The 143,514-nt window shown below is 38.8% G+C and overlaps 1 protein-coding gene and 1 pseudogene across 3 annotated transcripts; one reads left to right on the forward strand and one right to left on the reverse strand.

Moving 5' to 3' along the window:
- Positions 1 to 22,796: 22,796 nt before the first annotated feature.
- On the reverse strand, positions 22,797 to 24,689 carry LOC104658220 (annotated as a pseudogene). The gene has a single exon (XR_004054187.1). The product of XR_004054187.1 is annotated as a calcineurin B homologous protein 1 pseudogene (transcript).
- Positions 24,690 to 55,471: 30,782 nt separating this feature from the next.
- Positions 55,472 to 121,250, forward strand: PELI1 (pellino E3 ubiquitin protein ligase 1). Of its 2 annotated transcripts, XM_030921115.1 has the most exons (8): positions 56,401 to 56,600; positions 94,621 to 94,730; positions 105,111 to 105,250; positions 108,599 to 108,728; positions 113,617 to 113,718; positions 117,502 to 117,699; positions 117,795 to 117,983; positions 118,860 to 121,250. In XM_030921115.1, exons 3-8 carry the CDS (start codon positions 105,180 to 105,182, stop codon positions 119,424 to 119,426), a joined length of 1,257 nt encoding a protein of 418 aa, XP_030776975.1. In that variant the 5' UTR covers positions 56,401 to 56,600; positions 94,621 to 94,730; positions 105,111 to 105,179; the 3' UTR covers positions 119,427 to 121,250. The 2 variants fall into 2 exon arrangements, with proteins under 2 accessions (XP_030776976.1, XP_030776975.1); XM_030921116.1 differs by lacking the exons at positions 56,401 to 56,600; positions 94,621 to 94,730 and adding an exon at positions 55,472 to 55,839.
- The last annotated feature ends 22,264 nt before the right edge of the window (positions 121,251 to 143,514 follow it).

Raw genomic sequence — 143,514 nt, forward strand, 5'->3', positions numbered from 1 at the left:
AAGATTGTCACTAGGGTAAAAATGGAAGATATTTGCCAAATGGAATATGTTGAATGAAGTGACAGTGTCACTCAAGTGAAACCACAGCCAGAGTATGACGTGACAGAGCCAACCCAATTTTTAAAAGAGCTGGGTAGCACCGTGTATGACAAGACCCCCTCATCCCACATTCCTGTGGTGGAGAGCATGGAGGTGACTGAGCTGTTGGTGGCAACCTCATGCCTTCTGCAATTCAATCAGACATCACCAAGGACCTTATTATTCTCTACCTTATGAATAACTGTTTTTATGTCTTCACTATTTTTTATAAACTTATTGTTTGTGGAAATAAATTCCCTGATCATAATGAAATAAAGAAAAAAAATACGACAGACTTTTTTTCAATCTACCGGAGCATATTTTCATTTTTTTTCTTATGACAACATTTTTAAATATTTTTTTTAAATTACTCATCTCTTATTCATAACTATCCTGTTGATCAAGTGAGGGATAAGAGTAACCTGCCCAAGATCCCCAGGTATTAGCTGATTAGGGCCTCTGGGCAGTTGTATCACTTTGGTTCCATCACAAGTTTTTCTTTCTACCCCTTCCCACATCCCATCTCCAGACATTCACAAGGTATGCCATCTCCAAGTGTCCTTGAGCTCCAAAATGACCCTGCCCTTTTCTTCAGTAGTTAGTCCCTGTGAAGGGTTCAGTCTCTTGCAAAAATGACAAGTTTAAAGACTACTTCGTTGCGTCAGCCTATCTGCAACCTTCTGGTATGCTTCTCCTGTGACGTTCCATGAAGGGGGTTATGGGAAGAGTCAGGTTGTACTGGGGTTGCAGAAACCGAGGAATCTTTATAGGATCATCTCTATCTTTAGCCATCAATCCACCCACCTCTTCAGATTCTGCCAAGAACTTTCAATTGGCAGAAGTCATATAGCTCTGTGGAGCCAGAGAGTGGTCCACTACCTTAATGATGCGTTATTCAATTTGTTTGAAAATGAATTTATTGGTCTGCAGTTTTACCAGGTTGTGATTTGTCAATATTTAATAATTTTTTTGAGACAGGGTCACACTTTGTCACCCAGGCTGGAGTGCAGTAGCACAATCAGGGCTCACTGTAGCCTCAACCTCCTGGGCTCAAGTGATCCTCCCACCTCATCCTCCTGAGTACTTGGGACTACAGGTGCATGCCACCACACTTGGCTAATTTTTTTGTATTTTTTTTAGAGACAGGGTCTCGCCATGTTGCTTAGGCTGGTTTACTATGACTTTTAATTCCATTAGAGTATTTTGCATTTAATTTTACTTTAAAATAAAAATGTTTTATGGTATCTTGTTCAATGTTACCCACTCCCCAGTTTACCACACACTTAATCCTTCCAATGTGGTAGGATAACACCAAATGCTAGCCTAGATAACTATTTAAAATGTCAGTGGTTTAGCACAATCTGTTGGTCAGCTTTTGCTAAGTTACTCTCCAGTGACAAGCAATCCCTATATCAACCGCAAAGGTTTATGTTTCCCTATGGAATATGTTGGCTACATGTCAGTTGCCCCTCTGCTCCACTTGTCTTCTTTATCTGGGATCCAGCCTAAATGGCCCTTCTGTATCAGGGATCCAGGCTAAATGCTGTTCTGAGAACAGGAGAAAGAATCATCGCGGAGTCATGCAATAGCTCTTGAAGCTTCTGCTGGAATGTGGTCTACATCATGTCTGCTCACAGTACACTAGCCAAAGCACGTCAGATGGCCAAGCCCAACATCAGTGGACAGGAAGGACGCTCTTCCTCCGGAGAAGCTCACCACAGAAGACCCCTGTTGCTCTACAGGTAGCAGATACAATTTACTTAAAAATAGAATTTTGTGTCTCACTCATGTAATACTTCAATGCAAGTGTGCCTGGTTTGTAGGCACCTTTCCTCCTTGTGATTATTTAAAAACCCCGGCTAAGGCCGAGACGGGCAGATCACGAGGTCAGGAGATCGAGAGCATCCTGGCTAACACGGTGAAACCCCGTCTCTACTAAAAATACAAAAAGTCAGCCGGGCGTGGTGGCGGGCGCTTGTAGTCCCACCTACTCCGTAGGCTGAGGCTGGAGAATGGCGGGAACCCGCGAGGTGGAGCTTGCAGTGAGCCGAGATGGCGCCACTGCACTCCAGCCTGGGCGACAGAGCAAGACTCCGTCTCAAAACAAAAAACAAAAAATAAAAAACAAAACAAAAAAACAAAAAAACCCAGGCTATTTCCATCTTGTGGTTCCACCCATCTGCATCCAGCCAGCAGATGGGGAAAGAAAATGAAGATGTCCCCACCCACTTCTTAAAAGACATCTTCTGTCACATTTTATCAATGACCACCTGGATGCAAGGAGTCAGGAAGGTACGACATGCTAAAAAATGTAGCCTCCATCTTAGAAGCCACCTCCCAGCAACAACTGCGCTATGGAAAGAGGAGGGCAAAGTTTTGGTGAATCATTGGCCATTTCTGCCATGCAAAACCTCAAACTCGCTATCTGGGGTGTGCCTAGGCTTTATTTCTAGACGCATTTATACTGAAATGGAATGACCAAAAATATTCCAGATCTTGTGATTTGGGTTTTTGTTGTTGTTGTATTCTTTCATTTTTAATGTTGACTCTACTGACTCAAATAACAAGGCATAAGTGACTTAGAAAATCACCATGTCCTGGCCAGGCACAGTGGCTCACGCCTGTAATCCCAGCACTTTTGGAGGCCGAGGCTGGAGGATCACCGGAAGTCAGGAGTTTGAGACCAGCCTGACCAACATGGAGAAACCCTGTCTCTACTAAAAATACAAAATTAGCCAGGCATGGTGGTGCACGCCTGTAATCCCAGCTACTTGGGAGGCTGAGGCAGGAGAATCGCTTGAACCCAGGAGGCAGAGGTTGCGGTGAGCTGATATTGTGCCATTGCACTCCAGCCTGGGCAACAAGAGCAAAACTCCATCTCAAAAAAGAGAAGAAAAGAAAATCACCATGTCCTTTGTCTAAGGAAGTTTTCTACCCCATCTATTCTTGATAGTTCAGAAAGAAAACATTAGTAATGATTTTCACAGTTGTCTCTTAGTTTTTCCATTTCCCAATTTGGGGTTACGCAACCACTAACACCAGTGTGTTTGTCTCTAAACCCCTGAATTTGTACATGCAATCCTTTTGTTGCTTAACTGCCCAAGTGAAAAGAGCAACTGGTCATTTACAAGCACAAATTTGTGAGTAGGAAGAGGGATTTCACCAAAATTAGGAATGCAAATACATAAACTAAAATTGAAAATTGACCTCAATGATCACAAATAACTAGTTAGAAGTAGTTGCTTCTTCAGTCAACAGAAAACCTCTCTATCACCAAATCCCCCAACTACTTCCACCTACTCCCTAGCATGGGCCCTTCACTTCTGCCTTCTCTAACATCTGACGGTGGCCCAGATGCACAGGATACTGGCTGAAAGCTCATTTGCAACCATAGCCTCAGGCTCCCAGAGAACTTTGTTTTTAACTTTTTTAATAGCACAGTCACATTCTGTTTTGCATCTTAGTAGTTTGTGTACAGCTCTCTCTCTCTCCTAGATAATAATAAACCTCTTGAAATCAGAATCCATGTCATATTTGTCTATTTCCTACAACACTTACCTGGCACATAATCAAAGTTTACTATTTTTAAAATTTGAATTAGGTCAAGTTACAGCTTAATCTGGGCTCCAATCCTATACTTGAGGCCATCTTCAGATGCTGCTTCCACTAAGTAAGCTGTGGAATGCCCATGTTGCATTAGTCAGGCAAGTCAAGGTCTCTAATTCCTCTCTCATAAACCCTCCACTTCTGTCTACTTTTTCACCAAAGATGCTGATGTCATTGAATCTTGCTTGTAGAGTTTCACATGCTAGATGAGGAACTCGAGAAGGAAAGGGAAATCTGTCCTGCCCTCACCCCGGCTTCCTTTTTTCCTTACTTAGTTTCCATGTTGGTCATGCGGCAGCCTAGGAAGATGTTTTGGGGTTCTTGCTCTGAGGCTCTTGAAAACATAGGAAAGCCGTCCTAAACTTCTGGGTCTCCTTTTTGGTCTTTCCTATCTCCATTCTGATTCATAATCCAAAAAGGTCATCCTGCTCCTTTTAATTCTTCAGGAAATTGGAGCCTAAATCCAGACAGACCTTTCAGGTTTTCTGTTGTAGATTTAACACATATCAGTAATATCTGTGAAGAAACCATAATCCTGACTTTAAAACAAAGGAAGAAGGAAATGCAGGAAGTGTCCTGGTGTGGTAAAAAGAACCATCCAGCAGCCTGGGCAACCCATCTCTACAAAAAATAAAGAAAAAATTAGCCAAGCATAGTGGTGTGCGCCTGTAGTCCCAACTACTTGGGAGGCTGAGGTTGGAGGATCGCTTGAGCCCAAGAGGCAGAGGTTGCAGAGGGCTGAGATCTCACCACTGCACTCCAGCCCGAGCAACAGAGCAAGCAAGACCCTGTGAGAGAGAGAGAGAGAGAGAGAGGAAGGAAGGAAGGAAGGAAGGAAGGAAGGAAGGAAGGAAGGAAGGAAGGAAGGAAGGAAGGAAGGAAGGAAGGAAGGAAGGAATCCAGGTAGGAATCGGAAGGTCTTAGTTTTGAGCTCTGGCTCTTTTCCGTTTCACCTGGCTGACCCTAGACAAACCAGGTTGTGCCCCTCTGGGTCACTCCTCAGTATAGATGAGCAGCCTCAATTAGGATACCTCTAACATCTTTCCCAGGCCTGGAAGTAGGAGTCACTAACAAAGCCGATGCTATTGTAATAGAACCACCGTTTCCGATCTGCTAGAGATATGGTTTTCGGCCCAAGCATTTGCCATCTGCCTCTTTTGAGTCTTGGCTGGTAATCCATCAACTGTGCTAGATATAAGATCTTATCCAGTAAATTAAGTGATATTTATTCCATTTTTCCATTTAGAAGAGGCACAAAAGTACATATCCCATCCCAATGAAACAGACTTCCATTTTTTAAAAATGTGACTGGCAGCACAATACTTTCCTAGCACACCACCTGCCATTATCTCTCCAGGTGTTTACTGTGGGCAGGAGGCTGACAAGGCCTAAGCTTCCTCTTCTACTTTAGAGCTCACTAAAGGAAATAATGACGCCAAGTGAAGAAAAAGCTCTAATTTCCAGCTCTAGTTCTAGTTGGGGTAGAGAGTTCTGTTGTTTGGCAAGATGTTCTAATGGGCTTCTCACAGCAGGAGTTAGGGTATTATCTGGCAACAGGAGAAAGGAACTGAAAGTGTTCTGCATAAAAAATGTAAAAGTCTATCTCCCTTGTGGGCACAGGAATTTGGACAAATATTCCCAGTTGTATTTATAAAAAAAAAAAAAAGGTTTCTTGCCCTGAATTTAGACTATTCAGTCTCTGAGAATTATTCCGTTTTCTTTGTGCATGCTTGCATGTGTGTGTTTGTGGTGTCTGTGTGTGGAGAGGAAGGGGTGGGTAGGGAGAGGGAGGTGAAGGAGATGTTCTCATATTCACCCATCCAAAGCTTGCAGGGAGAATGAGAAACTTCTGCACATCTCAGTAGTGAAGAAATCTTAAGAGGACCTTTCCTGTAGGGTTGGAGTTTCCCACTGACTATCCTGACAAAGTCCCCGTGGGGTTATTATTGATTGAATAACTCAGACCTTGGGAAATGCTGTTGTGGTATCATGAGACTACCTGGTCAGACAAAAGGAGGGAAGCATCTGGTACCGATTTTAATGTAATATCTCCCTCTGGCAGAGTTTCACCCCTGAAGTCAGTTGGTAAGGAACTAAGAAGGAAAATGGAGAGTTGTAGATCTCTTAAGTGGCTTTATTGTTCCCCTTTTTATCACTTTCTAGGCCTGAGGGTAAAAGAATGGGATGGGGTTTTTCTGAAAAGGAGAGCTGCAGAGAAGCAGCACTAAGAAAATTGAAGAATAAGCCATTCTCAGAGGAGACAAGAGAAGCCTTGGTAACGCTGGAGCAAGGTTGAGAAGGGCAGTGTGCCTACAGAGGAACTCATGAACACTTTCCATTGTTTACTGACTTTACCTTGCTTGACTAGAAAATGCATTTGTCAGTAGGAATGTTATCATCTCCAAGGGGGCAAATATTGGTTCTCGGTGGATGAACAAAATCTTAGATATTATAATGGATTGTGGCCCTCCAAATGGCCAGAGTAAATAAGCAAATATACAGTGTATCTGTGGAGTTTAAATTTCATGAGCGGAGTAAAGGTTGGAGTGGAGTGCAATTAGGCAAAAAAAAAAAAAAAAAAAATGTCTAAAGGTCTTCTTTGGGGGAAGGGTGATAAGGAAAAAAAAAAGGTTGAGGAACAGTGTTTCAGAGCAATTATATTTAGCTTCAGTTTCACATTATTCACTCCTGCTTGTAATTCTCTCTTGTTCTCTATCCTTTCATTTGAAAACATGTAAGTTATGTGTTTGAGGGGGTGGGGGGAATTGGGCCTCCTGCACGTTAGCTCCCAGCTGGGAGCTCCCAGAGAAGCCTGGGATCCAAGTGGAGACAGGCAGTGAAGGAAGAAAGAGCCCAAGGCAGAGACGAAGGCTGTGGGTGGATCCCCAGCCACGGGGGTGATTCAGAAACTGACAGGAGGCCAGTTCCCTCTGTGGGTCTTAAACTGTGGTGCCTGGACCAGCATCAGCAGCAGCATCACTGGGAGCTTGTCAGAAATGCAAATTCTCAGGTCCCACCCCAGACCCGCTGAATCAGAAACTCTAGGAGTGGGGCCCAGCCTCCAGATGAGCCTGATCCTCCCTTAAATTTGAGAGTCATTGGTTTAGAGGTGAAACAGGTGACCAAAGGAAATGAGGAGCCACCTTTTGGGAGAAAGGAAAAAGAAAGCAGAGGTTCAGTAAACTAAAATTTCCCACTCTCTAGTTTTTTAATCATCTTTTAAAATTGTCTTTTAGACGTTAGCAATATAAATATTGCTCATTTCCACCAAGGAGGAAAACAACTCTGCCATCAAATTTGCTGAGCACAAAGTGAAAGGAAATCTGCAATCCACTGGCTAATTAAGACTCATGTAAGTAATCAAGGCAGACAAGTCAAGGACAATGAGTCTCAGGCTTATCTTGGCTGATTCGGCCAACTTCACTGATCACCTAAACCAAATAATCAGCAATCACTTTATTTTGTGTTGTGTAAACACAGTAGAAATGTTCACAAAGGATTCCTACTGTGTAACAGAAAGATTGTTACTTATTCATCTTCCTACATAGGGAAGCTAACTTATCTATTCAGGATCATACTGTCACTGATGCGCAAGATCCGAGCTCCCAGGTTCTGACCTTAAACTTTCAGATGATAGAGTTCAACTTCTTTTTCTTTTTAATTCTCTCCTTCCTTATGAACTACAGCAATTTGATGTGTAACTTTATTTTTTTTCCATTTATGAAGCATTAGCAATTATTTGCCCTGAAAACATTTTTAATAAGAAGAAAACTAAAGTTGAAAGCAAACAATTTAGTAACAACCCACTTCAGTTTGGTCCTTCTGTGCCTTAGGCCACTGCCAGGTGTAGGAACTTGCAAAACCCTAGATTAAAACCCAGATTATCCACAGTGCTTTTTGCAGAGTTAATTTCTGTCAGAGACATATTAATGATAGACTTTGGAAGAAACACCAAATAATAGTGACTTTCCAGTAACTTCAGTACTAGTCCCGCCCCTAGGTTACCCACTCTAGTGAAAATACACCAAAGATTCTTTTCCTGACCAAAACCATAACTGAGTCTCTAGAAAAATGTGTTTGCTGTGATTTGTATTTTCGATATAATAATTATGCCTTCATGCTATTTCTGGTTTATATCTAAAATGACCTTGTACCAACTGTTCTGACTGCTCTGGCAAGGAGATACCTAAGATTAGCCCTAAACAGGTTAAGCTTAGCTATCTCAATTAGCCTTAAATGTTTAACATTTAAGGTTACTCTTAGCTATCTCATAAGGGAGTAAGTCCTCACTCCCTTATGATTTAAATAATCCCCAAAAAATTTTTAAAACAGTATTGCCCTCCTTCTCTTACTGAACCAGTTAATGTATCACCTTTACAATAACTTTTGTCTGTGTTTCTCAAAAGCCTGTGCTGGCCTTGATCACATGTCAAATTTCAGGTCCTATGAGTTCTTGACCATGTAGTTATTTGGAAGTTCATACCATCTTTCTCCCTCTGGTGGGTTTTAAAATCATATCTCTTTGTAGATTTGTACAGAGAGGTCTGTTTCAAACCAGCACCCTCCCAACCCCCAGATGCAGGCTGAACTGAGATCTAATGAGAAGGCATTCCTGCAGAAGAAGGGAAATGCTCTCAAGATATGCACAGCCTCAGTGTTTTTTTTGTTTGTTTGTTTGTTTTTTGTTTTTTGTTTTTTTTGAAACTGAATGTTTTGTGAAGTTCTTTAATTGCCTTTTTATTTTTGAGCAAACCAGAGAGGGAGACCCTAAGTGTCCTATTATATTATGAAGTGAGTACATATGTAAGGAGAGTCTTTTTTTCTATTTTATTTATTTATTTATTTGAAACACTAAGTTAAATAATTCACACTTAGTGGCAGGTATAATCCTTCTTAAAGACATTTCTTAAGGATCTCCAAGTTTTCCCTGAACAAGCATATATTTTATTCAAACTATGAAGTAATACCCACTAGAGCCTCTCTGGGTATTCCAAAACATTCTCTGCATGTTCCAAAAGAGCCCTCTCTTAGTACAAACTGTAGGTAAACTAATGAAACCACATCATAAAAGCAAGCCTGAGCCACAGATACTAAGGGCTAATGTTTATTGAGCACTTACCATTTGCCAGGCACAGACCTGAATGTTTTACATGTATTCATTTGGACTTCATTAAGAATCTGATGACCTAGGTACACTTATCATCCTCATTTTACAAATGAGGAAAGTGAGGCCCAGAAAAGTTAAGTAACATGCCCAAGGTCACCCTGCTGGTGAGTGGTCAGTCCAGTTAACAAGAGCTCTCATATATGGCTTGGAAAGATCTTCCCCACCCTCCAACCCCACTCTTTTATCCCACTGCCTCCCACTCATCCTCCTTCCCACTTGCCTCTTTATGCATTTTATACTGTGGGGTTGGTTAAGCAGGAGCTCTGGTTGCCTTCAAATTCCTTTCTTTCCCTAAACCCTGTCTTAACCTACCCACAGCCCTGCCCCTGGCTGGAGTCACACAGAAAGCCTGAACATCTGATATTCATTCGTCATGCTTCCTCCCACTAGGGACTCATTTCACACTGTGCTTAGAAATGTATGCAAAAGCATTATCTTCTGCTGCTAGCAGCAGCCCCTGGGATGTACGTGTGCTCTCTGCTGATGGTTAAATTTGGGGTAACTGAGGCCTCTAACACAGAGGGAGCAACTTAATTTCTCAACCGCTTACATTAAAGATGAGACCAAGGATGAACATATTTGGATTTTTCAACCCGATGGTTCATCTATCATGCTGCCCCTCCTCCCAAGACTTTCTCTTCCTGAGGACGTCTTGGTGAGAAGTTGCCCACCCCACACCCAAGCCAAAGTGGACTGGCAGAGCCCTGCCAGAAAACCAAGCAACAAATCTATTAAAGGCAGGTGGCTACTGCTCCTTCCTCTTTCTCCTTATCTGAGATGATTAGAAGTCCAGGTACAGAGGACCTGACCCATGTGTCCTACCTTGAGGACCCTGCAGTATGAATTAGTTATCATTGTCTGCAGAATAAAAAAGAAAAGAGCCTGTCCATGAATAGCAAACAACACCCTGTCCTCCTCCCCACCCCACCAAATACTTGTGTCAAGAGCAATTGGAGGCAGCGATTGTTCTATTCAATATTTGTCTAGTTGAAACCATCTTGGGGTCTCCTTTATCTCTGCTAGAGTTCAAATCCATGGGGAGTTTTAGGAGATGCAATAATAATATTGGAGCAGGTTTGTATTTGCCGCATGCAACTTGGATCATATCAAGGTTATTATCCAAAACTTATTTGAAGAATGTTTCATATACCATCCAGGAATTTGAGAGTTTGTTAAGGGAAAGCTTTCAAATGTAAGAACAAACACAAAGCCAGACTCCTGGTATGGCTGAACTGTGGCAGAGATAATTTCCCTCTCATTTCACAGTCAACACGGGTTTATGGTGAGAGCCAGAGACAAAGATTCCTGTCCTCATGAGACTTTCCAATGGCTTATTTTGGGAGATTCTTGGATACCAGCTATTTACTTTCAAAAAGTTCAGTGGGAATTATTTTAATGTAAGAAATACTCATGACAGCCGGTTCGGGGGCAACTTTTCCAAACATGCTGTAACAAAATTGGCACTTTTAGCTAAATCACACCCTGTTTTTCAGACATTTGACTCAGATTTTTCTTTACTACAGTAAATCTGTACTTGGATCACGGAAGCTTGTAGGGACTAGCCATGCCTGTCCCACCTTAAAGACAGAGTTCCTGGCTAGATTGCATTTTCTGGAACAAATCCTTTAAATATTTTCATTCAAAGAGAACAGTAATGACAGCTTCCAATAATCAACCTGAATATTTTAGTAGAAGCTTTTCTAGACATTTGTGTTGGGATAACTAATGGAACGAATAGATTTAGGAAATGCCAGAACTCCTAATTAAGCCCTGGATACTGCCTCAGATTCTGAATGACTGGATATATTGGGCATTTTATGCCTCATCCTTCATGTAATCCAACAAACACCTATTCTATATTTATTCTAAAAAACTTTACTAAAAACTTTACTAATACTAAATTTTCTAAATACTTTCTAAAACTTTACTAATATTAAAGTTTTTACTTAAGATCTTCAGAAAATGTTCCAAATTTTATAAATTGTATACATTTTTGATGCTGCTATTTCTATAGATGTCTGCTGGAAGTTGAGTTGTGCCTTTAGGAATATTTTCCTACTACATCACTGGAATAAGTGTTACCAAAAAAGTCTCTGTACATTCTGCATGCCTTGATTAAATGTATTAATTTTCTACCAGATCACTATTCCTATAAGTGTTCAAAATAAAAATGAATATGGTCTTCAAATGTTCATTCCTCTACTATTTACTCTCCCACTTTCAAAAGCTCCCAATTACTCAAAGTTGTATATTTCTCAGATTCTATTTTAAATGATTGCAACAGCAGTGAGTGATTGAAAGACATTTTCCCTAAAGTTTTAAGTCCTTTTCTATGCAAAGTTTCAACAACAAAAAAATTTTTTTAAAATAGAGACAGGGTCTTGCCATGTTGCCCAGGCTAGTCTCAAACTCCTGAGCTCAGGCAATCCACTCTTCTCAGCCTCCCAAGTGCTGGGATTACAGATGTGAGAGCCACCCTGCTGGCCAGTTTCAAAGACATTATAATGAAAGAAAGTTAGGCAGCACAGTAGGAACAAAGAATTCCACTTCCATGTCATAAAGACTCAGGACCAAATCTTCTAGTTAGAGCCCTAGCTCTAACTAGCTGTGTGACCTTGAGCAAGTTACTTAATTTTTAGACCTCAGTTTCCTCATGAGCAAAATGAAAATATTAACACCATCCTCAAAGTTACTGTGAGGACTAATTAAAACAATACTTGTATCCTGCTTAATCCAGTGCCAGCACATAGTAAGCTCTGAATAAGTGGTGGTTAGAATTATTACCAACACATGGGAGGACCAACTTTCCATGAGAGACAGTGCTGGGAGATCTCACATATGCTACCTCATTTAATTCTTCACAATCCTGAGAAGCAAGGAAAAATTCTTCCCATTTTTATGGATTAGGAAAGTAAGGATCAGAGAGGCTGAGTAACTTACTCAAGGTCGTATAGCAAAGTGACAGGGCTGGAATTTGCAGCCAGGTCTACCTGACCCTAAAGTTTATTTTCACATGGAAGTTCATCCTTTCCAAATTTCTTTCAATATTTCATGCAAAAATATAGATTTCCATTTTCAAGTTTGTGTCCTTTAATACATAGCTACATGAAACTGCTTCTTTTATATTATCATAAATAACAAATATATCTTCTGCCATATTTAGTTCTTTCTTCATTCAATTTGAGATAAACATATTTTGCCTAAAGGTTTTATTGGCATTTGCAAGAAACTCAAAGTCTGTACTTAAATTAAGATCTATAAACAGAAGCCAGATCAAATCACAGAATAAAGAGATTCCCAGTGCTGGGTATGGATCTGTCTTGATCTAAATTTGGATTTCAATCATTGTAACCCATCTTTATACATTCCTTCCTTCATTCAATAAATATTTATTGAATGCTGTATGAGTTAGTCATGGAGCCTGCCTTCAAGGAGCTTAGGGTTCAATAGGAAAGAGAGATATACAAAAAGACCTATAATTCCAGGCAAGAAACAGTAGGTGCTAGAAGAAAAATAGGGAGAAAATGCTGGGGAGTCTCAAGGGTGGCCGTTACTTCCTACTGAGGAGCAAAGGATCAAAGAAGGCTTTGGGGGAAAATGGCCTCCTCTATTAACTGCTCCATCCAAGTGCAAACTATTCATGAATTTGTTTTAAAATGCAGCAGGTCCCCGGATAATGTCGTTTCGTTCAACATTGTTACAATGTTGATGAGAAACAAAATGGACTCCGTGCCAGGGCCCCTGTCTGTGTGGCGTTTGCGTGTTCTCCCCATGTCTGCATGGGTTTTCTCTGGGTACTCCTACTTCAGTTTCCTCCCACATCCCAAGATGTGCACATCAGGTGAACGGGTGCATCTAAATGGTCCCCATGTGAATGAGTATTGGAGTGTGTGTGAATGCACTCTGTGATGGGATGGTGTCCTGTCCAGGGCTGGTTTCCATCTCTGTGTTCCGAGGTGCTGACACAGGCTCCAACCACCTGTGACCCTGAACTGGAATATGCAGGTTGGAAAATGAATAAATGAATACAAGTTATTATAAAATAAAAATCTGAAAAGTGTTCAATAATCACACAAATGCACAGCAACAAATGATGCAGCACAAAAGCACTTAGCAAGCCCACCAGATTTGTCCTTGTTTGATTTTGAACTGTATTGGTGGGAGAAGATGCTCCTTACGATTTGTGCTTTGCAAACATTTATTCTTTGATTTAACCCACTACCTCTGTGACTACCATCACTCAGTGATTCACCAAAATTGGGTAGTTACTTTGTTTCTATTAATCTTCCTTAAATGTAGGGATGGCTCACGTTTATTTCAGTGTTTAATATTAGAAGTGTTTAGGGTCTTTATTTATAAATCTGGTGATGTTTCTGTGACCAGAAATATGCCATAGAAACTTAACTCTTTTTTAAAAATGTTATTTTTATACATTTAGGGGGTACAGGTGCAGATTTCTTACATGTATATATTGCATAGTGGTGAAGTCTGGGCTCTTAGTACATTTTCAACCCTCACACCTCTCCTACCTCTGACATTTTGGGGTCTCCAGTGTTTGTTATTCCACTCTGTGTGTTCATGTGCACCCACTGTTTAGCTTCCACATGCAAATGAGAACAGGGGGTATATGACCTTCTATTTCTGAGTTATTTCACTGAGGATAATGGCCTCCAGTTCTATCCATGTTGCTGCAAAAGACATGATTTCATTCTTTCTTTATAACTGAGTATTCCATGGTGTATATACACCTCATCTTTATCCAGTCCTCCATTGTTGATTCCGTATGTTTGCTACTGTGAATAGTGCTACAATAAACATGTGAATGCCGGTATCTTTTTGATGTAATGATTTATTCCCTTTGGGAATATACCCAGTAGTGGAATTGCTGACTGGAATGGTAATTCTATTTTTAGGGATGTAACTCTTGTTTATATATCAATTACCCTATGGCAAAATTGGTTTTCTTACACATTGTTTCTCAGTTTCCAAGAACCTATGGGTGAAGTTAAGTGAAGACTTGCTGTGTAATAAAGGGGTGAATAGGTGGGGCTGGCTGTAAATGAAATAGGACTGACCATAAGTTGATCATGTGAAAGCTAAGTGATGGCAGTACATAGAACTTCATTACACTAGTGTGTCTGCTTTAGGATATGTTTGAAATTTTGCATTATAAAAAGTTAAAATGTTGCACAAGCTAACTTACCTGTAGGACTTCCACAAGTCATTTACACGTACACATGTAAGTGGCTACAGAATGTATGATAATGGTTTGGGCCTGGAGGGACATTAGTGACCACCAGAGTGAAATGAACTGACTCTCCCTGTCTCCCCCTCCATACACACAAGCCTACTCAACAAGATCTCTTTAATGTAAAGCCACAAGTCAGAAAGGGTGAACACAGGGTAATAACCCAAGGACTTGCCTAGTAGCAATGCCTACCTCTGGGCAAGGACTGGGCACATATCCTCATGAAAACAATTCATGTATGTTTGAAAGAAAATTGAATTCAGTACAATTGATAACGTTCAGAGGCTTCAGGGGATCTGCAGACGTGGACTCATGGAGCATTGGAGTGTGTGTGAATACACTCTGTGATGGGATGGAGATTTTACACATAGGCCCAGGGAACGACATGGTATCAATCTGTCTCATGTAGGTGAGGCAAAAGCATTCAATACTGCATCGACCCAAGAGTTCTCACTGGCTCTATGTAGCACAAACCCCCAGAATATTCAGGTGTGTTATGTAGTGATTTCTATTGAATGCGATATAATTTTGTTATAGTTATTATGCATGTCACTTAATTCACATACTCTCAGGCCTACCAAGAATGGAGAAGAAAGGGTGAAGGATACAGTTCAGCCACCTGGCAGCATTCCATAAAAACTGGGCCGATTCATGAAATGTTACAGTGGGGGAGGTACTCAAAATACTTTTTGCACACTTTTGAAGATGAGAGAGTATATCTGTCTTAGATATTCTGCCCAGATATGTTACTAGCATCAGGATGTTTTGGGGAGGCAGTGCCACTCTGACTCCAACCCCAAATTAAAATTACAGCAGGCAAAATTGGAGTGTCACATGCTACTTTAATTCTGTATTGCGGTACTTCAGTGGCTCCTCATCTGAAAGTGCATAATTATTTTCAAACTATCATATATCATTTCATGGTTAAATTAGATTATCAGCTAGAACTTCCAGCGGGATTGGAATTCTACATGCAAACTAGATTTCAATCCCTATTTATGATCATTTTGGACAACTTTGTTTCCTAAACCCTCAGAGCAACTACTTCCCTGGGTAACCTTAAGGCACTGGGAAATATCCAAATGGAAGAGATCAGTGCTGTTTTTTTATGGTATGTTTGCAAAAGACATATTTTGTCTATGTCAGAAACCTAGCTATTCGGTAGGGATATATTTTTCCAAGAACATCTCAAAATATTTCTTTAAGAAAATGTAATTCATCTGACTACTTTCCTCTTAATTACACCCAGCTGTGTGGGTGTGTATGTGTGTGATGTGTGTGTGCATATATGTGTTTTCTATACCTTATTTCAATAACAGAGAAGGAAGCTCTTAAGGGCACCTCTGCCTTACACACTGTGAGTCAAAATGACTTGGAAACTCCCTGGCTGTACTGTGATCAGTTCAACTTTCCGTTTTGACAGCTTTAATAATTCTAAGCCACGATGCTCCTGATATTCTTCTTTCTACAGAGAAACAGTTGTTTTGCTTACATATGTAGTCAGTATGATAATTATCTAAAGTTGTTCCTACCAACCTTGTTTGATCTCTGTAGTGTCAACTGATAAAATCCATCCATTTGGTAGAGCCAAACATCTTTTAGATCTCAGGTCAGAGGTCATTTCCTGGTGGACAATCAGAAGACTTTAAAGAGGTTACAAAGCCTGGACTTCCTCACAGAAATCACCACACAGGATAATCTTACAACCTTCAGTTCTTCTAATTTCTACCAGCTGTGTGATTATTTGATTGGTATCCATGTATTCCATGAGACTATATAAATCCCATGAGAGTAGGGCCTTGGTCAGTTTTGCTCACCATTATATTCTCCGTGCCTGGAACAAAGAAGGCCATCAATAAATATTTGTAGAATTAATAAACAAATGTAAAAATATGTATAAATACGTCCATGAATAAGTGAGTAAATTACAGAAATTTTGCAGTTTTTATCAATAACAGTTTAGAACTGCACTGTTCAATACAGTAGCCACTAGCCATATGTGAGTATTTAAATTTACCCTTAAATTAATTAAAATTAGTAAAACTAAAAATCCACTTCCTCAGTTGCACTAGCCACATTTCAGATGCTCAATAGTCACACATTGCTGTTCACTACTATATTTGACAGTGCACAATATGCAGCATTTCCATCATTGTAGAAAATTCTACTAGCACAACTCAAGCAATTCTAAAATTCTAGCCCAAAGACAGCATTATTTTTCCAAAATGAGTCAGATCATTATTATTGGTGCCTTTGATAATATTAATTGTGCAACTTAAACCTCTTTCCTCTAAAACTATTCCCCCTTGATGACTGAGCTTAAGCCAAATATTTCACCTCTTTTTCTTTTAAAATAAATAACAAATAATTTGTCTGCTTTGATTTGTAAGGGTCTATATATAGTTTTATATGCTTTCCTGAGTACTCAAAAGAATCCTTGAAATTGGGAATATATACTTTTCTAAAAGTGCATTTTTTACACAGGCCAGGCCTCTATGCACTATCCCTTGGATAAAAATGGGAAAGATATAATGTGCTCTAGAAGCCATCATTAGTGTATGAGGAATTGGGATTTGTATTAATTTCCCTAATTATGTTAAGTGCATGATTGCAGACATTCTGGAATTGTAATTGTGTGTAAATTGATATAGTTTTCCAAATGAATAATATTCAATATGTTTGGTGAGATTCTTTAATTTCAACAATTAAGCTTTTTTTTAAATTGAAGACTCTATTTACAGTCATCTCATTCTGTAAACTGTAAACAAGTATTTTGTTTGTGAAAGCAAAAATCAGAACATTGCCAGGAGTTAGGAGAACAAAATTATAACATTTATACTTAATTTAAAGCAATAATTTGATTTAAATACCCATACAAGCAAAAGCATCTTTAATTATATAAGTTTCAGAAAAAGCATAAGAGAATGGTGAAGATATAAAGGAATGGGGCAGATGCTCAGATTCAGGTACACATACCAGGAAACTGAGCACACTAGAAGAAATTTACAAATGTAAATTCCTACGAGGTTTCTGTTATAAAGAGCAAGATTTTATGTCTCCTTTTAGCGATCTAGACTCTATAATCCCATTTATCTCCATATCTTTATAAAAAAGGAAGATTCTATTCAATAAATCTATGGATACCTTAACTACACCCAGGTGTTTTAAATTATGCCACAAATTTTTGTCAATCTTTATCATAAAATACCAAATCAAGCTTTTGCTTGTCAACATAGCTAAAACATTATGATTTATCATATAGTACCTTCAAGTTTTCATACCACATGTGTTCCAAACTCTAGGAAATCAAATATTTCCCTAATACCACACTTTAAAACTTCAAGCCCTACAAATTGATAAGTACACAATTAACCCTTTTTCAAGTGTATTTGCAGAGATTGCACCTGTGCCTACTTATGAACAAATCTTAAGTTTTCTGTTTCACTCTGTCAGTGCTTAGCCTTTATGTCTCAGGATTTTTCACTTACAAAATGTATGTAACATTTGACAAAGGTGAAATTGTATGGTTTCATCACTTGGTTTTTTGAGCAATTCAGGTCTTGCTTCCAACTACTTCTACTTTTTGTTGGCTTGAGCAAGGCTACTTTGTCAAACACTGCCTCATACCAACTGAAGGTAAACCTAGCAGTTGTCAGAATGCCACACAAGTTTATCCATAAAGAACTTTTAGGAATGAGCTGGGAAGGAAGGGGTCAGATGAGTAGAAATAGAATTGGGAAGGTTCATGCCCCTTGTCTCTGTTGATTTCCATGTGGAAATTCAGGACCAGCCAATCCCTTTGAAATCTGTCCTAGAAATCATGACTCTGCAGGAGTTGGAAGCTCACATGCTTTCTAGATTGCGGCATGTAGCATCAATAAGTGAAGGAAGGCTCAGAGAGAGATAAGGAGAGATGATTAGAAACTGTGATAAGCCCCTTCTGAAAACATTTAGATTTTCTTTTTTCTTTCTAAGTTTTAAAAGATTGCGCAAGCCCACTCTGTACAATCTGTAGAGCTGCCAATTTGGAGTTTCTGCTTTAGGAGACAACTGGAGCTTAGGGCTAGGGTAAGAGAACTACTGGCTGTAATTAATTTAAGGAACTTTTTATTCCAGTAAAAGTCACAGGCCATGCTTTAAAGAGGACTAGGAGTCTATTTGGAGCAAGTTTTTCATGTTTTAGGTTGTAAAATTGTATCCGATTATAAGCCAACTTTAACCTTTCTTCAGCTTTTCTCCATCTCTCTTCCCAACTACTTCTTTTTGTTGGCTTGAGCAAGGCTACTTTGTCAAACACTGCCTCATACCAAGTTCTTTCTGACCACTGGTCTTATTTCAAACCATACAGGGCAGATTTATAATTTGCCCAAATTTTGTGTGAAACTATAACAACAAAAAAGGAACTATAACAATAAAAAAGATCTGTTGTAAGTTTTGAAGGTGCTGTGTTTCTGAAGATAATCTTCCTACAGGAGGTATTCCTATTCTTAATGGGAACAGAGTATTTGAAATGGTGGGTTTACATTACTCCAGTGTAAACTGGCACTGTGTTTAATCCTGTGTAATTTGGAAGCAAGTAAATAATCTCTCTACCTCAGTTTCCTCATGTTTTAATGTGAATGATGATGGTCACAAGATTGCTATAAGTATCATGTGTGCTAAAGCATGTAAAAGTATATTGTGTTACCTACTAAGTGTTCAATAAATACCTATTTTATTGTTACACATCCCACAATCATTCACTAATTATCCTGAACATTGATGATACATACCAATGTATCTGATAAATTTGGCAATGGGCATTGATAAATTTGATAATTGTGCTTAGGTAGAAGAGTATAATGAGAGGAAATGGATTGAAAGCAAAGCATAAATGACAGCATTTATTGGGTGCTTACTATGTGTCAGACTGTGATTAGTGCTTTCTTTGCATGTATTAAATTTCATTTACTTTCCACAACATCCCCAAGAGCTATGAACTCTGAATAACTAAATTTTTTAAATGATTCACGTGGTGATTTTTACTCCTCCAATCAGTTAAGCTAGACCTAGGTTCTCCAGAATCCTCTCCCCCATATGATTCTGGGGTTGATTTTGCCAAAAGTAGAATTTGCAGGAGATTTGGAAGACAGAAGTAAAGCAGCAGCCATTACTCTCTGAAGATCGTCATCGTTCGATACAGCAGTGGGCGGACATAGAGGTGCCAGTGGGCTCCAGTTGTCTGCTCTCCTCCACTCTACATCCTGCCATTTTGGGGGGCCTCTGGCACCGCTGATTAATTGCAGTGCCGCCTTATACTTGAATGTGAACCTTCTGCGGCAACAGCCCCCCATAGATTTCTCCACCAGCTCCCTATTCACAGTCCTATTTCAGCAGCTGGGCATGTCTGCCTTCTCAGGTGAACTGATGGGTGGCCCCTCTGATCTTCTAGCTCCCCCTTCAGACCCTCTCCTCCCCAGTGCCTCCCATAGTAGCATCTCTGTTTCTCTGGTTGAACCCTGATTGATACACATGTTTAAGATGAAGTAGCTTACCCCAGTTTGAATGGCAGAACCGACATTGGAAGCCTTAATCAGCTTCCAGAGCCCATGCTCTTCATAATCACAAGGCAGCATTGTCTGAAGGAGAGAGGAGTAAGAAGGAGATAAGGAAGAAAGAAAAGAGAGAAAGCCCAAAGCCTATAGAGAAAGAGGAAGGAAGCAGAAAACAAAAAGGCAAAGAGGATAGAGAAGGCAGGAGGGAGAACTAGATGATAAGCAATGGGGAGTTGGAGAAAAGTGAAGAGGAATAAAAAATAAAGGGAGGTAGGATAGTACATTGCCAGCTCTACTTGCTCTGACAATGCTTTAGCACAAAGGGGGGAATTTTAAGCATGGATAATATATGCCACAGGACTGCAGAGCTCAGGTGTGGAGGAAGCAAGTTTCTTTTGGTTTTACTCTTCTATTAGGAACTAAATCTAACTTTTCATAAAAGTTTTTTTTTTTTTAACAGAAGACCTAATAATTTCTCTAAGTATTCACTCTTTTTTTTTAGCCATTTTTAATCTGTTTTTTACAACCTTACATAAGCCAGTGATAAATAACAACTTGCAAAGCACAATCTTTACTACAGATTTTACCCCCGTTGAGAAATAAAATAAAATCTGTTTTATGCAACAGAACAACGGCTAATAACTTAATTATAGATCATCATGTTCAACTGGGGTAGTTATCAATTTAACTCTATTATTCAACAAGAGAGATGTGGCAAATTTTGCACATAATTCCAAAATAGAGGTGTGAAATATCATTTTCCCATGTGACTATTTGGTTTAACCTAGATATTTACTATGTATAATATTACAGCTGCCAGGGAGACATTGAAATTAAAAACAAGATAAAATCTTGTTGAGTTTTATTTTCTACTTTGAGGCAGCTAACTTTTAAAATATCCTGCCCAGGGTACAGGAAGTGCTCCTCAGATGTCCTGATATGCATGGAGGCAAGAGGACATTATGCCTGATTTAAGGACAGATCACCTCACCCACTGTCATCCTGCATGACTGCTCATGCACTGTTCCTGACTTGCATTTTAAGCACTGGTCAGTTTGCTTTTGGCAAGAGCATGCTAGAGCAGGTTTTATGAGAGGACAGTGATAGAAGGTATGACAATCTTATCCCAAAATGCCCCTTCTCTCCTTAAGGCCTTGTCTCTCCTTGAAGCTCCAAGATGCCACAGTCCCTGACCAAGGGATCAAGCTGTAGAGGGAGAAGGGGACACCAAACTTGCTCTTACCGTGGATTACCTTCTTCCTGTCCCAAGATGGGGTTGGGTAGGGCAGGCCTGGCTCAATATATATCTTAAAAGACTCTCATCTAAATTTACTTCACTAAATGGCAGCGAGTTTTGCCCCTTAAGAGGCTACTCCAGATTCAGAATGGTATCAGAAGGCAAAAATTGGATTTTTAAATTTTTATTATAAATAATATAGTGACAAATTATGATTATTATATATGCAACATATATAACTAAATATATAGTTATAGATAATATGTACTACTATCTACAACTATAATAGTAATATATACTATTATCTATAACTATATATTTTATAATATATAAATATATTTTTATAATAAAGTGATATATGTAACATATCATTATATTATATAAATTATAACAAACAATTTTTAATTATTTATTATCACTGTGAATCAGAAGAGGCAATGTTAGTTCCCTGAGACGTCTGGGGCTGGGCCTGGAGAATCACCCTCAAGCCCACTCCCTCAGCCATCATCACATGGAACTGCCCATAGAGCACTAATACCTCCCGCCTTTGTCTTACTTCATAAACACCTTCCCACCCTCCTTTTCCTACCGGTTCTCAGTCCTCCCAGATTCTGGCCTTCTGGTTTATTTTCTTCTCTGTCACCTCGGACATGACTCAGGTTACTGCTGCTGGAGCCCATGCCTTTCACTACCCTACTCTGCCAGGAGGCTCACTCTCTGACTAGTGATGGCTGCGGGTGAGTTCTGTTAGGATTCTTTTTTTTTTTTTGTTTCAACCACAAGTATTTATTGATGGATCGAAGATACAATTTTAATGGAACAGTAAGGCACAACCTTGGATTAAAACACTTTGCTATACAGCCAAAAGGAGGGAAAAGCTATAACCTTAGGAACTTTATGCCAATCAAGAAGCCTCTAAAGTACCTATCTAATAGATCAGTATCAGACATTCTTCCCTTTTACATCACTTGATCACAAAGTGTGACTGATACTCATAAAGAATTCCTCATTTATTCATATTTGAGCCATCCAGCCAGGCTACTCCCCTGTTCTCCACCCTTTTCCACCCTTTTGCAGTGGTATTTTTGTAGCAATCCCCTTCCTAAAGAATTACCTACATATCTTCAATAGTTTTCCAAAGCAAGGAAACAAGCAAGCAAGCAATGAGTCAGAGAAAGTCAGCCAAGGGCAGATGTGTGGATAAATAGACTCATAGACACATACACTAGGATAGCAACAGCCTGATTCACTGAAGTCTACTGACTTTGGCAGAAAAGTTGCTGTGGCTTGCTCAAAGACCTGTAATGCCACCTTAGGTTGTGCTACTAGTGCCAGACCTCTTGTTTTTAAGGGATTAGCAGTGGTCTATACAAGAAGCTAGGGAGCTAATGTAACCAGGCAGCTAATGATACAATAGTCAATGCTTTGGACATGTATTAGGAGCAGACTATGGCTGCCATTATTAACATTTGCCAAGTGTAAATTTCATAAAGAATTTTGTGACTGAGCGTGGTGGCTCATGCCTGTAATCCCAGCACTTTGGGAGGCCGAGGTCAGACGATCACCTGAGATCAGTTCAAGACCAACGTGGTCAACATGGTGAAACTCCGTCTCTACTAAAAATGCAAAAATTACCCAGGAATGGTGGCCACGTCTGTAAACTCAGCTACTTGGGAGGCTGAGGTGGGAGAATTGCTTGAACCCAGGAGGCAGAGGTTGCAGTGAGCCAAGATCACGCCACTGCACTCCAGCCTGGGCGACAGAGTGAGACTCCATCTCAAAAAAAAAAAAAAAAAAAAAAAAAAAATTGTGCAAAACTTCAAGACACTAAGGAAGCAATCTTTAAATATTTTGGACTGGGGCCAGGCGCGGTGGCTCACATGAGGTTGCAGTGAGCGGAGATCACACCATTGCACTCCAGCCTGGGCGACAGAGCAAGGCTCTGTCTCAAAAAATAAATAAATAAATAAATAAATAAATTTGGACTGGGATATTAGGCACTTCCGTAACACTAATCTTTCTACTTGGAAATGTGAAGTGGAAAACATTCCAGTGCACATAACACTGAGGCATAAACCATGCTGCAAAGGTGTGAATGCATGAGGCTTTATAGGGTGCCCAGCCTCCTTGTTAATAAAAGCCATGAGAAAGTCCCTAGGCATATTGTCAGAGCAGCCATTCTGGTAGTTACAGTGTCCCCAAACTAAGCAAACCTGTAAGCATACTGCTGGTTTTTTTTTTTTTTTAACAGTCAACATTGCACTAACAAGAGGAGCCACATAGGTACAAAGTTGAGAATCAGAGGCCAGAGGTAGAGTGATGTGGGCAAGCAGCCTAGAAGACTTGACTCCATACCTCTCACCAAGGCCACCTTTCAAAAAGGGTATCTCCACTTAGCAGCCTTTGATGACAGAGCAGAGTGCAGAGGATGGTCTCATACTTTGAGAGAAATGTTGGTTACCAAAAAGCTCCTGGAGAGGCAACATCCCAGAGGCCCATTTAATAATGAAGGTAAATAAAAACTGCCAGACCCCTGAACTATCCTGCCAAGTCAGAAATACATATATAAGGCATAGCTTGTGGTGCCAAGTAGAACAGAGGAGATTTTGAGGCTTAATGAAAGGCAGAAAGACTGCCAGAGTAAGTGAACAGTATGTTGGATGACACAGAAGTAGGAAGCAAAGAACATATAAAAAGGATAAAGCATGCTGGCAGACTCGCTGGAGGGAAAGCAGGGCTACATTCTACACCTGGTGAAAGAGCTTTGCTGGCTTGTTCTTGGCATGATTGCCTCTCTCACTTTCTCAGACTGGATGGATGTGTGGCATTCAGCGGCAGAATACGGAAGATATTTATAAATGAAGAACTAGTGAATGGATACTGAACAGAAATAGATAGGGTGTACCATTCTATAATGCCCTGTTTATACACCAAAGGCAGGTTTGTGTTGACAGAACATATTTGGGGTTGTCATGCAACAGCAGTAGTACTTTGGGAGAAGGGGAATGAGGGGGTGGAGGTAGAGTTGGTGGAAGGAGGACTTTCAAGTTCCAGTTCTTAAATACTAGACCGCAAGGAACAGTTTGGTCTCCTTTAGTGAAGAAATCGGATGCTCATTTTCTGTTCTACATCCACCTTCTCCAAAACCTTAACAAATTCTGTGAAAGATATGGCACTGTCCCCATCCTGATCAGCCTCCTGAATGGTCCTGTCTGCGATGCTGCCCAGCTGCTCATCTGAGATATTTACTCCGACCATCATGCGTAGCACCTGTAACAGCTCATCACGGGAGATCTTTTCATCTTTATGCAAATCATACAGTCGAAAAGCAAAGTGCAGTTTGTTGCTTCGGCTGTTGAGAGGTTCGGGTCCATTCACATCTTTGCTCTTTTCATTATCCTCAACGGGGCGGAAATGAGCCAAAGTTCGCATGAATCCACAGAAGTTTACCTGGTCCTCTCCCTCTGGAAAGAAGGCATTGATGATCCGGTCCCCCAATGGGTTGATGGCAAGTTCTGGAATCCTCTGGAAATCTTCCCGGCTGAGAGTCCCGTTCTCCCCTTTGTCCAGGCTGGTGAACCGGCTGTAGAGGCGAGTGATTTGACTGTGGGAAAAGGCGGTCTCCTTCTTGATCTCCTCGAGCTCTTCGTCCCGCAGTAACGTGGAGGCCCGAGAACCCATCGCCGTGCCAGGAGCTCCTCCGGGAGCAGCGGCGCCAGAAGAGAGGGCGACAGGAGGGAAGGAGGCAGGGAAGGGCGGGCTAGGGGTCAAGAAGGGAGAGGGCAGTGTTTCCACTGCGGACCCAGGAGGGAACCCAGGGGTGGTGCGCTGAGGAGGGCGGCCCCGAGGACCAGCCAATCAGGCGCGAGGCAGCGCCCGGCTCAGGAGTCGACGTCAGCGTTCTAGTTCCAGCCCCGAATTCTGTTAGGATTCTTATCCTCTATCCCAAAAAGAATGAAGGCTCCTCAAGCTTTAAACCAATTTCAGAACCACTTGGGGCAGAGATGACACATGACAGCCACTTGCTACTGCTTTAGCACTGACTTCACACCATCCCCTGGCTATGAAAGGGAATCCAGATATGCAAATAACCTATAATTATTATGTGGGTAGATTACCATAGCAATGGGTCTGGGTATTTTAGCTGCCTTAGGTTATCCCCTAACGAAGCATTTTACTCTTTGTTGCAACCAACCTTCTCACTCTGGTTCCAGCCTTCTGCCATCAGCTGAGATTTTGGTTTCTGTGAGAAGCTGGGTTGAAGAGTGTGTCTTCAAGACAAGAAGTGGTTTGTCAAGGCAAGGCCTCAATCTCAAATGTATATTATCTACACATTTTCTTCTGGACCGTCAACATATTTACTGTGCTCCCCTCCTTTACCTCCTCTTCAAGTCTCTGACAGCTTTGACCTCAGATTTGCCCCACACTGTGATTCTTCCATTTGCCCTACAGTAGTCAAGATTCTTGGATGCAGACAACTGAAATGGACTTTATCTTAAGCAGATAAGCAATCTATTGGCAGACTGATAGGTAGCTCCTAGAATTGATGAGAAGCCTGAAGAACCAGCTGCAAGAAATGAGCCAGAACCAAGAGAGATTAAGAGATCAGACAGTCAAATCTACATGTCTGCTCAGGGTACATTGGACTGCTACCACTGACAACCTCTCCCCTACCTCCACAAGACATAGAAATGACACTGGAAGTCCCGTGGACACTGTTGTCACTAGACACTGGATGCTGCTGCCACTGTCACTTCTGCCAAAATGAGTTATTTCTAGGCCTCGCTTCTCCAGTCTAGAGTTATTAGTGGTCTAGATCACATGGCATGCGCTTATTGCCACAAATATGGAAATTGAGTCACTGGCCTTGCACTTTAGTGATGGAAAGTGGACCCTATAGCTACCAATTAAGAAAGGGGTTCAACAAAGACAAAATTATTATACACCTGTACTCAGACTTTCTATTTTGGCCCAATATTTAGCCCCAGAAGACTGCAGACTCCGATTTTATGTTATGGACCAGGTTTGGGCATTCCACATTCCATGAAGCTCCAACCTGTTCCCATCCTGGTTTTCAGGGTTTACTACTCCAGCTAGACGTTTATAGCTTGTAATGACTTTGTCCCAGCAGGCATAGGCATCCCAAGTTAAGACTATTTTAGTTCCTGCTTAAAATGATCAGGTCAAATTCTGCCTCCAATATACACTTAATTTATAATGAGGCATTTGAGTACTTTGCGCCATTACCTAAGGGTTGAGAAATTATTTTTTTTGTGAGTTCTAGGGTTTGAATAAAAATATTTATTAAAGGCCTATTATGTATAGACATATTATAATTGTTACTATAATGTCATAAGTATTATCACTCATTTTTACAAATGAGGAAACTGAGGCTCAGTGAGGTTAAGTGATTTGCCCACAAAACTAGTAAAGCCAAAATTTAGATTATATTCTGATTCCTCAGCCTGTATTTTCCCGACTGTACCATGCTGCCTCACCAGAAAAACAAAGAGTTCTATAGTTACATTATTCCATATGCAGGTAGAGCTAAAATTATCCCTACCAATTTTGCTTCAGATTTTAGATGTGTGCTTACTGTTTCTTGCCTGACGATTTACTTTCTATACTTGCCTGACAGAGAAGGTAGCAGATGCACTGTGTGAGCAGAAGAAAAACAAAATGTGTCCTCATGCCAAAGTCAAAATTAACTCTAACAAGACAGAAAAGTTGAAGGCAGTTTGCTTTGTGATAGCATTTACTTTAAATTGTTCATGTTTCTACAACATTTTACAAATCATAGCTGCTATTGGGAATCTACCTTTAAAAAATTGTTTAATGAAAAGGTTTGCACATTTTTTCAGAGTAACAGTTTAACACTTCTTATTTTCTTACGCTTTTTCTTTCCCTACTTGACTCTGTGATCCATGGAGACCATATATCTTATTCATCTTTTTATCCCTAGTACCTGACAAAATGTAGGAACTCAGAATTTAATGATTTAGTGAAGGGAGGAAGGAATAACAAGCAAATTGTTATCAAGGCAATAATAGTATAAAGGAGGTCGGGCAGTCAAGGCTAAGATTTTTTCTCTCCCAACCACAGAGTTCTTTCTAGTCCTCTATCAATCTCCTTAATAGGACAGGAGTCTCTTTCCTGAAGTGTAAAGGGTACTTAAAAGGAGGTAGGTTCAAATTCAGCTAACACCCACTGGGCATCTGCTGTGTGTCAGGAGCTTTTCATCTACAATATCTTAGGTGAAACATCTAATAAGCTCATAGCTATTATTATCTCCACTTTTCAGATGAAAACCCTTGGGCTCAGAGAGGTTAAATGCTTTGCCCAAGGTTACACAGCTAATTAAGGGCAGGGTTGGAAGTCAAACCTGGTCTCAGTGAAAGCTCAGCCCTCATTCTGCTCCTGCACTGCTCCGTCCCCATAGTGCATCAACCCATGTACAGTCATATGTTGTTTAACAACCCGAATACCTTCTGAGAAATACATCGTCAGGCAATTTTGTCATTGTGTGAACATCATAGAGTGTGCTTACACAAAACTAGATGGTATAGCTTACTATGCACCTAGGCCATATGGGATAGCCTATTGCTCCTAGGCTACAAACCTGTACAGCATGCTACAGCCTACTGAATACTGGAGGCAATTGTAATACCATGGTAAGTATTTGTGTATCTAAACATAAAAATGATACAGTAAAAATATGATATTATAATCTTATGGGACCACCATCATATATGCAGCCTGTTGTTGACCAAAATACTGTTATGTGGTGTATAACTGTATCATATTTCAGTAGAATTTTTGACACATATTTTTCACAGCTTAGCAGCCCTGCAATAGAGATGAGTTTTATAAATAATAGTCTCTTAAAGTATATGAATTATGGTCATGGTTTCCCAAAACATATTAAGTCCACCATCCCTATTCTGTACCACTACCTCTAACCAAGAGTTAGTGTTGGAGACCACCATCCTGTTTGTACTGTTAAAAGGAATCAGGAATGACCTGTTATAATTTAAAGACTGTTAGGAAGATATCTCTGATTTTAAAAAATCTATCTATCTATCTATCTATCTATCTATCTATCTATCTATCTATATATATTTTTGTTTTCAGATAACTCCCGAAACCTGTAACTCAGTGTATAGTCACTTAATTGGCTTATTTGCTGTTAACCCCCTAATGGAGATAACTTCAGAGGCAGCAACAGTTTTGACTGAGAGTTAGATGCAGATCAATCGGGGCACTGAAGCCATTTGAGAGGACAATGGAGTACTTTGGAAAATATAAAAGGTGCCTCAAAAGAAGGTTAAACAAGAAAGGATGGGGTTGAGGAGTGGAGTTTAAAATGGTAGTAAGCATTTTAAGAAGGTAAATAAATAAATATACACCAAACACAGACTACCTTACATTAAAAAAAAGTATTCATAAAGAGACAATAGCCACTAGGATGGTGACATTAAGAATAAAGGGAAGCTCTAATTTCACATTTATGAGTTAACCAAATGCCAAGGTAAAGTGAAATAGTCCATAAATTGTATTTTAACATCAAAACAATGTTAAGTCACTGATTATTACATTGTTCTAAGAAAAAATTATTGCCTGTTGTATGTGTTATCAACCAAAAACATTTCTCAAAGTTGACTATTTAGTTCATGACCAAGAAGTATCCAAAAGGCAAGAAATCTGCATTTGACCTAGGGTCCAGTTCCTGTCTCATCTAGGAAGACTTCTCAGTTCAACAAAAATTTTGTCCCAACCCAGAAGCCACTGGCCAATTTCCAGGTCAATACCGAGACATTTGTATAACCAGTTCTAGACCCAGCAGTCACAGTGACAGAATGATAGCCTCTCTTTCGCTGACCTGAAAAGTCTGTATCCCAGTTTACTGAACAGGCCAATATGGTGCCTACCATAGTGACAGCTCCTGTCTAACAGGACTCCAACCCACAGCTCCTGTTAGGAGGAAGAGGCCCCAAGATTTCCTCAAGGATACATGGCCATGTTTTGTATTTCAGGACCCAACTCCATGGATGTTGCTAATTGGACCAGAGGAAGGTACCTGAAAGTACATTTTAGGCTCCCCAGTAGCCTATGAAGTAGTCTGGTTCAAGAGCACTTTCTGATTCAGTATCCAAATTGTACTTACTGGGTTGTATCTATTTGCAAGATATGTAAAATTTAATGATGCAAAAAAAGACAACTGGCAATTGGAAGTAGAAGCAGAAGTAGACACAGAAAGGAGATGATCTAAAGGGAGAAGATAAGTTACTTTAGTGGTGGAGCAGTAAATCAACAATAATCCTAAATAACCTTCCAGCTCTATTTTCTGAGACAGCTGGCTGTGTTTCCTGTTTTTCCTGAGATATATGATTTATTCAGATTTTCCTGAGTTCTCCTGAACCCAATGCATGAGTTCGAAGTGCCTAATTTTGTGGTGGTAATAAGTAACATGAATATTTCAGAGTTTAACACAACAAAAGGTTATTTCCTTTTTGCAGAAAAATCTGCCCCAAGTCTGGGACAGTGTCTAGGATTTATATCCTTCAATGTCACAGACCGTTTCTAGCTGGGAACTGATCACTGGCTCTTAAAAACTTCTTCCTACATGTGATATATTACTTCTACTCCCAACCAATTGCCTGGAGCTCATCATAGGGTTCACCCAATTGCAAAGGAACTAAGAAATGTGATTTTCCAAGTACTGAGAAGAAGAAAACTGGATATATGGGTGAATCAGTGGGATACCTTGCTACCATCCCTTTAACCCTTCATTGTGACCTTATGTTAATCATTTTAGCTCCTCCTACACATCAGTGAAACCCGTCAGGTAGTATTACATTCATGTGATTTACTTGCCTTTGATTCACTCTGAGGCACACCTAGACACACACCTCTTGCCACTAGCAAATTTGATGCCTCATGATAAATAAAATTTATAGCAAGCAGGGACTTGCATTGTTGAGTAGATGATTTCAGCTGGTTTTTTTTTTTTTCCTTCTAAAATAAGAATAGTAGCAGAGAATGATGGATTTCTGCCATGTGGGGGAAAAGAAAGATTATGAGAGCTATTGAGATCATCTCAGTAGGACCAAACTACTATAATTTATTTCTTTGCAAGTTATTATAGTTGGGTAAATTCAATCCAAAAAGAAGAAAAAGAGGAAGGAAGCTAAAATTTACCGAGTATCTACTATATGCCATCACTTCACACAGGTATTATCTCATTTATTTACCACCGAGCAGTATCTGTGGGCTAGATAGTGCTGCTTTTCAGGTAATTAAACTGAGACATGAAGAAGTTATATGATTTGGCCAAAATCACACAGTTAGTACATGGTGCTCCAAGAATTCAACCCAGGTTTCTAAATCCAGACCTCCAAATCCATGCTTCTCATAATTTCATGAAGCATGAAAAGCAACAAACCTAAAATACACCCTAGGAGAGATGACCCAGATTTTCTGGGGCTATTCCAAAAAGAAATAATGTTCAGGAAGGGCTGAGCTGATTTTAGGAAAGCCCCCAAAGCTTTTGAAGATAGAAATCTCTCATGCATTCATTTATGCTTTCATTTATTCAAACAAATTTAATGAGTCAGGGTAAAAAGGAAATAAGGATAAAAAGACAAGATTGAAATCCCTGTTCTCTAGTTTGCTCACTATATTTAGGCATAGACCAATAAGTAAACAGACAGACAATTATTATACGGGTGGGGGGTAAGAGCTGTGAGAAGAGAAACAGACAGACAATTATGATGGGGTGGGGGTTAAGAGCTGTGATAAGAGTAGGCAAGTGGTATTAAGAGTCCTAACCCGGCCGGGCGCGGTGGCTCAAGCCTGTAATCCCAGCACTTTGGGAGGCCGAGACGGGTGGATCACGAGGTCAGGAGATCGAGCCCATCCTGGCCTACACGGTGAAACCCCGTCTCTACTAAAAAATACAAAAAACTAGCCGGGCGAGGTGGTGGGCGCCTGTAGTCCCAGCTACACGGGAGGCTGAGGCAGGAGAATGGCGTAAACCCAGGAGGCGGAGCTTGCAGTGAGCCGAGATCACACCACTGCACTCCAGCCTGGGTGACAGAGCGAGACTCCGTCTCAAAAGAAAAAAAAAAGAGTCCTAACCCAGTGCTGCTCTTCAGTTCCCTGGGAAAAAGACTCAGAGATATGTTTGTGTGCAGGAGGCTTGCTTTCAGAATTAGCACCTATAGGGGGAAGTGAAAACAGCTGAACTGGGCAAAAGGAGAAGTGGGATTATGATGTAGTTGCCACAAAGTCCTCAGCCTTTCTATGGGAGAATTATGGAGCTACAATGGCCTACAGAGTTGTCCCCACTGGAGCAATGGGACCAGGCTTATAAAAGTATAAATTTCTGAATCAACTAATCATTGTAGTCTTTCCTGGGCTGGCTCTAGGAAGGAAAGCATGACCTTAAGCTCTCTTCAAACAAGGGCAATCTCTAGAACTAAGTGTTGCCAAGATCTATCCATTACCAACACTCCCAGCAGTTAGTGATATCTGTGCTTCAGTCCCGAGGAGATAGAGAAATGCAAGCAGCACACCATGGCATCCATATACCCACCTCCAGGGAAGATTTCCTGGAGAAGACGGCCTTGGAGCTGAGTCCTAAAGAACTGGTAGGAGTTGTCCAGGAGAATGCCACATACAAAGCTATGGTGGGTCTGAAGAGAGTGTGTCCAGGGAGGTTTATCACGTGTGTGGAAACACATACTGCATAAAGGAAAGTAGCAAATGCTGAGGTTGAAAAGATGAGTAGAGGCCAGGTCCTGCAGAACCATGGCATGTTCTGCTAAGAGATTTGGATTTTTTCCTGATGGCAAAGGGGAGGCATTTGAAAACTATTCAGAAAGTGACATAATTGGATTTGCTTTGTAGAAAGATCATTCTGGCAGCAAGTGGGGATTTCGTTCGATGGGGATAAAACTGAAGGAAGAGAAGCAGACTCATCAGGAGGCTGTGACGTGGTAATCCCAGAAAAAAAGAATAATACTTGAGCTGACAAGTAGCAGTAATGGTGAGAATGGATGGATAGAAGAACACAGATTCCAGGGATATTAAGTGGGTAAAACCGAGAAAACTTAAGAAATCAACTGCATGTTATGGGTAGGAAAACTTAGACTTAAGAATGACTCAGGTTGGTTCCAACTATTTGTTGATACAAATCTGGAGGGAAAGACGGTAAGTTCAGTTTTGAACACCTTGTCTGTGGAACTTTAATGTAAAGATCTCCGGCAACCCTTTTTCTAAAGCTCAGGAGAGAAATAAGAGTTGGATAAAAAGTCAGAGTCAATACAGGTGGAAGCCACGGGAATACATGAGATCACTGAAGGAACATATACTTTTGAGTGTACAGAGACATAGGAGAAAAACAATGTTTAAGGTAGACAGGAGTCCACAAAAGTGCTAGAAATGTACAAAAAAATTGCTAGAAATGTAGGTAGAAAATCAAAAGAGGAAAATAAGAAGTGAAAAGAAGAGAGAGTATCAAAAAGTACCAAGTGCAGTTAAATGCCACTAAAAGAAAAAGGAAGACAATCTTCCAGAATATTGAGGAAGTAGAGGGTCATGAGTGACCTTGGCAAGGAATGTTTCAATGACATGGAGAAGACGGGTCATAATAGAGAACACAGAAAACACAGATGAACCTTGAAGACATTCTGCTAAGTGAAATAAGCCAGTCACGAAACGACAAACTATACGATTCCACTTACAAGAGGCACTGAAACTTTTCAAACTCATAGAGACAGAAAGTAGAATGGTGGCTGCCAGAGGTTAGGTAGAGGCAGAATAGAAAGTTATTGTTTAATGAGTAGAGGGTTTCCATTTGGGAAGATGAAAAAGTTCTGGAAATGGATTGTGGTGATGGTTGCAAAATAGTGTGAATGTACTTAACGCCACATAACTGTACACTTAAAAACAGTTACAATGGAAAGTTTTATGTATATTTTAGTACAATAAGAGAGAGATACTAAAGAAATGAAAGAGAGATAAGAAAATGCAAGGACTGAATGTAGCCCCCTCTCAAGAAACTTGAATAAGAAGAGAAGGAGAAACAGACTAATAGCTAGAGAAGGGGGTAGGGTCGAGGGGTGCATTTTTGGGAGACAGCCAGTGGAGAGGGAGATATTAAAGGTACAGCAAAGAGAGATGCAGTACTGTGGGCTGAGCAAGACGAAATGATGTTGAAACAGGGCCTTGAGAGCTGCCTCTGAATCCCTTTCTAGTGAACACTGAGGGAGGTAGGATGACATAATAGAAGCATGATCGTAAACACTGGCAAAAGGTCTTGCTCTGCCTAGATGAACTTAAATTGGGAATATTTGGGAAACCACTAATGCTCTCTTTAAGTTTAAAAACAATATCCAGTTCATTGTGACTTTTAAACCCCGATAATGGCCCACACAAGTCATTTAAAGATCAAATTGATCACATAATGTAGTGCTTCATGTACAATGAATACAATGAACAATATTATCATTGCTTCCATTGCAATAGGTAAGTTTTTATTTTCCAATTACATGTTAGATGATGTTTTATTCAAGAAAAGGAAAAGAGATTTATGAATTTTGAAGCTCACTATCAAATTTCAAGAGAGGAATACTGTGTAAACATGGCTTTTTTTTTTTTTTTTTTTTGAGACGGAGTCTCGCTCTGTGGCCCGGGCTGGAGTGCAGTGGCCGGATCTCAGCTCACTGCAAGCTCCGCCTCCCGGGTTCACGCCATTCTCCTGCCTCAGCCTCCCGAGTAGCTGGGACTACAGGCTCCCGCCACCTCGCCCGGCTAGTTTTTTTTTTTTTTTTTTTTTGTATTTTTTAGTAGAGACAGGGTTTCACCATGTTAGCCAGGATGGTCTCGATCTCCTGACCTTGTGATCCGCTCGCCTCGGCCTCCCAAAGTGCTGGGATTACAGGCTTGAGCCACCGCGCCCGGCCTTTTTTTTTTTTTTAATGGAGTCTCACTGTGTCTCCCAGGCTGGAGTGCAATGGCACGATCTCAGCTCGCTGCAACCTCCGCCTCCCAGGTTCAAGCGATTCTCCTGCCTCAGCTTCCTGAGTAACTGGGACTACAGGCGCCTGCCACCACACCCGGCTAATTTTTGTATTTTTAGCAGAGACGGGGTTTCTCCATGTTGACCAGGATGGTGTGGATCTCCTGACCTCGTGATCTGCTGACCTCTGCCTCCCAAAGTGCTGGGATTACAGGCATGAGCCACTGTACCTGGACAAAACGTGGCATTCTTAAATATCTTTCTAATTAAATTTGAATTTGCTGTGTGTTATTTTCATGGTATATTATTTAAAATACCTACAAGAAAAATATATACAAATCATGGAATCCTTTGAGTCAAAGAAAAAAATAGTTAAACAAAAGAGTAAATTATTTTTTCCAGAGTGAGAAAAGTGGGAAGGAGTTTCTTTAGAAGTGCCACATCTAATTCACATATTTTAGGTCTGTCTAAATGGTCCCTGCAAATTATCATCACACATATGAAAAATAATGCTCAAATACTGCACTGTATTTTCTTCTGTCTAGACATAAAAGTTTAGAAATTACAAATATAGGAATCCTTAACATATCTATTCATGAACATGCACATACACTCAAAGTGCCTGTGGAAGATTTGGCTGTTGGTTATGGTTAAATGAATTTGCATAATTTCTTAGTTATATAAAGATACAAGACCAGGAAATCAGATACAAACAGAAATGCTCTCGATTTCAGAGCTCTTACATGAATTGAGTGTTGGGTTTTCTGTGGCAACCTTTAGAATCCCATCTCAGATACATGTATGATCTCATCATTAAAAGAAACCTTCAGAGTCATAATATGAGTCCATAATAATGATACTAATATACACATAATCTGCACAACTATATACATTAATCCCAGAGAACAAATTTTAAAATCCTGATTTTATATATAAGAAGTATGTCACAACCGCCACAAAATGTATGCAACCCAAGTATTACACAAAAGCAAGTATGTTTTAGGAGCTACCTATACTGTACCCAAAGAATAGGCATTAGGATATTAGGGATATGCCACTTTAAAAATGAAAGATGGCATTGTCCTCTGAGGTCTAAAACATATGAACCAATTAAAAGTTGTAAGAACAAAAAGAAAGGAAATTAAAAGACTCGTCTTTTCTAAAAGGATGTCAAACAAGTGAAGATAAGGTCTCCTTTCAACATTCTCTTTAATAAGCAAGAAATAGGGATGTCCTGTATTTACACCATTACTGCTAAAATGCTTCCTTTTCTTTAAAGGAGTAGAAAACAAAACATTATGTTATTTTAACGAGTCTACTATCTGAACTTCATCAAGGTGTGCAAAGTAATATTCTAGGCCAATTACTTAATTGTTGCTTTGACAAGCCCTGTCATACTGATTCAATTTTTAAATAATTATTTTCTTTTTCTTTCTTTCTTTTTTTTTTTTTTTTTTTTTTTTTGAGACAGGACCTCATTCTGTCACCCAGGCTGGTGTGCAGTGGCATGATCTCAGCTCACTCCATCCTTCACCTCCTGAGCTCCAGCAATCCTCCCACCGTAGCCTTCCAAGTAGCTGGGACTACAAGCACATGCCACCACACCAAGCTCACTTTTGTTTCATTTATTTATTTATTCATTTATTGTAGAGATGAGGTTTTGCCAAGTTGCCCAGGCTGGTCTCGAACTCCTAGGCTCAACCACTCTGCCTGCCTCAGCCTCCCAAAGTGCTGGGGTTACAGGTACAAGCCACCATGCCTGGCCTAAATAATTTCTTAGAAAATATAAATATAGGCTGTGTGCAGTGACCTACGCCTGCAATCTCAGCACTTTGGGAGGCCGAGGTGGGTGAATCATCTGAGATCAGTAGTTCGAGATCAGCCTGGCCAACATGGTGAAACCCCATCTCTACTATAAATACAAAAATTAGCTGGTTGCGGTGGCACATGCTTGTAATCCCAGCTACACAGGAGGCTGAGGCTGGAGAATAGCTTGAACACAGGAAGCAGAGGTTGCAGTGAGCCGAGATTGCACCACTGCACTCCAGACTGGGTGACAGAGTGAGACTGTTAAAAGAAAGAAAGAAAAAGAAAGAGAAAGAGAGAGAGAAAGAAGGAAGGAAGGAGGAAGGAAGGAAGGAAGGAGACGGAAGGAAGGAAGGAAGGAGAAGGAAGGAAGGAAGGAGGAAGAAGGAAGGAAGGAGAGAAGGGAAGAGAGAAGGGAAGAAGTGAAAGAAAGAAAGAAACGAGAAAAAGTCCAGCAAGAAAAAGAGAAATCAAGCGAAAAAGGACAATAAAGAAAGAAACTTGAAAGTCCCTCTCCCCCCCCACCCCTACCCGCCCCGAATCCTGACATAAACGATCACGGCGCAGTACCAAGTCGTAAGACAGCCAGACAACTAACGAACGCGCTGAAATCCTCAAAGAAAGGAACTAATGAACAGAAAGAAAGACACAGAGACCTGAATGCAAGATGAATTTTTTGAAGTAAATATAAAGTAAGAAAAGTCGGGAGGAAGGAAGGAGTATAGTAAATGTTTTTAAAAGGAGAAGTATATTCTACATTGTGAAATACTGTCCTAGTAATAGGTGATAAACTTTTTTAATTTACAAATTAATCAGCATATATGTGCTATATGAAGTCTTACGTTGGAAGAAAGAATTTTCAAAGTAGTTCTGGCACAATGAAGCTTCAAAAATAGGTCTCTCTGTGGTTTTATAAACCCCGACCATATCTCATAAAATTTCTGAAGCCAATCAGAAGCCCTATCCAAAGTCAGTTACTCTTTGTTACTTAAATATTCTAAATTTTTTGGAAGCCACCTTTGGAAACTCTCTGATAATACATTTGGAATCAAAGTAAAAGTAAGATTTTCCTAAAATTGTCAGACTGTTACCCCCCGTGGTGTCCAAACATTTTGAAATAAAAATGAAAGTGAACGGTTTAATATGGTTTCAAAACGCAATATTAAAATTTGAACTGTCTTGAAAAATCTAGAAGTAGTAGTTGTAGCTATGTATCCTCCATCCATCCACCAGAAAAGTGCCTAGGAAGAAAATAATGTTTTTCTTTCTCTTGTACTTTAAACTACACTCACTTCTTTGATTTTTTATTAAAAAACTTCCCAAAATTAGCAAATAGGCTTGGTCAAAACTAAGCCTATTGCCTAAATACATTTTTGTAATCAACATAAAATGCCACTTTCCAGTGCACATATATTCAGATCTAAATTAAGTAATTATCTCCAACACAAAGTTTTCTTGCAATACAATTAAAATGTTAAAACTATTCAGTATCAAATGGTATTTTGTTTGTTTGAATGTTGTCTGTCTATGATCATTAACCAATTGAAAAATTCTTACTATTTTTAAATTGTTAAAACTTTTTGGCCATACACAGTGGCTCACACCTGTAATCTCAACACTTTGGGATACTGAGGCAGGTGGATCACCTGAGGTCAGGAGTTCAGGACCAGTCTGGCCAATGTGGTGAAATCCCATCTCTACTAAAAATATAAAAATTAGCCAGGCGTGATGGCTCCCACCTGTATCCCCAGCTACTGGAGAGGCTGAGGTGAGAGATTGCTTGAACCGAGGAGGTGGAGGTTGCAGTGAGCCAATATCAGTCCACTGTACTCCAGCCTGGGGGACAGAATGAGACTCCGTTTCAAAAAGAAAAAAAAAAAATTTTTTTCATTAAAAATATGTCAAATTCCTAAGCAAGACATAGGACTTTAAAGTCAATGGAAGTCAATACAAGTAACTGTGCAATCAATGAAAACATGATTTTCTTGTATTTCTAGGAAAACTTTCCAAAAATTTTTTTTAATTCCAGCACTCTGGGAGGCCGAGGTGGGTGGATGACAAGGTCAGGAGATCAAGACCATCCTGGCTAACATGGTGAGACCCCATCTCTACTAAAAATATTTTAAAAATTAGCCAGGAGTGGTGGCACATGTCTGTAATCCCAGGTACTCGGGAGGCTGAGGCAGGATAATCACTTGAACCTGGGAGGCAGAGGTTGCAATGAGCCAAGATCGCACCACTGCACTCCAGCCTGGGTGACAGAGCGAGACTCCAACTCAAAAAGAAAAAAAAAAATCTAAAGAATTAATAATTAATATTTGAGTTATCTGAAAGCTACCAGATAAGAAATAATTGACTAATTTTTAAATATAGAAACCAAGGTCGGGTGCTGTGACTCACACCAGTAATCCTAGCACTTTAGGAGGCGGAGGTGGGCAGATCACGAGGTCAGGAGATCGAGACCATTCTGGCCAACATGGTGAAACCCCGTCTCTACGAAAAATACAAAAATTAGCTGGGTGTGGTGGTGCGTGCCTGTATGCCAGCTACTCGGGAGGCTGAGGCAGGAGAATCGCTTGAACCAGGAAGTTGGAAGTTGCAGTGAGCGGAGATGGTGCCCCTGCACTCCAGCCTGGTGACAGAGTGAGACTCCGTCCCAAAAAAAAAATATATATATGTGTGTGTATATATATATGTGTGTGTGTGTATATATATAAATCAAATATGTTATTCCCCAATTGCAATGAATGTAGTTTATCTTTTTGTTCTTTTATAGCTTAGAGGACAGAATGTATATCATGATTATCATTATGGGACCGATCATCAATACAGTAATATAGATGGGGAAAGTGTAGGAAACGGAGTTAAACATGCATTAAAGATGTAAAATATACATTGTTCTTTTAAGTCAATGATTTGTTTACTTGGCTGAATACCTGAATTTTAAGTTTAGAGGTTTTCTGAAGAACATCTCATGTCCTTTTTTTCTCACCAAAGTATACTGCAGGGGAAAATCCAATTATTTCACCATTCTAATAGTTTGAATTCCTGACAAATTATAATTTCTTATAATTTGTAGAAACATTTAAAAATACTATACGATTCATCATTAACACATAATCTAAGTTGGTACTAAAGGGTTGGGACTACCGTTGTTTTATTTTTTATTTTTTCTAGGAAAACATGAAACGAGGAGGGACTATTTTTTATTGGGCCCTTATTTATTTTATTAAATAAAGGTTATTTGGCCCTTTGGTTTTCAGTGGGCCCTTCACGTATTTTATTAAATAAAGGTTAACACAAAATAGCATAAACCTTTATTTAATATGTCTGTTTGTACTATTTCCCTGTATTGAAAACTTTATTTGGTATCACTAGAAAATAGATATTCCACATAGAAGAATTTTCTAGGTATTTGAAACTCATTCCTTTAAAACCACAAATTAGTTTTATTTTAACCATATCTATTTTTAGACTTTAAAAATATACCATATATTACCCTGTTTTCTTAAACAGACACTAATCAACAGAATGCAGTTGTTTCTCAATTACTAGAGTCTTAATTTTACACATTCATTACAGTGCCATTTTTATATTCAACCATTTATGCATTCAACAAAGCCCTCAATGACTAGCATAGTATGTTCAGGACTGTTTCCTTCTGTACAGAGTGGCCCGGACTGAAATGTTTTTTAAGCGCCTGTGCTGGTAGTTTTTTGTTACAGCAGTGAGGTATAGTGAGAAAAAATTAAGCTTTGGTGTCAAACAGACCTGGATTCAAACTCCACGTCCACTGTTTACTAATTGTGCAATTTGGGGAAATGTATTTGACTTTTTAAAGCCTCAATTTCTTCATCTAAACAATGATGATGGTAACTTGCAGAATGGTTGTAAAGGGTAAACAGGATAATAACTGTAAAGAGTCCAGCCGGGCGCGGTGGCTCAAGCCTGTAATCCCAACACTTTGGGAGGCCGAGACGGGCGGATCACGAGGTCAGGAGATCCAGACCATCCTGGCTAACACGGTGAAACCCCGTCTCTACTAAAAAATACAAAAAACTAGCCGGGCGAGGTGGCGGGCGCCTATAGTCCCAGCTACTCAGGAGGCTGAGGCGGGAGAATGGCGTGAACCCGGGAGGCGGAGCTTGCAGTGAGCTGAGATCCGGCCACTGCGCTCCAGCCTGGGCGACAGAGCAAGACTTCGTCTCAAAAAAAAAAAAAAAAAAAAAGAGTCCAGTACTCCCCAATCTTCAGCTCCCATCCCTATTGTTCTGCTTGTCACAGTTCTCGCTCCTGCCAGTTCACAGTTCTCTTTTTTTTTTTTTTTGAGACGGTGTCTCACTCTATCGCCCAGGAGGGAGTGCAGTGGCGCAATCTCGGCTCACTGCCTGCCAGGTTCAAGCAATTCTCCTGCCTCAGCCTCCCGAGTAGCTGGGACTACAGGCGTCACCATTCTGGCCAGGCTGGTCTCGAACTCCTGACCTTGTGATCCACCTGCCTTGGCCTCCCAAAGTGTTGTGATTGTAGGCGTGAGCCACTGCGCCCAGCCATGGTTCTCGTACTGTTCCCTGTTGCTTCTCGACTGTGAAAACAGGAACCTCCGCTGCTCTGTTCATTGCTGTGTCCATAGCCCCTGCTGTTTGTCAGTAGTACCTGAAAGTGTAGACACCAGTAGAAAACTTGTGTTTGAATCCTGACTCTACTACTTTCTACTGTATGATCTTGGCCAAATTAATCAACCTCTCTCCACCTCAGTTTTCTCATTTCTAAAATGTGGCGAGTCATAATACTTACCTCAGAGGATTAAATTAGTTGCTTGTGGAATTATCCCTCACACGTAGTTAACACACAATAGATGTTAGAATCTATAATGAATGGAAAATTTTTGTTGTTTCTAATCTTCTATGGCCTGAGGAATGAAATAATCAGGTTTATTTAAATGAATTTAAACATAATAAATTTTTCTATTAATCACGTTTCTGAGCTTCAGTATATAGCTTTTTAAACCTTTTCTTTCCTTTTTTTTTTTTTAAAGCAGCTCAGAGGTTTTACTTTGACTTCTGGATTAGTGAGTCCTATTGTGATCGCTGGATAAAGATCTCAAGGTATTTGGGATTTTTACCACATAGAACTGCGAGATAGCCTTTTTTTCTTTCTTTTCCTTTTTGTTTTGTTTTGTTTTGAGACAGTTTCCCTCTGTTGCCCAAGTGGGAGTACAGTGGCGTGATCATGGCTCACTGCAGCCTTGACCTCCCAGGCTCCAGCAATCCCCCCACCTCAGACTCCCAACTAGCTGGCACTATGGGCATTTGCCACCACACCCAGTTAATTTTTTTTTTCTTTTTTTTAGAGGCAGAGTCTCACCACATTGCCCAGGCTGATCTGGAACTCCTAGGCTCAAACAATCCTCCCACCTTGGCCTCCCAAAGTGCTGGGATTACAGGCGTGAGCCACCATTCCTGGCTGCTTTTCCTTTTTTCTTACTATATGATTGGACTCCATTTTTTTCTGTTCCACTTATAAAGATAGATTTGCAGTTTTATTCTAAGCCAACCAATTTGCCTGTGTTCCCATGTACAAATGTTTGCCTTTTATTCACGGATAGCCAACTATATCAATAGCCAAGTCCACAGTTCACCATGTTATCAGTAAAGCCGTGATATTTATAAATCTTAACACCTAACTCATTTTATAATCCAATAAAATGTCAAATATTTACATTATATATTCCATTTCCTTGTGTCAATTATCACCTATTTATCTTCAACTACTGGCCTAGTCTAATCCTCTAGCTGAATAATCTGTTGGAATTTGGAAATGGAGACTAAAAGATGAGGGTAAATAGCTATTGTTGAGTAATGAATAGCAACAACTTGTTTAGGATAGCAAAATTATTTCATAAATGTTATATATTCATGGTTCTAATTGAACAATGAAATCTAGAAATTGAATAAATAAATGTTTTAACTGAACCTCAAATTACAAAAGGGCTTATTTTCTTATTTTGTATCAGTTTAACTGCTCTATATCTATAGAACAAGGTTTCTACAGTTCCTTTTTATGCTTATTTATCAAGACATAATATGACTACTGATTCCAACATTAGTAGAATTCTAATGGCATTTTTTTCTCTCTGTTGTGTCAAAAGTCACACATAAGCATATGTATCTGTGCTGTCATTCTCTTCTGGATCTCTGCTGTCATGTCTCGCTGGACATTTTTATTTACCCAAGCAATCTAAGGGACTGCTTGAACCACACATTTGTTAGGGCTGGTTGGCCAGGATTTAGGTGTAGCATGCTAGAGACTAAAAATTATAAAACTTTCCCACACAATGGAAGACAGCTTGGGGGTGAGGGAATTCTTGGCAGTATCAGACCTTCCCAGAAGGCATTTGGCATTTGCTCAGTGATTGCAACATAGCAGACACTTTTCCAAGGGGAAAGGTGAGATGCAATAATGACTGCCAGCTAAACACCATTCCCAAATCTTAACATTACACACAATCACTAATCTGGCCCTTTCTTACCTCTCAAAGCTGTACATGGGGACCTGTCTTCAGAGTAATTTGACATGTTCTGATTTTATTATTAAGTATCAACTAACAATGGTCTGCGACCCCTAGCCCAGTCTAATACTCCAGTTGAATAATCTGTAGGAATTTGGAAATGGAGAATAAAAGATGAGGGTAGGTAGTTACTGTTAAGGAATAAATAGCAACAAATTGCTCAAGATAGTAAAATAAATGTCACAAATGGTAATATATGATTGTAATAGAAGAATGAAATTTAGAAATTGAATAAACAAAACTTCAAGCTAAACCTGAAATTATGAAAGGGCTTAGTTTTTCTTATTTTATATCAATCCTACTACTTTTATGAACAAAACAAGTTTTTCACTGAATTCTGTTTTATTCTTATCAATCAGTAAAACTTCTTCTGAATGACAGGGCTTTCTTGGATGTCTAGTCTTCTAAGATAAAAAAACTACTTCTCACAAATTTCCTAAATATTAAGTCTGATCAGTGAGAAACTAAAATATAGGTATACATCATAGTGATGATAATCTGATTAGCCAAGTTGCTTTCTTTAAAAATGTATACTGGTGGGTTTTTCAATACCTTTTCTCCCTCCATATCAAGGGACTTTTTAAACTGTCTTTGTACAGTCTTTGAAATTCTTATATCCAGATAGAAACCAGTGAGTGCAAGCAAAATATCCAATAAACAAAGGAAGACCCAGGCTATGGCTTAGGGCATGCTGTTATAAAAGTGTCTTAGGAGTGTAAGAGCGTCTTAGGAGTGGGGATGATAGGAGAGCTTTATAGGAATTATGGTTTGAGGTTGGGAAGGAGACTGGAATCTGTCAGCATAGAGATGTAAGTATTGTGGTCAAGGATCCTAAGATAGTGCTAGAATAGCTCTATGACTTGACTTCAAGAAGTATCTTAGGTTGGATATCTGAGCTACAGGGAAATTTTAAGGGTGAGAGTGGAACAAAAGTCAGGTGACTTATTTTCTGTTGTCATCGTCAAAGAGAATAGTATTAAAGGTTAGAGATTGGAAAAGGTAATTGTGATGCTAATATTTGGAGAATATGACTTTCATCTTATGCATTTCTTATAGTATCCCTGATAATGTTCTTCAGTCCATCTCTTGCTTAGTAAGTCAAATACAGAGCAAAAATACATAACTACAATTTATAAAGATCTTGGGGGGCATAAAATCTATTTTCAAATGTAAATCATGGATAATTAGGTTTTTTAATACAAATTTGATGTTGATAAATTAATTCTTCAGATTCTTAATAAATTGTTCTCTAAGGTACACAACCAGGTTGAGACAATTTCCTTTACCCATATTCTGGAATTACTTGGTCTGTTCTTACTAGGGCTTCCCATGCATATACCTTCAAGTCCCGGTCAGGACTATTTTCCCTTTTATTGGTGAGGCAAAGTTATTTCTGTTTGTGCCCCACCTCTACCTCTCAGCTCCCGGGTAAAACTGATTCTTGCAGTCACCTGACATCTGCATTAGGCATGTCTCTCATTTTCCATTCATTGAAATACCTTAGAATTGCATCCTTTATCTTTATTGAGTATAAAACTATCAGTCTCCTCTTTCTTTCAAATCAGGTTTTTAAACACTTTTATATTTCTCTTTCTAGAACACATGTCATTCCTACCTCTATATATTTTTTTCTCACTTTGGCAGGAATCTTTGTTAGTAAAAATGTTAGCATATCTAAAACCCAATTTATTTATATTTTCTCATCTCACAATGAGTTATGGTTACCCTTACATCCACACATATTTTGGGGCAGGATACCCCATCAAGCTCAAGTCCCCTGGAATCTAGTCCCAGCAAGTTTTCTGAAGGTAGGAAGCTTATTCTTCTTTTTAGTTTCCAAAGTTCAAGACAATAGAAATAGATGATAACCTTGTTTTATAACTATACATATGTACAGATGCTTCTTGACTTACAATGGGGTTATATCCTGATAAACCCATTGTAATTTGAAAATGTAGGTCAAAAATGCATTTAATACACCTAACGTACTAAACATCATAGCTTAGGCTAGCCTACTTTAATTGTGCCCAGAACACTTACATTAGCCTACAGTGGGGCAAAATCATCTAACACAAAGTCTGTTTTGTAATGAAGTGTTGACTATCTCATGTGATTTATTGAATACTATACTGAAAGTAAAAAACAGAATAGTTGTATGAGTACTCACCATTAACACACACAGCTGAAAGAACACTGGGCCTCAAGAATGTTTGAAGTATTGAACTAAAATTAGTTGCTGGATGAAGAGGATGCTACATCAACAGGGTCATCAATTTCTCTCTCTTCTAATGAGGCTGGAGAATCATTGGTAGAAGGCACTGGGGCAGAGACACCTGTTGACATTAAATTCAAAGAACGGTCTCTACTGAATGTGTATAGCTTTCACACCACCATAACGTTAAAAAATCATGTGTTAAGCCATCATAAGTCAGGGACCATCTGTACACATGCTGATACACATATGTACAGTTGCTGCTCATCATTAATGAATTCAGTATTCGTGAATTTGCCTGATCGCTAAAAGGTATTCATAACCTCAAAATCCATACTGGTGTGGTCTTTCATGAACACTCACACAGTGGCCAAGTATTGAGTCACCTGATGCATATGTTCTCAGACGAGGTCGTGCTCTCTACCCACTTGTTTCAGCTCTCATACTATAAATAAACATTTTTTTTTTCAGTCTAGTGCCATATTTTTTGCTTTTTCTTGGTGATTTCACTGTTCAAAATGACCCTCAAGCATAGTGATAAAGTGCTGCCTAAGGTCCCTAATCCCAAAAAGGCTGCGATGTGCTTTATAGAGAAAATACATGTGTTAAATAAGCTCAACAGAATAAATATATTGTAGTAGTGATAGCAATGAAAAGAAACAAACTAATCCAACAACATGAATAAATCTCACAGATATTACAGTGAGAAGAAGCTGAATGTAAAAGAGTATAAAGTTGTGGAACAGTCACTAATCTAAGGTTAAACAAAATCAAAACACTGGTTGCCTCTGAAAGAGTAAGAGACACAAGACAACCTTCTGGAGAGATGAAAATGTCCTGTGTTCATGATAGCGTTGTGGGTTACACTGGTATATCCATTTGTCAAAGCTGTACAACTAATACATGTTACCTCAAAAGAACTGTTAAAAATAACATTTGAGTTGGGGAGTAGGTGAAAGTATAGATGATATAAGAGTTATAGACAACTGATCATTGTTGAAGCTAGATATAGAGTACATATATTATTCTGTTTGCCTTGTATATGTTTGAAAGCTTCCACAATGCAAAGGTTTTTTAAAAAGGAGAGACATAAGAGATACATCAACCAATGTCATGCATATTCTTTATTTGGATCTCAATTTTTAAAAACCGGGTATTTGAGAATATTGAGAAAATATTTGGGGTTTTTACTTTTAGGTGTGATGGAGTTATTGTGCTTATGCTTTTAAAAAAAGATATCCCCCTTTTTAGAATCACATATGGAAATACAAAATAAATTTTAGGGCATCTGGGATTTGTATCAAAATAAACCAGTGGGTGTGGTGGAGGTAGAGATAAAACAAGATTGACAAAGAATTGAAACTATTGCAGTTGGATGATGAGTACATGGGGTTCATTAGATTATTCTTTCTCCTTCTGTGTGTTTTGAAAGTTTCTATAACAAAAAGATTTTTAAATTGTGCATTAAAAAAAAAAAACTCCCATCAACTGAAAATCTCCAGGCTGGCTAAGTCTAGCCAAATGGATGGAACTGCACTTATGCTAATACTACATGATACTGATTTTATCTGAGAAGAGACAAGACGCAGGGCAGGAGCCTGAGCTGGTAACACTAGAAGGGGGCATGGGGTGACTCAGGACTGGAGGCTGGAGCCTGGGTGCTTTGTACGTTGATGCAGTGGGGTGGAGTCGTGAAGAAATATCCCCGAGAGGTAACTGTGGAGGCTGGAGGAGCAGGAGGAGACACAGGATAATTAAGGCAAAGCATGAAACTGCTTGGGGGGGATTATGTGACAAAATATTAAAAGCAGTACCACTCGGGAAACCTAGTTCTGAGGAATCAGTCTCCAAAAAGGCAGAACTCAAATAGGAAAGTTTAATTAGCAAAATCCAGGATTCCTGTACTCAGGTCTATAAAGAGATTTAAAACAAAAACTGAGGTGTTTAGGGCATAACTTGCTACTTTAGTTTCTAAAGTAACTTGGAGAACTAGAGGAAACTTACAAGAAAGGATTGGGTTATGTGGGCACCCAGCTGGAGGGACGAAATAGGGAGAATTAAACTGAGCTTTATGAGTTTATATTCTTTTAATGAGTTTATTATTCTTTTAATTTACCAAATTTAAATACAGTTGTTACCCTAAGCTATCTCCTGACCCTGTTCCAGATCTCCAGGATTCTCTAACAATGTAATAAGATTCTACGTTACAAATCTGGAGATGGGGATGCCTAACCAACAGTATGTTTCTTTTCTACTTAAACACAAATAAAGTAGAATTTTAGAAAGTCAGATGTGTTCTTACAAGTATCCCTGAAATACTTTTAGAAAAAGAGTAATGTAGGTAGTTATGGCAAAGTGTCTGAAATAATTTTCAAAAATGAATGGAAAATAGGTTCCTACATCGTGGCAGACTGAGCTAATGGAACCCACCTTTTCTGATACGAATATGTAGAAATGTTAGGTAAATATAACCACTAAAACAACAGTGAAATACATAACCAAGCTTGAGAGAAAGAAAAATTCCTGTTGTCAGAAAAAAAAAAAAAAAAAAAAAAGCTGGGGATGGTATAGTGGGGGATAGGCAGAGACTCAAAGTCAGAAGGCTGAATATATGCCCTGGCAGCTAGTAGCCGGGGTTTTAATGCCCACATAGGGACAGGATATGTGCTCTTGCATCTGCAGTGCAGGGGCTACCACTGGGATTTCTGCTAATTCCAGGACATAAAGTCCTATAAAAGTTATATGGTCGGTGAAAAGGAGCCAGAAAATTTAGTCTATCAGACTGGACAAGTACCAAGCAGTTTGTTGTCTGCCCTGAGCTCTAGAAGAAAAAATATTCTCCTGGGAGAAATCTAAACCCAAAGTTGCATAACTGATGAGTGTAGGGTCTAAATTCCCATTGCCTTTGTGGTAAGAGAATCCCAAGTTGAGAAACTTACATAAAAACTAGTCCAGGTAGGAGAAAATATTACATATATATATATACACACACACACACACACACACACACACGCATACACATACACATATTTGATGAATGATGACTGGTAACTAATATATATAAAGAACACCCGCAAATCAATAAGAAATAAAAGAAAGACTATATAACTTTAAAATGGGCAAAATTTAACTTAAACAGCCTCTTCGAAGACAGGATTTCCAAATGGCCAATATTCTTATAAAAAGTTACTCAGTTGCATGCACCATCAAGGAAATGTAAATTAAACTACAATGTTGGGGATGGGCACAGTAGCTCATCCCTACATTTTGGAAGGCCAAGGTGGGAGGATCGGTTGAGCCCAGGAGTTTGAGACCAGGCTGGGTAACATAGGGAGACCTTGTCTTCACAAAAAATTAAAAACTCTTATCTATGCATAGTAGCACAAGCCTGTGGTCCCAGCTACTCAGGAGGCTGAAGTGAGAGGATTGCTTGAGCTTGGGAAGCCACTTCACTCCAGCCTGGGCACAGAGCAGGACGCTGTTTCCAAAAAATAAATAAATAAAACTAAAATGAGACACTGCATACTTACTAAAATGAAGCCAACAGAAAATAAAATGTTGGTAAGACTGTAAATGCATGAATATAAATAAGTATTGACTGCAAAAAGCGATCAAAAGTTGCTTCTACTCTATACTAATGAATAACTATAATATATAATGCCCAGCTACATGACCAGAAACCTCCACATGATCCTTCCTTTCTCTTTCTTTCACCTCTTACACCCAATCAACATATCAAGCCCTATTCATTTTGTCTCTTGAAACATCATTGGTATCTCCCCCTTCTTTTGATTTCCCACAGTTACTTGGTTTGTCCATCATCTCTCACCTGTATTACTGCATATTCTCTTAGCTAGTCACTCTGTCAAATACTAGTATGATTTTATATCTCTCCTCTGCTTAAAATCTTTCAACAGTTTTTCATTGCCAGACTCTTTGCCATGACATGGCATATAAGACTTTTATGATCTGGTCTCAGAAACTTCCTGACCTGGCCCATGTCACACCCTGTGATCTGGCCATACTGAACTGCTTGTAGTTCTTTAAATGGGCTGTTACTTCGTTCTTCCCATGTCTTTTTTAACATCGCAAGCTCTGCTGAAATGTCTTTGTTCAGCTTGTGAGCACCTACTCATTTTTTAGGATTCAGCTCAGTTGCCACCTCCTCTGTGAAATGTTTTTCTGACTTTATTCTCATGTAAAATTGATTATTCCCTTCTCTGCATTTCCCCTTTCCTAAACATCAAAAGGCTTAGGACCAGCTGGGCGTGGTGGCTCACGCCTGTAATCCCAGCACTTTGGGAGGCTGAGGCAGGTGGATCACGAGGTCAGGAGTTTGAGACCAGACCGGCCAACATGGTGAAACTCCATCTCTACCAAACATACAAAAATTAGCTGGGCTCAGAGCCGGGCGCCTGTAATTCCAGCTACTTGGGAGGCTGAGGCAGGAGAATTACTTGAACCCGGGAGGAGGAGTTTGCAGTGAGTGAGATTGCGCTCCTGCACTCCAGCCTGGGTGACAGAGCAAGACTCCATCTCGGGAGAAAAATAAAAAATAAAAAAAAAGCTTAGGACCAAGACTAATTAATCTTTGTATCCATAGTCTGGCACCATAGTCTGTGCTCAGTAAGTATTCCATGAAAGAATACATGAAATTTGAGATATAAAAATTTAAGTAATTAGTCTATCAGCAAATATATCTATTTTAGGGATGAAAACACAATCTAAATCTTCTCTTATGGGTTTTCCACTTCTCTCAATTCACAGTATTATTTAAAATCCAAAATAACTGCTTGTGTATATGTTGATTGTACTAATAATGAGAATTCATAGGCTGCATTCTTTGGTGTACAAGCAGACTCCTTTAAAACATTGAAATTTTAACTGGCTTGTCTTTGACATTTTCTAAATATATCTAAAATGTCAGAGCCAGCATTTGGGGCCTACAAATCTTTTGAGTGAAAGCCCAGGCCTTCAAATTATGTGCCATTCACGGGTTTAAAATAGGAACATGTTCTATGTTGACTATGAGCTATTTGGAGACTTTGAGGACATTAGGAAAGAATAATTTTATTTTTGGGAGAAATATTGGAGGTAAGAATTCTGAGACATAGCCTACTTATAATCTGAATATCACACACACACACACACACACACACACACACACACACAACGTTATCACTCTCAAATCCCAAGAATGTCAGTAAGAGTCCAATAGGCAGTCTAGGGTTAGTATAAACTATGAGAAATTTGGACTAAACATGGGAAGATATGTTCATTTGAAGTGGATGAAATATTTGCAGTGAAAGGAGAAAAATAAGTTTGCAGCAGTTTCTTCAAGTTATAAGAAAAGACGTGTATCTAATTTCCTCTTCCTCATTTACTAGCAAATTATATTTATTTCATGTTGTTTTAGAAATGACATCAATATTGTGATTTTTCCTTATGTTCATATCCCAAACACTGTTTTCATGTTTGTTTGAGGAAAGAGTAGAAACACAGTTTTAGTTGATTTTGATATAGTCAGATGGTACAGGAAACTTGAAGTTTACTGAGCAATGTCCACAGATCAAAAACTTTTTAGAATTTAAGAGATCCAAAAAACCTTAGTCTCCCAGGATTCACTTTCTTACTGAAATGACTAGATATCTGAATATACCAAATTGGAAACTGCAGATAAGCAACAAAAGGATAGCCCCTCTGGTGAAAGAATTTTAGGTGTTTAACTAGATATGTAGACTGAGCATATGGTAATTGGAGGTGCACTCATTTTCCATGACTCAACTGTCCTGAATTCAAAAGACTGTAGATTCTGAAGAAATGTACGGAAAGTATGGTGGAGGTAAAGTCACAGTTTCACAAAGGAATCTACAGATTTTGATATATGTGAATGTCACCATGATTTTCTATACCTGACTTTGGAGAACAAACCCGAACGTATGTCTAACCTGTGGGCCATCTACCTTATTACCGTGGTTTGGTTTCAAAGTACTACATATTGACTGAGAATCTGCTGCATTCCAAGGCTGGGCTAAGCACTTTACATGTGTTTTCTCCTTCAAGAAAAACTAATTAAACTAATAGTAAATGATATCCATACGAAAGATGCTATATGCCTGGAATTTTAGTGACAAATATAGGAACCGCAGAACTATGTTGAAATTGCTGGCCACACGTGTATTACTTGATTCTGAGAAATATGCTCTATTTCACGAAACTTCTATAGGCTTGTGAGTCTGATTAGATTCAGCTATACATAACACAGTATAAAATAGCAATGTCCTTATACAAGATAGAAGTTTGTTTCTTGGCTGGGTATGGTGGCTCACGCCTGTAATCCCAGAACTTTGGGAGGCTAAAGTGGGAGGATTGCTTGGGTCCAGGAGTTCAAGACCGGCCTGGGCAATATAGCAAGACCCTGTCTCTATTTTTTTAATATAAAAAAATTTAAAAAATAAAACAAGCTTGTTTCTCACTTAAAAGAAGTCAGGAGGTAGAGTCCAGAGCTGATATGTCAGCTCCATGGTCATTAGGGACACAGATTTCTTCCATATTTCTGCTTCTCCATTCAAGCTTTTTATTTTTAAGATTTCATGTTATCTCCACTATTCACTTATTAGCTATATCTGTTTTTTTGCATTTTTAATGACTGCTCTAAGGTTTAGATTATGCATTTTTAACTCACCACAATTTACCTTCAAATAATAGTATAATACTTCGTGTGTAATATAACACCTTTCTGTACAATTCCACTTCCTCCTTCCATCCTTTAAGCTATTGTTATCAAACTTTACATGTTTAAAGACTTCAGCTAGAATTTTGTCCCTTATATATAAATGCTGACAGAAATCTTTAATTATGAACCTGATAATACAGTCTTGTCATTTTTATTTTAAAGTCAGTTATCTTTTTTAAAAAAAATTCAGTCAGGGGGAGAAGTTTTTTATAATTACTCATATATCTACCATTTCTAGCACTCTTCATTCTTTAATATAAATCCAAGTTTCCAAGAAGCGGCTTTAACATTTCTTGCAGTGCAGTTCTGCTGGTGACATCCTCACAGCTTTTGTTGTCTTAAACTTCATTTTTGAAAGATTATTTTCTCTAACTATAGGATTCTCTGTGTCACGGTGTTTTGTTTGCTTGTTTTGAGACAAGGTCTTGCTCTGTCACCTAGGCTGGAGTGCAGTGGCGCGTTCACAGCTCACTGCAACCTCGACCTTCTGGGCTCAAGCAATCCTCCCACTTCAGCCTCTGGAGTAGCTAGGACTACTGGCTTACGCCACCACGCCCAGCTAATTTTTGTATTTTTTTGTAGAGACGGAGTTTTGCCATGTTGGCCAGGCTGGTCTCGAACTCCTGAGCTCAAGGGATCCACCCGCCTCGGCCTCCCAAAGTTCAGGGATGGTAGGCATGAGCCACCATGCCAGGCAGGTTTTTTTTTTCAGCACTTTGGAAATGCCTCTTCATGGTCTTCTGACTTGCACAGCTTCTGATTAGAAGTCTACTGATGTTTTGTGTTTATTCCTCTATCCATAATCTGCCTTTTTTCTCTGGCTGCTTTTAATATTTTCTTATTGTTGGTTTTCAACAATTTAACAGTGAAGGTTTTACAGTGGTTTTTGGGAGTATGTGTTTACTCTGCTTAGGGGTCATTGAGCTTCTTGAATCTGTGGGTTTATAATTTTCATCAAACATGAAAATATTTTCAGCTATATTACTTCAAATAATGTTTCTGTCACCCCTCTGACCCATCTCTCATCTGGAACTCCAATAACACAAATATTAGAGCACTTGGTATTATCCCATAGATCACTGAGACTTTGTTTTGGGGGTTATTTTTTCATTTTTTTTTCTTTGTGTGCTTTCTTTTGGCTAGATTCTACTGCTATGTCTTCAAGTACACTAATCTTTTCTTCTGAGTGTCTAATTTGCTCTGTGCCTAATCTGCCTCTGAGTCTTAATCCCATCCAGTGAAATTATTTCAGAAGTTGTCATTTTAATTTCTAGAAATTCCATTTTTTATATCTTTGATTTCTCTCTTTCAGCATACTGAGCATACTTATCATAATTGTTTTAACACTGTTGACTGCTAATTCTATGATCTCTGTCATTTGCGGCTTTATGTTGACTGACTCTCCTCCTGGTGGTAGATTACTTTCCTGCCTCTTTGTATGTCCTAGTTGTCTTGCTACTTCCCAGGCATTTTCATGATCTTCCTGCCTACACCTTAAGTGCTGATGTTCTCTAAGCACTGTTCTCTATTATTGACTCCACTTTTTCTGCTGTGCATACTCTCCATGGGTGATCTCATCCGTTGCCATAATTTCAACAGCCATTTATATGATGGTATATTCCAAGTATATCTTCTGCTGCCCATATCTGTCTCCAGGGCACAAGAGTCATGTACATAACTGACCACTAGACCATAAGCACACAATCCAAAAATCTGGGATCCATCCTTGGCTACTTCCTTGTAGTAGACACTGTGGTCCACTTCTCAGGCTCCATGCTTCTTTTTCTGGGTAATCAGCTCAATTTTCACTGGGATATTTGCACCTCGTCACCACAGCTTTGGTAGAAGTTGACTTCTGTGGCTCTAAGGGTACGCACTTGTCTTCATCCTAAGATAATTATCCTTGTGCCATTTCCTGGCAGCCATTTTTGGTTTATGTAGGTACATGTGACTAAATCGTTGAGGTTTCTGGGAAAGGAGTTTTCTTTCCTTTACAAAAGAGCTTCCAAAAGTGATTCTTTTTCTTATTTCTTCTTGGCCCTAAATAGCAAAACTTAAAACTATACGAGTTGTTCAACGTTCTTAAAGAAAAGAATTTTCAACTCAGAAAAAAAAAAAAAAAAAAAAAAAAAAAACTATACGAGTTGTTGGCAACCATCATTTGACAATAAAGCTAATACTAAAGAAGAAAAAGCAATTAAAATGAGGCAAAAAAGTGCCTTTAATGAAATCTCTGAGTTGTTGAATCAGTCCTCCCTACAGCCTGGCTTTTTCCTGAACTTTCTAGCTAGATGGTTCACTGAATCTCCATTATTGGTTAAGCCAGTTAGAGCTGGGTTTTCTGCTGCTTTCAACCACAAGCATGATAATTCATAACTTTCCTTTTCCCTTCACCCCACACATAGGCAATTAGTCACTATGTTCTATATTCTATCTCCTGAATAGTGTCTGATTACCCTCAATTTTCTCTTCTGCCACTGCCTTGCCTTAGCTCAGTCTCTCATGGTTTTTTCCCCTGTAATACTGTAACAGGTCCCATACATGCCACACTCCATAGAATGATCTTTCTAAAATGCATATCTTATCAAAATTTCGTCTGCTTACAATCCTTGTGTGGCTTCCCATTGTTTCCACGAAAAGGTCCATGTTTCTTAGCATATTGTGCAAGATTCTTCATTACCTAAGCCGTCTCCCCTTACCTTTTTCAGTGTCTCCTCTTGCCACTCCAACTCCATTCTACTGCCAGCAATGCAACTATTTGCTGAACCAAAATACATTTGGGTCTCACACCTCTAGGTCTTTGCACTTGCTGCTCTTCCCAACACCACCCCCAATGCTCTCACCCACCTCTCTTCTCCTCCTCCCCTACCAAAATACGCAAACATGCTAATTCCTAGTTATCTTAAGTGATCTTTGAAGCATTTCCTGATTTTGCCCACATCTAGGGGTAGCTGTGCACTTTCCTATTGTAGTATTTCTCATATTAAGTCTATTTACCTGTCTCCTCCTTTGCATAGTAAGCACTTTGAAAATAAGAATGTTTCTTTTACATTTTTGAATCTCTATTTCTGGGGCTCAATACAGTGCCTAGCACAAGTAGACACTCAACAAGCATTTTTTGAATGAGTATATAATTATGTAGTCTGTAGATATAAGGATTTCTGATCTTGAGACTCTCTGTTTGAAAACCTGCTCCAAAAGTTCGTCTGATTCCTAAGCATTAATCTTTTTCTTCCAGGGTGTGGGGTTCTACCTAGGTGGAGAAGGAAAACAAAAGAGCTCAGAACGCGTTGCCTTTAGCTCTCTGGAGAGCCAGTAATGTGTCCTGCCTTTCTCCACCCTCCTCCCTACCACCTATCCACACCTGGGTGCCCAAGATGGGTGTAGACTTAGCTGACCAGCCCAACAACATACTCATACCTTGGTTCAGACTTCTCTTATTACCAAACTAAAGTTGGCCAATACACATAAACAATTTTCAACTTGTCTTTTGAAAGTATACTTTATGAAATCTGTATATCTTAAAAATTGTAGGCCTTAAAATGAACGAACCCGGATTCTTTTATAGTAATCAAGTAAAATATAGGGATCTTAATCCTGTACTTTGCTAATCTTAAAGTTAGATGTGATTAACTGAGCAAAGTAATTAATTACGGGATTTTGATAGTGGCGATATTCGTAAGTTTTATAACCTAATTGTTGAATTACTGGAAACAACTACATTTCAACAAGCCTTAGGTAAAGAAAATTGAATTTAGACAGAGAAGACTCAATTGAGGGAAATGAGGGACAGTGGTATTCGTGATTTAGGGTTTGTGGAAGATAAACTAGGCAGCAGGGAAGACCGAAATATCGGGAAGAAGTCAGGTCTCACTGGACACTTATGACTGGTGAGGCTAGGAGTTCGGGGTGGAGCGAAGTAGGAAGGACCGGCTAAGGGGTGGATCCCCAACAACACCAGAATACAAGACCGCCCTTGTTCAGCCAACAGCGGCACTGAACACGTTCGCTAAGTGTGTCGGTGACCATGGTAACGGTGGGAGGGGGGGCGGTCCAAACCTCGCCCTCGAGCATGCTCAGTGCAGAGCGAGCCTGGTCGGGTGCTGGGCAACAATGAATCCCTTTTTTCTTCAGCCGGAGAACTACAATTCCCAAGAGCCTTCTCGGCGCGACGACACCGCCATCCGCTGGGGCCCTGCCCCGTCCCCTCCCTCAGGCCCCGCCCTCCGGTTAGACCCCTCCCCTCCCTGCGAGTGTATGTCAGTGAACCAGAGGCAGTGTGAGGCGGAGGGACCGTCGGGGGGCGCCGCCGCCTCCACCAGCAGCAGCAGCGGCGGCAGCAGCAGCAGCAGCAGCAGCAGGAGCGCCAGCCCCGCGGCGCGGTCGAATTGGTCCCCAGCCCTCCGGGAGTGCACCACAAAGCAGCCCCAACGCCTCTCCCTGCTTCCGCGGCTCCTCAGCGCTCGACTCCGTGGTCAACTTCCCCTCGCTGGGCTCGGCTGGCTGGCGCGGAGGGCAGCGGCGGAACGGCGGGCTGTCTGCTCGTGCTCCCCGCGCACAACACTTCAGCCTCTCGCCTCGGGTCTCAGGGGCCGCGCTGGGATCCCGGCCACCAGCAATTGTCCGGTAAGTGTGGCCGCGGGGCGCCGCGGGAAGGATGGCGGCGGGGCCGCCGAGGGGCGCGGGGAGGGCGGGCGCGCAACTTCCTCGGCTGCTTCCCCGTCGGCCAGCCAGCCGGCTCTCCCCGCCCGCCTGCGCGCCACCGCGGCGGCGGGGAGCGGAGTTTGCGGCGCCTCCATCCCGCGCCCTGGCAGGAGGAAGCGCCTTTGTCAGGAACCGGCCCTGTGCGGCCTCCCCCTCCGCCCGGGAGCGGGGCGTGCGGCGGCCAACTCCGAGCCCCGCGCCTGGCTGGCCGCGCGCTCGGGCTGCGAGAGGGGAGCTCTGCGGGTGGCGGGTAGGAGAGGGAAATGGGAGAAACAAAAGGGGCGGTGGGTTTCCCTTTTGTTTGTGCGGATCTGATAACTTCTTTTCCTCCCTTACATAACGCAGACTTTCAAGTTAGTAATTCTTTTTATTGTTATGATTGTTGTCATCATCTCTGCCTGTCTTTCACATTTCCTTTCATCTTCGGATCTCAGAGCATTTTAAACACGCTAATTAATTTCACCCCTGGGTCCCCTAGGAAACAAGTTAATACGCCCGTTTCCCCAAGTGGGTAAACTGAGGTCGTGAAAAGCTCTCTGATGGATACGCTTGATCTTTTACCGCGCCTGGTATCTGAGGATATGAAAGCGTTTATGAGGAAGAACCCGTTCTCCAATGCCCTGTGGAAAAGTTAAAGATGCTCATTTTACTTACAGGTTAACTGAAGTCCAAAAGATGTCTAGGTAATTCTTACGTAGTTCAAACCATAATTCTTCTTACATAGTGTTTGAATCTTAAAACCTTTAAAGACTCACTGAAAAATGCTTCGAGTAAGGAAATTAATGTAAATCATAAACTCACGTCACCATCTACTTTTATTTTTGTACGTGTAGGTCTCTTAGAGGCAAGAGAGCAAGAATGGGACAGAGGGCATAGGTTTTTAAAAAATGTACATTTAACAGATTTTAATCACTACACACAAGGAAATGTGCCTTGGTTTTAATAGCACCAACAATATTCCTGTCGTTTAGTCATCAAACAGTGTATCAACAAATATTATTGAGAACTTTATTCGTAAGATGCTGGTTGTGCTAAAAACTGAAGCTTTATACTTTATAGATAAGAAAAGGTCATCTGTTTCGGTTCACAGGCTCTTTGCTTTTTCTTACTCTGCAAAATGTTACTTTGTTTTCATTGCACATGATCTTTTGTTTCAGAAATCGCATTGTCCTTTACTGTGTTGAATATGTATTACTCTCACACTTAAGGAGAAATGAATTTTTTATTCAGTTTGCTTAATAGGGTGAATTTAAAATTTTTTAATTGTGGAAAAGGTTCACTTTATTCAGTTCTGTTTCAGTTTACGATGCATCTTCTTTATAGCCAACAGAAAATATTTTCTGAGTGATCAGATTTACATGTCTCAAAACATTGTTCTTATTGTGCAAATACAGTATATGAATTCCTTTATTTATATCAGCAACCTCTTCTGGAGAAAAATCTTTAACTCTGAGGACCTTATTTATTTTGTGAGTTTTTATTTCTTCGGTACCAAACTGGAAAGTACCAAAAATTTAATTCAAGCATCACTTCTACTAGCTCTTTCCTCAGGTAAATAATGATCAGAACTGTAGTAACAGTGAATAGTTTCACTTACTCTAAATTCTCTTAAATTTAATTTTGTATTGTGTGGTTGTCCTTACATTTTAGATTTTGGTGGTTGCATCAGAAAATGAAAGTGAGATGTTCGTTATTTTATTTTTTTTCCAGAGCCTTCTAACCTGTTCCCTTTCTATAGTATGTTAGAAGAGATCTTGAGTTTAAAATAAATAATTGGAAAGTAGAACAGTTATATGTATGGAAAGTTGCATGTAGTGAAGTGGTTATAATGTCTCATCTAGTGAATTTACAGGTTTTAAAGAGGAAACTATCACCTAGCTTTTTATTAGCATGGTAGAAGTGCTGTAATGTAGTAGTAGTGGTATTTATTTACTTCTAAAAAGCAAGCTGGAAATTTGCCTCAGTGGAGTTTGTAGGGGGAGAGAATCCATCCTTTACTTAAGATTGACATTTAAATGTTCTTGCAGTTGGTTATGTTGAACTTTTTCTGTGGTATTTTCAAGCTAGATTTACCAGGGACATTTGTACTTTAAGGAAGCTACTAACACTGTCTTGGCTCAGTCACTGGAGTCCCCAGGCAGAAGTTAGTGTTGACTGGCGAAGTCTGGCTTTGCAGGTTTTATAATTTCTTTGAGACCCCTTAAAGGAAATGACTGAAAAGTACGGGGTAGGAAGCTAGTCTAGTACTGCCAAATGCCATCGAGGCAAGTTTCAAAGAGGAAGCCAAAGGATGTTTCCATTTGATTTAGCTTCAGACTCTTCTGGGTTGTCAGAATGTCACTTTTGTATTTTAAGAGTTCTATCATTTCAGAATATGATTCGTTATGGTTTTCTAGTAGGTCAGGTGATAAGGACTGTAGATAGTCATTATGCTTCATGGACAACTAATGTTTTTAGGCAGAAGCTTCTATAGCTGATAAAGATTTTAAGCCAAAGACTTAGAATTGAAAACTAACATATACGTGTACATTTTACTATAATACACCAATGTAGACCTATCCTAGTATTTATTAGGTTAGAAAGGCTTTTGTGGATGATTTTATTATACAAATATATTTAACTGTATATATTAAAATTTCTTAATGATTAATATATGATGGCACTGAGGTGGCTTTAGGAGCTCCTTTGGGGGGGAAAAAAGTCCTGTTATTCCAAAAGTTACATTTATGTCTTTGAGGAGAGTAAAGCAGATTTAAAAGCCAGTGAAAAAAGGAAGAAAATCAACGAAGTGAAAAAAACCTGATGAAGATGTTTTTAAATAATACAATATAAAGTTTCCTGGCAGCTTTCATATATAAGGGACAAAATTCTAGTTGAAGTCTATAAACAGTGAATTCCACTTAGCACTTTCTGTTTATAGATTTCTAGCCATCTTTTCCAGATTCCCTCTGAATATATTACACAAGCAAAGTAAATAGAAGTCATTCTTTCAAGGGATTTGGGTTCTTGGAGTTTTTTTACACTTGTGGTAGTGGGGGAGGGGAGTGCTTATTATATTTTCTTAGTTTAAGTGTGACCTGTGCCATAGAATATTTCCCTAGACTAATGTGTGGGAACCTCAAGACAAGAAATATTGGCCATTGAAATATCTGGATATGATTTCAAGTTCTGCCACTAGCCTTTTTTTTTTTTTTTTTTTTCAAATTGTCTTGAATAGATCACTTCTATTTTTCCTTCAAAGGTTGAAAATAACTGCCTAACATACTATGTTTAGTAGGTCCTAAATACTTTTTGTTGTTTAATGAATTTACAGGTAATAAAGAGAAAGCACAGCGTTTCTTGAATGGATGTCAGGGAATTTCTAATTTTTTTCTTTTTTGATAGAAAAAAGTAATCAAAACATAAACATCTCATTGGAGTCTTTCAATTAGCATAGTTACCTTCAGAAATAAGCCTAGAAAAAGAGAGCTTCATCTGGTAGTTTAACAGAAATGAACTGTAAATGACTCCGAGAAGAATTGACAATTTTTTCAGAATGTTGTACCAGATGTTTTAGATTCTTTTTGCCACATAAACTCCGCTTCAGATAATTGAGGTTCTACATAGTACTCTAGTATCACCCCTGTAATACATTTACACCTCAAAATACCAGTTGCAGAAAAATAGAATGTGTTGCTGATGCCTATAAATGGGAAAATCCTGACATCTGTCTTCATCCTCCAGTTAATCTTGACTGTTCATGTAGTTTTTTAAAAAATTAATTCAACATACATGTAATTTACTTCCTTTTCAGAAAATTTGTTGCTAATTTTTATTTTATGAGTCTCTTGGGATGTTGCTAATTCTAAAAATATGTAATACCCCCGGTTTCCCACCATCTTCTACAGTTTCTTTTTCTATTATTTTTTTGGCTAGAGTTTTCTTTTTCCCCTAAACTGTCTAAAATAAGCTAAGAAATGTTCAAATGTAGTTGACAAGAAACACAGTAATTTATCATGCTAAAATTTCAACATACAAAGTGCAATGAAATCTGTTTTAGAGACAGTACACTTTTGAAGGGGGTAAAGCAGGTACAGCAAATAAATTTCTTTTGGGGTACCAAATCTGATTGTTTAGTGGTGGCTGCCTAGAGTGCCATGTTTAGAAAACTGGGAGTCCTTGTTCAAACTTAGCAGAAAAGAGTACTGTGATTAGCAATTTCTGCTGTTGGTGAGCAGTGGACTTTTGGCATGGATGCCAAATACATTCAATATTTATTGATGCCTTTTACATGTCACAGGTCTAGACGCTGATACCTCACAGACTAAAATCTCTGCCTTCATGGTGTTTACATTCTAATAACAAGACACAAACCATAAAATAAGTAAAATACATTGCGTTTTAAGAAAAATGGCTGGGCGCAATGGGTCACACCTGTAATCCTAGCACTTTGAGAGGCTGAGGTGGGAAGATCCCTCTTGTCCAGGAGTTCAAGATCAGCCTGGGCAACATGGTGAGACTCTGTCTCTACAAATAAATTTTTTAAAAAATGAACTGTACACTGTCCCAACTACTCAGGAAGCTGAGGTGGGAAGATCACTTAAACCTGGGAGGTTGAGGCTGCCTTGAACTGTGATTGCACCACTGCACTCCAGCCTAGGCAACAGAGCGAGACCCTGCCTCAAAAAAATAAAAATTAAAAAAATAAAAGAAAAATGATCTGGTTTCTTCAAAAAATTAATAGCAAGAAATAAGAGAGGGAGGGAAAACTATAAGATTAAAAGAGACTTAAGAGGCTTATCCACCAAATGCAATGTATGAACCTTAGTTATATCCCGCTTTGAGCAAACTTAACTGTAAAAAGACGTTTATTCAAAATTGGGGAGATTTAGACTCTGGATATTTAATGAAAAGGATTTGTCCATTTTTTTCAGGTGTGAGAATGTATTTTTTTTTAAGTGTTCTTTTAGAGATATATAATAAAGTGTTTACAAGTTAAAATGTGATGTGTGGGTTTTTACTTCAAAATATTGAAAGGGAGAGGAACATAGATGAAACAAGATTGGCCATATATTGAAAATTGCTGAAGGTAGATGCTCTATGGATACATGAGGTTTCTTACTTCCTCTTTAGTTTTGTGTATGTTTGAAATTTCCCCTAATAAACAGTTTTACACACAAACAGGAAAATAAAGCAGGGAAGGGGAAGGGAGAATACATGGGATATGAGTATGTGGTTGGAAGGGGGATGCAGTTTCTTGTTTTTTGTTTCTGAGATGGAGTTTTGCTCTTGTCGCCCAGGCTGGAGTGCAGTGGTGTGATTTCAGCTCACTGCAACCTCTGTTTCCTGGATTCAAGTGATTCTCCTACCTCAGCCTCCTGAGTAGCTGGGATTACAGGCGTACGCCACCACACCCAGCAGAGTTTTGTATTTTTAGTAGAGACGGGGTTTCACCATGTTGACCAGACTGGTCTCAAACTCCTGACCTCAGCTGATCACGCACCTCAGCCTCCCAAAGTGCTGGGATTACAGGCGTGAGCCACCATTCCCGGCCAAGATGCAGTTTTAAAGGGTAGTCAGAAAAGACTTCATTGAGAAGATGATAAATAGTTGAGAAAGTGAGTAATGACCTGAAGGAGGTAGCAGAGCAAGGCTTGCACGTCACTTTTTGGAGCAAGACATTATACACAGAGGGAATAGTAAGTACAGTAGCCCTGAGATGGCAGCATGCCTACAACTGCAAGAAACTACAAGAAGACAAGGGTGAGCCAGGCATAGTGACTTGCACGTGTAGTCCAAGCTACTGAAGAGGCTGAGGTGGGAGGATCACTTGAGCCCAGGAGTTCCAGACCAGCCTGAGCAACATAACCTGATCCTGTCTAAAAAAAAAAAACGGCCGGGCACAGTGACTCACGCCTGTAATCCCAGCACTTTGGGAGGCCGAGGCAGGCAGATCACGAGGTCAGGAGATCGAGACCATCCTGGCTAACACAGTGAAACCCCATCTCTACCAAAAATACAAAAAATTAGCCAGGTGTGGTGGTGGGCGCCTGTAGTCTCAGCTACTCTGGAGACTGAGGCAGGATAATGGCATGAACCCGGGAGGCAGAGCTTGCAGTGAGCCGAGATCGTGCCACTGCACTCCAACCTGGGCGATGAGCGAGACTCCATCTCAAACAACAACAACAACAACAAAAAACTAGTGTAACTAGATCACTAGATCAGGGTGAGCATGAATACATAAAATCAGCATCAGCATGGGAAAGGAAGGGTAGAGAAGACTTACATTGTGTAGGGCTGGTTGTCCATCTTGCTTTAAAGTAAAAAAAAATTTTTTTTTTTTTTGAGACGGAGCCTCGCTCTGTCGCCCAGGCTGGAGTGCAGTGGCCGGATCTCAGCTCACTGCAAGCTCCGCCTCCCGGGTTTACGCCATTCTCCTGCCTCAGCCTCCCGAGTAGCTGGGACTATAGGCGCCCGCCACCTCGCCCGGCTAGTTTTTTGTATTTTTTTTTTTTAGTAGAGACGGGGTTTCACCGTGTTAGCCGGGATGGTCCCGATCTCCTGACCTCGTGATCCGCCCATCTTGGCCTCCCAAAGTGCTGGGATTACAGGCTTGAGCCACCGCGCCCGGCCTAAAGTAAAAATATTTTATACGCTTATCTAAAATAAGTCTTCTACTTTAGAATGGTTACCGTGGAAGCTGCACACTTAACAATACTAGCATTACTCAAGACTTTTAGAAATTTTTGTTGTTGTTGTCTAAGCCAACTTAAGAGCCACACGTGAAAATAGCTCATTACTTTGTATTTGCTCCTTGTTTTTAAGGAAAAATGGGGTGATTGGCCATGTGATATTGCATGTTATTTATCAGATAATGACTCACAGAGGATCTTGACAGAAAGAAAATGGGAAGTAACTTGAGGTTATTTCTAAAGATCAGATCCAGTCTGAGAAGGCAGTTATTGTTTGTAAAAGTCAGATCCACCCGTAGACCAAAAAGGAGTTTTAATAATGTTGTGGACAATTGTAGCATCATTTGGAATAAGGGTATATAACTTCTGAGAATGACTAGTATGGAAGGCACCATACTCATTTGGATATTTAAGATCTCACAAAATGCACACACACACATATACACACATACAAGATCATATACCATTCTTAATACTAAGTATTCAAAACAGTCATTTCAGGTAAGTTTTATTTCTGCATTCAAGACTAAAGGGATGGTATTTAAAACACAGTGAAATTGTTTAACTCTTGTCGCTATGGCATATACTTGGGAAACTAAAAGACTAACACATGTTAGTGTTAAGAGATGAATCTGGCTCTTAAGTCTTATATTCATGCTTCATTTCTCAGATTAGTAGTTGTTTTGAGAACATTCTGATTTACCATAAAGAACCATTTTTAATCTTTATTAATAAAGGCATAGAAAAAATTGGATCTCATTTAAATATTTAAATACCCCCAAAAACCTCAATAAATATGAATTGTAAAAATCTACTCTCGGGACAATATACATGTAGGATTACTACTTTTGAACAATTACTATACTAGTTCATTCTTTAGAAGTACAGTTTTTCCAACCTGAGAAACTAAACATTTCAGTGATTTTTACTCTCCTCATAATATTGAGTCAAGAAAGCCATTCTTTTTCTTGTTATTTATGTCCAGTGGTGGGGGAGCACAACGTTTTCATTTGTTTTTTTTTGTTTTGTTTTGTTTTGTTTTGTTTTGTTTTTGAGACAAGAGTCTTGCTCTGTCACCAGGCTGGAGTGCAGTGGCACAATCTCGGCTCACTGCAACTTCCACCTCCCGAGTTCAAGCGATTCCCGTGCCTCAGCCTCCCAAGTAGCTGGAATTATAGGCGCGCACCACTACGCCCAGCTAATTTTTTGTATTTTAGTAGAGGTGGGGTTTCACCATGTTGGCCAGGATGGGCTCGATGTCCTGACCTCGTGATCCACCGCCTCGGCCTCCCAGAGTGCTGGAATTACAGGCGTGAGCCACTGCGCCCATCCTCATTTGTATTTTTAACCAATCATATTTAAAATTTAATGCCATGAAGTAGAATTTATGAACTTTTACTATGTAGTAAATTACATTTCACTTAGTGACCACTGGGCTTAGTGACCACTAAGAATACAAGTATATAACTGTATAACAAGTATATAACAAGTATATAACTGTATAAGGAATACTTTAACAAAACTTCCTATTTTAAACATTTTTCAGTAAATTGTTAGGAATCTAGTTCTTTAATTCAGAGTTTTTGTTCCTGTAGTGTATGTAGATGTATATATGCATGTGTATGTATAGATAGACAGCCAGACTCTCTTACTGTATACTGCACATACTATCAGGACTGAGCTGCTGGACTAGATTATTTAATGTATTTTAAACACTAGTCTGTTAACATGGAACAACTGAGCCCATATTTAATTCCTGGGCTTTCCATTAACTCTGAAAGTCCTTTAAAACCTTTGATTAATCTAAAAAAAAAACAAGTGGCAGTGGTTTTGCATAACGATCTTTGAGGTTCTGTGATGATGACCATACTGAAGTGTGACTTATTTTAGAAATAGCTTTCATTCAGGCTGTTGATTTACTGGTAGGATCATGAATCTGTTTTTCATTTCCATTTTTGTGGAATAAATGAGTAACTTATGATGGAAGAGAAAGAGAGGGAAGTGAGGAAGAGAGGGAAGGAAAGGAAAAAATTGGATCTCACAAAATAGTTAATATGACTATGGATAATTCTCTTAAGTTGGATGTGCTTAGGTGTTTGTGACCTAATGAGCTGAGGCTCAAATGTGTAAATTAAGTAGAGAATAGAAGTAATAATACAACTTTCATTTGAAGAGAAGTTGCTTTGCTAAAGGACATCTTACATTTCATGTTGACTTAAACCTTATGACCATGATAAAATCTATACTTAATTTTGGAAATAGTAATGAGTAATAATAATTGAGAAATTATTTGAAAATTCAATCTATTACTTAAGCTTTGTAGATTTTTGCAGCAACAGGTTCAAGGTTATTCTTCTCAGCTTGTGCATTGCAAGATACTTCTCATTTCCTGCCTGTCTCACTTTCATCTATTCATTACTCTGCCAATAGCTCTCTTTATCATCCTTTGCCAGCTTTAGTCATGCCTGTTGCTCTTCAGCAGCGTTTTCTATGTTTGTCTGCCATCTTTATACTTATAAAGTAGACTTGGAATGAATCAGGGATATAAAGTAGAAACCTGTGGATGGCAAGTACAATACTTTTCCTATTTGTGCCATATTTAATCTTTTTAAACTTTCCTTGTCTATTTCTGTTGTGTGCCGTTGTGAAGATCTCTCATCAGACACTAAGAGATAACTACGTGAACTGTAGGATGCAATACTTTTTAAACTCAGTAATGTAGGAAACAGTAGGAAACAGTGAGTTTAAACTCATACTCATTGAGTTAATCCTGCATCCATCCAGAACCTACATACCTAAATTAGCAAAGTTTGATAGTAATAGTGGAATTTCAAAAGCTATTTTCAGCTCTTGATGTTTGTTGTCTTTTCCAAAAATGTCAAACAATTGGGGACTTCATCATTACTGTAATAATAATCGTATATGACCTTAGAGGGAAACTGTACTTCTGTTGAGCTTCTATTTGACAGTCAAGAGGAAAAGATAAAAAGATAAGTAATGTGGTAAAGAAAGTTATAACTTCTTCCTTCCACAAGAATGAAGTATGAAGTGACCGGCCCTGATATTTTTCTAGTAACTCATTGTAGTGTTCAGCATATCATTTGGCTTAATCTTTAGAAGGCACAGTTTAATTTTATTTTTTAACAATAAGTGAAAACAATTGAAAGTGCTTTGTTGATTCTTCAAAACCTTAATGTTGAATTCCTGGTTCTTGGCAGTTACTATCCATAGTACTTCATGTTCCTCTGGGTTTATTTCAGATTTAATGAACTGCATGTACTGGAAGCACTAAAAGCTGATTGGCTTTAATTTTAGACTACAGTTAACATGATGGATTTTTCTTTGAATTGTTTCTCACTGTCATTCTTTAAATTTACCATTAAAGGATCAAAACATCCAAATTACAGAACTAGTTAAGTTCATCATTCAAGAGAAAATGTGTTAAATATGTATCTTTTGTAAAGTAGTGGCTGCTTGTAATTAGAAACCAGTCCTATAGACATACCTTATGTATCAAAAAGCTTTTTAAATATACTTACTGCTTTACTGTTATTTTCATTTAATATAGGATGATTCAGTCTCTGAGCTAGCCCTGTCCGTTCCTCAAAGGAACTAGGATGAATTTTGAGCAGGGACTCTTAAACTGTTTAACATTGAGCAGATCTGTAACTTCATTGAGAGCAGACATTTTTAAAAATTCATCACTGACATTTATTCAACAAAAAGAAGATCAGATTTTGCTAAAGCCTTTTGGTTGTGTCTCTTTTAGAAATAATGTTATTTATTTGCATATAGTTCAGCTCTTAAGGACCAGTCTTTTAAGGCTTTAGCCAGAATTTGTCTCCTAAAGCTGACTTTAAAATGGCTTCCAAAAGGATTTGCTGAGTTTCAGAACTGAGTAGGCTGCTAATGATTCAGTAGGCCCCCTCATTTTCCTCCTACTCCTTAAATTGAAGGCTCCTTCATACCATCTAGGTACCCTGAGTCATCATGGATAAACTCTAAAGAAGAATTGTCATATGGAAAAACTCTCCATGAAGGGAGAATGTCAGCAGTCTGAGTCAGAGATCATTCATTGATCACAATGATACAATCTATAGGTTGTGGGCTTCATTTTAAATCTTTTAATGTACTTCCATGTATGTCCTTATTATAGGATTGTAAATCCTATAATGCCCATAAAACCATCTGAGGTGTTTATTTCCTTTTCATTTCTAATTGGTTTGGTTTTTATTATCTATTACATTAAAAGGATTTTATATTTTTTATTGAATAAATAGGAGAGGCAATATGATACAGGATAAAAACCACTGTATTAGAAGTTAGGGGACCTGGAGTTCTGGTTCGTCTTCTCAATATGTGACTTTATATATTTCATTTAACCTCTTTGAACCTGAGTTTCCTTATCTTTATAAGATCAGTAACTCCAGAACTCACACCCTCTTTGGAACCAACCCATGGCAGATACAGCTGCTAGCTGTATCTTTATCTGTATCCCAAACCAGCTTCAGATAACTTTTTGATACAGCACTGTCAGAAACTATATATATAATTGCCATTCTGATGAAATCTCTTTATCATCTCAGTTATATTGGGTCTCTTCCAGCTCCAGGATTCTATGACTTTAAATAATTTGCCTATGGAAAGTCTCTGTCTTCTATACTGTCTTTTCAAGTTGAGTGCTCAGTGAAGTTAAGTGAAACTTACTGTATGAGCTTAAGAATTCTTTGTAGTCAGGGATAGCATGTTTATGTTTCATTTAGTGATGTTAAAAACAAATGATTGAAGAAAACTCACGAGGGTACTTAAAATTCCAAATGAAATGGTAACAAATAAAAATTTTTAGTGCTAATTTGATGGAAACTCATTTTAAGTTCTAAATGTTTGTGGCACAGACCTCAGGTTAGTGAAATTTGAAGTGATATATTTGTCTGGAGGGCACATAATGAAGACATAGGAATCCTAGCCTGAGAAGTAAAGAGGCCTGAGTTCTAGCTTTGCAAACTGTTTTTTTAACCTGGTTAGTGTCTTCATCTATTGTAATGGTATCAGGCCAGTGTTTTTCATTAATGTATTATATAAATTACCTAAGGATCATATTATAATGCATATACTAATTCAGTAAGTATGGCTGGGGCTTGAGATTCTTCATTTTTAGCAGGCTTCTGGGTGTGCTGCTGCTATAGGCCATGGACCACACTTCACTTATAAAAGTACTAGGCCATTTCCAAGGCTCCTTCTGGTTTAAAGGGTCTTTAAATTATAAGTCCACTTCTTTTTCTCCAGCTCTTTTGTATCACTATTAAACTTGTACTTTTTGAAGCCACATATTCCTAGACTCATTCCCTATTTTCTCAGTCTGAGAGCTCCATTAGTTTTGTTGTTTTTCCCTTTCCAGAATGAACTTGACGTAGGTGGTCATTCAAGTTAAAGCTAAGGTAGTATAATAGAAAGAGGCTTTAATAAGAAGAAAACTTTATTCAGATGCCTCCCCAACTAATTGGTAGCTCTGTTGCCTTGGACAGTTGACTCAGTTTACTTAATCTCAAAGTTCTGAGTACAAGCCTCACCAGGACTTACTAAATTCCTTATCCAAAATTCTTGGGGCAAAAAAGTGTTTTGGATTTCAGATTTTTTCAGATTGTGGAATATTTGCATCATACTTGGAAGAGCATTTCCTTTGAGAATCGTGTTAGCACTTGAAAAGTTTCAGGTGTAGGCCGGGCGCGGTGGCTCAAGCCTGTAATCCCAGCACTTTGGGAGGCCGAGACGGGCGGATCACGAGGTCAGGAGATCGAGACCATCCTGGCTAACATGGTGAAACCCCGTCTCTACTAAAAATACAAAAAAACTAGCCGGGCGAGGTGGCGGGCGCCTGTAGTCCCAGCTACTCAGGAGGCTGAGGCAGGAGAATGGCGTGAACCCGGGAGGCGGAGCTTGCAGTGAGCCGAGATTGAGCCACTGCACTCCAGTCTGGGCGACAGAGCGAGACTCCGCCTCAAAAAAAAAAAAAAAGAAAAGTTTCAGGTGTTGTAGCATTTTGGATTTCAGATTTTTAGATTAGGGATGCTCAATCTGTGTCTTTCTGGTAAGGTGGTTGAAAGGAATAGAGATAATATATAAAGTTGTCAGCACAATGTCAAGCAATAAAGTAGGTACTCCAGAATTGGAAGCTATTTTTTTTATTCCTGCTGGCATCCTGACTTGGTCTAGTAGAAAGACAAAAAGGAGTGGGAAAGATCTGTCCCCAATTCAGGGCCTTTCTCTGTGTGCCAACTTAAATTTTCAACTGCTTATTAGACATATTAACTAAAATTCTTCAAACTTTCCATAGTGAAAAAGACCTCTGTTTTCTTTCCATATCTGTTCTGCCTCCTTCAAATACTGGTAGAGATTACTGTTTCTGCCTGGGCACAGTGGCTCACACCTGTAATCCCAGCACTTTGGGAGGCCGAGGAGGGTGGATTATTTGAGGTCAGAAGTTTGAGACCAGCCTGGCCAACATGGTGAAACCCCGTCTCTACTAAAAATACAAACATTAGTTGAGCGTGATGGTGTGTGCCTGTAATCCCAGCTACTTGGGAGGCTGAGGCAAGAGAATTACTTGAACCCAGGAGATGGAGGTTGCAGTGAGCCAAGATGGTACCACTGCACTCCAGTCTGGGTAATAGAGTGAGACTCCGTCTCAATGTAAAAAAAAAAACAAAAAGGAGAGAGATTACTGTTTCAATCACTACATGCCGGTTAGGATCCTGTCATTTCTGCCTTTGGCCTTCCATATCCATGGGGTCTGCATCTGAGGATTGAACCAACCATGGGTCAAAAATTGGAAAACAAATACAATAAAAAATACCACTATAACAATAAAATAATACAAATAAAAAGTACAGTATAACTATTTTCATAGCACTTACATTTTATTAGGTATTATAAGTCAGGGGTCCCCATCCCCAGGGCATTGACCTCTACCTGTCTGTGGCGTATTAGGAACCAGGCTGCACAGAGGAGGCGAGTGGTGGATGAGCAAGCATTACTGCCTGAGCTCCACCTCCTGTTAGATCAGCAGGGCATTAGATCTCACAGGAGCATGAACCCTGTTGGGAAATGCACATGCGAGGGATCTAGGTTGGGCGCTCCTTATGAGAATCTAACTAATGCCTGGTGATCTAAGGTGGAACAGTTTCATCCTGAAATCATTCCCCCACAACCACTCACTCCTAACCCCCATCGGTGGAAAAATTGTCTTCCATGAAACTGGTCCCTGGTGCCATAAAGATTGGGACTGCTGTTATAAGTAATCTAGAGATAATTTAAAGTATACCAGAGGATGTATGCAAATACTATGCCATTTTATATAAGGGATTTGAGCATCTGCAGATTTGGGTATTGGAGAAAAGTCTTGGAAATCTGCAGATTTGGGTATTGGAGAAAAGTCTGCAGATACCAAGGGATAACTGTATATTTGTTTCTAACAACTCTCCCCATGGATGCCTCAAAAGTACCTCCCATTCCCATGCCCCAGGTCAAAGAAGTCTTCAAAGTGATTTATTACCCTTAATAGAAATTAATTTCCATCATTGTCCCTTTCCCAAAAAAATTCTCTTTAGCAGAAAATAGTTTCTGTACTGAAGTAATCATTTCTAAATAATTGATAATAGAAATATTCAGGTAATTCAGTAGGAATTTACTGTCAGAAAAACTCTAACAGGAAACCTTTATTGACCTACTACTGTGTACTAGACATTTGTTTAATGTCCCATAACAATCCTTTGAGGTAGATAATATTATATTAAAAGGTAATAGGGTATAATGATTGCAAGTATTAACCAGAATTTCTGAGGTTTCAATCCCAGATGTCAGCCCTTACTAGTTGTTTGACCACAGGCAATTTACTGAACTGGTCTAAGCCTCAGTTTCCTCCTATATGAAATAGATGATAATATAACTTATCTCCTAAGAACATTTTTAGGAATTAAATAATTTTTAAAAAGCTCTTTGAAAAATGCCTGTCATTTATTATAATAAGCACTGCATATGTGTTAGTTACTGTTATTTATTATCTTAGTCTTACAGGTTAGGAAACTGAGACTCAGTGAAGTTGGTCCAAGTTTCACAGTTATTAAAAGACAGTGCCAGCAGTTGGACATAGACAGTCTGACTCCAGAACTCCCTTAACCATTCTGTTTTACTTCATCTCAAGTAATAATAATTTATCTTATCCTCTTGCATACAGCCTCCATATTAATGGTCTCATTGTGATCATAGGAGTAATAAAATTCATTCTAGCAGTCACATGTGGTACTTAAAATGTAGAATTTCTAAAATATGCAGGTAAAAGCTCACTTTAATACGGTCTGATAAATATAAGAATATATATTTAGTTCTATTTTATTTCATGTTTGCTTTTCTCCATTTCTTGTTAACAGTCACCAAAATCCCTAGAAAGTGGAAGTACTAATTTTACATTACTTTATAGTGACTTCAGTTGTTGTGATTTACTTGGTCTGTTAAATCTTCTTTTGCTAAACATTTTCAGAATGACTGGCGCTCATTACCATGTTGTAACTACATAGTGTTCTTAAAATCAAGAATTTTTATGAATATGATTAACTGGTACCTCTTTTGAAATTATGTAGTGATTTGCCTGTTTTTAGTTTTTCTGTGAATTTTAATTTTTATCAGCTGCTTTTTGAATAGAAACTTTGATTTTAGTATTTTGATGTCTTTGTATTAGATGCTGTGTATAGTTGAATCTGCTTAATTTTACAAGCTTTAGACTGTGACACTCATTTAGGCCTTCAGTAAAAATAAAAAGCACATCTGATTACTATTTAAAGTTTCTATAGATGATTTGCTCTCTCCCCCACCTCATTCCCCATTACTTACTAATTTCTTTTTTCCATTGTTAATGTTTTATTCATTTGTGGCAAAAGAATTTCCTTTGTATTAAGACTGTATAAAGACAAAAGATACAAATATCTAATAGTCTTTGAGAAGAGGGCAGATTTGAAAAACCACAATCATCTATGAAGAAAAGTCTGTTTTTACCTTGGTTTTGAAACTGGATTCTGTGACCCAGTGTATTTACTTTTGGGGAAACAAACATACTTGAAATAGTTGTTGTGTCAGTTAAGACACTCTATTGTGACAGAAACAACTCAAACAGACCTGAAAGGGAAAAGGGAAATGTATTGATTTGTGTACATTGGTTCAGGATAGGTGTGGCTTAAAGAATGGCTCCATCCAAGGCTCTCATGATGTCATCAAGACTTAATTTCTGTACATTTCTTAGTGCTGCTTTCTTGGTGTTGGCTTTCTGATCCATCTGTACATGAGCATAAGATAGCTTCAGTTCCCTTAGCTCCTAAATCCACCCAGTGTCATGTGTAGCTGGAAAGAGTGACCATCTTTCTTAAAAGTCCCAGCAAAAGTCTCAGTGCATTTCATTGGCTCTGACTGGCCCACTCCCTTGTGGCCAGGAGACTGTGAAGCTCTGATTTTCGAGACTGAGCCATATGTCCAACCATCAAGTTTGAGGGTATAGTCAGCTCCAGATATATATAAACTGAGAATAAAAGAGGAGTTTCCTCCAAAAAGGAAATGAAGATACCGTTACATGAGAGAAAGGAGGAATATTTGTTGGGCAGCAGGAAACAGATGCCCATAATGCTTGATAGTGCCTTTTCTATTTTAAGGGGTAGCACTCAACTAGGAAAGACACGTTCATGTTTTTATTTCTTTTTTTTTTCTTCTTATTTAGTATTTAGTACTAATTTGGGATTTATATGAATTTCCTTCTACATTGCTGTTTTAAAGCTATATATATATATATATGAGAATTACTAGAACTTTCTGACCCTGAGAACTTTAAGAATGTATCAAAATTTAAAAATTTGGCACTACTTTAACAAGTTTAATATAACATCTTATTATTAATTTTCCTGTTAGCGTTAGTAATGAAATTTGTTGATAGCTAGTTTGTTAATGTCTTAAGCAGACCGTGCTTTTGGGCCAAGAAATTCATAAAGAACCATGAAAACGAAGGTTCTCTCCTAGATACTCAGGGCCTCAAGGAGAGAGAGGAGTAAAGGGTTATGAAGGACACTAACAGGGTCTTTACATGTTGATTTCTAGAACTGATTTTAGTCTGAAAATGAAAACCCAGTTCTTACCAAAAAGGAATATAAGTTGCCCATTGTGTTTTACTCTTCCTTTTTAATATCCAAAGTATGAAATGAAATAAAAAATAATATATTATGGCCTCTAATATCATTTATGTAGCTTCTTCTATTTCCTCTATTACTGTGTATATGAATAAGCACATCTATTCCCCAAAGGCTTTAACATTCTGTAGTCTCTAGGAAATTTTATTTTTTTCTTCTAAATTTCTTGAATAATTTTTATAGAAATATTTATGCCTTTTTATGCACCAAATTAAAATGAAGACCTCATAAGATCTAATTTAGCAAACTATTTTTAATGTCTTTTCCTTTATTTCTTCAATATTAAGTGCTGCAAAAGGAGCAAGACAGTTTCTCCCTTGGAGGAGTGTTCAGCTTTATTAGAAGATAGCACAAGGTCATATGTAACTATAATAGAAAACTGAGTAAGGCCCATAAAGGAATTGCAGATAAACTATGGGAGCTCAAATAAGATTATACCCAGTTTAGGGTATAAGGAAAAACTTTCAGACTGGGAAAAGAACATCAAATGGACCTTGAAATATTAGAATTTTTTACAAATGAATAGTGATAACGTTAACAATACTTGTTTGCTGAGTATTTATTACATATTTAGTTTCATTTTTGTCAAAAATGTCTGAGTGTGAGCGTAGCATAGTGGCATGTGCCTGTAGTCCAGTGGCAAAAACGGGAGTAACCCAGGAGTTTCAGACTAGCCCGGGCAATATAGCCAGACCCTATCTCAAAAGAAATTCTTGTTTTGATATATGTGATAGAGAGAGGAATAACCATGTCACTTTAAATTGCGGGAGGGAAGTTGGGAAGAATCTGGAATTTTGGTGAATTCAAAAGACACATGATTAGAAATTTCAAAATCAAAAGTCACTTTGCTTATTGGGACACATCAAGTGAGAAGCTTTCTACTACAGCCACCACAATAATTTTTTGTAGTATATACTAGAGTTGAGAATAATTTCTAACAAAAATTACGTTGTGTCTCTGGAGGGGTAATCAGTGATTTGCATGAAAACTTAATAGTACGTGCATTGCCTTAAAAAGTGTTACTTTAATCTTCTGTCGTTTAAGTAATTCCTGTGACTTTATGTGGATCAGCAATACAAGCAATTGTAGACTATATTCTATTATACATATTCTAGAATCAGCAATGTATGTATTTGTCTGGTGTTTACATAAGTCTTAGTGTGTTTTATAAACAATAGGATGGTTTGTTTAAAGTGGGCTTTTGAAGATACAGTGTAACTTTAAATGAATGGTCTTAGAAAACTTAATAGTCTAAATATGTACTGAAGAACATTTCATAATCACAGAAAAGGAATAATATATTTCATGAATTATTAAGAATTTGTCTTTAAATAAAGTCCTCTTTTTGAAAAGGTATTAAGAGGAATTAGACAAAACTTGTTTGAATATGGTTGTAATTGCAGTTTGAGTTATATATAAAAGAGCCCAGTTAGTTTAAACAAATAGAATATCTGGGTTTATGGTATTCTGAGCCTCGTATTTTTTCATTGAATGTCAGGGGTATATTAAAATGCCTCCATTTATGTTTCTGTACAAAAGATTATTCTGACAGTAAGTTTAAGTGATTTTCACAACTTATTGCTGTCTAAAAATTTCTCTTGACTTCACATTTTGTTCTGAATATCTTGGTTTCTTTCTTCCACCCACACAATGTTGAAGGCAAGGGAAGCAAGAGTTGCAAAGTAATACAGTGAATTTGAGAACCCTGGCTTTTTTTCAAAACAAAATAAACCTTTATTATAAGATTGCTTTTTGTTGATACTAAAAAAGGGTGGCACTTTGGCAAATGTTCGGTAAGTGTATGAATAGCCTAATTGATTTAGCTGGAATGAATAAGAAGCTTTGCTATTTGTCCTTGTAGATAGTTGGCTCAGTAAACATTGTGATGGTGATAGACCAAATTTTCCATGGTGAAAGGTAAAACAAAACAGCAACAAAAAACCCACCAAACTTAATAGGTCCAAATGTCAGCAATTTTATGTCTATGTCAAGGTCTTCAGAGAAGAAGCAATATGTTGATTAGGATCTCATTTGAATTTCTGTTGTGAAAAAAATAATCTTGTTAACTTACATAAAACCCAAGAGTTTTGACAAATGTTACTATGTGAAAATATTAATAGAGGAGATCCTTGCTGAGAATTTAAAGCTGCATGAAATTCATAGATATGTGTAGAAATTTAAACTTAGTGTCATATACTCCACAGTAAACTCCGGTAAAGGCAGGTGGCATAATTAGGACAAAGATAACAGTAGAAGCAAAATAAGAATTTTTTAAAAACCTAGTGGTTGTCACATTAGTCTGACTCAGTCTGTAACTCTGGTGAGTAATGTAAAATTTTAGGGATTTTCAAGGTACTATAAGAAAGAAAAGAATTTACTTTGGGGTGGGATGTGGGGAGAAAGAAATGTTTGTGGCAATTAAAATGTATATAGTATATTTAAGAAGTACATTTGCAATTCTAATCACTTAGTTCAAAAGCAGATAACTATATCATGTGTAATATTATTTACTTTTAATACTATTATTATTACATGATTAAAAATAGAAAATCTTGGAAAATTCTAGAGGGTAAAAGTGTTATTTCTAACTCTATTAGCTCCTTTTAAGATAGGAACATTTCTTATTAGTCTCCTAGCACAGAATCTGAACCATAGTAGGCACTCCATAAATGTTTACTGAACTAACCTGAATTTTAGAAATATCAGGGTGTAAAGCAGAATTATTTTTCCAGGCTTTAAAACTATACCACTCCTCCTTCCGCTTGTACACACCTTTGAATCTCAGTTTTGATACAAATAGGTTCTCAGTTTTGGGTGTGAAGAAAACTGGTTGATAAATTTTTTAATCTACTAAATGTTGGCCTGAGCTGAAATTGCCTGAAAGGGAACTTGATTTAGCAGAATTCCTTCTTTTCAGAAAGAAGGACTTAGACTAAATTATGAATGGGAGGGAGTCTGTTTTCATCTGAGATGGCTGATTGGAAAAAGAGTAGATAACTAAGGTGGAGAGCTGATTTGAAAAAAGGAAAAGATAGTCCTGTCTAGTGACCAGTCCTAACAGTGTGGTTAAAGGGGAGCTAAATTTCAACTTTCAGGGGTCAGTTGAGACAACCACCTAGATTTTCCAAGTTCGTTCCAATTTCGAGTACAGTAATCCTTTGACAACAAAGAAAAGAACTAGAGTTAGCAAAATTGCAGTTATCACAGTCAAGGTCTTTGTTGGTAATAGAGGGCTGGGGAAAAGGTAAAACAGCATTAAATGAATATATTTTTAACATAACAAAAGTTCCCAGAAGATACCTACTTCAAATTCAAGTCATATTCATCAATGTTAAAAACTTTACTCTTCTTACTCTTCTCCCTGATAGTGTGAGGAAAAAGAAAATAAACTTAAAAAATAAGAAAACCTCACTCAACATTGTTTGAAAAACGTAACTGTGATGTTATGATCTACTAAAGCATGGTAGCCCGACACGTTTCATGCAGAATCATACCTGTCTGAAATTTTAAATGTTTTGTAGAGACAAGGACTCACTTTGTTGGCCAGGTTGGTCTCAAACTCCTGTGCTCAAGTGATCCTCCTGCCTAGGCCTCCCAAAGTGCTGGGATTACAGGTATGAGCCACCTTACTCGGCCTCAAATAAACTCTTAATGGCTTGGAATTTAATAGGTCTTGTGCCTTCGTTCTCCTTTATTTTGTTGTTGTTTAATAAATATCAGCAAAAGTGTTATATAACAACCTGGACTTTTGCAAATTAATATGCGTTAAGGGAATGTTTTTTCTGGTTTTGGTAGTCTATCCATCTTTCTAAGAGTATAAAGAGATTTTCCTTTACAGACGTAAAGAGGAGTTAATAATTGTCATACTTTTTGTTTACACCAAACTGAATTTTTTCAAGTAAGGTTTTATATTTTGTTGTACAGATATTAAAAATCATAATTGAATAATTTTTTCGAGTTTGTTTCAATCCACCTTCCCCTTCTCTCCCCCATCTCTAAGTAAACTCATACTTGCTCTAATTTGTCCTTGTTCTCAATATCTAAAAATAGGAAGACCATATCTAACATCTACAGAGATTCCTTCTGATTAATTCTGTCCGGGCTAGTTTTACATAGTTTAATAAGCATCCTCCAGCTTTATATACAGTTTCTTCTTTAACATAATTGCATTCCAGACATTTTCATGCAACCCATTTTACTTGAGGAAAGAGCCACATTACTGATCTGTTCTTGATCCATTTACCCAGAGAAAAAAGAAGGGTGCAAACTCATCTCTGTGTGGTGATTCCAAGGATCTCCTGTCTTCCTTTGGGAAAGAGCCTTTCTCCTGGGAGAAATTAAACCCAATATATGCAAATACTGAGGGAGCCCACATGAGCCTCCTGTATTGATCAACATAGATTTTCACAAATAAACAATAAAAAAGTACAAAGACAAATGAGAATCAGTAACTAGAAAGACAGCCAGGCTGTGGGTGTCTTTTGTGGCTTCCAATTTATAGCTTTCCTCATCTGTCTTGTCTTAATATATATGGCACATCTTTCTCTCTCCACCTTTAGATTGACCTCTCATCTATCAGTTAATCTGTTCTGAAAGGTAACTCTATTTGAGATGACTTCCCAAGAGTTGCAAAAGTGAATTTTATGTGGGTTACACAGCCTATGTTTTGGGTCACGCTATTTCAATATTCCACTCAAATTTGTCAAAAAAAAGTAAGTTACCATAATGTAATAATAAACAGACTAAAAATTTAAATTTGTCATAGTACATTATTTTTGTCCTAAACATTGTTTCCAGATTTCTGCCACTGGTTGGTTGGTTGATTTATTTATTCATGCAGTATGGAATGGTAGAAAGAACACGCTTAAATGTAGATCTCAGCTCTAGCCACTTAGTTTCTAAATGACCTTGAACAAATTATTTAGTCTAATTTCCTCATTTGTCATAGGAAAATTGTAAAGATTAACATGTGACAGTTCCTAGTACCTACTGTATACATGGGTGTTTTCTTCTCCTTTCTGAAACCTAAGTTTAAAGGGTTTTCATTAACTCTAGGATAAAGTTCAGTCTCTATCCTGATTCTTAAGGCCCACTATTACAGGCACTTCTTTACCTTTCCAGATGCATCTCACTCAGCTATTAAACATTGATTCAGCACTTCCTGACAGTCACTGAGCTTACAAAGCCATGGTTCATGATTTCTACAGACTTACTTTTCATTTGTTTCCTAAGCAAACTCCATTGAACCTGACTTCCTCTTTCCTGAGAACACAATATACTTTCTCCCCCTTGTCTTTTTTATCTTCACGTGATTGTTTCTTCCACCTAAACTGGTTTTCTTTCCACTTATCAAAGTGTGGTCTGTCTCTCAAGGTCCAAATCAAATACCTCTCCTTCTGTGAAGCTTCCTCTTGTTCTTCTTCCTCCTAAGTAGTAACACTTTGAAGTCTTACGGTATTTATAGTCTTTTGCGTTATATCTTTTCTATACTGATTGGATTTACACCCTTTTTTAGTAAACATAAGTAAACAAATGTTTGGTATAGGGAGCCATACCTTTTGCATTAGTTTGAATACTCCCATAACTTCTGACCTTATACTGAATGCTCAGTAATATTTGTTGGCTTAGTAATTGTATTGTTGGTGACTCTAGATGCACTAAATTAAAAGTAGGGAGACCCACTGGGCGTGGTGGCTCACACCTGTAATTCCAGCACTTTGGGAGGCCAAGGCAGGCAGATCACAAGGTCAAGAGATCGTGACCATCCTGGCCAACATGGTGAAACCCCGTCTCTACTAAACATAAAAAATTGGCTGGACGTGGTGGCGCATGCCTGTAGTCCCAGCTACTTTGGAGGCTGAGGCAGGAGAATCACTTGAACCTGGGAGGTGGAGGTTGCAGTGATCCGAGATTCCGCGACTGTACTCCAGCCTGGCAATAGAGTGAGACTCCATCTCAAAAAAAAAAAAAAAAAAAAAAAAAAAAATGGGGAGACCACAGCCCTTGGTTTAAAAACTGCTCCAACATCAAAGCTAATTAAACTGCAAAGAAAGCTCACAATGGTTATTAATAGAAGAAATCATTAATGAGCATTTTATGGAGAGTATAGGTTTAATATCCCTTAACCAGATCCTTGGGACCATACGTGTTTTGGATTTTGGAATATTTGCATATATATTATGAGATATCTTGGGGATGGGACCCATAAAATTCATTTATGTTTCATATACACCTTATATAAATAGCTTGAAGACAGTTTTATACAATATTTTTATTAATTTTGTGCATGAAAGTTTGTGTTAAGTACTTACATGTGGAATTTTCCACTTATGATGTCATGTGTTGCTCAAAAATTTCAGATTTTGGAGCATTTTGCAGTTTCAGATTAGGGTTGTTCAACCTGTACTAACCTAGGTACTTCTATGGTGGAGGGATATCATCGTCTGGTAACCTAGACGTATTAGTTATTAGAAAATTTTGACTTTTAGCTATTTAACCAAATAGGACTGTTAGCTAACTAGAGGGACAGGCTAGGTAATTAATTAAAACATTAGATATTTATATTAAATGCCAGGCATTGTATTAAATACCAGATCTGTTGGTTTGGTAATGTCTTTGTCCTCAGAGGAATCAAGTGAAACTATATTGGTCATGGGATTATATTGAGCAGTGCGTTTGAATATTCAGCTTTCTTTGATGCTGTTGCTGTGGTATAATACAAAAATCTATTTGGTCTTTCTACCATGTGGTATTCCTGGCACAGAGTTCCTATAATGCTTAGAATTTTTTGAGTGATAGGATGTCTTTTATTATTTATAACAACCCCCTTTCTGATCATAATAGAAAGGTAGCTTAGGGTGGGACCCTGAGATGGCCTCAGGATGGGGCTGGTCACCAGAAGGACCAAGAAATTAAGAGGGTTGGGACTTTTGTCCTCACCCAGTGACCTCTGGGAAAGGGACAGAGGCCTGGAGATTGAGTTTTTCAATTGGTGAACACATCAAGTTGCTGGGAGGGTGGCATTCCTGGAGAGGGCATGGAAGCTTCACTGCCCTACCCTACCCACCCTCCCCCCACATACATTGCCCTTGCCCTGTGCATCTCTTCCATTTGGCTGTTCCTGGGTTGCGTTCTTTGTAATAAACCAGTAAACATAAAAGAAGTGTTTTCTTGTTCTTCTGTGAGCTGTACCAGTAAATTATGGAACCTGAGGAGGGGGTTGTGGGAACCCTCAATTTATAGCTAGTTGGTTAGAAGTCAGGTGGTTTGGGACTTTGATTGCCATCTGAACTTAGGGGAGTCTTGTGGCATGAGCTTTTTAAGTTGTGAGATCTGACACTAACTCCAGGTAGATAATAATGTCAGAATTGAGTTGATTTGTTGGATGCCCAGTCAGTGTCAGAATTGGAGAGTTGGTGGTTGATGTCAGAGAGAACAGTCATTGAACATGATGCAAGATTATCAGCAAAAACTTAAAAAAGCACATGTTTATGATTAAAGCTAGTCTGAAACAGATTATGAGATTTAAAATTCCAAACTTAAAGTGTCAGTTTCATAATTTCTGGTACAAAAGCAGTTCATTTGGGAAAGTTTTCAGTTTTGCTTGTAAAAACTTATCTTGTAGAATGTTCAAATGATTAGTTTCCCTCAGTTTCTCTGGCCAAGAAGTAGAAGTTAACAGTATTTAGAATTTTTAAAATTTATGTAGGTTGTAAAGTTGCATAAGATCAGTAATATATTTGAATTTCAGAGGTATGTGCTAGCATCCAGTGAACCTTGAGTCTATATCAGGGTTTTGTTTTTAATGTGCTAGAGCTTTATTTGCTTATTTCTTGTAACCACTTTATTGAGGTATAATTTTCATACCATTCATGTAAAACACTTAAAGGGTACACTTTAGTGGTTTATAGTATAGTCTCAGAGTTGTGCAGCACAATCAATTTTAGAACATTTTTCATCACCCAAAAAACAGATCTCATAGCCTTTAGCTATCATTCCCCAATTTCCTATTCTGTCCCCTTCCTTTCCCCTCCCAGGCAACCACTAATCTACTTTCTTTCTGTCTCTGGATTTGCCTGTTCTGCACATTTCATATAAATGGAATCATACAATATGTGATCCTTTGTGACTGACTTCTTTGACTTAGCAGAATGTTTTCCAGATTCATCCATGTTGTAGTATATATCAGTAGTTCATTCCCTTTTACTGCAAAATAATATTCCATTGTTTGGATATACCACATTTTGTTTATCCAACCATTAATGGGCATTTGGGTTGTTTCTACTTTGGGGCTATTATGAATAATGCTGCTATGAACATTAATGCACAGTCTGTGGCCATAGGTCTTCATTTCTCCTGGGTATATACCTAGGAATTGAATTCCTGAGTCACATGATAACTTAATGTTTAATCTGGAGGAACTGCCAGACTGTTTTCCAAAGTAACAACACCATTTTACTTTCCCACTAGCCGTGATTGAGGACTCCAGCTTTTCCACATCCTTACCAATATTTGTCATTATCTGACTTTTTGTTAATAGCCATGGGTTTGAAGTGGTCATTGTGGGTTTGATTTGTATTTCCCTCATGGCTAATGAGCATCTTTTTATGTACATATTGGCTATTTGTATATCTTCTTTGGAGAAATAAGTGGATCCTTTACCAATTTTTAATTTCATTTATATTTTGTCGAGCTATGAGACCTCTTTAGATATTCTAGATATAAGTACCTTATCAGATATATGATTTGCAAATAATTTTTCTCATTATGTGGGTTACCTATGGCAATACTTTTGATAGCTAGTTTTCTTTTGTTTGTTTAAGGAGACTGCCAGGTAAACAAAGCCCACAAAGCCAGAGTATGAACAGCCAATTTAGGGAGGCAGTGCTCTATCTGGTGAGCAAAAAGAAACAAATCTTCATGGTATGCCTGTCGTTAAATTTGTATCTAATTTTCGGCTTTTTCTTTGTGGTATACAATTATAACAACATATAGAAAAGAGTGGAGCTAAAGTTGAACACTTGGCCATCTCCTGTAATAATACACAGTACAAGGTAGGAGTTACTTACTGGCTGACTGCTCTGTTCTGTAGTGCTTGTGGTATTGCCTCCAAAATTAATGAAACAGACTCTAACATAGGAGTCCCAAGATCAGTTAGCTAGCTGCACTACTTAGCCCTATGACTGTCATTAAATAACTTACCCTCTCTGAATACAGATTTTTCTCATCTATTATAAAATGAAATTGGAAGGAAAACTGAACAAATTGCACAGTATATTCTTTAAGGTTCTTTCCAGCTTTAAAATGTAATTATATAATGCAGTCACACCGTGATTATTTTTCTTCTTAAACCTTGTTGAAAAACCTTAGGCCTAATGTACATTTTCGCAAAAGGATTGGAGTTAGATGGATTTGACAAGTAAAAAACTGGGCATGTGTCGATATTCAGTACAAATGTACTGTAGAATAGCAAATGCCATCTGCATGAATTTGCACTATGGGGTGGAGGAACGTGACCTAAGAGTCACCTGTGGAGTGGAACTAAAGGAAGAAATAATTTATGCACCTGCTGAGGGTGTGGCTAGAGGTAAAGGGACTGTGAGGAATGAGTCCTTGATTGCCTTCTTGGAAGTATTAAGAGATCATTAAAGAAGAAGGACGTTCTCAGAGGTCATTGTATCCCAGGGTGAAACAAACCTAATAAGAAAAGAAACCTCTGAAAAGGCCTAGAAATTGTGAGGTAAGTACACTTTGTTTTGTTTGTTTTTTTTTCTGGAGTTTTTTTTTTTAAGTTTCAGAGTACCAAAGTTTATCATTTTCCTGAGCTCAACTGAGATAATTGCTAGAGGTTCAGACATTGTAGAGGAAAATAAGGAAGTTTAAAACTTTTATAAGCCAAGCAGGATGTGGAAGAGTAGGGTAAAGGTCATTGAGATTCAGGTTCATTTGCCAAAGTTTGGTAACTTTGATTCCAACCAAGAACACTACTTCAGGTTTTGGTTATGTTTTGTTTTTGTATTCAATTGGCCTCCATGATGTTATTAATTAAACATCATTGTAAATAAAGCGTATATGAGAAGCAAAAAGAAAGTTCTCTTTTAAAAAAATGTAGTTTTGAAAAGAAAAGTTTGGAAATTTAATTCCAACCCTTTTTTCTTTGATTATCCCATTATAAAAGTAGCTCATTATAATACTTTTTTTTTTTTTTTTTTTTTTTGAGATAGAGTTTTACTCTTATTGCCCAGGCTGGAGTGCCATGGCGCAATCTCAGCTCACCGCAACCTCTGCCTCCCATGTTCAAGCTATTCTGCTTTAGCCTCCTGAGTAGCTGGAATTACAGGCATGTGCCACCACGCCTGGCTAATTTTGTATTTTTAGTAGAGACAGGGTTTCTCCATGTTGGCCAGGCTAGTCTCGAACTCCTGACCTCAGGTGATCCACCCGCCTTGGCCTCCCAAAGTGCTGGGATTACAGGCGCGGGCCATGGCACCTGGTCAGCTCATTATGATACTTAGAAAATACGGAGATTTTATCTTTAATGTCTTCTTAGAACTTTTTAAGAAAAAAATATATTTCCTCAAGAGATTATTTGATATAAACACAGATCTTTAAAGACACAAGGAATTTTTATACTCTCAGTGCTCTGTTTTTAATCATCAAGATAGTAATGATGATATAAGAACTATTGATATCTTGGTTTCCCTAGGGTTAAACAGGAGATATGCTTCCAAAGTTAAGAGAGTTGGTATGTTGGTTCAAAGACTGACAGGACCTCAGGTTTTGTTATGGAATCAAGTATAAGGCATTGAGAGTCAGCTACAACTACATTCTATTTAGTATGAGTATTAAATCTGTCGTGTCCGGCTTCTTGAGCAATCTCATCAGCCCAGAATCACATGACAAGGCAGGATCATCAAATAACAAACCCTAGAATATGCCCCGATCATTTTTGGAGTTTCCTGGACTGAACAGGTATCAACATTGGATATAAGCAGCCTATCTGTGCAGATTTATTTCTCTGTAACCTAAGTGGGCCTGCTGCCAGCACAAGGAGCAAAAGAAACATTAAACAGATTTACAGAACTGCTTCAGGGGATGTGACAGCTACAGAATGCTGGGAAGCAACAGAAGTAAACTTGTAGCTGTGTGATAGAGGGTAGTTCATTTTGTGCCAAGGCATTAAGTTACTAGGTACTGTTATAGTGATGTTCTCTTACAAATGATAGCCCTACTGTGAACCAGAACTGTTGTCCTGTGGACACATTGTAAGAAGGCTTTGCAGATAAACTTAGGGCCACCAAAAGTATTTTTATACTACTTTTTTAAAAAAAGATACAATGTATTTATAGGTGGGACTTTGAATGATTCCAATTAAGGTCACCAAGGACACTTACTGAGTCTCCAGTCAGGTTTTATTAGCAATGTATTATTCAGTATAGCATAATTGAATTAGGCTAAAATTGTCTAGATAGCCATTTACTTAGGTGGCTCAGAACTGTGGGTATCAATACTAATTTTAGGGCTCTGCTGTAATAACTAGTAACTTTTTACAAAAGGGTTGAACACTTGAGGGCTGCTAAAGAACTTTAATAAAAGAATGTCAAGCATCTAGACTCAAGTTGAACTTTAATGGGTGGAGATTATCAGTGATTTACATGGGCAAATTATTGAACAAGTATGAAAAGCGTTTACTATTGTGACTTAATTTTAGTATTCTTTTAAAATAATCCTAAATGTAATTAATCAGGTTCGCCTTTGGCTGTTTGGAGGATTAGACAAGCTCTGTGTGTAACCATTCACCATAAGAAAACACAGTTCTTTTCCTGAGACAGCATGTGGCGAAATTTGGAGTGGCAGGCAGTACTTTCTAGAATGGAATTTACAAGTGGGATAATCTGAGAATAGCACATGTCAGTAAGTTGGTGCTTTCCATAGCAATTTGATTAAGCTTATCCAATCCCAGCTTATCTCTGGGTACTGCTATAGTTTCTCCATATTCATGAGCATCAAATGTATCTAATTTATTTTAAAGTTGTAAAGAATAAAGCTGGAAATAAACAAGTGTGATCAATTGAAAATGTGATTGAATGTTCACCTGTTTTTATGCCTGAGATAATATAGTATTTTGTAACCAGACCACAAAAATCAGTTTCACTTAATAGTGCTAAAGGGGCTACCTTCTTTACATGTGAATTGTATTGATTTTTGTGTTTTTTTAAATGTAGTGTCACTTAACGAATTGAGTACTATACTAAATCTATAAAAATAGGTTTACTAATATGAAAAGGCGCTTCAGTATTATAGTTATACTTCTGACATTTATAGAATATATAGTTAATTCAGGCTGCTTTTTAAGAAATGGAATATCAATACTCTTTCTGGAAGTACCTTACTCTGTAACTTGATATTAAGCCTGTGTTAATAATTGCTCTGTGCTTCCTCTTCTATTTCTTCCCTTTTGGGCCACAGACTTCCTTAGGGAGGAGGTGAGGGAGAAGTGAAGTGTCACTTCGGTCAGTGGAATCTAGAATTTTGTAGTGTTTACCTATTTTGCGTAACGTAGGCCCACCCACACACATTATGAGGTGCTTAAGTGAAAAACCGTGAGCAGACAGCCAGCTATTCAGTGTGTGGTTCCAACTGTAACTGGCAGATGCTTTAATGCTATCTGGATTTTATTTTTCCGTGAGAAGGTTGTCTTTATAGCTTGTGGTGATAACGATGAAATAGAGATAGGTGTTCTGTGGCTTCATTTTAAGTATCACATTGTCAATGCTTCAGGTTAAAAGTAAGCTTGCAAAAGGAATGATTTGAAGCATAATTCATCAGCTCTTTTCTATTTAACTTTTCACATTTATTTTTTCATATTCAGTTTTAGGAAGTATGTTGTATGGATTAAATTTCCTTCCATCTTAGGGAAGGAGTTAAGTAAATCTCAAGCTCCAAGGCTTTTGTGTTCTTAGAGAATATTTACACTATGAATCTCATCTCTCATCAGTCTTAAAGAAAGCCTAAGAAATATCACTACAGGTGTCTATTGCCTGTTGATTATTGGTCAACAGAGAACTGAAAGCTGTTCATTTTTAATATTTTTGCAATCCAAGCTACAGTACTTAGGGTTTAAAAAAAAAACAAAAACATGTTTTAGAACTTAATGTTGTTCATTGTTACAAGTTTGAGAATTATGTTGTTTCGTAGCCAGAATGGTGATGCTGTCATTGTACTTTAATTAGCTGTAGACAACTTATTCAGAAGCATAGTTTTTCAGCCATAAATCTTTTCCCAAAATCTTCTCAAAAAAGAGATCTGGACCTTTGGGACAACTACAATTTAATATTTAAATATTATAAGGTGGGAAAAATTATGAAGAATTTGTTAAAAATATTGACAGTCATGCTTTATAGAGATTTTAAGTAATGTTTCTACCTGAATATTCTGTTTGTTCTTCCTCTGATGTGGTTGGAAGAGATTTAGTAATTTTAGGTCTAATGATTGATGAGGGGGACTCTTTCCACTAAAAAATGAATACTTATTAGTTTCCCAGCAGTGTTCTTTTTTGAAACATTTTATTTTCACCAGAAGAAAAAGTATAATTGAAAATGTTTTTCTTTCTATAGGAAATTCATGAACAGCTTAATCTGATTTCTAGAAAAGAGATGTGCTGCTCAGTAATGTATGATTGTTTTGGATCCAGTTTTCTAATCTGTTTGTGAGGAGGCAGTATTCATTCTCTTGTGTAGGTATAAAATGGATGTTAAGTTAGTGACAAGAGAAAAGTTGTAATTTTGGAAAGAAAGTTGATCATAATAATTTACCTAATTGGGGTATTTTTAATGTGCTAGCATAACAATAATCAAGAGTGGATAAAGAGGGAATTCATAGAAATATCCCAGCTGTATGTATTTATTGTTTTGCTAATGAAAAGGGCTAAATAGGAATACCATATTGAGTGATGTAAAATATTCACTCTGTTTAAACAAACAAAGGGGCTGGGCACGGTGGCTCATACCTGTAATCCCAGCACTTTGGGAGGCCAAGGTAGGCAGATCACAAGGTCAGGAGATTGAGACCATCCTGGCTAACACAGTGAAACCCCTTCTATACTAAAAATACAAAAAATTAGCTGGGTGTGGTGGCACGTACCTGTAGACCCAGCTACTCAGGAGGCTAAGGCAGGAGAATCACTTGAACCCTGGAGGCAGAGGTTGCAGTGAGCCGAGATCGTGCCACTCCACTCCAGCCTGGGCGACAGAGCGACACTCCGTCCCAAAAAAAAATTATTGGGAAAACATTGTGATTTGGTTAAGGAAAGATTAGATGCTACTTTTGAAAACTTTTCGTGACCCAAAGAGAAAATTAGAACTCTTATAAGATGAAACTTTTGTTCATTAGAGTAGTAATAATTGTCATCTTTTAATAATGATTTCTCTCTTAGTAGTCGACTTTACTACAGTATTGGAGACTTATTTGTAATTTGAATTTTCAACTACATTTTTCTGTTTTCATTCCTTTTGAATGAAGCTTATAATGGAATTTTGAAACTAAGACTTAAAGTTAGCTTCTCTAAAAGAGCAGAGAATATATGCTCTATTTAGATGTTTGATTTAGATGTAGTTCCCCCCCATGGAGAATCAAACGTTCATACAGCATTCAACCTTGAAACTAAGTGCAATGTTTTTTGAGGTCTTTGATTGTATTTCCAGGTCTATTATATATTAAGAGTGGTTAAAAAAAAAATAGAACTTTCTGCATGGTATCAAAAGTTATCTACAAAGAACAGATTATAAACTTTTTTTAAGATACTGAGAAATATGAATCTCTAAGAAAATAATTAAATATTAAGTGATGGGGCAGCATCACCATAAATCAACCAAGTATTTATTAAGACCAACTTCGTATGCCCAACTAAATACGTAGTAGGTATTTAATAAATGCTTTTTTCTTTTTTTTTTTGAGAATAATTTTAAGATACCCAAAAGTCTTTGACTTGTAGTCATTCGAAATTTTGCTGAGGCACAAGTTGAGTCCTGTGCTATGAGGTTGGTTTATTAAAAAAAAGGAAAAAAAAGAGTGTATTTAGTGAGTGAAGCAAACTGAATTTCATTCAGTCCTCAAAACAAATCCTATGAGGTGTGGGAAGCATTGTCATCATTTTATAGGATGAGAAAATCATGTGCTACAGAGCTGGTTTGTAAATCTGAGAATTTGTGAAGGACCCTCCTGATTATCTCAGTTGGCCCTAAGTACAGTCATGGCTTAGTCCTTCATGAGTGTCTCTTGTAGTTTAAAGAAAACACAATCGTAATGAAATAATTAGTGATAATTCAATAAAATCACTTTCTGGCTTTTCAAGATTTATATTTTTCTTAAAGCTTTTTAAATGAAATGTGTAAAAATTACCCAGGGCTGCTGCTTGTTCTTTATTCTTCCTCCTCCAAGCCCTCATTCCTTTTCCCTTCATAAACTCTTAAGAGTACGATTGATGTGGGTAGGTGGCAGAACTGAAATAAGTTCAAATCTTCTTAAAGATTTTGGTATATAGTATTAACTCAGAAGCTGTAATATAATTGCATATATAAAGTGTTTTCTAATAAAACCACCAGGAGCATTCAGTAGTAAAACTGCCCTTTATATGTCACAAGTGTTTTTTGTTTTTATTTTTAAGAAAACACCGTGAAGTATTGTTCTGCCAAATTCTTGCCAGTGTGTGGCTAGGTCACTTTGGTTAGGTATCACTCAGTCCAGTGAGTGGTCACACTTGTGTAGTACCAGCTGTCCCTGACAGTTTCACATCAGAAAAAGGACATGAGACCTAGCAAGCACTATGACTTGGGAGGGCCAGTACAACATGGAACTCTCACACCTTTAAGTTGGGAGAAGGCTGACTGCACTCCAGTCTGGGCAACAGAGTGAGATTCTGTCTCAAAAAAAAAAAAAAAAAAAAAAAAAAAAAGTACATACCTTAGTTAAAAATACTTGATTGCTTAAAAAAAAAAAAAAAAAGGCTTCACAATCATCTGAGCTTTCAGCAAATTGTGATCTTTGCTGGCTGCCAACTGATCAGGGTGGTGGTTGCCAAAGGTTGGGATGCCCATGGCAGTTTCTTAAAATAAGACAACAATGAAGTTTCCCACATTGATTTCTTCCTTTCACAAAAGATTCTCTGTAGCATGCAGTGCTGTTTCATAGCATTTTACCCACAGTAGAACTTCTTTCAAAATTGGAATCAATCCTCTCAAACCCTGCTACCGCTTTATCAACTAAGTTTATGTAATATTCTAAATCCTTTGTTGTCATTTCAAAATTGTTCACAGCATCTTCATCAGGAATAGATTACATATAAGGAAGCACTCATCTCCTTGTACATTTCCATTAGAGTTTTTGGATGACTAGGTGCATTGTCAATGAGCAGTAGTATTTTAAAAGGAATGTTCTCCTGAGCAGTAGTCTCAACAGTGTGCTTAAAATATTTAGTAAACCATGTTGTAAACAGATGTGCTGTCTTCCAGGTTTTGTTGTTTCCTTTATAGAGGACAGGCAGAGTAGATTTAGCATCATTCTTAGGGACCTAGGACTTTCAGAATGGTAAATAAGCATTGGCTTCAACTTAAAGTCACCAGCTACATTAACTCATAACAAGAAAGTTAGCCTGTCCTTTGGAAGTTTGAAACCAGGAATTGACTTCTCTCTAGCTGTGAAATGCTATCTGCCATCCTAGATGGCATCTTCTTCAATAGAAGGAAGGCTATTTTGTCAACATTGAAAATATCTTATTTAGTGTAGCCATCTTTATCAATGACCCTAGCTAGTAGATCTTCTGAATAACTTGCTTCAGCTTCTCCATCAGCACTTGCTCCTTCACCTTGCACTTTTGTGTTGTGGAAATGTGACTTCTTTCCTTAAACTTCATGAACCAACCTTTGCTAGCTTCATCTCTTCTTCTGCAGCTTTCTCACCTCTCTCAGCCTTCATAGAATGGAAGAGAGTTAGGGCCTTGCGCTGGATTAAGCTTTGGCTTAAGGGAATGTTGTGGCTGGTTTGATCTTCTATCCAGACCACTCAAACTTTCCCCATATCAGTTATAAGCCTGTTTCATTTCCTTATCGTTCATGTGTTCACTGGAGTAGCACTTTTAATTTCCTTCAAGAACTTTTCCTTTGCATTCACAGCTTGGCTAACTGGCAGAAGAGGCCTAGCTTTCAGCCTGTCTCAACTTTGAATGTGCCTTCCTCAGTAAGCATCATTTCTAGCTTTTGATTTAAGGGGAGAGACTTGCAACTCTTCCTTTCACTTAAACAGTTAGAGGCCACTGTAGGATTATTAAATTGGCATAATTTCAATATTGTGTCTCAGGAAATAGGGAGGTTTAAGGAGAGTGAGCGAGATGGGAGAAAGTCAATAGAGCAGTCAGAACCCACTCAGCATTTATCAATTAAGTTTACCACCTTATATGGACACAATTCAGGACACCCCCAGTTACAACAGTAACATCAAAGATCACTGATCATAGACCAAGACCACCATAACAGATACAATAATAATAATAATGAAAAAAGTTTGAAATACTGTGCGAATTACCAGAATGTGACACAGACATGAAGTGAGCACATGCTGTCAGAAGATTGGCACCAATAGTCTTGCCAATGCAGGGTTGCCACAAACTTTGAATTTGTAAAAAACACTGTATCTGTGAAACACAATAAAATAAAGCAAAGTGCAATAAAACCAGATGTGCCTGTACTTTAAAACTCAATTGTTTCAGCAATTCCAGAGTGCTGATTTGTAACCTTAGTTTTGTTATCTGTAAAATGTGGGTTATAATAGTTCCTATCTCATAAAGTTGTCCCAGAGATTAAATCACTTAATACATGTAAAGTGCTTAGAACAGTGCTTGGCACAGAGACAGAATTCAGTGTTTGCCGTTATGAAAAGGGACTACCAGTGTGGGATGCTGACTTTAGAAAATGATAGGATTTCCCACGAATATCCTTTTATCCCATGTTTTTGTTCCAAATAACTGTCAAATCCCACTGAATTTGCTGCTTTTTGCAGATTTTTATTTGCGACTTTAATGGTTAAACCTAGAGGACTTTCTAATCTTGCTTTCTGAGGAGCATTTTATCATTTTAGGAACTTTGGTAATCTAAAATTGTTGAATACAAGCTAAGAATGGGCAGGCAAACTGTTTGGGTTCTTAGTTGTGTCTTTAAAAATATATTTTCTAGGTGTGGGGAATTAAGTGATTATTTGTGGGTAAGGTTGCAAGTCGATGTAAACAGCTCTCCTTCCACAATCAGGGAGCACTTGACCCTGTCTGTTCCTAAGCTGTCTGGACTCACTTCTAATGTGTATGTTTTTCTTCCTGGTGGTACCAGGAATTTACCTTTGTGAAATACCCTGATTTTCCCCCCTTGGGTGGTTCCTTTCTGTCCTCATTTTAAAAATAAGCACACAAAGTCCACTTTATTTACTGAAATATCTGTTGTTGGCCACTACCAGGAAATGGTTGACAAATACAGTGAACATTGAGGAAGTGACAAAGGTTCAGATAGTCTCAAAAAGCACTAGTCATAGTTGAATAGTTGTTACTAATCTATGCTGAAGTATAACTTTTTTAGGGTTTACTTTACACGTGAATACGTTCTAGTCCTCTAAATGGTCCTGTAATAGGGTCTTTTAGTCTGTTTAGGAATTAGCCCCATTCTACCTTGACTGGGGTGTGGAGTAATGACATCAGAAAACCTGGAACACTTTATCTCTGGTAGCTTCCGTTTCTCCATTTATAAAATGGGGACAAATGATTGTACTTTATAGTTGTAATAGAAATTAAATGGGTTAATGTATGTTGAGTTAACATGTGGATCTCAGTCCTAGCTCTGCCAGAGTTCTTTGACCTTCAAACAGTCACTTGGCTTTTCTGACCTACTCAGTTCCCTTATCTGGAAAATAGAGTTAAGGCTTTCCTACCCAATTCACAGGGTTATTATGAGGGTCAAATAAAATAATCTTTTGTGAAAGCATTTTGCTAATTACCATTCTATGCAAGTGCAAGATAGACCTTACCCCAAGGTTGATTCAAATTGACACCCTCTTTTGACCTAAAAGAGTTCTCCCATGCTTGCCAAAACCTGCTTTTAATTTTTCTAAATATGGGTCCCTTAGTCCAGAAGATACTTATCTAGCCTCCAAATATTTGCCTTTCTCTAAACAGCAGGCTACCCAGCACTAGCCTTATAGCTACTTCCTTGGCCACTCCAGCTCCAGCTCTAGTCGCTTTCCTCCACCATCTGAGAGAGGCAGCCACAATATTAAAATATTTTAAATGCATGGAAACATTAATAATTAATTGCCATCAAGGCAAGATTCTCATTCTCACTCTCAGCCCCTTATCAATTCTAGTAAAATACTGAAACTACACCCACCTTCAAAGCCATGGCCTTTACTAACACAAGTCTTAGTATAAAATAACCTTTTATTATCAGTATCAGTATAATGTTAGTAAGCAAACATTAAGTACCTTACTATGTGCCAAGGAGTATGCCAGAAAAAGGGGAAATTTCCATCCCAAGAACAAAGTATGTTGTCTTCAAGATTGGAGCAGTGGTTCTCACAAGGTGGAGGAGCGAGTAGTGGGGAGATAGGAAGTTGAGACATTTTTAAAGTCACAACTAGAATGTTCTACCAGCATCTAGGTAGAACAGAAAGGCCAGAGATACTGCTGAACCCCCTACAGTGCACAGGCCAGTACCCCACAATATAAAAATGTCAGTAAAGCCTAAGTTGAGAAACCCCAGTTTAAAGGAACACATACTGTCCCTAGGAAAGATGTTAATTGCTTTTCCATCTGGATGAAAATAAGTTATCCCTGTAGGTGATAGACTACCAGCATGTTATTTGGCTTCTCTAAGAGAGGAGACTGGGAATTTGCACAGGTGGTGTCCTGTATCTTGGGAAGGGGAACATAGACTTCACTTCCTCCACCGCTGTATTGAGAAGCTAAAAGACACTAGCAGAAAGTAGTAACCTCCAACTACTACTGCACACCATTATTTTTCCTTTTATGTAAAAATGCTGTGTGTTACTCCTGCTGGTTGTGAAAGAAGGAAGAAGGTGATTAAATTTTCACTCTTATCAAGAAACTGCTGTGAATTAAACTCCAGTCATCAGCTGAATTGGTTTCATAAAATGGTTCCACCACAAACATACTAAAGCAGTTCTTTCTGTTTTGAGTCATGTTTTTGAAATCAGCCACAAGGAAACTCTAGTATAGATGGAAATCTGTTTTATCTGAGATAATATATGCAGTCCACATTGTTTTTCATCATAAAGAAATGTTATAACATTTTCATGTTTTAAAACATTTTCCTTTCCTTTTTTTCTCAGTACCCCATTATGCCTACCCACTTGCCCACCAAAATAGAAGTGCTCAGAAGATTGTGTAAACAATCTGCATAAGATTTGTTTTGTCCCTTGCTTAGTATTTGTTTTGCTTTTTTTTTTTTTTTTTAGGGCAGGAATTTTGTACTTGTGTTTAGTAGGTAGTAAGCAGAAGGCTGTGTGTGATGTAAATAATGAAAGAAAACATTTGTTATGTTAAGGGACAAAGATTGATTTCTCAGTTTTTCTTCTTATAGGTGAAAGTGCAAGATATTATAGAAAGTCTTTCCTTTGGGAAAACTTGATATGAAAATAATTGTATTTCACTGGCACTTAAAGAAGAAATGAGTAGAATGTTTAACAGTCAAATTAATAATACTATTCCTAATAACTATATATTTTATGACTAATTTTTCATGTTCTCCCCACCCACAAAGAAAATAACACTATTCCAAAATATATTTATTTAAAAAAAATTTTTAACTCTGGAAGTTTAGTTTCTGCTAATGAGAGCAACATGCTTTCAAGTATCAAGCAGAGTTTCAAAGTAATAGACGAAATAGACAGTTTTGTTAGGAAGATTTTCTCTAGCATTTCTTCTAGTCTTGAGTAGAATTAATGGTGCTATTTCATGTTCTTGGTGCTAGATAACATTGGGATAGGGCTGAATACATGAGGTCAAACTAACTTAATTGAAGACCAACAAATGGAGCCAGTAATTGAAATATTTGGATGTTTTTTATCTACATACTCATTTAAAGTTCTCAAGTACATGACTTCAAGATTTTTTTTTTTTTTTTTTTTTTTTTTTTTGAGACAGAGTTTCTCTCCATCACCCAGGCTGGAGGATCAGAGCTCACTGCAGCCTCAAATTCCTGGGCACAAGTGATCCTCCCACCTCAGCTTTCTGACTAGCTGGCGATATAGGTGCATGCCATTACATTTGGCTAATTTTTTCTGTTTTTACTTTTTTTTTTTTTCTTTTGTAGAGACGGGAGTCTTACTATGTTGTGCAGGCTGGTCTCGAACTCCTGGCTTCAAGTGATCCTCTCACCTTGGCCTCCTAAAGTGCTGGGATTACGGGCATGAGCCACCATGCCCAGCCTAGGAATTCATTTTGAAGAAATCTTTTACTCAGATTTTAAAATATAGAGAGAATGTATAAAGAGAGTGAGTAGGAAAGCACTGTCTAGGTACTGGACTTTGTTAAAGACTATAAACCTTTGGAAAGATCATGAATCTTTCTTCAGAGAACACGTAAAAAAAAGGGTTCCAGGAGGAATAGCTGTCACAGCACATTTTATTTGCAGTTTAATAATGCCAGTTGTATATTGATTGATTATATGCCATTTTTAAATTTTAAAAACTTTATCTTGGGTCATTTATGTATATAAATAACTGGTACTACAAAAGTGTTTTATTTTGGATTTTAGATTATCAAATACAGAAGTAGAAGCCAAGATTGAATGTGTTCCTGTGATTGAAACTTCGATGTCACTGAGAAAATAACCCCAGATAAGACCTTCTAACGGATCTAAGCAGAGTAAGAATGTGTCTGATTGGAAATACATTGCTTTTCTTGGCTAATATGACCAAGGGCTCTAGAAAGTATATGGAGGGTGCCATGCCAGCCCTCCTCTTGTTTTTTAGTTTCTTGTCTAAGCAAAAAAAAATTGTTCCTTTTGCTATAGAGGCAATAGAACTAAATCTATAGTGTTATGCACGTTACTTGTAAATTCTTATGTCAGGACCAGATGGTCGCTTATATTTTTTCCAGCTCCCAAATTCCCTTTATTCTACTTTAGTCCCTTCGTTTTCAGAGATGAGGAAACAGATTGCTTTGTTCAGAGACAGCAAGAACTAGAACACAGGCTAATACTTGCTAGCCATGCGATATACTAATGTCAGCCAAATACAGGCATTTACACTTTCAGATGTTTGCCATATCTGTGCACTTACTAATTCTATTTAATACAATTTAAATTGACTCCTTTAAATAAGTAAGCTTATTTTAAAGGAAATTTTTGCTACTATAAATAGAAAACCATCATATCCTTTAAATAGTAACTCTAAATAGGAATTCAAATCAAAACAAAGCAACGTTATTAAAATTTAATTTAAAATTAATTTAAATTTAATTGTTATTAAATTTTTAATTATTGCTGTTCTTGGTCAGAAATGTGTCAAAGCATTGGTTTCATGTTTGATGGCAGTCCCTTAATTGTCTAAACAGAAAAAGCACAGCTAATGCCTCTAGTTAAGCTTCTGTATAACTTTTTAAAATGAAATGCTTCTTAGAGGGGAAATGAGAGGGCATGAATACATGTTTATATTACTTGTTTAAATCATACTAAAGTATGATTTCATGTATGTCAGAAGATCTTATTATATGGAACCAAAATTGTTCTTTGGTTGATGTAATTGTTCTTGAAACTTCAGTTTTTACATTGAAGGTTTTAGTTAGCTTAGCATAAGTTTATTTTTCTAAATAAGGAATTTGATTGCCTCACAACTCAAATGTATCACAATTATGGTGAAATAGCAATATACTGGTTTCTGTAACCTTTTAAATACTTAGATGAATTAAAATCTCTTCAGCAAAAGCAAAGATATCTAGGGAGACGAGAGGTGTTTTTAGTGTATTTGAATGATGGAAATGTTCTTAAAATATTTCTGAAGCATTTTTTTTAAATAATTTAATTTTTTGAATTATTGATGACGGAAGTTGTGTGTTAGTGTGGATGACTGGTCTAAATGTGTATGTCATTTCCAAGGGATTAGTAGGGGTCAGAATGATTTGTTTTATTCATTGACTTTTCCTTTGACGTATTCTTATTCATTGGGCTACATACATTCCCTGTTGCCTTCTCACCAGAAGTACCACTGCACAGGCTGTATTTCACTGTACTGTAGAAAAAGACAAGTAGACCTTTTTCATTCATGAGATTCCTATGAAACCTGTTGGTGGAGGTATAAAATGAGGAGACTTTTGTGGGCTAGCTAGTAGGAGTTTTGCTGTGAAACCTTTGTAACAGGTCTGTCAGGAACTAGGGAGAGAAATAAATACAGGAAATACTTGATCCCATTAAACTGAGGATGAAATAGACATGATAACATTTTGGGGATCATTTATTGTAGTGATTTTTCTGGCTTATCAGAAGTGTTAGTTTTTTGTTTGTCATACTTGTGTCAAATTTTCATATATATATATATATATATATATATATATATATATATATATATATATATATATATTTTTTTTTTTTTTTTTGAAATGGAGTCTTGCTCTGTCACCCAGGCTGGAGTGCAGTGGTGCGATCTGGGCTCACTGCAGCCTCTGCCTCCCAGGTTCAAGTGATCCTCCTGCCTCAGCCTCCCGAGTAGCTGGGACTACAGGCACGCACCACCATGCCCTGCTAATTTTTGTCTTCTTAGTGGAGATGGGGTTTCACCATGTTGGTCAGGCTGGTCTTCAACTCCTGACCTCAAGTGCTCTTCCCACCTTAGCCTTTCTGAACTATTTTCTTTACGTACATTTAGAACCACATCTAACTGTATTATAGTTTTCACTTTCACCATCAGACAAAATTTAGAAAATTCAAGACAAGGAAAGTTTATTGTATTTACTCATATTTTTGCTACCATGTTTTTACATCTTCTCTGATATTTTAAGGTTCTTTTATTTATTTTCTGTTTAGTTAATTTCCTCTAGCCATTCTTTGTAGTGGGTCTGCTGGTAACAAATTCTCTCAATTTTTCCTCTTCAGAGAATGTCTTGACTTCCCTTTCATTTTTGTGAGCACCTGAAAAATATTATGCCACTATCTTCTGGGTTCTATGGTTTCTGGTGAGAACTCCACTGTCAATCTAATTGTTTTTCTCCTATAAATGCAGTGTTCTCTCTCTCTGCTTCCAGGATATTTTCTTTTCTTTTTTTTTTTTTCTTGAGACGGAGTCTCACTCTGTCGCCCAGGCTGGAGTACAGTGGCACAGTTTTGGCTCACTGCAACCTCCTTCTCCCGGGTTCAAGCGGTTACTCCCGCTTTAACCTTCCAAGTAGCTGGGACTACAAGGCACACCACGACACCTGGCTCATTTTTGTATTTTTAGTAGAGACAGGGTTTCACCATGTTGCCCAGGGTGGTCTCGAACTCCTGACCTCAAGTGATCCACCCGCCTCAGCCTCCCAGAGTGCTGGAATTACAGGCGTGAGCCACTGCACCCAGGCTCTTTGAGTGCTTTTTCAGCTTGACTCTTTCTTCTCTCTTTTTGACATGTGTGTCCAGTGACACACAGGTTAGATTTTGCTATAGTCTCATGGGTCCATAAGGCTTTGTTTTTTGTTTCATTTTGTTTTTCCTATTTTCTCTCTATTGTTCAGATCAAGTAATTTCCACTGCTCAGTTTTATCATAGTTGCATTTAAATCTTTGTCAGGTAATGCTGTCATCTAAGTTTCAGCACCTGTTGATTATCTTTTGCATTGTTTTTGTTTTTGTTTCTGTTTTTGTTTTGAGACGGAGTCTCGCTCTATTTGCCCAGGCAGGAGTGCAGTGGCATGATCTCAGTTCACTGCAACCTCCGCCTCCCAGGTTCAAGTGATTCTCCTGCCTCAGCCTCCTGAGTAGCTGGGATTATAGGCATGTGCCACCACGCCCAGCTAATTTTGTATTTTTATATTTTATTTATTTTTTATTTGTTTTTGTTTCATAAAATTTATTTTTATTGTCTTCATTTCAACAAAATCACTATGTTGATAAAATCAGAATTTCTACTTTTTATTTTTTTATACTTTAAGTTTTAGGGTACCTGTGCACAACATGCAGGTTTGTTACATATGTATACGTGCCATGTTGGTGTGCTGCATCCATTAACTCGTCATTTACATTAGGTATATCTCCTAATGCTATCCCTCCCCCGCCACCACCACAATAGGACCCAGTGTGTGATGATCCCCTTCCTGTGTCCAAGTGATCTCATTGTTCAGTTCCCACCTATGAGTGAGAACATGTGGTATTTGGTTGTCTGTTCTTGCGATAGTTTGCTGAGAATGATCATTTCCAGCTTCATCCATGTCCCTACAAAGGACACAAACTCATCCTTTTTTATGGCTGCATGGTATTCCATGGTGTATATGTGCCACATTTTCTTAATCCAGTCTGTCACTGATGGACATTTGGGTTGATTCCAAGTCTTTGCTATTGTGAATAGTGCCGCAATAAACATACGTGTGCATGTGTCTTTATAGCAGCATGACTTATAATCCTTTGGGTATATCCCCAGTAATGGGATGGCTGGGTCAAATGGTATTTATAGTTCTGGATCCTTGAGGAATTGCCACACTGTTTTCCACAATGGTTGAACTAGTTTACAGTCCCACCAACAGTGTAAAAGTGTTCCTATTTCTCCACATCCTCTCCAGCACCTGTTGTTTCCTGATTTTTTAATGATTGCCATTCTAACTGGTGTGAGATGGTATCTCATTGTGGTTTTGATTTGCATTTCTCTGATGGCGAGTGATGATGAGCATTTTTTCATGTGTCTGTTGGCTGTATGAATGTCTTCTTTTGAGAAGTGTCTGTTCATATCCTTTGCCCACTTTTTGATGGGGTCGGTTTTTTCTTATAAATTTGAATTCTTTATAGGTTCTGGATATTAGCCCTTTGTTAGATGAGTAGATTGAAAAAATTTTTTCCCATTCTGTAGGTTGCCTGTTCACTCTGATGGTAGATTCTTTTGCTGTGCAGAAGCTCTTTAGTTTAATTAGATCCCATTTGTCAATTTTGACTTTTGTTGCTGTTGCTTGTGGTGTTTTAGACATGAAGTCCTTGCCCATGCCTATGTCCTGAATGGTATTACCTAGGTTTTCTTCTAGGGTTTTTATGGTTTTAGGTCTAACATTTAAGTCTCTAATCCATCGTGAATTAATTTTCGTATAAGGAGTAAGGAAAGGATCCAGTTTCAGCTTTCTACAGATGGCGAGCCAATTTTCCCAGCACCATTTATTAAATAGGGAATCCTTTCCCCATTTCTTGTTTTTGTCAGGTTTGTCAAAGATCAGATGGCTGTAGATACGTGGTATCATTTCTGATGGCTCTGTTCTGTTACATTGGTCTATATCTCTGTTTTGGTACCAGTACCATGCTGTTTTGGTTACTGCAGCCTTGTAGTATAGTTTGAAGTCAGGTAGCGTGATGCTTCCAGCTTTGTTCTTTTGGCTTAGGATTGTCTTGGCAATGCGGGGTCTTTTTTGGTTCCATATGAACTTTAAAGCAGTTTTTTCCAATTCTGTGAAGAAAGTCATTGGTAGCTTAATGGAGATGGCATTGAATCTATAAATTACCTTGGGCAGTATGGCCATTTTCACAATATTGATTCTTCCTATCCATGAGCATGTTATGTTCTTCCATTTGTTTGTGTCTTCTTTTATTTCACTGAGCAGTGGTTTGTAGTTCTCCTTGAAGAGGTCCTTTACATCCCTTGTAAGTTGGATTCCTAGGTATTTTATTCTCTTTGAAGCTCTTGTGAATGGGAGTTCTTTCATGATTTGGCTCTCTGTCTGTTATTGGTGTATAAGAATGCTTGTGATTTTTGCACATTGATTTTGTATCCTGAGACTTTGCTGAAGTTGCTTATCAGCTTAAGGAGATTTTGGGCTGAGACGATGGGGTTTTCTAAATATACAATCATGTCATCTGCAAACAGGGACAGTTTGACTTCTTCTTTTCCTAACTGAATACCCTTTATTTCTTTCTCTTGCCTGATTGCCCTAGCAGAACTTCCAACACTATGTTGAATAGGAGTGGTGAGAGAGGGCATCCCTGTCTTGTGCCATTTCAAAGGGAATGCTTGCAGTTTTTTGCCCATTCAGTATGATATTGGCTGTGGGTTTGTCATCAATAGCTCTTATTATTTTGAGATACGTTCCTTCAATACCGAATTTATTGAGAGTTTTTAGCATGAAGGGCTGTTGAATTTTGTTAAAGGCCTTTTCTACATCTATTGAGATAATCATGTGGTTTTTGTCTTTGGTTCTGTTTATATGCTGGATTACGTTTATTGATTTGCATATGTTGAACGAGCCTTGCATCCCAGGGATGAAGCCCACTTAATCATGGTGGATAAGCTTTTTGTTGTGCTGCTGGCTTCGGTTTGCCGGTATTTTATTGAGGATTTTTGCATCGATGTTCATCAGGGATATTGGTCTAAAATTCTCTTTTTTTGTTGTAACTCTGTCAGGCTTTGGTATCGGGATGATGTTGGCCTTGTAAAATGAGTTAGAGAGGATTCTCTCTTTTTCTATTGATTGGAATAGTTTCAGAAGGAATGATACCAACTCCTCCTTATACCTCTGGTAGGATTCGGCTGTGAATTCGTCTGGTCCTGGACGTTTTTTGGTTGGTAGGCTATTACTTATTGCCTCAGTTTCAGAGCCTGCTTTTGGTCTATTTAGGGATTCAACTTCTTCCTGGATTAGTCTTGGAAGAGTGTAAGTGTCCAGGAAATTATCTGTTTCTTCTAGGTTTTCTAGTTTGTTTGCGTAGAGGTGTTTATAGTATTCTCTGATGGTAGTTTGTATTTCTGTGGGGTCGGTGGTGATATCCCCTTTATCATTTTTTATTGCATCTATTTGATTCTTCTCTCTTTTCTTCTTTATTAGTCTTGGTAGCGGTCTATCAATTTTGTTGATCTTTTCAAAACACCAGCTCCTAGATTCATTGATTTTTTGGAGGGTTTTTTGTGTCTCTATCTCCTTCAGTTCTGCTCTGATCTTAGTTATTTCTTGTCTTCTGCTAGCTTTTGAATGTGTTTGCTCTTGCTTCTCTAGTTCTTTTAATTGTAATGTTAGGGTGTCAATTTTAGATATTTCCTGCTTTCTCTTGTGGGCATTTAGTGCTATAAATTTCCCTCTACACACTGCTTTAAATGTGTCCCAGAGATTCTGGTATGTTGTATCTTTGTTCTCATTGGTTTCAAAGAACATCTTTATTTCTGCCTTCATTTCGTTATGTACCCAGTAGTCATTCAGGAGCAGGTTGTTCAGTTTCCATGTAGTTGAGCGGTTTTGATTGAGTTTCTTAATCCTGAGTTCTAGTTTGATTGCACTGTGGTCTGAGAGACAGTTTGTTATAATTTCTGTTCTTTTTTATTTGCTGAGGAGTGCTTTACTTCCAACTATGTGGTCAATTTTGGAATAAGTGCGATGTGGTGCTGAGAAGACTGTATATTCTGTTGATTTGGGGTGGAGAGTTCTGTAGATGTCTATTAGGTCCGCTTGGTGCAGAGTTGAGTTCAATTCCTGGATATCCTTGTTAACTTTCTGTCTCCTTGATCTGTCTCATGTTGACAGTGGGGTGTTAAAGTCTCCCATTATTATTGTATGGGAGTCTAAGTCTCTTTGTAAGTCTCTAAGGACTTTCTTTATGAATCTGGGTGTTCCTGTATTGGGTGCATATATATTTAGGATAGTTAGTTCTTCCTGATGAATTGATCCCTTTACCATTATGTAATGGCCTTCTTTGCCTCTTTGCATCTTTGATGGTTTAAAGTCTGTTTTATCAGAGACTAGGATTGCAACCCCTGCTTTTTTTGTTTTCCATTTGCTTGGTAGATCTTCCTCCATCCCTTTATTTTGAGCCTGTGTGTGTCTCTGCATGTGAAATGGGTCTCCTGAATACAGCAAACTGATAGGTCTTGATTATCCAATTTGCCAGTCTGTGTCTTTTAATTGGACCATTTAGTCCATTTACATTTAAGGTTAATATTGTTATATGTGAACTTGATCCTGTCATTATGATATTAGCTGGTTATTTTGCTCGCTAGTTGATGCCGTTTCTTCCTAGCATGGATAGACTTTACATTTCGACATGTTTTTGCAATGGCTAGTACCTGTTGTTCCTTTCCATGTTTAGTGCTTCCTTCAGGATCTCTTGTAGGGCAGGCCTGGTGGTGACAAAATCTCTCAGCATTTGCTTGTCTGTAAAGGATTTTATTTCTCCTTCACTTATGAAACTTAGTTTGACTGGATATGAAATTCTGGGTTGAAAATTCTTTTCTTTAAGAATGTTGAATATTGGTCCCCACTCTCTTCTGGCTTGGAGAGTTTCTGCCGAGAGATCTGCTGTTAGTCTCATGGGCTTCCCTTTGTGTGTAACCGGACCTTTCTCTCTGGCTGCCCTTAACATTTTTTCCTTCGTTTCAGCTTTGGTGAATCTGACATTTACGTGTCTTGGAGTTGCTCTTCTCGAGGAGTATCTTTGTGACATACTCTTTATTTCCTGAATTTGAATGTTGGCCTGCCTTACTAGGTTGGGGAAGTTCTCCTGGATGATATTCTGCAGAGTGTTTTCCAGCTTGGTTCCATTTTCCCCATCACTTTCAGGCACTCCAATCAGATGTAGATTTGGTCTTTTCACATAATCCCATACTTCTTGGAGGCTTTGTTCATTTCTTTTTACTCTTTTTACTGTACACTTCTCTTCTCGCTTCATTTCATTCATTTGATCTTCAGTTGCTGATACTCTTTCTTCCAGTTGATTGAGTCGGTTACTGAAGCTTGTGCATTTGTCACGTAGTTCTCGTGTTATGGTTTTCATCTCTGTCACTTTTAAGGACTTCTCTACTTTGGTTATTCTAGTTAGCCATTCGTCAAATCTTTTTTCAAGGTTTTTAGTTGCTTTGCGCTGGTTACGTAGTTCCTCCTTTAGCTCTGAGAAGTTTGATCGACTGAAGCCTTCTTCTCTCAACTCGTCAAAGTCATTCTCCATCCAGCTTTGTTTCATTGCTGGCGATGAGCTGCGTTCCTTTGGAGGGGGAGATGTGCTCTGACTTTTTGAATTTCCAGCTTTTCTGCACTGCTTTTCTCCCATCTTTGTGGTTTTATCTGCCTTTGGTCTTTGATGATGGTGACGTACTGATGGGGTTTTGGTGTGGGTGTCCTTTCTGTTTGTTAGTTTTCCTTCTAACAGTCAGGACCCTCAGCTGCAGGTCTGTTGGAGTTTGCTTGAGGTCCACTTCAGACCCTGTTTGCCTGGGTATCAGCAGCGGAGGCTGCAGAATATAGAATATTGCTGAACCACGAGTGTTGCTGTCTGATTCTTGCTCTGGAAGCTTCGTCTCAGGGGTGTACCCCGCTGTGTGAGGTGTGAGGTGTCGGTCTGCACCTAGTGGGGGATGTCTCCCAGTTAGGCTACTCAGGGGTTAGGGACCCACTTGAGCAGGCAGTCTGTCCGTTCTCAGATCTCAGCCTCCATGCTGGGAGATCCAATGCTCTCTTCAAAGCTGTCAGACAGGGGCATTTACCTCTGCCGAGGTTTCTGCTGCTTTTTGTTTAGCTATGCCCTGTCCCCAGTGGAGGAGTCTACAGAGGCAGGCCGGCCTCCTTGAGCTGTGATGGACTCTACCCAATTCGAGCTTCCCAGCAGCTTTGTTTACCTACTTAAACCTCAGCAATGGTGGCGCCCCTCCCCCAGCCTGGCTGCCACCTTGCAGTTAGATCTCAGACTGCTGTGCTAGCAATAAGGGAGGCTCCATGGGCGTGGGACCCTCTGGGCCAGGTGTGGGATATAATCTCCTGGTGTGCCATCTCCTAAGACCCTTGGTAATGCACAGTATTAGGGTGGGAGTTATCCGATTTTCCAGGTGTTGTGTGTCTCAATTTCCCTTAGCTATGAAAAGGAATTCCCTTCCCCCTTGCGCTTCCCAGGTGAGGCAATGCCTCGCCCTGCTTCAGCTCTTGCTGGTCAGGCTGCACCCGCAGACCAGTGCCAAGTGTCCAACACGCCCCAGTGAGATGAACCCGGTACCTCAGTTGAAAATGTGGAAATCACCTGTCTTCTGTGTCGCTCACGCTGGGAGCTGGAGGCTGGAGCTATTCCTATTTGGCCCTCTTGGGCGCGCCTCCCCCTAATTTTGTGTTTTTAGTAGAGACAAGGTTTCTAAATGTTGGTCAGGCTGGTCTCAAACTCCCAACCTCAAGTGATCCGTCTGCCTCGACCTCCCAAAGTGCTGGGATTACAGGCGTGAACCACTGCGCCCAGCCTATGTTTTGTATTGTTTTAAATATTGTTCTTGCTAGGATGAGTGATTTTCTGTTAAAACTAGATATTTTCATATTATGTTCCTAGACTCTGGATATTATCTAAACCTTCTGTTTCCACTGGCTTTTATTGACATTGCTTTGGCAAGGTCATAGGGGGTGCCTCATTACTTCCAGGTGGATGTATAAGTCAAGGGTCCCTACTCAACCTCTACTGACGCATCAGGAAGAGGATCCTTCTTGTTTTTGGTGGGTGGGGGGTAGAAGTCTAGCTGACACCACTGGGATAGGTGTTGGGGCATGCCCGGTCTAGCTTGGTCTAGAAGTCTAGCTTGACACCACTGGCTCCCTACTTGGCCTACTTTGACATTGCCCCAGTAGGGCATTGGAGCTCCTCACTATGGTTTATGAGCTGGAAGTCAAGGCTCCTCACTTAGCTTTTGTTGGTGTGGGTGGTGGTGGTGGGGCAAAACTTTTTACTGGGTTTGGCTGGAGTGGAGCAGTTACTGTCAAAAGTTTTCCGTCTTGCCAGGCTGTCCCTTTCTTGTTTCTTTGGCTAGGGAGAGCAAGCTTTTGTTGTGGCTTTGTTTGTGCCAGTTGGCATTTCCAGGTTGCTGCCTTCTTTAGCTCCGAGTCTGGGATATATCAGGCAAAAGTATTATCTGCTGTATGCTTCTGTAAGTGGAAGTCTTCAAATTTGCCTTTTTGACTTATTTAAACAGTTTTGTAAAATGTATAATCATTATTGGGCAAAGTGTCCCATAAAATGTATATACCATGTGATGCTTTGCATAATATTGTGTTCAAGAGGACCGCTGGAAAATAACATCTTTATTTAAACTGAAATGAATTGTTCACATTATTAATGAAAACTTTTCCCCTCTAGGAAATAATGCAAAAGGTGTCCCAAGGCTCCTGACCAGTGAACAAAGATTTGAGAAAGACAGCCAAGCTCATGTTTTCTCCTGATCAAGAAAATCATCCATCTAAAGCACCAGTAAAATATGGTGAACTCATTGTCTTAGGGTAAGGTTTCTCCATTTGATAAGACACACAGTTTAATAATATATGCTAACTTTGGCATCTAGGCTATAAGTACTTTTTTTTGGAATTGGTAGTGTTACCAAATCAAGAAACTCTTTTAATTCTCATATTCATGCTATTGTTTAAAACCACTCAAATATGACATAAACTTTTTCTCACCCTTACCCGCAAAGAGGGCAAAGTTTCTTAAAGATGAAATGGAAAGTCTGGGCGTGGTGGCTAACGCCTGTAATCCCAGCACTTTGGGAGGCCAAGGCAGGCAGATTACCTGAGGCCAGTACCAGCCTGGCCAACATGGTGAAACCCCATCTCTACGCAAAACACAAAAATTATCCGGGCGTGGTGGCGCATGCCTGTAATCCCAGCTACCTGGGAGGCTGAGGCAGGGGAATTGCTTGAACCCTGGAGGCAGAGGTTGCAGTAAGCTGAGATTGCGCCACTGTACTCCAGCCTGAGCAACAGAGTGAGACTCTGTCTCAGGAAAAAAAAAAAAACAGATAAAAATGAAATGAAATGAAAAGTGTATTTGTCCACTGTCACAGTCATTCCATTTGTCTTCCCTATCCCATGTTTTGTCTCAGCTGACTTTACCAAAAATTCCCTTTCCCTTGCCTGCTTTAAATCATTTCATGTAGGTTAGTCTTCATTTATTCTTTTGCCCATCTAAGGTAGTTATTGGTTTGCGCTGTACATTTTGGTTAAAGGAGTTGTATATATGTATGGTGACAGTATAATGCCTCTGAAGCCCAGGACCTAGCTACTTGTTAGTTCCTAAAGTAATTTCATCCATGTAACTCACAGAAATAGAACCTGAAGATTGAGGAATAGATGATTCTGTTATTCCAAATTATTTCAATTTGTTCCACTTAAACTTGTCGTAACTATCAAAGTGGAGACACAGTATTAGCCTTTCTTAACTAGAGATCTCAGAAACTACAAAATTGCTCATTTTAGGCCGGGTGCAGTGGTTCATACCTGTAATCCCAGCACTTTGGGAGGCCAAGGTGGGTGGATCACCTGAGGTCAGGAGTTCGAGACCAGCCTGGCCAACATGGTGAAACCCCATCTTTACTAAAAATACAACAATTAACTGGGCGTGGTAGTGCATTTCTGTAATCCCAGCTACTTGGGAGGCTGAGGCAGGAGAATCACTTGAACCCAGGAAAAGGACGTTGCAGTGAGCCGAGCACTCCAACCTGGGCAACAAAGCGAGACTCCGTCTCGAAAAAAATAAGAAAAAAGAAAATTGCTAATTTTATTTTCCCCCTGCTGTTGCTCTGCTTTTGCCTAAAAAGCAACTCGAGATATTGCAGTATGTTTGAGAGTCAAGTTAAAGTGAGAATGTGTTGTTTCAGATGAGAGAGTTAGAGAAACTGGGGAAATCATACAGAGTTACTGAGCTTGACTAGATGTTAGGAATCTTAGAATCCAGTGCTTGTTCCAGCACTGCTAGCTGTGTGACCTTGGGCACGTCACTGACCTATCCTGGGCTTTAGTTTCCTCCTCTGTAAAAATGACAATTAGACAAGATCTTCTAAGGCCCTTTGAGACTTAAAATTCTTTTCTCAGAAACAAAACTTTAAAAGATGATAAATTTAACATAGTAATTTCAGTATTAGAACTTCAAATCACATAGATTTTAATGGTATCAGTGACAAACAGCTCTTAACTACCAAAAACTTTTCCAGATTAAATTCTTCTAGCAGGAAATTTGAGAGTCATTTGAAGAATAGTTTAAAATTTAGCTTATGGTTTTAAACTGCCAGTCTTAGCCTATAGGTTCCTCAGTTAATCATTAGCAACAGTAATTGTCTCTGTGTCTGGTACTTGGTGTCCTAAAATGCAAATACTTTTTCTTCTCAACCCTCTAGAAGTGAAGCTAGACAAGGTTTCATGCTATTGCTACTTAGAAAAGAGCTTTGAACTACAGGAACGCAATGTGGGACTAAAGAGTGAGATCCAGAAGTGGGATGAGTCATGCAACTCAGGGGACAGTAGTTAAGGGGCAGTGAGGAATTGACAGTAGGGCTGGTGGCAACATAAAGCCTAGAATAGCTAAAATAATTATTAGCTAAGGGGCTGTACTTTGGACTTACAGCAAGGCTAGCAACATTCCCAAGGGCTTTCTCCAATACAAAGTGTTTTATTTTTTTGTAAAGGGTCAGTGTAGTTTCTATATATGGCAGGCATTGAGTAAACTCTCTTCTCAGCTTTAAAACATTCTTCCTTGCTAGCCACAATTACAGGCCATTTTATAATCACTCCTCCTCCAGCCTCAAAACTGTCCCTATTCCCTGCTTCATTTCCCCCTAGATTGACATATGGTAGATCATCAAACCAAAGATTTATCGGGGTGGGGGCAGGGGAGGTGGACAGTGAATGAGGAAAGATTATTATTAAGCTACTGCTTATGCCTCAATGAAGCAGTAAAGAATGACATAACCACATGACAGACATACTTAAATTCAAATTCTGGCTTTGCCTGTGTCACTTCAGAATATAATTCTTCTGAGTCTGTTTCCTAACGTGTAAAAATGGGGACAGTGATTTCAATCTGGTAGAATTTTTGCAAGGGTAGATTTAGTGAGGTAATGTGTGTGGGATAACATTCAGTAGTGCCTGGTATATAGTAAACACCCAAATATTTTTATTTTGTTTTTAACTTTTTTCCATTGGTTTAGTACTTGCTTACCTTTAGGATGTACGTGTGTGTGTGTGTATGTGTACATGTTATGGAGAAATGTTCATAAGATCTGAAAAACAAAAGTATGTTTACTACTTAGCAAACATGTCTATTGGACAGGTTCTGCTAATATAATGAGAGTGCATTTGTACATTCAGGTAGCTAAGACTTAACAAGTCTAAAAATTCCTTACTTCAAAAGTTCAGCTGTTTAAAGTGTTTGGTTCACAAATAAAGGAGATTGTGTTTTAAACAATACATACTATACTTTTTAAAGGTTGTATTAGCACATGCAAACAATTCACCTTAAAAAAACAGAATGAGTCATAAGGAGTCAGACATGCCATTAATCAGCTCTTAATTATCTTCCATAAAAGAGGGAAGGAAAAAAATTAAAGATAACTTGAATCTGTGTATAATCCAAAAGGTTCTCTGTGACTTGGAATGAAGCCAGAAAAAGAATCTCATTTTGTTTCACACACTGGCACCTGGTATGAAGATCAACAGTTGCTCAAAGGAATTTTAAATAATTATAATGTGTTAATAGATAATTAATTGGGAATTGATTCTGCAAGGCAAAGTCAAACATTTGTTTTATAATTGTGCAGTTCTTGCAAGAGATCACCTATACTTTTTTTCCCCCATCAGGTATAATGGGTCTCTCCCAAATGGCGATAGAGGAAGGAGGAAAAGTAGATTTGCTTTGTTTAAAAGACCTAAGGCAAATGGGGTGAAGCCCAGCACTGTGCATATTGCTTGTACTCCTCAGGCTGCAAAGGTAAAAAAAAAAAAAAAAAGCTACATAAATTAACTTGGAGAAATTGAAAGACTTTTATGTGTTGTTTATATTCTCTAGCATTCCCCTCACATTTCTATTTCAGAAATTTCCTTTTGTTTGGATTGGAGAAGAGACTTTGGAGACATGGTATTTGAAAAGCCGCCATATGGAAGGGGAATTGGACTTAAAAAAAAAAAAAAAAAAAAAAAGACAAACCAGGATCAGTGGGTGGAAATTAGAAGGAAATATTCTCTTTCCTTATTAAAAGAGGTGGGGTGGGGGACAGGGCTTTATCTAGTACCTGGAATTAGGCAGCTGTCTGCCCTGAGAAATGGAAAATTCCCACTCTGTTACTAGAGGAGCCTCCCTGGGCTGGATGAAGAATGTGATGTGTAATATGTGTATTCAGGTATTAGAAGCATGTTTGGGTAAGGTAATTTTTAAACTAAGAGTCTTTACCTAAGATTCTGTGTGTTGGTTGTATTCATTTTTGGTTTATAACTTCGTATATTTTAGCATAGTACCTTGCACAAAGTAGACCTCAATAATTATTAAATTGAATCAAAGTTATGAAAGCAATGTCCAACTGCATCTACAATATAACTTCCCCACCCCCAGCCTATTTCATGCTTCTAGCCACATCGTCTTCTTCTAACAAAATTTCCAGAAGCTGGACCACCATTTCAGGATACTTGGGCTTTTCCTAGAGCGACAGACAAGGAGGGGGAATTTCACATCTTTATATTTTCTGTGAATTTGTCTGCTTCCAATTTTATAACACAGACTTTATGTTATAAAGAATTTGATATTGTAATGAGCAAATAAGAAAAATTACAAAGAGTTCTTTGACTCCTGGAAGTACCTGTATCTTTAGCTAAGTAGCCCTAGAATGTACATTAATATTATACCATCTGAAGCATATCTTTATAAGTTAAATAAACAAGAGACAGAAAAATTGGCATATGATGTGGTTTTAGGTCACAGCTTCAGTGTCTGAAGGTAACTGGCTTCTCAGCTTTGTTTTATATCCAGTTTGATTTGTGAAAGAATCCTTAGGCCTTGACTAGGACTCCTCTGTTACTATTTGGGAACCAGTTAGTGCAGAAACGGGACAGTTTCTTTTTGCTCCGTTGGAGAGAAGGAATATGCTAAGCAGGTGGTGGAAGTAAACCTCAGATTGATTCAATCTGAAGAGCTTCTTACAGTATCTCCCCCAGGAGTGCTCTTGACATTTTGGGTGTGCCACTTTTTCATTGTTTAGGACTTTCCCACATACTACAGGACATTTAAGGGTCCTTCACCCACAAAATGCCATTTGAGCCTGCAAATCCTTGTAACAGCCAAAAAATGCACAAAATATTTTCAGATGCCCCTTAGACAGCTAATACTACCTCTGGTTGAAAAGCACTATCAGGGAAAATATTTCTAATCCCTACCTCTATAATACCATATTCTGTACTTTTCTTCCTGTTTTACTCTGCCATGCCCTCATGTTTTCATTCTTATCTCCTTTTCATCTTTCATCTTTACTAGGCAATAAGAATCTTAGGGATCACAGATTGACCCTTGGCTGGATGCAGTAGCTCACACCTGTAATCCCAGCACTTGAGAGGCCAAGGTGGGCGGATAACTGGAGCTCAGGAGTTCGAGACCAGCCTGGGCAACATGGTGAAACTCCATCTTCACCAAACACACAAAAAATTAGCCAAGCATGGTGGCATGCCCTGAAGTCCCAGCTCCTTGGCAGGCTGAAGTGGGAGGACCACTTGAGCTGGGGAGGCAGAGGCTGCAGTGAGCTGAGATCATGCCACCGCACTGTAGCCTGAGTGACAGCGTGGGACCCTGACTCAATTTAAAAAAAAAAAAAAAAAAACAGAAAAAAGATTGACTCTTTCCTCTTTAAATTTTGGAGGAATGTATTTGTGAGGTCATGATGAAAATTAAGCATTTAGTCTGGCAGTCATCTGGGATGAGTAGGTAAAACCCTGAGTTCTAGACCAGTGAGAACCAAACTTAACTAGACATAGTTTTTTTTTTTTTTTTTTTGAGACAGAGTCTCGCTCTGTCACCCGGGCTGGAGTGCAGTGGCCGGATCTCAGCTCACTGCAAGCTCCACCTCCCGGGTTTACGCCATTCTCCTGCCTCAGCCTCCCGAGTAGCTGGGACTACAGGCGCCCGCCACCTCACCCGGCTAGTTTTTTTTTTTTTTTGTATTTTTTAGTAGAGACAGGGTTTCACCGTGTTAGCCAGGATGGTCTCGATCTTCTGACCTTGTGATCCGCCCGTCTCGGCCTCCCAAAGTGCTGGGATTACAGGCTTGAGCCACCGCGCCCGGCCTAGACATAGTTTTTATTCTCAGTCTAAGAGTAGGTTTAATAACTAACAAACAAAGATTACAATCTCAAAGCACAAAAAAACCAATGTTTTAAAATCTCTTTAGCCACTAAGAATTAATTTTCAAAATACTGAGTAATTATTTCATTGAAAAGTCAGCTGTTGAACCAGTGGCACATGCCTGTTAGTCCCAGCTCCTTGGGAGGCAGAGGCAGGAAGATCACTTGAGCACAGGGTAAAGCTGTAGTGTGCCGTTTTCCTGCCTGTAAATAGCCACTGCACTTCAGCCTCTGCAACATAGCGAAACCTGGTCTCTTAAAACGTGTGTGTGTGTGTGTGTGTGTGTGTGTGTGTAAAACCTGTAAAACAGGTTATATAGTATGTATGAATTATATAGTATTATGTATTAAAAGTATTATATAGTATTTATGAATACCTAAATGTGTAGAAAGAAATATGTAAAACATGCATGTAAATGATCTACACTGCATTCTTGAGGTTGAATACCTCTGTAGAGAAAAGGGAATTGGGAGGGACATGTAGGCAGCCTCGGTCGTATCTGTAGTTTAATTCCTTAAAAAAATCAGAAGCAGGCCAGGCACAGTGGCTCACGCCTGTAGTCCCAGCACTTTGGGAGGCCGAGGCGGGCGGATCATGAGGTCAGGAGTTCAAGACCAGCATGGCCAACATGGCAAAACTCCATCTCTACTAAAAATACAAAAATTAGCCGGGCATGGTGGCATGCACCTTTAATCCCAGCTACTCAGGAGGCTGAGGCAGGAGAATCACTTGAACCTGGGAGGCGGAGGTTTCAGTGAGTTGAGTTAGCGCCACTGCACTCCAGCCTAGGCAACAGAGCGAGACTCTGTCGCAAAAAAAAAAAAAAAAAAAAAAATCAGAAGCAAAAGTGGCAGTATTAAGCTTTGATAAAGCTGAGTCGTTAGTATAGTCTCTGTGTTTGGAAATAGGGTATTTCTGTATTCTGTTTGTAGATATTTGGAAATTTGACAATCTTAAAGCTGTTGTTTTAAGGCTTTATCTATTACAGATTAGCCGCAAATTGAAACCAAGTAAAAGCTTATGATGCCAAACTTCTAATTAAGAAGGACTTTTTCATTCAGCTTCTTTGCTGTATATAATTAATCTCTTCTGTCTTTGTGTCTGTTTTCTTTTTATGCAGCCCATTTCTACTTCCTTTGTGTGATGACTAGATTTTTCCCCTTCTTTGATATTATCTTCAACTCATATACATAGAAAACACTTGAAAACAAAACTGAAAAGTTCTTTTTAGCAATGTTTTTAGTTTGAGAGAAAGTCAGAAATACAGTCATAAGCATTACATCCCTTTCCTTTGGTAATGTTTAATCATTCTATGAATGTTTCTTTTGTTTTTTGAAGAATTTTTTCTTTTATCTCCTGGGACCAAATCCCAAATGCATTTTTCTGTATCTTACCCAGCATATGGCAAACATTTGTCATCTGTAGAGTCACAAAATGGTTAGAAAACCAGTTAACTTGGCTTATGAGTGAACTTTATAGCTCTCTGAATGACTTCAAAAATAAAATTCCTCTTATTTTGCAAGATTTTGCATTTTCTTCTTATCAGAGCAGTACTGTTGTTTTCTGTTTTTTTTTTTTTTTTGAGACGGAGTCTCGCTCTGTCGCCCGGGCTGGAGTGCAGTGGCCGGATCTCAGCTCACTGCAAGCTCCGCCTCCCGGGTTTACGCCATTCTCCTGCCTCAGCCTCCCGAGTAGCTGGGACTACAGGCGCCCGCCACCTCGCCCGGCTAGTTTTTTGTATTTTTTAGTAGAGACGGGGTTTCACCATGTTAGCCAGGATGGTCTCGATCTTCTGACCTCGTGATCCGCCCGTCTCGGCCTCCCAAAGCGCTGGGATTACAGGCTTGAGCCACCGCGCCCGGCCTGTTTTCTGTTTTTATGTGGGATTTGGTTTTGATTGTTTTATAATTTATAATACTTAATAAGGGAGTGTAGTGGTTTGATAAAAGAAAATTATGGGCCAGGCACGGTGGCTCATGCCTGTAATCCTAGCACTTTGGGAGGCTGAGGCGGGTGGATTGCCTTAGCTCAGGAGTTCAAGACCAGCCTGGGCAACATGGTGAAATGCCGTCTCTACTAAAAATACAAAAAAAATTAGGCAGGATGGCAGCATGCACCTGTAGTCCCAGCTGCTTGGGAGGCTGAGGCAGGAGAATCGCTTGAACCCGGGAGGCAGAGGTTGCAGTGAACCGAGATCGCACCACTGCACTCCAGCCTAAGCAACAGAACAAGACTCCATCTTTAAAAAAAAAAAAAAAAGAAAGAAAATTATGTTTTTACTCTGTAACTGCTTCTAAATATTCTTCAATACCCCATTCAACCCAAGAAACTACTGTCACAACTGACAGGAGTTATGAGCCTCTCTAAATTTCAGGGGGAAAATATATAAGTATGTCATGTATTTGATAAATAGTTTTCCCTTTTTTTAATGAAAAGATTATCTGATTGGATTGACCTGCCTACTAATTTTTGCTGTTAACTTTTTCATTCTTAGGCAATAAGCAACAAGGACCAGCATAGCATATCATATACTTTATCTCGGGCCCAGACTGTGGTGGTTGAATATACTCATGACAGCAACACCGATATGTTTCAGGTATTATAACATCTAAAATTTTTTTTCTTAAAAAACAAAAAAGTTAAAAATCTATTGGTGTGTTTTGCTGAGATCAGATAAAGGATTATCATATATTTATATTGTATTTTATTAAAATATAGATTGATTGCTAACCCTCATAAATAGAAGTCAGTCTAGCACAGTTGAGATAGGCTCCGGAATAAGAATTACTGGTAAATATTACATAGCCATTATATACTTCAGTTTCCTTCTCTGTAAAGTGCAGATAATAGACTCTCCCCTATGACTGTTAAGAGGCTTAAATGATCTAGTACACGTACTCAGCACTGTGCCAGGTACTTAGTAAAGACACTTAGTGAATAGTAGCTATTATCCAAAAAAGAAAACAATAAATATTCTGCACACATTTGTGACTTTTTCTACCACTACCTCCCACCTTCCTCTCTAGGCAATAAACAATCCAGGCACTTGCTAACTATTTTATTATCTATGTGAAATCAGACCTTTTTCTCAGCACATATTTGGTCAATGCTACTCATGCAATAAAAGTATTTTTCTCTTACTTTTTGTACCAATCCAGTGCTGATATTTTTGTAAACTGGTAGATTTTAGGACAGTCAATTCCAAAGATGTAAATAGAATCCTTGATCTTCTCCCTTAATATTGAGCTCTCCAAAGCTTAGGCTTTTTAAAAACAAACTTAAGTAGAACATAAATTATCTGATAATGTTGCTTTTATAATTATCGTCACATGGACTTTTCCATTTTTCTTTATTTTACAAGGCAAATAAAAGTGAAAAGGCCTGGAAATATATTTAATTTCAGTCAATAGTGAAATATTTCTTTGAAGTCACTTCCTCTGCTCAACCCTTTTAATGAGATGAGATACTGAATTTCTTTTCTCTAGTTAATATTAGAATGTGGGCATTTGTGTTTTCCTCTCTTTTACCAAAAATAAATTACATCTTTAATGAAGATTAATGTTTAGATCCAAGAAAAACCTAACACAAAGCTTTAGGATGATTTTTCACATTTTGTTTCACTGACAAGCAGTGAAAATGAATGAGCTTAGCTTTTTTAAAAATCGAGTTGCTACTAGGCCTGTAGTCCCAGTTACTCAGGAGGCTGAGGTGGGAGGATAGCTTGAGGCCAGCCTGGGCAACATAGTGAGACTTTGTCTCTTTAATAAAATATAGATAAATGGGTGTGTGTGTGTGTGTGTGTGTCTGTGTGTGTGTGTGTATCTCCAAGATATTTGGTCACAGGCTAGAATTTTAGCTTCAGAAAGTACCTTATATTTATTTGTTTACCCCTTATCTTTTGTAGATGAAGTTAACTGAAGTCTTGTGAGTTAATGATGATAAAGTTACTTGGGGGCAAAACTGAAATTAAACCAGGCATCCTGAATTCTGAAACAATGTCTTCACCGTCTAATGAAGGCCCTTAAATAAGTTTTAACATTTTGAGTTTTGTCTTTTTCATAAAGTAGAGAATTTTTCCCAGTATCATAAACTGATTATGTCCTTTCTACAGGTATTATACCTTTGGAAAATCCAAACATTTCTGCATCAAAAAGACTGTGATGTATCAGAAACTACCTTGATAAACTAGCCAGTCTTTGAGGAATTGTATTAGAAACATTCTAGGATTGTCTACCCTGTAAACTGAACAGGAACATTTGTTGTTCAAGTCATCAGATGTTCCAGCTCCAACTCTATGTATTGTTTGGCACTATGAAGTAAGGGAGACATTACAAGCTGATTACATGCCTAGGTGCTGTACTGACCCTCTAAATTTTAAGCACATTGATTGTGTTGAAGAAAGATGGAGAAGAGACTTTATACTGGTGTCTTTTCATGTAGATCTTTTTATCAGGTTAAGTACAATTTTTGCCAGCAACCAGTAGAAAAAAGCATCTGGCAAAAGAGATGGCAAAGAGGAAGTACACAGTGTGGTAAAAGATTGATGAATGAGCTACTTGTAGCTAGTATACACAAATAGCAGGAAATTTGGCTGGATTGGTAGATGGGAGGCAAATCTTGAGTCAGTTTCTAACTATTATCAGAAATAATAAACTACAAATTTTGGATAAGCTATAAGGAACCATTGAGTTTTCTCATGAGGGTGAGGGAGAGTAACAAAAGAGCTGTATTTTTAATGCTAATAATAGCAGTTAGAAAGGGGAAGAATTAGTAACAATCAGATTTTGGCATCTGATCACATTCATGGTGTTTTTTTTCCCTTTATAGATACTTAAGTTTCTTCCTTCTCATTGTCATTACAAATATTGCTTCAGTGTCTTAAATAGTCTCTTCCAAGACCAAGTTGAAATGTTAGCTCTCTGGAACAGTCTCTTTCCAAATAAGTGCTACTTCTGTTGATTCTGAGTATTAGTTCAATCCTTGGCCTATATCTTTTAGCCTTTAAAGAGCCTTTGTGTTTGGGGAAATATTTTTAGTTTCAAAGATCTGAGGCCATTTAAGATATGTTTATTTTTAAGAATAAAGAAAAGGAATATCCAATCTTGTATTTGTTAACTAGTTTCCCTCTAAAACTATCCAATCTAAATATAAAGACTTTATTTATACTTGACAATTGGACAAAAACACTAAAGAGGTTTATCTGAAAGTGTGCTGATATGAGGAACTTAAGGCTAAAATATGTAACGAGTAAGAGTCTTTATCTTTGTAGAGGGTCAGTATTTTTTCTCAGTACCCACATTCTTCAATTTTATGATACTACTTTATAACAGATACATTCATGAACTGATAATTTCCAAATGTTTCCTTTAAAGTCCTGTGACACTTGTGACTATTGTCATCTACCCATTGATTTCCTTTTTTCTTTTCAGCTTTGAAAATGCAATTAACTTATTAACTAGCTAGTACCTCTGAAGATGTTTTGAAATCTCTGACACCTCACCCATCCAGAACTCTTATCTGGGAGCCTTGTCTCTCTGAAATATCCCCAAGAACCAGGAAGAGTATATATATAAAATAAATGCCACAAAGTTGATGCAGTGAAATTCCTTTTCTATGCTCCCTAGAGAATCCCTTAGGCTCTCACCAGAACCTTTTGAAATACTTTTCTCTGAAGTAGGTTATTTGATTTCTCAAACCATAACAGAGTAAGAGTAGCCAGTTAAAAGAGGGGCTTGTTTCTGGATACAGGCTTGACCAAAAACAAGGAGTGATAGCTGACAACCTGGCAGAAAAGAAACAGGAAAATATATGAAGTATACATAAGACCTCAAAGCAAGGCTATGTAAGCCCTTGACATAAGGATCAGCAGTCTTGTATACCTCTTATAGCACCTGAAGACAGCACTGCATTTCAGCTTAATTAATGGTAATTAATTAAGTAAATGGTATTTATAGTGTAATGTTCTGCAGTCATCCTTAAATATTTACTTATATATGTTCACTATATTCTGTTAAATAAATAGAATATCTCTTTAAATATCTCTAAAGAGAAGAAGTCTACATGATACACATATTTCCATCCAAAAGGGTTAAAATTAAAATCTGCAGCCATCTAGAAATTTCAGCCGTTCCTGAACTCTTCATTTCCTGAGGGTTTCGTATATTGTTGTAAGTTCTCATTTAATTCCACGCCCTACGTGATTACTTCATCAGAGACAGTCTGATTAGTTTTCAAGAGAATAGATGCCCCCAACGTTAAGTATGGTAAGCTTCAACTTTAGAAATTTCAGAGGCCTAATGTTTTCTCCTTATTGTGCCTTTCTTGAATGAATTTTCCACTGTGTTCTTTGATGGGTTTATAGATATTTTTTTTCCCTCAGATTGGCCGGTCAACTGAAAGCCCCATTGATTTTGTAGTAACTGACACAGTTCCTGGAAGTCAAAGTAATTCTGATACACAGTCAGTACAAAGTACTATATCAAGATTTGCCTGTAGAATCATATGTGAACGGAATCCTCCCTTTACAGCACGGATTTATGCCGCAGGATTTGACTCATCAAAAAACATCTTTCTTGGGGTAAAAAGCTTTTTTTCTAAATGATGCTTTCTTTTATACTAGCTTTCATTCCAAATTACAAGTAATTGGAAGCTCACTTCTATTATTTCTACTAGGAGAAGGCTGCCAAATGGAAGACATCAGATGGGCAGATGGATGGTTTGACCACTAATGGTGTTCTTGTGATGCATCCACGCAATGGGTTCACAGAAGACTCCAAGCCTGGAATATGGAGAGAAATATCGGTGTGTGGAAATGTATTTAGCCTGCGTGAAACCAGATCAGCTCAGCAGAGAGGAAAAATGGTAAATACTGAATGGTATTTTCTTAATTAGCTACAATAAACACATAGGATGAGTTGAACTGAATGCATTACATACATTCCAGAAAACTCTTAAATCTATTGCCAATACAGAATACTAAGGCTATCAAACACTGACTACCAAATTCTATATTAGAGGTCAGTATGTTAATATTTCATTTAGTAACCAGGCACGGTGGCTCACACCTGTAATCCCAGCACTTTGGGAGGCCAAGGCAGACAGATCACCTGAGGTCAGGAGTTTGAAACCAGCCTGACCCACATGGAGAAACCCTGTCTCTACTAAAAATGCAAAATAAGCCGGACATGGTGGCGCATGCCTGTAATCCCAGCTACTCAGGAGGCTGAGGCAGGAGAATCACTTGAACCCAGGAGGTGGAGGTTGTGGTGAGCCGAGATCACGCCATTGCACTCCAGCCTGGCAATAAGAGCAAAACTCTGTCTCAAAAAAAAAAAAAAAAAAAAATTGGTAAACTCTGAAAGTTTGTTCTTCTGTCATATCATGTTAATATCCTTTAAAACCTAAGCTTTCTTAAACTAAACAGCACTCTGATCTTTTCAGCCATCTGTATATCTTTGACCATATTTACCTCATTAAAAATATTAGACTTATTGATTAGCCAGGTGTTTTAATCATAAGTTGTCTTTACCATAAGGCTAAAAAGAAATATGTTAATGTTTGATATTTTATCCTTGATTTTCAAACTTACATTTTTGATAACTACTGTCCATTTCTTGAATATTTAGTGAAAATCCTAGGAAATCTCATTTCTTGAGTAAGGAGTACTTAAAACCAAAACGCTTATGTAAAAATCCCAAACAGAGTGGTGAATATGTTTTCAACTCTTGTCTTCTCTAGGTGGAAATTGAAACCAATCAGTTACAAGATGGCTCGTTAATTGACCTCTGTGGTGCAACATTGCTATGGCGTACTGCAGAAGGCCTTTCCCACACTCCTACCGTGAAGCATTTGGAGGCTTTAAGACAGGAAATCAATGCAGCACGACCTCAGTGCCCTGTAGGGTTCAACACACTAGCATTTCCTAGTATGAAGAGGAAAGATGTTGTAGATGAAAAACAACCATGGGTATATCTAAACTGCGGCCATGTACATGGCTATCATAACTGGGGAAACAAAGAAGAACGTGATGGAAAAGATCGTGAATGTCCTATGTGTAGGTCTGTCGGTCCCTATGTTCCTCTGTGGCTTGGATGTGAAGCTGGATTTTATGTGGACGCCGGCCCTCCAACCCATGCGTTTAGCCCGTGTGGGCATGTGTGTTCAGAAAAGACAACTGCCTATTGGTCCCAGATCCCGCTTCCTCATGGTACTCATACTTTTCATGCAGCCTGTCCCTTTTGTGCACATCAGTTGGCTGGTGAACAAGGCTACATCAGACTTATTTTTCAAGGACCTCTAGACTAACAGACCATTGTCCTCCAGGACTACATTATAAATTTATAAGCTAAGTGAGTTGGGTTTTCGAACCTGTTGTCCACGTCACAGTTTTTCTGCTCTGGTCATTTGCATTAAGATGAAGAATTTTTTAAAACATTTATAATAAATAGCAGTTTCTGAGCAAAAATCTGGGAAACTCAAGCAAAGGAATTACTGAAAGTATCAGTATTCTGAATTCTGAGTTTTGAAAATATATTTTGAGGAGAAAAAGACATAGTCTAATTTGATGCCTTCCTTTTAGTGTTTTTGAATCACCCATCCTCAGTGCTGAAATTGTTTTGTATAACTGAGGGTACTGTTGGTTCAAACTATGTTAGTTTACAGTTTGTTGCAAACGTTGTAAAATACAGCAACATGTATATTAACTTTTTTCTATTTTACGTTAGAATGTTCGTGATAGAATAGCATGGTCACGATGGTGTCACACCCTTGGTGTGAATGGTAGCTTAGTGAGCACACCTAGCTCAAGGATTTGCAAAGTTAGGAAGAAGGACAAGAGAACCACCCCAATCTAAATATGGAATTTGGTAAATTAGAATACTTTGTAATTTGTAAGACCAAATTCATATTAATTACCATTGTGTGAAAGGTGTTTGTTTTTAACCACATTAAAGATAATCAGGAAAGATTTTTTCTTAATGTTTCTCTTGAGCGTAGTACTATAACAAAAACTTAATGCTAAGAAACATTTTATATGCTCCTTTGAATATGCAATTTAATCTAGATTATCTATTTTTCTCCCATGATAACTAATCTGTTTTTAGTATCAGCAGCATTTGGCAAGTTTATTTTTTTGGATATAAACTGTGGTTCATCTGTTCACTGTTCCTAGAAAAAAATCATTCCCATAAGAAAAAGTATAAATTAGCAAGAAAGGAGAGTGACTTGATTTGCTTTTGGAAAAAGATGCTTAATTAATTATTCTGTATTTGGCCTTATTCAGGCATAAGGAAATCTAGAGATCTAAAGGGTTGAATGACAATAGTGCCCCCCTTTCTAGCAGACCAGCCTTAACTCTGGGTTTGAATCCTAAGGAGATTGCCACAGTGAGACTTAAGTAAATGTTTGGTTGGTAGATGAGCACCAATGACTGCAGCGTGGAGTGATGCACTGCATGGTCTGTTTATTCTCTAATTCCAATATGTCTTTTGCTTCCAAAAGCAAGAAGGAGTTTCTTCTCTCCCTTCCTTCCCACCCTTTTTTCAAAGGCACCACAAGTATAGACAGTTGCACTACATCAAATCTGTTTTTGACACTTGTAGAAACCAGTACACTTTTAGATTAGACAGTATCTTTTTTTAATATTTTGATTTGTTTTCCTTTAGTTTGAAAAGTTGTGTAATACTTAATTGACTGTAGCAAAGTTTTATATATGTTAGCATAGCTTTAATTTATCCTCTTACAAAACTGTTCTGAATTTTCTTTTGGTTTTTAAAAAACAAAACTTGTTGCTTAGAAGCCATGAACTATTTTATTTTACTTCAACTGTCAAAACTTCCTTGTTTTTAAAAATGATCATTTGGGTTCACTCAGGAAATGCATGTCAGGAACTTGTATTATAAGTTTATTAGTTGTGATGTATCAGTAACTGCTGTTACCCCTTTTTCAAAGAAATATAATTGATTTTGAAGTTTTCTAGATTGTCACATGCTTTGTGACTAATGCAAGAAAGCAAGTCTTGTGTTGTATTTGTTCTAGTCATTTCTATTCAGGCTATATATTGTAGCTTAATTTTTATTTGCCATTAATTTATTTAAACTAAGTAAATACTTTTCAAAATAGATATTTGAATTTGTCTCTGTGAGTTCATTTTTGCATAATCGAGAATGATTAATGAGAAGTGAAAACTGTGGACAACTCTATTCCACACTCCAAAAATACTCAGTTGAAACAGATGAAGAGTTTGCATTTAATGTAACACTTTAAAGTCTCTGGTTCTTTTTGAAAAGCATCTCTTATTAATAAAGAAACTTTGTTAGTGGTTGAATAATTGAGGACTTGTCTAAGTTAAGCCTTGCTAGGGAGTTGGCACCTGTAAGTTGCATGTTAGACTATTTAAATAGTGCCTTCATAACCATAAAAGTTTCACGCCCTTCCTAAAGTTGCCTGCATTTTCTTCTAACAGGTAAAGACAATTTCTTCTAACAGGAAAAAACCTGGCTCATTTTCTATCACATTCAAGTTTTGAAAACTCAGGCAATGTAAATGATCAGTTGGGTGTTTGCTGTTCAAGCATTTTGAATACTGGATCTGTTATTTTGCCATGGCCTAATAGCACACTTTTACTTGTAAGTACTCAGTTGTGTTAAGGGAATGTCAGTATTCTGGCCAAGGAGGAGAAAAAGTTGTATTTAGGTCTCCCCAAGAAATCACTCTCAAGAAAGATAATCTTTATGGCTTAACTCTTTTATCAAAGTAATCTTCATATTTAAATACTACTTAATTTGTTCAAGGAATTAAATTTCCCTTTATCTAACATGGTAGGGTAATGAAGCAAGACATGAAGGGCAGCCATTCGGACATCGGAGTTCTTTTGCTAGGTTATCCTCTTGCAGCCTTCTTTACTCTCTTCCCTCATGTAAAAGTCTTCCAGTACATGTAAAGCAGGGTAGGAATAAATGAAGTATGTAATTACTTCTTTTTTTTTTTTTTTTTTGAGACGGAGTCTCGCTATGTCGCCAGGCTGGAGTGCAGTGGCGCCATCTCGGCTCACTGCAACCTCTGCCTCCCGGGTTCAAGCCATTCTCCTGCCTGAGCCTCCCAAGTTGCTGGGACTACAGGCGCCACCATGCTCAGCTAATTTTTGTATTTTTAGTACAGACGAGGATTCACCATGTTGTCCAGGATGCTCTCAATTTCCTGACCTTGTGATCCACCCACCTTGGTCTCCCAAAGTGCTGGGATTACTTCTAACATTTGAGTGTCCCACTTCACTCTTCCCTTCTGACCCAGACTGAGGGCACCGGTGAAAGTCCACTTGTTATGTCTCTAAGGTTATAAGATCAACATAATTCTAATACTTTGGCCCTTCATTGCAGTGGATCGTCTTGTGCTACCACTTTTTTTTTTTTTTTGTTTAAGACAGGGTCTTGTTCTCTTGCCCAGGCTGGACTGCAATGGTGCGATCACAGCTCACCACAGCCTCAACCTCCCAGGCTCAAGCAATTCTTCCACCTCTACCTCCTGAGTAGCTGGGACTACAGATACACACCACCATTCCTGGCTAATTTTTTTCATCTTCAGTAGAGACGTGGTCTCACTAGATTTCCCAGGCTGGTCTTAAACTCCTGCTCTTAAGCAATCCTCCTGCCTCAGCCTCCCAAAGAGCTGGGATTACAGGTGTGAGCCACCACACCCTGCTGTGCTACCGCACTTTAGAGACCACTGGTTAATAAACCTATGTTCCATTCTATTCTCTTTTTTTCTCTAAGCACCTATAGCAAATCAGAACAGCAAAACTCTACATCACTGAACTCTGTTACTCTATGTCACCCTCACTTTCAGAATTACTCTTATATAAGTATTCTTTAATGTTTTGTCCTCAATTTTTTTCTACTCTTTCTTATTTTTTTTATTTTTTTTGAGATGGAATTTCATTCTGTCGCCCAGGCTGGAGTGCAGTGGTGTCATCTCGGCTCCCTGCAACCTCCACCTCCTGGGTTCAAGCAGTTCTTCCTGCCTCAGCCTCCCCAAGTAGCTAGGATTACAGGTGACCACCACCACACCTGGCTAATTTTTGTATTTTTGGTAGAGACGGGGTTTTGCCATGTTGGTCAGGCTGGTCTTAAACTCCTGGACTAAAGTGATCCGCCCACCTCAGCCTCCTAAAGTGCTGCAATTACAAGCGTGAGCCACTACGCCTTGCCTCTCCTTTCTTAAAACAGATTTTTGTATACCTACTGTGCACAAAGCCCTGTCCTAAACTAGGTGATACAGCAGGGAAAAAAAAAGATCCCTGCCTTCATCATGTTTGTATTTTAGTGGACAAGATAGAAATGAGCAAGAAAAAGTAAATATGTATATATGTACAATATGATAGATAGTGAACTGTGCTGAGGGGGCAAATAAAGTAGAAAGAGGAGATGCAGATGCAAAATGTCATATGCTGGGGCAGGAGGAGTAGTGTTTGTAATATCAAACAGGAAGGCCAGGGAAAGCCCCACTGGGATGGTGGTATTTGAATAAAGCTCTAAAAGAGCTGAAGAGAGAAGGGAGTGGCCACTTAGAGGGGCATTTAGGCAGAGAGCTCTACAAGGCCCTTAAAAGGGCCCTGAAATAGCATGTCTGGGATATTTCTACAATAGCAAAGAAGCATGTGATGCCAAGTGGTATGAATCAAGGAAGAATAGCAGGTAAGGTTAAAGAAGTAAAATTACAGAATTTAAGTGAGAGATAGGGATGACAATAGATTTTGGAGAGCCCCCTGGGATTTATGGCTTTAATTCTGAATGAGATTGGGACACGAGGGTTTTGAGCAGGTGAGTGACTTGATGTGACATATTTTAATAGGATCTGAGTACACTGAAGGTAGGATCAGGGAAAGCATTGCAGTAATCCTGGAGATAAACCATGGTTTGGATAAAGTGGTGGCAGTGGAGGTGGTTTGAAAAGTGATCAGATTCTGAATGTGTTTTAAAGGCAGACCTGACAGCATTTGCTAGCAGATCAGCTACAGGGTTTGAAAGACAAAAGAGGGATCAAGGATGACTCAACAACTAGAAGGATGGAACTGCCATTTGTTGAAGTAGAGATTATAGGAAGAACCTTTTAGGGGATGAGGCGCACTGATGGAGGAATCAGGAACGCAGTCCTGAGTATTAGACTGAGTCAGCTGTTAGACAAGACATTTGCCAAAGGAAGGACATCTCCACTATTAACTACTATCAAAGTTCTCAACCATTATGATCAGTGTTCTCTATATACCCCACGCTAGCTTAGAAACTGATTAATGCTGAGTTTCCTTTCATTGAAGAGAGTTGGGACACCTCTCATGTTTCTGTCTTTGCTTTGGCTTCCTTCTAAGGAAATGAAGTTTTGTTTTCAACTATAATCCTTTCATTTAGTCAAAGTATTCTGATAAAGTTTTTCTTCCTCCTCACCATATACACCTTTTTCCTTGGTTCTTGCCTTTAAAAAAAAAAAAAAAAAAAAAAAAGTCTTCAATTTTCTTGAATATTAATATTTTGCTGCTTCAAATCTTTTTTGGCAGTGGCAGAGCACAGGTTGTGCTTTGCTTTTAAAGTTTTTGAAAAAATATTTGAGTGCTTATGGAAAACAGAATTCTTAAACCTGAATATAAGTCCAGATTTTAGTGTCCAATTTCCCTGAAGAAAATAGGCCTGTATTTGATAATTATCAACAAAAAACAATAATAAGGTCAAAAGTTTTCCTAATAATCACCATAAAATACCATGTCCATACATTGTGTTAGATGATGCAATAGGAATGCTGGGTTCTTTAGGTTAACATTAAATTGTCAGCTCAGCTATGTGTGTGAATAGTAAGCCACAGCATACAAGCATTCCTCACAGCTAACGTGCGTGTTTGCTGTGTGTCAAGCACTATTCTAAATGCGCCCTCCTAGGAATATTACTGCTATTTTAAAAATCAAAACATCCCTGTGAGGAAGGAACTGTTACATCCATTTTACAATGGAAACCAGCCATAGCAAAGTAACTTGCCCAAGATTCACGTGTCTTTTAAATGGGGAACTTGGAATTTGAACTTTGGAAGTCTCACCCAATTTGTGTGTACACATGGCTCCGGACACACAACCGCCACATTTTGCTGCTTCCCCATTTCAATGATGGAACACACTGAAGGAATTCTTTTGCGAGTTGGTAAATAAGTATGATTTCTGGCACATGATACATGTTCAAAAACTATTTCTTGGATGATTGGAGAAAACTGAGAACTCTGGTCCTTTAAGCTACTTAATACTGAGTAGAAGCATTAACAAAAATAGAAGAATAAAGGTTATGTACAAGCTCTTTATTTGATCAGAAAATATGCTTTCATCGGCTGAAAAATAGGAAGGAAAAAGGTGAAGATACTAGAAAAAGTGGCACTAACTGGAATGTTGACAAGGCAACAAGAAGAAAATCGATGGTGCCAGGATAGAACAAAAGGATTACCCTGGAAAAAAGAGAAGAAATATCAATGATAGCCAAAAAGGATGTCATCCAGACATTCAAATTTTTAAGAACCTATTTTGATGAGGAAAGGCACAACAAGCAGCCAATATTTAAAGGGAAAATTAAGATTTCCTGGAGTTGTATTATATCGTATTACTGCATAACTATTAATAAAAATTATAAAATATAAACTAGAGAGGATATTGGACATCAAGTTACAGATGAGGAAATGAAGGCCAAGATGAACTGATTACTGATTGACAGATCTGGTATTAGAACTTCCATGCCTATGTCTATCCTCGTACTTTGATTAGCATAAACTTGAGTCACCAAGACTCAGTTATATTTCCATGTTTTGTTTGTTGAAGCAGAGGTAAGAACATTGCATTTTAAGTTTTTGTTTTTAAATTATAAGTGTCTGCAGAGTAAAACTATCAACTCTTGTTGTCATATAAACAATTATTCCCCCAAATGTAAGGAATGATCTGCTTCAGATTTCATTTAACTAAAGGCTGCCTAGTTTGGAAATGAAAGACAAAATCAGGGAAAGAGAATCAAGAGTTGTGCAGTAGACTCACTTACAGTCCTTTGGTACGCTATGTAAATTATTATAAATCATTCAGCTAATATATGAGTGCTCATTCAGGGACAAGGATCTTACTTTACTCTTCTATTTGTCTTGGAGTTAGGACAGTTGTTTTACATACCATACCTCTGCAGTAATGCAATGCATTCAGATACTGTTCACTTTCAGTTGACTTCTTTGTCAAATGACCTTTGGGAAATCAGTTATTTGAAATGGAGATGGTAATGTCTCATTAAAATGTTAAAATTACTATACTATCAAGCAATTCAAAAAATCTCAATTCACAAAGTAGTTGAACAATAGTAACCTGAACCATAGTGACCATAAAGTTGTCTAAATTTGGGGCCTGGTGCGGTGACTCACGCCTGTAATCCCAGCACTTTGGGAGGCCAAGACAGGGGTGGGGGGGGTCACCTAAGGTCAGGAGTTCAAGACCAGCCTGGCCAACATGGTGATACCATCTCAAAAAAATACAAAAGTTAGCAAGGCATGGTGGCGGGCGCCTGCAATCCCAGCTACTTGGGAGGCTGAGGCAGGAGAATTGCTTGAACCCGGGAGGCGGAGGTTGCAGTGAGCCAAGATCACGCCACTGCACTCCAGCCTGGGTGAAGAGAGCAACTCCGTCTCAAAACAAAAAACCAAAAAAACTTGTCAAAATCTGGAATCGTGAGGGGCAGGAGGTGAATTGGACCAGGTATATAGGGACAAGAGAATGACAGGTTCACACAGGCTGTCTGATATCTACAGCTAGGAGCTCCCAAAGTAGTATGGGCTCAGGTGGCAGCTGCGGAGGGGTAGTGGGAGGAATCCCCCACTGTGAGTCTTCCAAAGTTGTTTTGCATAGGGATTGGGGAAGGGAGAACAAGCAGTTTTTTGGAGATTGGTCTCTCTCCCCAAGCCCCATCTCCCTCTTTTTCTCTGTCTCCCTCTCCTCTCTCATAAACACACCCACCAAAGAAACCCTCCAAATTTTGGAATAAGTATAGCTTCTCAAGGTGACCAGATTGAAAGAAACAGTGTTCACTTGAGTGTGTGAATTCTAACATGTTTCTTAGTGTCATTTCTGTATTAGTCATACTGCATGAATGCAAATGTTGATTCTATTTTTCATTGATTTTATTCAAAGAACTCAACTGTGACAGGAATCCCTGAATCAAGTATACTATGCAAAGTTGGTATCTTGTTGCAGAGCTAATATAACTATGAAGTGATACTTGTCATGATGAAATTAAAGTCAAAGATACGACTCTTGGGATGTAAACTTTTGCAGAGAAGCATTAAAAGAATGTTTTTCTGCTTTGGTATATGCTATGGGATTTTTAAAGTTTGAGAGTTAACAATCAAGAGTTTCTTTGCAGCTGCTTTTATGGTTTCATTATTGCTACTGACTTCAAATATAGCCATATTTATTTACCAAAGTGTTTTAATTCTTCTTTAAATACAAAAGGACCATTGAAAATGTTGTCTGGGTGGAATTTCACAAATACAAGGAATTCTTCAGATAAGGCATGGGTCCAAGCCTTAATCCAGTCTGGCCTCAGATACCAGTCCTTAAATGTTCCTTTATCAAAGTAGGTAACAATGGGCAGTTATTCGTTGTAAATAAACTAGGGACTGAGTGAGGGGAGTTAGAAATATCAAGAGAAGCAGTTTGTCCTTCGGAGAGGATTTGGTTGTACTGAAGCCAGCATTTCCTATTTTTTTTATAACATACTTTTATTTTTAACTCCTTGGCTCTGTGGTCATGAATCTCATTACCTGGCCATTCTATGGGAACAAAGTAATTCAACCCTTTGGCATCAATGAATTAATACTTCTTCTACCCTATTTTAGTTCCTTGGGTCTTTGGTGCTGGCCCTATGTATGGAATTAGACTTGTAACAGCAGATGGTCTCAGACTAACAAATTTACAGCCTGTTTATTTTGGGAGCTCAGTAGGCTCTTTGAAATAAAACAAAATTGGAGCTTTTTTTTTTTTTTTTTTTTTTTTTTGAGACAAAGTTTTGCTCTTGTTGCCTGGGCTGGAGTGCAGTGGCGCAATCTCAGCTCACCACAATCTCCGCCTCCCAGGTTCAAATGATTCTCCTGCCTCAGCCTCCCAAGTAGCTGGGATTACAGGCATGCACCACCATGCCCGGCTAATTTTTATCTTCTTAGTGGAGATGGGGTTTCACCATGTTGGTCAGGCTGGTCTTCAACTCCTGACCTCAGGTGATCCACCTGCCTTGGCCTCCCAAAGTACTGGGATTACAGGCGTGAGCCACTGCACCCAGCTGGAGCATCTTAAATGAATCCTAAAGTTATCTTCAGTCTAAGGAGCTTTTTAATCATTCAATGGCTAATGGAAAGGATAATCCAAATTATTTGTAGCTGAAACACTTTTGAAAGGGTATATAGTTTGGAGGACAGAGTACAGAGCAATGATCCAACATATCAAATTCTCTAACAACGAATTCCAAGGAATTTGTTCCTATTAGCTTGTATTGGAATGTAATTCTGTGTTGATCTGTGACGCTAGTTCAAACATCTTTTTGATCTGCAAAAATGTTTTGTCATAATGGGAATTAAAATAGAAAGCTGATCTTCACCTTTTCATTTATTCCTTCATTATGATGAGTTAAGCCTGCTGACCAACGAAATGTCTTACAAAATGGGAGGAACATGAGCAAAATAATTGACATACCAAGGAGAAATACACACTTTTACTCTGAGAATATTACATTAATTTGACTTTGTCATTATTGTTGTTATGACTGACATTTTGGACTACTGATTAACCTGGATTTCCAGATATCCTTGGCCTGATTTGTAAGTACATCTGTAACCACAGGACCGAGTGTCTGCTAGAGAGGGTCTGCAATAAGAAGCTCATACCTCATTGAGTGAAAATACTTCAAAAACATCTATTTTGTTACTTTGTTTCTTTAAAGTTTCCCTTTATGTGGAAAGGTGGAAAGGCTTTATTTAGAGAACTAGGTATAATTAAACAAAAGGGAATCTTAGGTAGTGACACTATTTTCCTGGCTGGAAAAAACACATTGACTCTTGAGGTTCTTTATGTGCTTCTGTTTGCATGGTTCATTTCCAGCTAACACAGCATTTCTGAAATGCCAGCATTTGCGTTTTGTTTTCTGGTGTTGTGTCTAAGCAAACTAATATGGGTGCCAAGAAGATAATGCTGTGTTTTTAATGGAATGCCAGATCATCAGTTCTTTTTGAAGTGGGGTTTGAAGTAGTTATTATGTTAATAAATATAAAATGTGATCCCCTTTGTTGACCAATTATTTTCTCCTGAAGAAAAACTATCCTATGACCAGCAATCTTGCAGACATATATTGGGACTAATATATACTGGAATGAGTGGATAAAAGAGTACGAATAATGCAATACATCATTATCAATCTGATTAGAAAAACAGCTCAGAGCAAAATTATCTGATAATTTAAGATACCAGAATTCTTTTTTTTTTTTTTTGTATTTGTATTGGAATTTAATTATATGTTGACCCAAGACACCTTTCCATTAGCTGTTACCAAAATCTCTTTTTTGATATTTTAAATTAGTAGTGTGATTGGTACTTGTATGATTGGAAGTTAAACTATCAGATGTTATTCTGCTTCCTAAAGGCTAGGGGGGCTTTGTCAATAAAGTAAGGGTCTCCTCTTAAATGGAGGTCTTTCCAAGAGAATAAAATACTTCCAGGAGACCTGAGGAGATTATGAAAAATAAGATGTCTTGCATACAGTCAGCCTGCAGTTAAATATTCATTGAATATTTGAGCAGATTAGAACTGGAGCCTTCATCCTGCATGTGTTGAAGAACTATTTTTAATTTTCTAGCAACCTTAAGATCACTGGATAGGAGAGGAACTCCACTCTTGAGTGGAGAAGGAAAGTAGGAAGAGTCTGGACTGACAGTTGTGATAAGCCTTTTTCTCTCTCCTTGTCCTGTGGGACTCCTGGGGAAACCTCAAACATGGAGGCCTATTGACAACTTAAATTGGAAAGCAAGAGCTGATTTTAATTTGATCTTTTTTTCTGCTTGAGTATCACAATTTACAATGCTCTGTTAAAATTAGTGATTTTTTAAAAGAACATTAAAGATGTCTAGAGGGGAATTCTTTCTTTTCACTCACCATGAGAGTGGTTATTACACAGAATATCTCTTAATTGCCTGACTACACAGACATGTTTATCCACTAGGAAAGTGAAGCACGTATTAAAAACTGAATACCTACTTTGGGTTCATTTATTCAGTAAAAATATGTTGAGCTGAGAGGCTCTGGAAATACAAAGATGAATAAAATGGACATGGTCCCTACCCTTACAATGCTGCAGTCTTGCAGAAGGTAAATAAGCAATTACAATATGGTGTAAGTGCTATAGCAGAAGGAAAGATCTTTGGAGAACAATTTGGAAGTTCCTCAAAAAACTAAAAATAGAACAACCAGACGATCCAGTAATCCCACTGCTGGGTATATACCCAAAAGAAAGGAAATCAGTATACTGAAGGGATATCTGCACTCCCACGTTTATTGCAGCACTGTTCACAATATCCAAGATCTGGAAACAATCTACATGTCCACCAACAGATTAATGGATAAAGAAAATGTGGTACCCATACACAATGGAGTACTAATCTGCCACAAAAAAAGAATGAGCTCCTTTCATTTGCAACAACATGGATGGAACTGGAGGTCATTATGTTAAGTGAAATAAGCCAGGCACAGAAAGACAAAGTTTGCATGTTCTCACTTATTTGTGGGAGCTAAACATTAAAACAGCTGAACTCATGGAAATAGTAGAAGCATGGTTACCAGAGGCTGGGAAGGATAGTGGGGATATGGGGGAGAAGTGAGGAGGATGGTTAATGTGTACAAAAAATAGAAAGAATGAATAAGACCTAGTATTTGCTAGCACAACATGGTGACTATAGTAAAAAATAATTGTACATGTAAAAATAACTAAAAGAGCAAAATTGGATTGTAACACAAAGAATAAATGCTTGAGATGATGGATACTCCATTTACCCTGATGCGATTATTACGTATTAACATGCCTGTATCAAAGTATATCATGTACCCCATAAATCCATACACCTTTTGTGTACCCACAAAAATTAAAAATTAATTTTAAAAAAGAGGAAGAAGACCTTTGGGAGCACATAAAAGGGGTACTGAACCAGACTCTGGAAATCAGAGAAGATGCTGTAGAAGGAAATGATAGGAATCAGGGACTTGAAGGAAAAGGGAGATAGCTAAAGATGGGGGCAGAGTAGCAGGTGGGGAAAGTGGGAAGAGGATTCCCAGCAGAAGGAATGGCTCAGTTTTTGCAGTGACTCAGCACCAATAGAGAGTAGTGCATACTTGAGAAAATGGAATTGAATGTGGGTAAATGGAGAGTAAAAGGAGGTGAGTGGCAAGAAGAGGCCAAAGACACAGGCAGAAGACACATCGACAGGCTTTTGTAAGCCAAGTCTAGATATTGAGCTTTATCCTATGGGCCATAAGGAATCACAGAATGGTGTGATTAAATCTCAGTGCTTCAGGCAGGCGTGGTGGCTCACATCTGTAATCCCAGCACTTTGGGAAGCCAAGGCGGGTGGATCACCTAAGGTCAGGAGTTCAAGACCAGCCTGGCCAAGATGGTGAAACCCTGTCTCTACTAAAAATACAAAAATTATCCAGGCGTGGTGGTGGGCACCTGTAATCCCAGCTACTCAGGAGTCTGAGGTAGGAGAATCACTTGAACCTGGGAGATGGAGGTTGCAGTGAGCGGAGATCATGCCACTGCACTCCAGCCTGGGTGACAAAAGTGAAACTGTCTCAAATAAATAAATTTCCACATTTGAAAGATCACTGTGGCTGTACTGTGGAGAATGGGTGTGGAAGACTGGAGGCAGAGAGAGAGAAAGTTATAGAATAGCCCAAGTGAGAGATGATGGGGAACTGGAATAAGGGAAGTAGCAGTAGGAATGGAGAGAGATGAATGAGTCTGAAACATATATAACGTATGTAAAAATAAACTTGGCAGGGCTTTATGATTGATTAGATGAAAGTGGAGCCATGACTGGCTTGGGCAATTAGATGGATGGTAGTTTTGATATAGGAGTTAAAAAGAAAGTGGAGGCAGAGAGTGAGGGTAAGAAAGTCCTCGATAAGGTTTTGCTTTTAATGAAAAGCAGCCCCCACATCATTTTCTTTTCTAACAGAGTGCAGCCTGTGAAATAAAGCTGCAGACATACAAAGGCAAACTGGAAGCTTGCACGGGTGAATGCCGGCAGCTGTGCCAGTAGGGAAAGGCTACCTGTGGGTCGGCATGTTCAACATGGTGGCTCCATCTTCCCTTTTCCCTGCCGACCACATGTACAGTAAGGAGCAGATAACATGGCGTCGGCCAAGTAGAAAATTCGTTTGCATAATAAGAGGATTAGGGTGGGGTGATTAGGATTAGACTGAGATTAACATTTAAGGGGTAGGATGAAAGAAAAGAAACCCATAACAAAGACCAAGGGTAAGAGCTGTCAGAAAAAAAAAGAGATAGAAAACCAGAAGAGATCAATGGCACAGAAGCCAAGAGACAAGAATCATTTAAGGAGAGATGGTTTGCGATGTCACATTACTGAGGAGCAAAGTAAACTGAGGACTGAGAAATGTCCAGTAGATTTAGCTACAAGGGAAGTTGGCAACCTTGACAGCATTTTCATGGAGTGGCGGAAGCTGAAGCCATACTTCAGAGGTTTTGAGAAGATCCTTAAGGATGAAGAAGTGGACCCAGAAAAGTCAAGTAGTTTGGCTATGGTCGGGAAGAAAAGGAGAGAGAGAGGGCTCAGTGCAGCTTCCACCTCCTGGGTTCAAGTGATTTTCCCCCAAGTAGCTGGGACTACAGGCGCGTGCCACCACGCCCAGCTAATTTTTTGTATTTTTTAGTAGAGACGGGTTTTCACCACGTTAGCCAGGATGGTCTCGATCTCCTGACCTCATGATCTGCCCACCTCGGCGTCCCAAAAAGCTGGGATTACAGCCATGAGCCACCGCGCCCGGCCTGAAAGGGTAAGTTCTTATCTAATGGCTTCTTATATCTTCCCTCTGAAATAAGCAGAGGTCAACTGCTGAGAAGTGGGAGAAGGAGGAGTGAAAAGTTTGAGGAACATAAATGCCTGAAGTGGCTACCAGAGAGAATTGGAGAGACTGCTATGCAGCACTGAAGGCCCAGTTGAGGTTGGTGAACATACCTGATATTGGAATTGATCTGCTTAGTCATATGATTTGATCATCAGCATTCAGAACTCCCCATATTGGGGTGTGAGACAGTTAGATTGGCCCAATATTATCATATTAGTTGTGTTTGGCTACAAATGACAGAAAAGTCCAAGTAAGAATTGCTTAAACAGGAAAGAGGTTAATTGCTCCCTTATATAAAATTCCAGGTAGATGAATAAGGCTAGAATGGAGGTCTATGATGTCAGGAATCCAGATTCTTTCTAGCTCCTTTCTTTGCCATCCTTGGTGTTTGGCTTCCATGTTGTGGTTCAGTACAATGTCTCCAGCTCTATTCATTTTGTTTGCATTCAGCCAACAGGAGGAAGTATCAGAAGAGGGGCATATATGAAACTGTCTTTGCAAAAATTATAACAGTGAGAAAATATGACAGTGAAAGAGATCTGACCTAACCCAACTCCATCTTGCCTTTAACCTCCAAGCTGCCCTTGTTCATTCTTGGGCACAGACCAAACTAACTTTGGGAGAAATTTACTTTATAGTTTAACTTTGAAATAAAGATGATAATGAAACCATCTTTGCAAAAATTATAACAGTGAAAAAATTAATGACAGTAAAAGAGATCTAATCTAACCAATCCCCATTTTTCCTTTAATCTGCAAACTGCCCTTAATCACTCCTGGGTTTGGGCCAACCTAACTTTGGGAGACATTTAGTTTATAGCTTAAATGATAATAGCCCCTCCCCAAATCTAAACTGTGAGCTAATAAAAGACCACCAGGGGGGCCGGGCGCGGTGGCTCAAGCCTGTAATCCCAGCACTTTGGGAGGCCAAGACGGGCGGATCACAAGGTCAGGAGATCGAGACCATCCTGGTTAACATAGTGAAACCCCGTCTCTACTAAAAAATACAAAAAACTAGCCAGGTGAGGTGGCGGGCGCCTGTAGTCCCAGCTACTCGGGAGGCTGAGGCAGGAGAATGGCGTGAACCCGGGAGGCGGAGCTTGCAGTGAGCCGAGATCTGGCCACTACACTCCAGCCTGGGTGACAGAGCGAGACTCCGTCTCAAAAAAAATAAAAATAAAAAAATAAAAGACCACCAGGTTAGGAGGATAAGAGGAGCATCAATTCTGCTAAGCTGTCTATGTAAACAATTTCCAGCCATTATTCCGGAGGTCACAAGATTTACAACTTCCTCAATTATTCCTGCAGAAAACATCATTATTGTAGAACCTAAGATTGGCCTTTTGAGATGTCTTTTCAGGTTTGCATTTCTGACCACAATGGCTCCATGCAGACCCATCAAGCAGTCTTGTGGTCTCACCTGAAAGCAAACTATTTTCCACATCCCTATGATTGCACTCCCATCTAATCAGCAGCACCCCTTCCCTGGCCCTCCAAAGTATCCTTGAAAAATTCTAGCCTTGGAATTTTCAGGGAGGCTGATTTGAATAATAATAAAACTCTGGTCTCCTGTTCAGCCACCACTGTGAATTAAACTCTTTCTCTGTTGCAATTCCCCTGTCTTATAATTGGCTCTATCTGGGCAGTGTGCAAGATGAATCTATCAGGTGGTTACATATGCCACTTCTACTTAAATCCATTGACTATAGCTTAGTCCCATGGCACATCTAGCCACAAGGGAAGCTGATAAATGTAGTCTTTATCATGAATGACCATGTGCCCAGTTAAATTTATGAGGTCCTATTTTTCAAGGGCGAGAGAAGGAGAGCCCCTGGGAGACACTAAGAGTCTGTCAACCTAAAGAAAGAAACTGAGGCAAAATTAATATAGGCTGAGAGTTTGGCCCAAAGTTGAGGACTGCAGCCTGGGAAATGCTAGGAAGTGCTCCAGAGGAAAAGGAGAGGCTCAAGGTCTTAAAGAAAAAACGATGAATCAGGAGAGGGGGCAATTACAAAAGTTTTTGGTCAGGAATTCTCATTGGTTTACAGAAATAACACTGATATGTGATTGGCTATACATTGTTGTGCAATAGGGTATAAGTTACAGTGTCCAGTATATGGCATTACAAGATTAATTTATAGCTATTGCTGGAAACACTCCATCTAGAGCCCATACAGCAGGCAACTATGAAATGATTACTAAACTCAAGGGCACAGTGGAGGGAGGAGATGGGATGTGACCATCATATTTCAATGCCTCTCTGGTCCTGATCATTTAAAGGAGGCTTGCATTCCTCAGATTAAGTTTCTTTTCTTTATCATTTCCCCCTTTTGATCAAAAATCTTTCTTCTTGAAAGCATTGATGATCAAAGTCTGAGTGTCAAAGTGTTCCTCATCACTGGGAAGACTCATTCCCGTATAGTCCTGTCTTAATCAGAGGTAAGGAGGACACATCTCAGGGAAGAAATCTTAAGAGCACCCAAAAGCTGAATTGTGATGGAATCACAGACTGGCAAGAGACCTCAGTCAAATCACTGATTTATATAGCTGTTATCACTTGTCGAATGATCTGTAGTCTTTGGAATGCCATGATTTTAATTTTCTCAGAAGCAAAACAATGAGAGATATATAGCATTAATAATTTGAATACTAGAAATATAATGCACAGAAGGATTATAATCAAAAAGAGAATTTGGATGACAGAACAATAACAAAAAGAAACTATTCCATTAGGGAGCCACCTAAAAACATCAAGAAGAAAATTAAATCCAGGTGTTTTTTTAAGAGTCTTGTTGTAGCCAGAAAATAATTCCAAATTCAATCCAAATATAGGTAAACAATAAAAAGTCAAAAACAATGGTCAGGGCTAAAATCTGACAGTAGGCATACTACTAAAATAACATTTTTCTCTCTCCACTTCCCCCATTGTATCAAAGATAAATCATAGTAAGACCAATTTACTTGTAAAATAAGTTTTAGTCTTACTATACTTTGCCTGATTATTTACATAAAGTGCAGCAAGAATACTGATTGGCCATATAGTCTCCTTTTAAATTAGTTTTGCTGGAACATTTTCATAAAGAATTTCAGATTACACTTTTAAAAGCCTCTTGAGGCTACGAAGCCAAGCCAAGAAATCAGGTGAGTTCCTCTCTTCTCAAAGTCTCGAAATATCTTGAAGTTCCTGGGCCTGTCAGAAAGTGACATTCTTTACTCACCACAAGGTCAGGAATCTTGTAAGAAAACTGTGTAGACAAGGTACCGAGTCAGTCTTTTTCTAAGTCTGTTGGCTTTCTAACATCAATTTCAATCCCTCAAAGACTGGTGATAATCTAAAATACATTATTCCAGTCAACGCCTTGGTAAAATTACCAGTGTCTCCAACTGTGCCCTGTTACAAAGAAAACCCAAATTCTTACTGAACTTATGCAAATTACTATATTGCTAAAAAACAAGGATACTCATGTACTCATGAATAGTTTCTGAATTCTGGAGAAGACAGGTAGAGAGAAAGGTAAATGTCTCAATTTGTTCATAAAAGTATACTTTACCTGGCTGGGCATGGTGGCTCACACCTGTAATCCCAGCACTTTGGGAGGCCAAAGTCAGCGGACCACCTGAGGTCAGGAGTTCGAGACCAGCCGGAACACATGCTGAAACCCCATTTCTACTAAAAATACAAATATTAGCCAGGCCTTGTGGTAAGCTAATCCCAGCTACTCGGGAGGCTGAGGCAGAAGAATCGCTTGAACCTGGGAGGCAGAGGTTGCAGTGAGCCAAGATTGTGCCACTGCACTCCAGCCTGGGTGATACAGCAAGACCCCATGTCAAAAAAAAAAAAAGTATACTTGACCCAATTGCTGTTGGGCATAAATAACTCAAAAGCTATTATATCTTGACTCTGGAAAACAAAACACAAAAAGAATCAGCAGTTTTTTTTTTTTTGACATGGAGTCTCGCTCTCTCTCCCAGGCTGGAGTGCAGTGGCATGATCTTGGCTCACTGCAAACTCCGCCTCCTGGGTTCAAGTGATTCTCCTGCCTCAGCCTCCCGAGTAGATGAGATTACTGGAGCGTGCCACCACGCCTGTTTAATTTTTTGTATTTTTAGTAGAGACAGAGTTTCACCATGTTAGCCAGGACGGTCTAAATCTCCTGGCCTTGTGATCCACCCGCCTCAGCATCCCACCTCGCCTGGGCTTTTTTTTTTTTTTTTTTGAGACGAGGTTTTGTTCTTGTCGCCTAAGATGGGGTGCAGTGGCTCGATCTCGGCTCACTGTAACCTCTGCCTCCCAGGTTCAGGCGATTCTCCTTGCCTCAGCCTCCCCAGTAGCTGGGATTTCAGGCGCCTGCCACCATGCCCAGATAATTTTTGAATTTTTCATAGAGATAGAGTTTTACCATGTTGGCCAGGCTAGTTTCAAACTACTGACCTCAGGTGATCCCCCTGCCTCGGCCTCCCAAAGTGCTGGGATTACAGGCAAGAGCCACCGTGTCCAGACATAATCAGCAATGTTTTACACAAGAAGACATGAAAATAATTTCACTACTCCATCAATTCAGTCCCATGAAATTAAGTCTTGTTCTGCTTAATGTTAGGTTAGCAATCTTCATGAACCTGTCAGGTTTAGAGTTCTGGAAGTTTTTTTGTTTTTTGTTTTTTGAGACGGAGTCTCGCTATTGTCGCCCAGGCTGGAGTGCAATGGCATGATCTCGGCTCACTGCAACCTCCGCCTCCCGGGTTTAAGCAATTCTCCTGCCTCAGCTTACCAAGTAGCTGGGATTACAGGTGCCCACCACCACACCCGGCTAGTTTTTGTATTTTTAGTAGAGACGGGGGTTTCACCATGTTGGCCAGGCTTGTCTGGAACTCCTGACCTCCAGTGATCCACCCTCCTCGGCCTCCTAAAGTGTTGGATAACAGGCGTGAGCCACCGCGTCCGGCGAGTTCTGGAAGTTTTTACTTAGTCCAATGGTATGACTTCCAAAATTATCAGATACCTGTATTTAAGAGTACTTGTCATGGTCCTTTCCATGAATTTCCTTAAGAAAGCAGCAAATTTTTGACTGTTGCTGATTGTAAAATGCTTTTGAGAAGAATTAAAGTAAACCAATAACTGCTCGTGAATGACAAGACAGTTAAAGCCAAAGTTAAAGCCAAAGTTGACAAGAAATTTGGTTATTTCTGTGGCAACAATTTAACATAATATTCAGAATTATGACTGATAACATATACCAATACATATTTTTTGGGGGGAAATTTCATACAATTTTGGAACACTTATTAATAATACATTTACATAAATATAATTCAAAGAAAATTAAATACTATTGGCTGGGCATAGTGGCTCATGCCTGTAATCCCAGCACTGTGGGAGGCCAAGGAAGGCAGATCATGAGGTCAGAAGTTCGAGACCAGCCTGGCCAACATGGTGAAACCCCATCTCTACTAAAAATACAAAAATTAGCCAGGCGTGGTGGTGGGTGCCTGTAATCCCAGCTACTCGGGAGGCTGAGGCAGGAGAATCACTTGAAACCAGAAGGCGGAGATTGCAGTGAGCTGAGATCACCCCACTGTACTCCAGCCTGGGCAACAAGAGTGAAACTCCATCTCAAAGAAAAAAAAAAATACTATTTGTTGTTTGACAATGCTTCCCATATGATTTTAAAATACCAAATAAGCTTAGTGTGTTTCTCTTGGACTTCCAAGTGTCCTTTGTTCAGTGTCCAAAAGTTAGTTGGAAGCCAAAAATACTTAATTTAGAATTTGAACTTTGATTTTGGGAAGTATGTCAAATATCAAAGGTTTAAAACAGTTGATATGAAAATAAGAAAGGTTTAAAATACTTGATCAAAATAGGATCACAGGTCACTGTACAAGTCATTCATTTAGCCAAAGTGATAATCCAAAGATTTCAAAAAACAACGACCTCTATTCTTTGATAGAAAAGGAGACTCAGTTTTTCAAATGATCAAAAGACCTACTAAAGACAGTATGAGACAAACAGAATTTGTCTCTCTCCCTCTTTCCAACTCCTTTTTTTTTTTTGCAGTTTACTTAAAAGGCAAACAAAAAATCTTTTACCATCTGTTATTAATACTATGTAAAATCTAGTTTAAAAGAGAAAACTAAATTCTACCTTTGCATCAATGTATTAAAGTTGAAGCTAATTTTAATAAAATCTTGTAAACAAGCTGGACACAGTGCCTGCCCCCTACCCAGCCCCACCTAATGCTCACATTTTAGGAGGCTGAGGTGGGTGGATCACTTGAGCCCAGGTGTTTGAGACCAGCCTGGGAAACATGGTGAAACCCCATCTCTGCAAAATATGGAAAAATTAACTGGGTGTGGTGGTGCACACCTGGGATCCCAGCTACTCAAGAGGCTGAGGTGACAGGATTACCTGAGTCCATTGAGGTTGAGGCTGCAGTGAGCCATGGTCGCACCACTGCACTCCAGCAGGCAACAGAGACCCTGTCTCCAAAACAAACAAACAAACCTTGTAAATAGATCCATCCAATCTCAATCAGCTTTGACCATACAAGATAATAATATCTCCATAAAACTTTTACAACCTCTTCAACTTTTCCATTCTCTTTCTTTTCCCAATTTTCTATATCTATTCAGTTTATCTATCTCATTCTTTCCTTCTTTTATTCCTCCAATTTAATACAACATATAAGTAACCTCTTAACTAGGCAAAATCACTTTTCCTTAACAAAAACTATATCCTCATGTCTTTTTCTTTTTCTTTTTTTTTTTTTGAGATGAAGTCTCACTCTTGCCCCCCAGGCTGGAGTGCAATGGCACAATCTCAGCTCACTGCAACCTTAGCCTCCCAGGTTCAAGCGATTCTCCTGCCTCAGCCTCCTGAGTAGCTGGGATTACAGGCGCCTACCATCACACCCAGCTAATTTTTGTATTTTTAGTAGAGACGGGGTTTCACCATGTTGACCAGGCTGGTCTCGAACTCCTGACCTCAGGTAATCTGACTGCCTCAGCCTCCCAAAGTGCTGGGATTACAGGTATGAGCCACCGCTCCCAGTCTCATGTCTTTCTTATAATCTTCCTTATTAAAAACACCTCTTACTTTTCTGCTATATTCTGTATGTAGAATTGTTTTCCTTTAGTTTTAGTTACCATATGTTAGTCAGCATTTTAACTCTTTGTATTTATGGTGAAAATCTAAAAAGTAAGCAATTTTTAACTGTCAGTCAAGCACCAACTTGAATTTATGAATATTTGGCTGTGTCGCCCAGGCTGGAGTGCAGGGGTGCAATTTCAGCTCACTGCAACCTCTGCCTCCTGGGTTCAAGCAATTCTCCTGCCTCAGCCTCCCGAGTAGCTGGGACTGCAGGTGCGTGCCACTATGCCCAGCTAATTTTTTGTATTTTAGTAGAGACGGGGTTTCACTGTGTTGCCCAGGAGCTTGAACTCCTGAGCTCAGGCAATCTACCCTCCTCAGCCTCCCAAAGTGCTAGGATTACAGGTGTGAGCCATCCCGCCAAGCCTGAGACATAGGCTTTCTAATCGAACAATTTTTTAATATGGAACAGAACATTTTTAGTATATCTAAATACCTTTTGTTTTCTGAAGTAAGTTAAAAGCATGTAAGTTTAAACTCATGATTAGTAATTAAAATCTTAGCATTATATCTTATTTGCAGATGATTTAGATTATCATCTGCAATTAATACCTATTATTTAGTTTAGCAAAATCCTTTTTTTTTTTTTTTTTTTTTTAAGATGGAGTCTCACTCTCTTGCCCAGGCTGGAGTACAATGGAGCAGCCTCAGCTCACTGCAACCTCCGCCTCCCCAGTTCAAGCAATTCTCCTGCCTCAGCCTCCTGAGTAGCTGGGATTACAGGTGCGCACCACCACACCCAGCTAATTTTTGTATTTTTAGTAGAGATGGGGTTTCACCATGTTGGTCACGCTGGTCTCAAACCCCTGACCTCGTGGTCTGCCCACCACCGCCTCCCGAAGTGCTGGGATTACAGGCATAAGCCACCACGCCTGGCCTAGTTTAGAAAAATTCTAAGGCTATAGCCCAAAAAGATTTGAAAACCCCTTTAAGTAAACATTTTATAAAACATAATAATTATTAAAAGTTCATTTATGCCGGGCGCGGTGGCTCAAGCCTGTAATCCCAGCACTTTGGGAGGCCGAGACGGGCGGATCACGAGGTCAGGAGATCGAGACCATCCTGGCTAACACGGTGAAACCCCGTCTCTACTAAAAATACAAAAAACTAGCCAGGCAAGGTGGCGGGCGCCTGTAGTCCCAGCTACTCCAGAGGCTGAGGCAGGAGAATGGCGTAAAACCTGGGAGGCGGAGCTTGCAGTGAGCTGAGATCCGGCCACTGCACTCCAGCCTGGGCGACAGAGCGAGACTCCGCCTCAAAAAAAAAAAAAAAAAAAGTTCATTTATAAATGTCTACCTCATTTACATCTATTTTATTTATTTATTTTTAACAATAATGTTTGGAAAATTTTACAAGACACTGGACGAATCTATCCATCATCTCAAGTTAAATTTTCTATTCACCATTTTTATGATTGGGCAAGAATCTTAAATACGTATCTATTTTGTTGATAACTCAGAAGACATAGTTGTTTTTATTAAACCAACACTGTTAAACTAACCTTATTTACCAAAAGAGTTACTCAAGTCAGTGTGAACTTTGGAAAGCATTTATTTGGGCTAATTCATGAGTGCTCATTTATGTATAAGTGCATTTGGTATCATGTAAACAATATACAAACACATGGATGTGCACAGGTATACATGAAATAAAGACAAAGGGCCAGGTGCAGTGGCTCACATCTCCAGTCCCAGAATTTGGGAGGCCAAGGTGGGAGGACCGCTTGAGCCCAGGAGATGAAGGTTACAGTGAGCTGAGATCTCACCACTGCACTTTAGCCTGGGTGACAGAGAAGGACTCGGTATAAAAAATTTAAAAAGGCCGGGTGCGGTGGCTCACGCCTGTAATCCCGGCACTTTGGGAAGCCGAGGTGGGTGGATCACAAGATCAAGAGATCGAGACCATACTGGCTGACACGGTGAAACCCCGTCTCTACTAAAAACACAAAAAATTAGCCAGGCGTGGTAGCGGGCGCCTGTAGTCCCAGCTACTTGGGAGGCTGAGGCAGGAGAATGGTGTGAACCCGGGAGGCGGAGCTTGCAGTGAGCCGAGATTGCTCCACTGTACTCCAGCCTGGGCAACAGAGTGAGACTCCATCTCAAAAAAACAAAACAAAACAAAAAAGTTTTAAAAACTTTATATAGATTTTTTTTTTTTTTTTGACGGAATCTCACTCTGTCACCAGGCTGGAGTGCAGTGGTGAGATCTCAGCTCACTGCAAGCTCTGCCTCCCAGGTTCAAGCAATTCTCCTGCCTTAGCCTCCCGAGTAGCTGGGACTACAGGCGTGCGCCACAAAACCTGGCTAATTTTTGTGTTTTTAGTAGAGATGGGGTTTCACCATGTTGGCCAGGATGCTCTCGATCTCCTGACCTCATGATCCGCCCACCTTGGCCTCCCAAAGTGCTGAAATTACAGGCGTGAGCCACTGCACCCAGATTTTTTTTTTTTTTTTTTTTTTTGAGATGGAGTCTTGTTCTTGTCGCCCAGGCTGGAGTGCAGTGGCGCGATCTTGGCTCACTGCAACCTCCATTTCCTGAGTTCAAGCAATTCTCCTGCCTCTGCCTCCTGAGTAGCTGGGATTATAGGCGCCCAACACGGCACTCAGCTTATTTTTGTACTTTTAGTAGAGACAAGGTTTCACCATGTTGACCAGGCTGGTCTCGAACTCCTGACCTCAGGTGATCTGCCCCCACCCTCCTTGGCCTCCCAAAGTATTGGGATTATAGTCATGAGCCACCACGCCTGGCCTATCGCTTTGATTTTTAAAAGGTTTAAAAGTGTCTTCTTTCTCAAGTCAGTGCCACTATAGGATTTATCTGGGTAGGTAGAACAGAATGGGGCTAGGAAATAAATGACATTGTCAAGAGGTTAGTTAAAAGTAATACATAATAGCCTGAGTAGGGATCTAAGTAAAGATAGAAGGGAGTCAACAAAGATTAGGAAAGAGCCTGAGTAGTCTAGTCATTTTTGTTTAGGTGTCCCTCATGCCCCAATACGGCTTATGTACCTAACAGAAAACAACCTCCTGTTTCAGAAGTGTGCCCTGATAGTTTAAGTCAGTGTTTCTT

Source organism: Rhinopithecus roxellana, chromosome 17, assembly GCF_007565055.1.
Source record: "Rhinopithecus roxellana isolate Shanxi Qingling chromosome 17, ASM756505v1, whole genome shotgun sequence".
Classification (NCBI taxonomy): Eukaryota; Metazoa; Chordata; class Mammalia; order Primates; family Cercopithecidae; genus Rhinopithecus; species Rhinopithecus roxellana.

Coding starts and splice junctions, on each gene's coding strand:
- PELI1 (XM_030921116.1), top strand. CDS start 105,180: ATGTTTTCTCCTGATCAAGAAAATCATCCATCTAAAGCACCAGTAAAA. Junction 108,729..113,616: donor GTACTCCTCAGGCTGCAAAG/GTAAAAAAAAAA, acceptor TTTCATTCTTAG/GCAATAAGCAACAAGGACCA. Junction 113,719..117,501: donor GCAACACCGATATGTTTCAG/GTATTATAACAT, acceptor TTTTTCCCTCAG/ATTGGCCGGTCAACTGAAAG.